Below are 128,086 nucleotides of genomic sequence, written 5' to 3' on the forward strand. Positions count from 1 at the left end.
TCGTCAGTATATTTACGGTATATTTTCAAAATGAGACGGTATATTTTGGTCCGCGGTCAAAACTGATGCCCATCTCTAATGCAAATGCTAAACAAAAAAAGTGTCAATAAAAAATCAACAGAAATCGCGTGATAGCGACATCATGAGAGTAAGTGTATAGCCGATGCATTGAGAGAATTAATTACATTTGCTAAATCAATCACATTCTGAGCTCGCAATTACAAACAAAAGAAAAAAGGAGCCGCAGAAGCGTATGAAAGAAAAACGTGAGCGCTGCTGGGTGGTGAGAGCGTGCGAGAGAGCGCGACCATGAAGGAGAAAATAATATCGTGGCAAAAGCAAGCGGCGGTGAAAAATTCGAATCAAAACCAAAACCAACGCCGCCCAACGCAAAACGCAAACGGTTGTGCACGCGTCGTCGTTGTCGTACAGAAAAGAGAGTCCAATAATTTGATTCATGCGGGCGCCAAATTAATACGACAAAGTAACTAACATACAAGCGAAATTCTTAAAACGCAGTTCAAAAGCGCTTCTTAGGAGTGTGTGAGTTTGTGTAAGTAACGTGCACTAAAACATACTATGTGTGTGCGCTAGTGTTTGTCAGTAATTGTGCAGTTTGTGAAAGTTTTTTTGCGAAAGTTTTGTGATCACTTTAAAGCGCATTTGATAAAAGCGGCCACCGATTCACTCACTAAATATATATATAGAGAAGCGTTTTCAAGAATCCAACGCCAACGCAACATTTTATGCGGCATTACGTTTATGCGTGAGCGGGAGCGCCATCGCCTGTGTGTGTGTTCGTGTTCTTATTGGCAAACGTCAATTTATATAATCGTCGATCGCTGATTTATATTTTATCTCCATTGCATGTGCGAACGCTCTCCCACCAAAACAAACCGACAGCTTTCCCTCTGTCCAGGACTGAGAACAAAATCATAGGTAAGTTTCCGAGTTTTATTGTGACGTAGGTGGCTTTCCTCCAGTGAGGCTCAGCTGACAAGTCTCTCTCTCTCTCTTCCTCCATACCTCTCTTAGATTATTTCACCTCTGCGCCGGCTGTGACTTCTCTTTTTATAGTTTTTCCGAATGTCACGCCACCTTATCAATGACGTGTGCACTTTGTCTAATGAGACTCTTTAAGGAATCGACTATATTTGTCACTCTGACGCTGACCCAATTTATCCTGCACATATACATATTTACATATATTTGTACCAGTGCAACTGCACTTTGCCTTATGCAATTGGTTGCCAATGGCAGCGGAGTGTTTAGGTATTGTTTTCTTGATTTGTTTATTGATTTGTTTGTGCAATGAAAAAACAGTTTTGGCTTGATGCGGCGACTTGGTTCCACTCCCCTTGCTTTCACAACCTGTTAATTGGACGCCCCTCCCGCAGGTAATCGACATTTCAATAAGAATTAGACGGAAATTCTCATTTCATTCTTGGGACCTACGCACATGCATATACCGCGCTCTCTTTGTAAACCCTCTCTCTCTTCATTGTTCTCCTCTTTGTAAACCCTCTCTCTCTTTGGATATTGCTCTTTTAGTGGATTTCCCCTACTTTTTTCCACGTGTAAAGTTCTTGTAATTTATTTTGCGCAGACGCTCTCCCTATCGTTGTATCTCTCCCTCCCAGTGTCCCTCTCTCTGTCCCACTGTCTCGCCTTGATATACCAACTGAAAATCATGCGAGTTTTGCTTTGGTGGGTGGCAGGAGAATGCCGTGGCACAAGGCAGGGGCGCTTCCAGTTCGGGGTCATCTGTGGCTTTCTCTATGTATGTGTGTGTTTCTGTGCGTGTGTGTGCTGGTGTGACGTGTGTCATCTGTTTGTGATTCCTTGGGACCAGCTGAGCGGCTGGATGGGTGTCGTGGCCGTGGGCTGTGGGCCTGCGTGGGTGTGTTGCATTCGGAACGGAAATGGGGAGTTGGGGGGTCGGTAGGTTGGCCCGTCTTGTTTCTAGGGCGCGGCTTCGCAATGGCCGGAAGCAGGTCGTACTGTAAGCAGTTTAGAATCGGAATATCGCTCATATCGCTGCCGTTTGTCCAGAGAAACGGCACGTCGCGGGTCGTGTTGCAGGTGGAATGCATTTTAAAGTTCAGCCGGAATAGATAAACGCGAGAGATAACGGGATTGCAAGCGGTAAGTGCTATAAGTTGCAAATGTGAGATGGCGCGATTCCAGGTGGAAGTCGGAATTGTGTGTCAAAGAAGCTTCAAAAAGGGAAACCTTGCAGATAGATGTTTAGATCCTATGACGGCTAAAGAATTTAGTAGTAATATGATCACCAAGGAGAAATAACTAACGCTATTGATTTACTGTTGTCATTCTCAGATTAGAGGAAACTTCTGTGATAGCCTTATAGTATTATAAGAAATATATTTATGCACATATCTTCAGTCTCAGGCATTTCCGCTTCTATTAGTCATCAATTTCAAAGATTAAGATATTGTTGTAATTTATGTGTATTTAATAAGTTTAATTAGAATTTACTTTTCGAAGAAAATCTAATAATGTTCTAGCACCTGCGTCAGCCCCCTTCACTTCCTCGCCGTTTCCCCGTCGAATTAATTTGCCGGTCTCAGTTTTCATTCATGGCCAAGACACCCATCCAACTCAGGGCATTGCATTTCTCCAACCCGTGAGGTGGTTTCATGTAAACAATCTGCTCTTTGACCTTTCCACATTTCCCCTGACCACACATACACCAACAAATACCGTTTCTCTCCGCTCTTCTACAGTACAGTTGACGCACACGCATGCAACCGGCTCTCTGTCTCTCTTTGACTCTCGCCCTCTCTGAGTCACTTGGTTGCTCTCTTCGTCGCATATTCTTTTACTTTGTTTTAAGCTTACAGGGTGGGTAGGTAGCGACAGAGGCAGCGGCAACGGCAGAGGCAGCGGCAGAGACAGCGGCAGCATTTCCCCTGAAAGTCGTACGATTTTCAGCTGGTATAACGAAATGCCATCGAATGAAAGAAAAACGTGCCAGCAGAGCCCGCCGCACCACCACCCTGCTACCCACCCCCTTTCGCCTTGCCTCGTGACTCTTGTTGGAGGCTTTTCCGTTTGCCCGTTGCAGTTGAGGCTTTTCTCTTTTTCCTCTCTCCCTGGCGCGCGCCGGGCGCTGTATCGAAAATAGTCACGCGATGTCTGGGGCGTCAGAAGGCAGACCAGACCCTCCGACCCTGCAACACCCTCCGGCTGGATTTCATATCGTAATGACATTTTGTAATCGGCCTGTTGCCCAACCCCCTTTGGGCTGTTTGCCAGTGCTTCCACAGTTGCGCCGTTACTTGTTTTGTGCAACAGCACATCGCAGCGTCAGCTGCCGCTTTTACTCTCTATTAATCTGTCCCTCTTTGTGGCTTTAGCAGAGGGAATTTTTATTTGTGTCACAACGTTGAGAAAAAACACGTAGTAAAAAAATAAATAAAAAGCGCAGTCTCTGGAAGTGCATTAAATGCTTCGGCGTGCGAAACTTGACTAGCTTCTGTCGCGGACTTGTTAATTCCATTCGTAAATGTTACCCCCTGCATTCCTGTGACTTCGTTTGTGTGTCCTCAGCTCGGTGCATACAATTTTGGATGAGCAGCGTATTATTTGCACTTGAATTTACTTGAACAGCTCTGACTGAATCGAACAGCGCTTATGTTTGTGATTTCGATTTCAGTTTCTATAAAATTGTGTTGGTTCCTGTTTCGATTTCTAGTTGTCACGCCATTCAATTCTTAACTTGTTTTCATTAAAAAAAAATTCTATTTTCGGCATGTGGCAGGCTTAGAAAACATGACATTTTTCACCGTTGGAATGGACCGCACACAGTCCGACGAGATAAGCGAGTGGCTGCAGTGGCTCATGCGTGGGGCGATTCGAAGTCGGGAGATAATTTGGGGGAACAGCTCTTCAGAGCACATTGTTCAGACCCCTGCTCGTCTACGCCTGTGCATCATACGAGCATTATTTGTGTTTGTTTTAGTCATGACTTTGGTAGATTTTCTAACCGGTTTTTGCAGTACCGCTTCGATTAAACCGGGCTCTGGCCTGGCTTTGGCTGCCTCTCACGATCATTGCCAAAGCTGATTCGATTCCATTTTATACGAGTACATATTTTTGTTTGTGCTTCTTCTGGAAAATTTCACTGGAACACGTGCTTCGCTTCGGTGTGTGATGGGTGATAGTCACTCTAAAGATAAGTACTGCGTCGCGACGCAAGCGCTTGTCTAGGTCATTAATTTTATGCTGCTACGTTGTTGCCTTACTTTTACACACACACACCGCAACCTGCATACTTGTACGCGCACGTACGTACAGAAAAACATTCAGCCAGCGGCAAAGAAATGAGCGAGTGCAAAAGAGAGCGGAATTACTTGCAAGGTGTATTAATATCAGATGAGGCATGCTCATGAGCGGAAGGAGAGGAATATTCAAATTCCCCACCTCTCCAAATGTCCCATTCTTTTGCTCTGCCTCTGCATTTGGCGATAATCAAATTTATTTTAAATTTGCCCCCCAACAGATAGACCCACACACACCCACTCACAGAGAGAGAGAGACAACCACTCTCTCTCTCTCTCCCCCACATAAATGGACAGACTCTCTCTGGGAGGTTTGATCTTTCTCGCTTGTTTGTTTTGCATGTTTGTTGCTCTTGCTCTTTTCTTCTCATTTCCATTGAATGAAATATTCAACGCGCCGTGCAAAAGCTCGCAAGTTCTCGTCGCCGTTGTTTTCTTTATTTCAATCTCGTTTGAGTAATTCTCATTGTATTTTATGTGTGTAGTGCCTGTGCTGTTGCTGTTGCTGCAAGTGGAAAAAAGTATTTTTATTTTGGACTTTGGCACAGTCATACGATCATTTCGTTACCCCATCATTTGCCAGAGAGAACTTTGCCAAAAGAGAACACACCGAAGAGAGAGAGAGAGAGAGAAAAAGAAACACTGATGCAGCGGCGAAATGCGCTTGCTCGACACGTGCATACACAGTAATCCAAATGTTGCATATCAATTTAATTTTTGCACATAATGCAAATTATAGACCGAGAGGAGACGAAATCAGAGCAGAGCGACGTCGGCTTGTTGGGCTGTGTTCAAGGCTGCCAGCTGATGAATAATTTCCCGTTACAACTGCTTCGAAGGCACCTTGGCCAAAGTTCAAGTAACTGTAAACGAGGAAAGACGAAAGAGAGAGAGAGACAGCGAGACGAGCACTGTTCCCCCATATGCAATTCTAAATATTTACGCAAGTGATTTTTTTATTGACTCGTAAAAAAGTTTTCACAGTTTCAACAGCTGTTCGGATGACGGTTTCCTGCTCCAAGTAGTAGTCCCAGGAACAACCGATTCATCATTGTGAGAGAGAGAGGGAGAGCTTTAAATACCGTATTCCTCCCCTCCCTATTACTACTTATAGTCCCTGCGCAAATAGATTTGCGGAATTTACTTCAAAAGTATCAGGTAGAACAGAATGAAATGCAATCAAAGTAAGTAGACACGTTAGCGTCTACTTGGTGCAACATGACGTGGTCTTGCTGTGCTCATAATTGTTTCAGCATTTGGCATGAGTAACACAACGCCTGACCGTACAATTAACTCGTATATAGAAACGACGATAAACACTCGCATTTTGACATGGTTTCTGCGATTTCGTAATGTCCGACACCAAACTTGAATTTTGAACCGTAGCAGCAGAAGCGATCTTGGACTTTGAAAGCTCGCGTTGTATATTTCGTTTTGCCTTTTTTATTTTCCTGCAGTTAAGTTCTTCGGAAATTGGGCGGAAAACAAACTTGTTCGAGTATTAAGCACTGCGGTCAGCAAATATGATGCAAATGTATGCAAACGCCACCGCCACCGAACAGAAGCGTAGAAAAAACTGCATTTTCAAGTTCGAGGATTTGTTTTGTGGGCTTTCCACATCAACTCAAGCACAACGCTTTCCGCCTGAATGATTTCAGAAAACTGCAATTTGTTGTGCAATGTATGCAAAAAGTGCAGCTAAAAGCTGTAATTAATAAGTTTCACCCTCACATTAAACACTGCTTTGTACGAGCAATGGACAAGCAGTTCGATGGGAACTCGAATACGAGTATAACGGCATAAAGTGGCTCGTTCGGAAACCGACAAATAAACGCTGTTATTTCTGTAATCGGTATTTCAAGTTCAAGTACATAACCAATTATGATAAGAATGGATCCCATTCGCTTGGTTTTTTTTTTGTTCGACTATTATCTTTCACTAGAAATTATTCTGTTCTTTTTTAGAATGAATATGAATGTTCATCGGGGCTTGCAATAAAATAGCCCTACCTAAATGCTCCACTTTGAATTCTTAATTTATTCTTTCAAATTATGTCTTAATTATAGCTTGGTTGTTGTGTTAAGCGTTCGTTGCTTGACCTGTGGCCGGACTTCGGACTTAAGGTCTCACTTTGTGACATTACGCACACGCCGCGTGTGTGGTTACTTAACCCTGAATGGCCGTGATTCGGATCTGATTGAATCAGTCAGGGCTCTGTCCTGTTCATTTTATCACTTATCCAGCATCATAGTGCGGATTACAGTAATCATCGCTTAATGTGCACAATTTCCCCATTGTCTTAATCCGCAGTAATCCGTACACATGTACGAGTACCCAGACCTCTCTCATCGGTTTAACCTTTGTTCTCAACACGCGATTCGGCTTCGTGTCGGCTTCCAACCTGCGCTTTCTCCCTCCCTCTCTCTCTCTCTCGATCTCTGGTTTTGTTGCAACTTTGACCAGGGGCGCCATTCGCGATCCACGATCTACGATCTATAGACACACGGACGTACGTTGATTGGTGCACGTTGGTGCACGGTGGGAACGCGCTCAAAGTTTAGTCTCCGGCCATAGACACAGGCGGGATTAATTAATGTCAAACAGAATAGTTTTGCATTTTCATTCGATTATCATGCATTGCCAATCCACAAAAGCTTGAGAGCCTCGTCAACTCTGCACTGTGGTGTTTACCCTTTGCCCCAAGATAACGAATCTTTCCTTTCCTCTTTCACTGGCAAATATTTAAATGCCAAATACTGCTGGTTTATATTTAACTTTATGCTTTTTGGCAGTTCTCTCTTTCTTGGCAAACAAAACACGTATTGGGACCGCATTTCGCTTCGATTTTGGCTTAAACGTGAAGGGGAGAGGTGGGTGGGTTCAACGGACTCCACACGATGCGTAAACATTGTCGTCGTCATTTGTTACCCCCCAGTTGAAATAAACTGAACTGAAATTTTATATTTATGCACTGGATCACTTTTCTGTCCCCTGTTCCCTTATCAAATGGTGGCATAACCAACGATAATTGTTCTTTTTTAGGGGGGTTTTGGGGCGGATTATTAATTTCGTTTATCAGGAACGGCAGATTCTAAAGAACCTGTTCTTTATATCAAACTCCAGAACAGAACGGATGAACGGACTTTGGTCTGTGCTTCGGTCTTGGCCAGAAAAACATCGAAAAAACTTTCGTTTATTTTGTTGGTTAATTAATTGGCAAAGCGCTTTTCTGTGATTCGATCGAAGGTGCCCCGACCTATGTCAATGTTTTCTCTACCACTAGGGAGAGCAACAGAAAGAGAGTCTACCAGATAGGGAGAAAGAGAGAGAGAGAGAGTGTGTTTGTGTCTGAGAGAATTCGATTATGCAATCTCTTACCTCTTTTAAAATTGTCTGTCTAAATTTAATTTTTGCTCTAGATATACCATGTGCCTATCTATTCATACATATACTTTCTATAATTTCTTTCTTTATTTTCTTATCATCAGCCTTCGAGGGTTTCTTTTTTTGTTTTTTTTTTTTGGCAACTATCCAAAAATGAAAACAAGTCAAAACGTAATATAAACTTGTTTTTGTTTCCTTTGGAGCTGCTTGCTTTCGATTTCTGATTTGATTAGAATATTTATGATGGTTGAAACTAATTGAAAGACTACTTGGGATGGATATGATTTTGCAACTATTTATAGAAGTTTATGCTTAAGCATAAACAAAGGAAATATATATTTATACTTAAAAATTTTTATTATATATTAAAAAATGTGGTACTTGAAAGAACAACATGTTCGCTGATTCAAGGAAATACATACATATATACCTATTTTGTACTTCCTTTTTTTTGTAATCTATAACATAAATATTAGATACGCATATTTCAACGTAAGTTAAAGCTTTTTATGTATTATTTTGGTTAATATCTGCAGAATCCCCTCTGTTCGCCCCTCCTGTTTGTCCATGGTTGAGGTTGATTTTAAGTTTTTGTATTTTTTTTTGCTTATTTTCTGTATTCCATAATCTGTTCTGTTGATTCATTGTCATTAAATTCATAAATGCATATTCCTGTGCTCTTTCCGCTTACAGGGAAATACCTCATCAACAACAACAAAAAACAACAGCAACAACAACAGTAACAACAGTAACATCACGCGAAGGAAACGTGACGTCATTTCTCTGTTGTTCCATCCATTCGTCGTGTGCCCTTATACACAGAAGCCAGGCTTTGCCATCAACATAAAAGCAACAATCAGAGAGAGAGAGAGAGAGAGCGAAAAAGTCACCCTTTGTGTGTGTGTGTGTGAGTGTGTGCGGTGTAACTTTGTGTGTCCGCACTCTTCGCCCAATAACCCAGCCCACCTGCAGTTCTGGGCAGCCCCACCACTAATCCCGAAGATCGGACAAACAGAAAAACCAAGAGAAAGCACACGACGAGATGTTCATCGAAGATGATGCGCAGTAAGTAGTACCAATGCCCGACACCGTTTACCTGTTTACCTTCATGCTTGCCTTTCTCGTTCTCCATAAGAATACGGCTATCTGTAGTACATCTAATTGTTAGTTACCCTAGAAATAGTGGGGAAGGCCCTTGGTAATGGTGTATGCTTGGTGTTGGGTGGGTGTATCCGTTCCTTTATGGGAAATTTCTACAGCGAATAAACCTCATTCGACTAGGAGGGCTATAAAACGGTCAAATAAGTCAAGATTAGGATCCACATCATAAATTATTTGTAAGAATAAAAACCTTTGCGTATAAAAATGTCATCTTGGATTTATTTCGGAATCTGGAAGACCTGCATTTGATATTTCCTAGAGACTATATATACTTTGTAATATCGAAACTGCTTTCTTTTGTGGAGTGCAAGCATTCTGGTTACAAAATCCATTCGAATAATTCTAATTTTCGCATTCACATTTATCATTTGAAGCAATTAGCCGTGACTATCACTTAAATCAGCCATTCCATGACCAATCAAGCTCCAAATAAGAATAATAACACTCGGTGACCCATGGGAGTGCACCGTGTTTGAGAAATTGACGTCATCCCCGCGTTGCGCAAGCCGCCAAGTTCAAGGACACGGCTCTCCCATTCGACAATTCCCGCTTATCAGGCCACTCGCCTACGATCGCGTTATCAATTGTTCAACGGTATTTTGCATTATTGCCATGGATCCGCTGCTTATATAGCTATAGTATATGAGTAGGAACAATCTAGCCGAGTGTTGCCACGCAGGGACTGATTTATCGTTTGGTTTACTTAATCAAAATTATTTAAACTTTTTGATTAATAAAGTGAGTTCATTGTGCCTATCAATGAATGACAATACAACAAATCCAGTAATTGAATATCGTTAAGAAAATACGAAAAGCGTTACCTTTAACTAAAATATTCGACTTATAGAGACTTTAAATTACATAATAAAAAATTGTTTTAATAATAATACATATAGTATTTATTTATTTTAAATCATATGCTACTTACAAGTTACATAGGCCTAAAAATCTCATATATTGATGACTGAAGCTTCCATTTTTGTTGTTGTTATTTTCAACAAAAAGAGATTCCAGTTTATAGTGATCATCCCTTGCAGGCAGACACTTAAAGGCGTCTTCAACATCGTCCTTGAGGGATGAATTTTCATCACTTTCCGCTTCGTCATCTGTAGGAAACTGTGATGTAGAAACCTCATTGTCGAGCTCAGTAGTACTTTTAGCCACGTCTCGTAATCAGACGTTCGAGTTAGGGAAGTTAAACTGTACTTGGTGCCTGGCGAAATCTCGAAATATCCGGAAAATATCTGGTTTACTTGGAGCAGAGGATTACAGAGTACACAAATTTGACGCGTCACGCACACGACATGTATTTCGTTTTTGGATTCTCGTTTGCTCTGTTCGCCTAAGCCTCTGGCTGGGGTGTCAGTTGTCGAAATAGAAGCCTTTGGTAGCAAATACGTGGCCAGAATCTCTGGTCTTGCCAACGAAGGTCAGATATAGGTATGGAGATAGCAGGAGACCAGTCCCCGTCGTGGGGGGAAAGAAACTCATCCGGAAATTGCATTAATTTGTAGGCAAATTTTCGCTATTTTTGGTGGCAGATAAGTCCAAAATTAATCAAATTGATAAGTGTGTTTCAAATTTAAACTATCACTGAGTGATAGCTGAAAGTTGGCTCATATAATTAATAATATCGATAAAAAAAACAATAAGTTAATCAATTCTTCCCGAGAGTTTTCTTGTACACGGAATATAGCGGGCAGTAAAGATCACAGTTTCAATCAAACGCACTTCATTCTTGAGATATATCCATAAGGCCGTTGGCAACCATACCATTGTGGTTGGCGACGCGCCAATGGCGGATAAGAAACCGTGCCGTGGATAACCAAAAGTCCGTAGACGAAACCGGTAGACCTGCAGCACGTGGAGGCACCACATGCCGCCACCCCGTTACAAGAAGAGCGCCCCTTGGGGCGAGACGGTCTTCGGGGCCTTTTGGTTTCGCAATCTCCGGCTGATAAAAAGCCGAACCCCTCAATCCACAATCCCGGCGCTCTCCAAATGTAATCGCCTTTCCGAAAAGCGTTTTCTGAGCACGCCGTCGATCTGAGAGGGCGAGAGAGAGAGAGAGAGAGAGAGAGAGAGAGAGAGTGGGGAGCGATCACGTAAGCGAGCGAGTGAGCGGCATGAGAGTGCGGACGAGCGAACGAGCAAAAGCGAACCCCTTTTCCGATTTTCCAACTTTCGGACTCAAGATTTGCCAACTGTGGTAGCAGGTGATATCAGTTTGTTTTCGGCTGGCGACGGCGGTGCTACAGCGAGTGAGTGGGTGGGCACTGGAGAAGGGACGGGAAGGCAAGGGTTGTGTTGGGTTCTCCTTCTAAAGTTCTGGGCTCTAGAATACAATTTGCATACCAATTACGATTGAGCTGTATCTGATTTGTGTGTGTTTTCAATTACTCTTCCAGAATGGACAGCTTCTGGGTGCAGAGCGCAATTGGGGCGATCAAGGCGATCGCGTTCGTGTACGACATCATAACCCTGCCGGTCTACCTGGTCCTGCAGAAGCCATGGCAGCGACGACAGGACTCGCGCCGAGTGAAGGTGAGTACGACACACGACCATGCCATGTCACTCCACTCCATTCCCTTCCCAGAAAGCGTATTTAATCAGCCAATCAGCGCTGTAACTAACTAGTATCTCTAGAATCGCTTTGGAATACGTTCGACTTTGCCCCTGGCCGCCGCTCCAAAGTACACCAGACAGACACTAAGAGCGCCCTGGCTTAGTTCTGATCGGACCATGTACTTGTCTACATAGTTTTTCTGAAAAAACTGCACGCTTGCTATCAGTTTTGAATTCCATTTTACTTCACGTCACGTCACGCAATCCCTTGTGCACCTTGAGGCACTAACTATCTCTCTAAAGTCTCTGTCTCTGCCTCTAAATCTAAATCTATTTCTATTTCTATTTCTGCTATCTCTCTCTCTCTCTCTATCTGTCTCTCCATTTCCTCGTAATCTACTATCTACCTATGTATTGGACTGGCGCGATGACTTTTGATTTATTGACCCGGCACGGCTATACATTATCTCTTGTTCGTTGTTGTAGTTTTGCTTTTATCAAAGATTCATTCGATTTTGTATGCGACAATTAAGCGTTGAGGTTTGTTTCCTTCTTTGGTCGCGAACATCAAAATCATGGCAATTTCTGTTAATTGCACCTGTTGTTGCGCCATATGCGATTGCAGGCGGTGTCCTCCTCCGCCTCCGCCTCCTCCTCCTCCTGATAAGGCCTACCATGCAGCATAAAAAACCTTCGAATTTGATAAGCGAGAGAGAACACAGCAGGTAGGAAAGTGGATAGTATGCATTAGAGAATTAGTTGTAGACAGTATCTAAATATAAAACATAAATTATCAACGGCGTAAGAGCCTAAGAAATGTTTCTGATGGACTACTTCCTAGGGTATTCCCATATGGTTTCCCAATCTACTGCTGAAGAGCACTTTTGGCTGGCTTAGAGCCGGCCCGATAAGGTTTATGTGCGCTAAGGGGCCATAATAGCCTGTGCCGTAAATAGGGTGTACAAAAAGCTGAAAGGTAATATACAGTTCCCGAATGGGTACACAACGAACGAGTAAATCTATACGGACAGCCCGCTAGGAGGCTCTCAACGCATTTACACATACCATGCATATATTGTATCACTCCTTGTATCCTTCCTTCCCTCCTACAGGCCAAGCCCATTAACCAGAAACAGAAAATGTTGGTCGATGAGTCCAAGTACGCGCCGGATGACATTGAGGTTTAATTTTTGCCAATTTCGATTTTTTAATTATTTATGAACTCTAATATTTGTTGTGGAACAAAACACACGCACACACATACACTGGCACACACACACACACACATACACAAAAAGAAAGCACAATAAATGTTCCTAGGAATTGGTGTTTCATGCAAAGAGTTCGTCCCCCCCCCACACCTTTTGGGCGGCTCTTTGGTGTTGGTCCCAGAAACATGTTCTCCCCGTGTTATGGCCCCATTCCAAATAACCCACAACCCCCTTCAAGCTCACATGTCTGTACTCTCCCTCCGCTGATCGCCCACACCCTGCCCCCAGTCGATCCTTGACACGACATTCCAGTAATCAATCCACTGTTTGCCCCTCCTCTTTCAGGCCAAGATCATCAAGAAAGATGAAAGCGAGCTGACATACCGGACCACGGACCCGCCACGCGATGTGCACGTGAAGATGCTGCAGGAGAACATCGATACGCTGGAGAAGGTCTTCAACTATGTGGCCAAGACGCACTCGAACAAGCGCTGTCTGGGCACGCGCCAGATCCTCAGCGAGGAGGACGAGGTGCAGCCGAACGGACGTGTCTTCAAGAAATACAACATGGGCGACTACAAGTGGAGGACCTTCACCGAGGCGGAACGGCAGGCGGCCAACTTTGGCCGCGGCCTGCGAGAGCTCGGCCAGAAGCCGCGTGAGAACATTGTCATCTTCGCCGAGACCCGGGCCGAGTGGATGGTGGCCGCCCATGGCTGCTTCAAGCAAGCCATGCCCATTGTCACCGTCTACGCCACCCTGGGAGACGATGGCGTGGCCCACTGTGAGTATATGACCCATTTATTTATACCATTTTCGAGTAATAATGTGAGAAAATTAATTGCTTGCCAGGCATCAGCGAGACGGAAGTCACCACGGTCATCACCTCGCACGACTTGCTGCCCAAGTTCAAGACCCTGCTGGCCCAGTGCCCCAATGTGGACACCATTATCTACATGGAGGACCAGCTGCACAAAACGGAAACCACTGGCTTCAAGGAGGGCGTCAAGGTCTTGCCGTTCAACCAGGTGGTCAAAATAGGACAGGACAGCAAATTCGGTGCGTTTCTAGAGAAGGATGAGAGTTGAAATCTATATGGGACAGCTGGTTGCCACACCCTTGCTCAGTTCTCATCTCCCAGATGATGCGGCACTGACTTAAGCTTTGGCACCGATGTCGATGTTGAGGCGTTGGCCTCTTCATCATCCAGTGTCTGAGTGGTCCTTACGAGATGGTCCATGCTGGGTGTAGTCAGCTCACTGTAAAAGCACCAGCTATGCCAAAGAGAGAGAGGGGAAAATATTGAGCCATTAGCTAATTGGATAGTGTCCCTTTTCGTGTCGGTTGCAACCTGTTCTCGGCAAGGTTAATGGACTCGAACATCAGCTGAGTTGGGAGATCTCTCAACTCGGAGACGAGAGCGGCTGGCAGAGCTGGTATCGCATCCAATGGCCCCGGCGCTGGCTCCGACGATGTCCCAGTGTTGGCGACATAGTTGCGATATGCCCGATAGGCCAACAGTCCACAGTACGCGCCAAAGAGCGAGACGAATACGTAGCAGGTCTTGGGTTTTGCTGCTGTGGCCTCCATTAGAGCATTGCACTGCTCCACACATGTCAACGGGGTGAATATAATGAACTCCTCCAAAGTTTTATCCATATTTCGAAATACTGACACTCAAACACGTAAAATTTTGAGATAATTTGTATGTTTTATGAGATCTGGTATAGGTGACAGCACAGGGCAGGCATTCCACTGGAGACATTCCACTTTCACTAATTGAGTTTTGATTTTTGTTTGTGCCCACAGAGAGCGTGCCACCCAAGAGCGATGATATTGCCATTATTATGTACACATCCGGCTCGACTGGCACACCCAAGGGTGTCTTGCTGTCGCACAAGAACTGCATTGCCACGATGAAGGGCTTCGTCGATATGGTGCCCATCTATCCGGATGATGTGCTGATTGGCTTCCTGCCGCTGGCTCACGTCTTCGAACTGGTGGCGGAGAGTCTCTGCCTGATGACTGGCGTTTCCATTGGCTACTCGACGCCGCTGACCCTCATCGATACGAGCAGCAAGATCAGGCGGGGCTGCAAGGGCGACGCCAGCGTCCTGAAGCCCACGTGCATGACGTCGGTGCCACTGATCCTCGATCGCATCTCCAAGGGCATCAACGACAAGGTCAACTCCGGATCGGCCTTCAGGAAAGCCCTCTTCAAATTCCTCTATCAGTACAAAGTCAAGTGGATACAGCGAGGCTACAAGACGCCCCTCATTGACAAGTAAGAAGGCGGCATCGGAGATTCGATTAAGGATCACCTAACGAATAATTCGTCCTTTGTGCAGATTGGTCTTCAAGAAGGTGGCTAAACTGATGGGGGGCAAGGTGCGCATCATTATGTCGGGCGGAGCGCCGCTCTCGGCGGACACACATGAACAGATCAAGACCTGCCTGTGCGTCGACTTGATTCAGGGCTATGGATTGACAGAGACCACATCGGGAGCCACAGTGATGCACGGTAAGTGGAAGGAAAGTTGTGCCGCTTTAAGCTCGAAGACTCTACTACTCTTCCCCGTTCCCCGCGTAGAGAGAGACATGACCTATGGACGCACTGGTGGACCATTGACCGTCTGCGACATTCGTCTGGTCAATTGGGAGGAGGGAAACTATCGCGTCACCAACAAGCCATATCCGCAGGGCGAGGTGCTCATTGGTGGCGACTGTGTCTCCCAGGGTTACTACAAGCTGCCCAGCAAGACCAACGAGGATTTCTTCGAGGAGGATGGCAAACGCTGGTTCAAAACCGGCGACATTGGCGAGGTGCAAACCGATGGCGTACTTAAGATAATTGGCAAGTCTCGCGTCTGTCTTCAATGTGTATTAGCAGTCACCTAATAATCTCTCTCTCTCGCTCTCTTTGCGCAGATCGCAAGAAGGATCTGGTTAAGCTGCAGGCCGGCGAATACGTTTCTCTTGGCAAGGTCGAATCGGAGCTAAAGACATGCGGCATCGTGGAGAATATCTGCGTTTATGGCGATCCCACAAAGCAGTTTACCGTGGCGCTGGTTGTGCCCAATCAGAAACATCTGGAGGATCTGGCCGAGCGTCACGGCCTGCAGAACAAAACCTATGAGGAGCTGTGCTCGTCGCCAGTCATGGAGAAGGCCATACTCAAGGAGATTGCCGATCATTCACGGAAATGTAAGTCGCCAAACGCCATCTTTGTATAAGATGGGTATAAGATGAGACAGTACTAAATGTGTTGTTGGTTTTACTTGTAGGCAAATTGCAAAAGTTCGAGGTGCCCGCCGCCATTACGCTGTGCAAGGAGGTCTGGTCACCGGACATGGGCCTGGTGACGGCTGCCTTTAAGCTCAAGCGCAAGGACATTCAGGATAGATATCAACATGATATTAACCGCATGTATGCCTCATGAAAGTCAATGTACTAAACACCAACCAGCCGCAACAGCAACAGCAACGACAACAACAACCAGCATTACGATAACTTGAGTTGAGGAGCAACGAGTTGCGACGAGACCCAGTGTGTACTGCCTGGCAGCCCAGTACCACTCCCACGCAGAGAGACACCAGCGACACAACGATAAGCACGCATAACCAAATCCGAAAACCAAATTAGCTTAAGGACCAAAAGAGCTAGGAGCCAAACCAGACACGCGACACGAGACGAGACAAGTTCAGACAAGCGCATGTATAGAGAGTTCTCGTTTATATGTATATCGATTGTGTTTCCTTTGATTTGCCAGAGTTCTTTTGTTGCGAATTATACTGTTCTTAGCCCATAATAAATTGAGTTCTTGGAAGCCGATGAGGGGTTTGGTTTGGCAGCTATGCTTTGTGTCTGTCGGTGCTTAGAATGGAATGCAATGCTGTTGAACAGATTGACAATGATAAAGATATGCAATTTATGATGACCGCATGCCTATGATAATGATAATGATTATATTGATGAATGATATGAATGAGAATGAGAATATTGTGTATTGTACAGTTTTCGGTTTTTAGTACACTCTGTGGCAAAAACAATTTGCATAAACAATACTTATTTTTATAGAAAAACATTAAAGTAAGCTTAAGTGGTTGCCTATTAATTATGTACATACAATATATACACACACACACCCACACACACACGCATACAAGTTTATATATAACTTATATATATAGTGTACTTCTTTATTATAAGTTCGATGTATGGAAATCCTGAAGTTATGAAATGTAGCAAAGCAAAAACCTAAGCGACTTGATTATGAAATATAAAATATAAAATGCAAACAAAAAACGATATAAAATAATTAAGCACATTTTCTTTGGCAAAACAAACAAAGCTGAAACAAAAGTAAAAGCAAAAGTGGAACCCTCCATAAACTATTTTTAGCACACACAAATGGCAAAAAAGGTTACAAAACGGCAAATGTAATATATATTTTAGCTCAATTTAGTTCAATGAAAAGGAAACGGGCCACAAATGTATTTTATGGAATCCAGTTTGTCAAACGCAAAAGCAAAAACTCAAAATTCAAATGAAACTATTGAAAGACTTAGTACTAAAAATAAATAACAAAAGCAAAACTTAGATGAAGAATACACACCCCAACAGGGAAAGCAAAAAAAAAGCCTAAACTATAAAGTAAAAAAACCAACAAAAAAAAACCCGATTTGATTTAAACGTGCAAGAAGTTTTTGGAATACATTTTAGTCATACTTTTTAGTTAAACTATGTATGAATGTATATACGACCTAGGGAACGTATAGCAATTTTTTGTGGGAAACTGCGTTTCTTACAAAATAAATTAATTTTATTCGAACGATTTGTTTGCAATTTTTACGAAGTGCGTGAGTGGATTTTTTTCATAATTAACATTGATTTTCGTGTTAAATATGGAATGATACGATGCTAATAAGACACATTTTAATTATATCTGGATGAGTGGCAAGCAAAACAAAATATTTAAGAACCTTTTCTACACATAAGTATCATTGCATTATAATACTTTTTTTGATCGTATCAAATACTGAGATAATTCAATAAATACAACAAATTTTTAGTTTTACCTAAACAGAAAACATTTAATTATATAGAGGGAGTGGGAAACACCGAATGGATGATGTGATGGTCAGAGCTTTTTCTACAGAACTCTTCGTCCGAAGTGTAGAAGCTTTCGGCCAGATCAATTGGCGCAGAAAGCTTTCAATGCTGCCCTCGCTTAAGACAGAGCTGGCATGTACGTTGCTCAACAGTCAGGATGGCCGAGTGGTCTAAGGCGCTGCGTTCAGGTCGCAGTCTACTTCTGTAGGCGTGGGTTCGAATCCCACTTCTGACAAGCCAATATCTTTTTTTTTATATATTTCTCTTTTTTAACCCATTTTACACCGAAAGCCAACGGTTGGCTTGCCTCACAGAAAGGCAAATAGTCGCCGGCTGTCGTTAATTTGGACTGTGCAAAGAGCTGCGGAGATGCGCTCATCCGCATTAATCTGACTGAGCCGCTGACTTATTCACTCGCACTTGTTTGCCAATGTAAATGACACAATTAGCACGGCTCGCTGCGCTGCCTTTCACTCGCTGCAGTGTTTACTGTAGTCGTAGTTTCACTGTGCTCTGTTTATTTGCTCCCCCGCGACTTTGTGCATGTTTAAGGCATGAAAAAGGAAGAGGGAATTGTTAATGTTCTGCTGGTCGAAAGTTCAGCGCTCGAGTGGAAGAGAGGAGCCATAGTCCGAGTCTGGCCATTTATAATAGTGGAGAGTGCGTTGCACCTTTAGGTGCACCTTCGGGCCCCGCAGGCTCAGACACTCTGAAGTGGCCGCCAGAAACAGCTCCTGCCCCTGCTGCCAGCGACATTCACTAATGCAACAAATAAATCATAGAAAATAGGAGTATAAGCTACCACAGAAGTTTCCAGTCCTGTGGGGCGACAAGCTAAAGCCGGGACACATCCAATCTGAGAGAAAGAGAAAAAGTGAGTGAGAGCATGTAACATGCAATAGTGCAACATCCTTCGCTTCTGGACAGGGCAGAGAGCACCTCCTGGTCCTATATGGGCAGTGGCCGCCACCCGTTTAGTGCTTTTCCATTCGACATTTTTTGCTACTGATGCTGACCGGAGAACCGGCGACCGGAGTCGAATTTATTGCACTTTTTTGTGGAAATTTGAGTACTCATGGCTTGCAGCAGATTAAATTAGACTTTCCCCCTCACAAAAACCGAGTGCAGAGCAGAAAAAGTTGAAGACTTGCATGGGGACTCCACTGCCAGCCGTATCATATGCAATGGCACTTTTGAAATTAATAGACTGTGACAGGAAAAGGACGACAAAGGAAATCATGTAGAAGAAAAGCTTCGATTTTCATGCCTATAAATATGTACATACATATTTTGGAGCGTATCTACAGTCGTTGAGCAGAAATGATAGTATAAGTACAGAAGGGAGGAGGAGGATCAATAGGCAAAGGACACCACGCAGTAGAGTGATCCGTTATTCTTTCAATTGGTTTTCGCGGAGGGCGTGGCTTGAGGGCGAAAGAGAGTCGTATCAGCCAAAGAGTCGCCAAAGTGTTGGTGTCTGTGAGAGAGAAATAGTCCTTTGCGCGTACCTGACAGAAAAGTAGGATTATTGTACGATTCTGGGACCGACTCACCTGCCCAGACGAACTGAAAAGACGAAGCATAGGTGAAAGTAGAAAAAAACCCCGCATTCAGAGTGATAGACAGTGAGATTGAGATAAGTTTCGGATAAAAAATTGACTATTTTCGTTGAAAAGTAACAGATCATGGTATGGGGAGCTTCGCCAATTGGCACCAGAGCATGCCATCCATTTCCTAGAGCTATTGAATTCAGAAGAATCTATTATTACGACCAGTACTCTCTTGTCAAGTAAATAATTTCCAAATTGAAATGAAATTCTATTCTCTCCTTTGTTTGGCCAAATTTGTTGCACAGGCTTATTGTACATACATACATATATGCATTGGAAACATAATGCAGCTCAAGCTGAACATGCAATCGAAACGCACACAATGCAGATGTATCCCAATCTGCATCTACAACTGTAACTGCAACTGAAACTGTGGCTGTATTCACAAGTAAAATTTGCGCAGGATTCGTGACTCAGGTCCTGTTGTGCGTTTGATGCATTTGACAAAACGAAACTTGGTCAAATAGGAATTTGCATGCGGGAGAACCTCTGACCTTTGTGTCCGCCCGCTCTACTCTTCTCTATGTGCCGCAAAAATTTGCATTTTAACTGCAAATTCAAAATCGATTCGGACGCCTTCTCGGCCGATTTGGGGCTACAACAACATATCTATCTCTGTTTGGGAAGCTGGAGCTGCGTTTTATTCGGCCTCATTGTCATGCGATATGTCCCTGCCTGTGGGCAACGATTATGGTTATTTTACTTAGTCAATTTCGCAATCCGACTAGTACTTTTGCCATGCTGCTGTGGCGCACACCCTTACATACGCTTCATTTCCGCACGGCCTTGTCGAACACATCCGCCCGATATGGCGGCCGATTTCCGTTATGCGCTTCAGCGAGCAGCGGACATTTTACTGAGATTGACAGCTCGTCCGTCTCTGTCAATCCCCTTTTCTATCGTGTCAGTGTGTTTGTACCTGTGCGTGTGCGTGTGAGTGGCCTTCAAAGTGAAAGTATGCGTTTCGCTGTCAACTTTTCTAGTACAAGTTGTGCTCAGCTCAGATATTGAGCAGGAGCAGACTATTTTCCCCAGCAACTTTCTATGTCATTGGCGGCACTCTCACTGATTCTGAATGACTCTTGGGAATTCAATTGACTTTCGTTTTCCTTTTCAACCGCTGCAACATTTTAAGCATCAACGATGTGCTTTGTACACGAAAATCTCGGTTTTTTTTCTAGATACCCATTAGCTAGCCTTCGATTCAGTTATTTCGGCTTTAAATTGAATTGGAATTTATTCGAAATAATTAATAATCCAAAATGGTTTTCCAGCCAACGAAGTAATACATATATCTGTTTAATGTCCTGCAGTTGTCGAGCCCTCCATGTCTGTTTAATCGAAAATATCCAATTGAATGCGTATCAAATTAGTATTATCCATTGCCCCTGAATCGTTCTATGCGTATGGGGATGTCTGTAGATACAGTTATGCCATGTGCCATGTGCCATGTGCCATATGTATGCAAAGTAAAGCAAAGAGTCTCCCCGAAAGCTAACTGCTGCGCTTAGCACGGTTTCTTTACGCCATGTTGCACATTTTGCGATTGTTTCGAAGTTCAAACGGCTGTGAAAATGCACACGCGTTGCCCCGGACAAGGGCTGGTGGGGCGTGGCTCTGGCGGGACACTCCACAACTCTCTTCAACTATTCAAGACAATAGAGGGGCTTTTGGACGGGCAATTTAGGGAAACTTTCCCTATTATCTTGTGCACACTTGATCCTCCATAAAATACATTCAAATTAAGATTTATTTTAACGATAACAATAAGAATAACGTAAAACCGGATCGGTCTTAGGTTATGGCCAGGTATGTGCACTGCATCCGGTGTCTGCCGCCACCTGTAAACTATCTGTATCTGACTATCTGTAATGCAACTTTTGTGCTGAATTCAGTCTACATTTTCCAAGCTATCAAATGTAATAATTTGTTCGCTATAAATCCGCGGAGGCATCTGATGTTCCAGGTAAATAAAGGTTAACAAATATACCGTTTGCCGGATTACAGAAAGAGATCAGGTGGAATAGTACCACCACCTGCAGAGCTTTGAAAACCATGTGAAAAGCTCAGTCACTACCTACTGCACCTACTACGGATGGAACGACTGCAGACTGTTAGTGGGAATACTCACAGGTCACTGCCTGGCTGCAGCGACTGCAGTTAAGCTAGGCATCCCCAACCGAGACAGCTGTAGGAAATGTGAAGAGCCTGGTGCCATCGAAACCCTGGACAATCTAATCAGCGACTGCCTGGCTCCACACGGGCAAGGAGTGCAAGGATACCTAAATATGTGCCCCCTGCCTCCAGGAGGAAGCCTCGGGATCTACTTGCCTTTGCCAAAAAGGCAAAAAGGCCGAGGACCTCCAAAACCTCATACGCACTCCGTATCATACCACCCATCCGTATAACTTGGGGCTATATACTGGCCTATGCGTGCCTCATCTAAGGGCCGTCCGGGTCAAGCTAATCTACCGTTTGCCGAAATATATGTGCATTTGCTGGGATTTCTTTTAGAGGGATCAATACTTTAGAGAGAGGATCATCTTTCTTAGAGGAGATAATACCGAAAAGTGAACTTTAGCTAATTTTAATAGGTTTTCACACCAATTTCAACCGATTCAGAAAATGGTACCATTTCAAAAGTATATGGAAATCGGTTTTGATTGACTCTTAATGTTTTTTGGAATGGTGGAAAAAGAGGAATTTTGGCGAAAATCTCCCTATAGAGCTGTATATGGGGTAGTAACTGTATGGCAAAGACTACTAGATCTTTGGGGGCTATCAGCTCTATCCCATATAACTATGGAAAACTGACAGTAAAGAGGGGGAAATCATCGCACGTACGGTTATTTCTCCTTCCAAACTTTGCGCTCTCACTCTCTCTCTCTCTCTCTACAGACCACCCCTGTGTCTCTCTCAGATAACTAACGGTTAGATTGGGACGGCCTGCAGTGCGCAGTCGCACAGAGGGAACTCTGAGGAGAGTAGAAAGCTCATTGCAGTCGCAACTGAAACGAATTTAAATCAAAACATTTTCCCCCCTCAGGACTCAAAGTGCTTCCCTTCCGACCAGCCCCCTCTGGCAGGTTGCTTGTTTCCATTCGAAGATTTCCATAGATGAAAGCAGGGAACATGATTGAATTGTTATTGTTATTTGACTGTTGGCTGTCTGTGTGTGTGTGTGTGTGTGTCTATGTGGATTTCCTATCCTACTCCGAAAGAGTGCCATCTTCTTCTTCTTCTTCTTGTTGTTGTTCTTGTTCCGCCATTGCTTTTTTGCGGCCATTTGGAAAAGTGCACAATTTAGGCTTCCATCCATGCTCGGAATGTGCTTGTGTGTGCGAACAAATAGCTACAACGTACGTGAGTGGATTCTTGTACTGCTGGTCTTCTTGTTTCTCTTCGTTTGTCTCTGTGTGTTCTACCAGAATTTTTGGCCAGTCGAAAGGTGGCCCAAATGGTTGAGTAGCCCCATCTCCTGCCACACAATTGAAAGGCAAGCGACCCTGACCTACTCACCATGTACGAGCATGCCAAGAGTCTAGTTTTTGTCCCCTCGTTCTCTGGGGGTAAATGTATCCATTGTCATACATATGTGTGAATTGAACTCAGCTATTTGCATAATACGTACGGCCTTCAGACCCATGCGGAGCTCCGAGTACAGTCATGCCTGCATGTCACTCATTCTTTGCCCGCCTGCCGCTCAAAGCAGCGCCAATGGCAATTGTAGCGCCATCGCATTTGACTGGCAGGAACCGGCTCCCTCCTATGCCAAAGCCGGAGTCAGAGTTGTCACAGTCAATCGCTGGAAAAGTGTCGGGCCCGGACTCGCAAGTGACATAATTAGCCGTCTGCCACTGCCAACTGCCACTGCCACTGCACTGTTGGTGTTTTCAATTTCCCCATTGCTGTCTTTAGAAGGAAAACGAATGGGACCTTGAGACGAAGCGTCCTTTGAATAATCATTTTTGGGATAAACCAAGTAAATCAAACGTAGCTAACATAATCAGGATTTTGAAATAATAATTACAAGAATTTTACTCTTCGTTGGCTTTGGCCTGAGCGAATTTTTCTATAGTTTTTGATCAGTCAAGCTGGCAACAGTTACTGGCAAGGGCAGGAAACTTCAGAGAGAAACCCAAACATTGGAAAAGACAAGGTTCCACTCTGCTGTAGGATAAATTGAAAGGTCCATGGGCCAAGAAGCCAAACATCCATGACACCTGGCATCCTCTACCGAGCTAACATGAGACACAAGGACCCTAGAGCAGGCCCTGAACTCTATTTAAATCTTGTATTAATATCTGTTTTTACCAATCTTCATCTAAATTCGGGAGCCAAGAGTAAAGTGTCCAGTGCCAGAGGGCATTGTTGAGTGCGGGCCAGGAGTGTTCCGTTTGTGTTCAAAGGGTCAGCTCAAGGCGACCGAGACGCACGCATCACGCAGGACACCTGGATGTGCATATGAACTGTCGAGGACAAACAATGAACTTATGAACCAAGGCGGATCTCTGGACGATGGCTTGCTGTTTCTCGGCAGGTGTTTATTCGCTTTCAAAGGAATATTCAGCTCTTTGCTCTGATTCTGTTCAAGAACCAAAGGGCTTGGTGCCTTTGGATCATTGTTATCCTTTGCCTCTTTGCAGCGTGCATATTGCTTGACTACCGCTGGTCCTTTGTGAATCGCACTTGCTTTTTCCTCTATTTGTACAGCGGAATATGCCTGAAATTGGTACCAGAAAATCACACCGAACAGATGATGGGGGGAGCGGAATCTTTTCTTTAAATGGCATCTTCTTTCAGCCCAAAAGTTCTCTGGGTCGCTTGCATACACCTGCTATTAAGATTGGTGGAATGAAATGTTTTGCCAGGGATGTTGTCGACATTTTTATGGCTGCCACGTTCATTTTGCTTACTGGCTCCCTTCCGTTCCGTTCCCGTTCCGCCATCAGCCACTTGGCTGCCCAATTAAAAGTTTTAGCACATTTTCACTTGAAATTAATTGTCGGTAAACGTAATTCATGTCCAAGACACGGCTGCGCCAAGGGTAGCACAGGGCCCAGAGCCCAAAACAACCAACAAGCCACCAAAAAGCAGCGAAGGGGCAGCAGGGGGATCTGAGGACCTGCAAATGTTGCCAAATGCATCAGGCCCCAAACGAAAGAGAAAGGTGGAGCAGCGAAAGAGAGAGCGAGAGATAGAGGCACTGGCACACGCATTTAGGGTCTGTGCCACTTTGTTGCATTCTCTGCATTCTGCTGTTACGAGCGTTCGGATGGGGCAAGAGCCGGCTCCCGAGAACATTCATTGGCAAAGAATTCGAAACGTTTTGCCATCACATATTAGCCATGTACTAAATTATTTACTCCCCGTTAAAGCTACAAGCTATCAGAAATTCTGGAAAACTTGAGATTGCACAAACAGAACTTCCTCTCACGTTTCAGTTAGTGGCAGCCAATTCGGAATGATTTTAGCTTCCTAGCCGATGCCCTCAAGCGAAAAATAGAAAACATCATTAGACACAAATCATTTCTAGCCGCGGGCGATGGGTCGATCGGGGCCAATGCCATAAATAACGCCGAGTGGCTAACACAAAATGAGAATTTTTCAATTAAACTAAAGGCCACTCCCGATAGCGATGGCGGGCCAATGTCATTAGCAGGACTACAGGTAAGAGGACAGCAGGAGCATTGGGACCAGGAGCAGCAGCAATTGGAGCAGGACATAAATTAAAATCGGAAACCCAGCTCTGGCATGGCCTCAACAGGACTTTTGTTCAATGGCGATCCGTGGCAGGTGGGTGGCTGCTGCCCAACCAGGCCATGAAATGCCATTAAAGGGGGATAGGCCAGTGTTTAAATAATGCCAGAAATTTCATTTCATTTGGTTACTGGTTATGGGTATCCCATGGCCACGAGGCAATACCTCAGCTAATTGACAATTCAAAATGTTTTGAGTGTGGCAGGAGGTGCTGCAGCTCGGCTGGCTGGTCATAAAGTTAATAAGCAATTTGCATAACAAATTGTCTAAAACGCTGACAACATGTCGCATAGAATAGCCAAATGCGTGGACCTATGCGCATGCGAATGTGATAGGTGGACACATGGGGCGCATACGTAATGTGTGGCACAGTGCATTGCGTATACGCAGCGTGAAACAGGGACAGGGACAGGGACAGGAACAGGCATGCATTTAATTGTTTCAAACAGGACAACCTTCCCCAAAGGCAGGCCGGACCGGACTTTTTCCGTTTCGGATTTCGCGCAAATGTTCCATGTTCGTAATTTATTCTCGGCCTGTTAATTAGCGCGACAATGACGTGGGGATGCATGCACGTTTGTGTGTAATTCTTGGACTGTGGGTGAACAATCCGAACGATCATTCACGTTGCTAAAGGGCCTGGGCTCCCATAGGGCATCGGAATAACATGGTTATGCCTGCGTTTGACAGACCTCTCGTTGCAATTAGCCAGTGTGTGCGAGTGTGTGCCAGCAACATTAGTGGTTTGCCGTTTTTTACATACACAGATGACCGAATGGGGGAACGATGGACGGGGGGAGGGCGGCTGCCACTTGCAGCTGTTTCCATTTCCGTTGCTCGGCCACAGACATGCAACAACCCCATTTCCTCTCTGCATAATGCCCAGATAGGAGGAGTACAGAGATATAGAGATGTAGAGAGAGAGAGAGAGGGGCAGCTGGCAAGGAACTGTGCCTCAAAGTATGCCACACAATTGCGGTATGGGGCATTATAATTGCAAGCACACACACACATCCACACACACTGAAACACAATCGCTCAGACACACACATACAGAGCTGGAGTTACATGGATGCATTTGCATCTGCACCCATCAGCCCCAATTTGCAATCTGCATTTTGCTTTATGCTTCGTTGTAATTAAATGATAATCAATTAGGCAAATATTTGCTTTCAACAAGCTTGCGAAATGGAAACTCAATCCATATTCAGCATAAATGTGGCTGGGACCAGGCAAACAAATGGTTAAAATGGTCATCTCCGGACTCAAAGGCATAGGTCACGTAGTGTAGCCGGAAATCGGAAATCCCGAATCGATAACCTATCAGTTAAATATTTAAAATTATGAGTGTAATAACTTCTGTCGAGAGATAAGGAGCCGAGCCGAGAACCCCTATAAAAGCAGCGGCTGGTGCAGATGCCCCATATTAGTTATTTGATCAACATGCAGCTGTTTGTTTTCCTTGCTTTGGCTTTGGCTGTGGCCGTGGCCAGCGCCGTGCCCACCGAGGTGGCCAACAAGCCCGTTCCCGTGAGGGACATGCCAAGTGCGGCGAAGATCCAGGGTCGGATCACCAACGGCTATCCGGCATACGAGGGCAAGGTGCCGTATATCGTGGGCCTGAGCTTCAACGACAACTACTGGTGCGGTGGCTCGATCATTGGCCACAACTGGATCCTCACCGCCGCCCACTGCACGAGAGAGGCCAACCACGTGCTGATCTACTACGGCGCCAGCTTCCGCCACGAGGCCCAGTTCACCCACTGGGTGAGCCGCGATGACATGATCTCGCATCCCGACTTCAACGACCATCTGAACAACGACATCGGCCTGATCCGCACTCCTCACGTTGACTTCTGGTCGCTGGTGAACCGCGTGGAGCTGCCCAGCTACAACGATCGCTACAACAGCTTCGCCGGCTGGTGGGCAGTGGCCTCCGGCTGGGGGCACACCTCCAACGACAGCGGCATGTCCAACTACCTGAACTGCGTCGACGTCCAGCTGATGGACAACAACGACTGCCGCAACGTATACGGCGATAGCTACATCACCGACAACACCATCTGCATCCAGACCCACGGCGCCCAGTCCACCTGCAACGGCGACTCCGGCGGTCCACTGGTCCTCCACGAGGGCAACCGCATCGTGGGCATCACCTCCTTCGGCCACTGGAACGGCTGCACGGCCGGCGAGCCCGCAGGCTTTACCCGCGTCACCGGCTACCTCGACTGGATCCGCGACCACACTGGCATTTCCTACTAGTCGCATACGACTCGCATACGAGTAACTGCAATAAATCAATGAGTATCAGCAATAATAAGTAGCCCTACTCTTCTTGTTTCGATTGATTAAAACTCACTTAAATCGCACCCAAAGGGGTAGCGATAAGAGGGCCGCAAAATGCAGGCGATAAGAGAAGTATTCGGGTCTGATAATGAAATTCAAAAATTATGGGGACTCTTCAATGAATGAAAAGGGAAAACACAAGCTAAGACTGATGGAAGATTATAGACCAAACGATGGTAGAATCGTTTCCAGAATTCCCCATCCATTCGATGAAATATTCGAACAAAATCAGTACGAAGGAAAGGCGAGTGGCCTGAAAATTGCCAATAAATACTCGCTGCGAAAATGAAAAACAAAGCAACGGAAAGTGCTCAAACCATTTACTTGAGAAATGAGTTTTTAGAGCAACCTCCAGGCCAATGAAATGGACCAAGTCGAGGGGGAAAAGCCATAGAAGGCGGCGGAAGAGCGTGGCAATTCGTACAGCCATTGGCACAGTGAGTAATTTCTCAATCTTGTGCCCTGCCAGGCAGGCCTCCACCCCTTCAATCCCCTCCGTCGAGATGGTTCCGTTGTTTCACTTTCCCGGTCGCGTCTTGCCTGAGTCCTACTTAATTGCATGTCCTGAAGAGAGGGGGGAAGGTGGGTGGGGTTCTCAAAAGGAGGTTCTTTACCCGTTGAGTATTTATAAGCTGCCGGCATGAAGATGCTTTGCAGCTCCATTATTTCTGCTCTAATATTTCAATAAATCAGTCGACTGGGAGGTACGTCCCCCCCTAAGGAACCCAAAGATTGTATGATAGCCATGGATCTATGACCTCAGTTAAATATCTATGCATCGCCTTGCATTTCTTTATTCGAATCCTGAAGGTTAAGATTAAACCTAAGACAAGTATTATCCTTATGGCGCCGCCACCTGGAGGCCGAGACCTTTGATTTTCTCATCGATCCAGGCGCGTAGATAGGGCACATTCGCATACACTGACGGAATATCCGCCTCGGCGCACTCAATGCCCCAGGAGACGATGCCGGCCAGCTGGTAGCGGTCGGTCTGGCCGGGCAGCGTGCAGAAGAGCGGCGATCCGCCGTCGCCCTTGCAGGTGTCCTTGCCCTCGATGCCGCCGGCACAGAGGAAGCTCGGGCGCAGCCGGAAGCGCTGCTCCAGGCGGGTATTCCGCAGCATAGCCTGGCACTCGTCGTGATCCACTATCGGCAGGTCGATGCGCTTCAGCGTCCGCTCCAGCTTGTCGCTGTTGGGGTCCTTGGCTCCCCAGCCGGTGGCAAAGCAGGTGGCCGATAGCAGATCGTCTATGACCTGCGGCGACTCCGGGGGCGGCAGGCAGAGGGGCTGGATGTGGGGGGCCAGTTGGACGGGCTCGTCAAGGACCAGTATGGCAATGTCGTTGAAAAGTGCCTCCGGATCGAACTCCGGATGCAAGATAATCTGCTTGATGCGCCGTCCCTGATGCTCGTACGGCTCGTCCAGACTGTTCAGATCCCAGTCGCCCGCCCGGGCCATCAAAGTGTCCACCGTCTCGTTCACGATGTTGTGGGAGCTGGTGATGACCAGCTGTGGGTGGATGAGCGTGCCCCCGCACAGGTACTGCTGGCGACCGGTGAAGATGGCCACCATCCAGGGAAACTGGCCAAAGATGGACACGTCCTCCGTGTAGTTGTACTTGTCCTTGTCGGGGATGAGGCCCTGGGGGTTGCTCCAGCCGCAGTTGTTGTACTTGAATCCGTTCAGTTTCGCGACATACGGACTATCGCTGGCATCCACCTGGAAGTTGAGAGGCAGTTAGCAAACGATCCTGCACATCTGGGAGGAGAGTTCACCTTTTGGTTCACCTCACAGCAGCGATGCAGGGACCGACTGCACTGTCCAACGCCGATCCTGGGATTGATGATGCTCCGTCCGTCGTCGATGATGATATTGTCGCGGCACAGTTTCCGCGGCACGCACTCCATGTTCATGCCGCAACTCTCATTCGCCTCCGGTTCCAGCACTTTGCCGTTCTTGTCCCTGATCGAAGACCCCGCTGGCCTCCTGTTCGTCCTCTGCTGACTCCCTACCCGATCGACCAGCGAGGCATTCCAGCTCTCCAGCTGGGCGCGTTCGCAGCACACCCTCCCCGTGCCGCAGAAGCGGGAAATGCGCGGTCCAATCCCCTTTCGCCCTGAGTCGTCCGTCTCCGTACAGTGTATCACTGTGGTGCAGAGCTCGTCATCCCGGCACATCGGCGACGGCATGTCCTGGGCGTTCACCATGACAAGAGCTGCAATGGCCAATGCCATCCACAGCAACCGGCATCTGCTCGTTGCGCCTGTGGCTGTGTCTGCGGTTGTGCCGCTCATCTTGGCAGGGCTGCAACTGCTACTAAGAGTAACAGGTCGAAACAGAATAACGATTAGACACAACGATTACAGATACCACAGACTGCACAGAGGCTGCAGCAGAGGTTATCAGCAATCAATCACTTCGTGGAAACGATTATAATGGAATATCATGTGCAAACACACAGCAAGTCGCACTATTGGGAGTTCTATAATCAAAACAAACCCGCACTATACGTATCTCTTTTTCTTTGTTTGTTAATAGAATTTTGAAATGGGAGCCCAGCAGTCGGTATTCAAATAGAATGCGTTAGAACTGATTTATCTCCACAACTTGAACGAACATTACTATATAGTATATATGCAGCAATCGATGCACTTATGGCTAAGTAAACACTTTTGCATACTCACATATCTATGTATATGTATGTATGGGATTATATAGAGATAGATCTGCCGCGTATCTCAAAGTAAACTCGTTGCTGGTCGCACGCAAAAAGTCGACTGAAATATTTGAGTAAAACGTTAGACACTTTATAGAACCGGCTTGGAATGACGAATATTCTGAGAAAGCGATAGAGAAAGAGAGACAGAGATCGCGGATCAGCTGCTGGCTGATTAAGAGAACGATCAGATGAGACGAGAGCTCCACTTTGTCGGTATCATTTTGTTGAGCCCAATAGATTGTCGATTGTTCCGTCCCAACATTCAGTTGTACTCGCGCCGTGCCCTCACAACGATCTCAACTGGAGCGTAATTGCGCATCGAACTGATTGAAATTGGATTACAAAAACATAATAAGGTGTGTAAGTGGGAAATACCGATTCGTCGTATTCTGTGACTATCTTGGGGACTCCTCTCCTCCTCTTGATTGCTTGGCTGATTGGCTTGGGAGACCACACGGCGTATAAGCAACGCAGTTTGAAGTGAATGAAATATCTGCGACTGGTTTTTCCCAACTACAGACAGCCTCTCTCTTTCTCCCTCTCGCCCTGTACAGCATATCGCGATGTGGGCCGACCGATTGGTAGTGCTGCTCTCTTTGTTATCACTGCTGCCCGCTGGCTGGACGCAGCGCAGCTGCTCCGATCTGGAGATATGCACCTCCAAAAAGCTCTGCCTCCAGACGGATGACTCTGGCCGGGGCCTGCTCGGTACTCGCATTCTGTACCGCAGCTGTGGCCGTGAATTGGTTTGCTGCGAGAAGGAGCAGCTGGAGAACTTTTACGCCGAGGAGGCTGAGGTCGAGTACCGCAGCCAGCGAAAGGGATATCCATGGGTGGGGACAACGGCAGCCACGTCAACCAAACCAGAAACAACGACAACAGAGCTGGAGGACTACAAGAGCTGTGGCGAGCAACGGCTGTGCGTGCCCCGGCACTTGTGCACCACTGGGTCCGTGAACATGGACGGCCGCTACGTGATCACGGCGCGCATCAACGAGGCGAGCAACTTCGGCTGTCGTTCGGTGGAGATATGCTGCCCCGAGAACGAGCAGGTGAGAGATGCGAAGGCACTGGGGGGACGAGAATAAAGTACAGCCCATTTCCAGATAGAGGAGGGCCAGAGTCGCATGCAGCAAAACCTGAAGGACTTCGAGTACAGGGGCTGCGGGTACAGCAATTCCAAGGGTCTGTACTACCAGCTGGATGGCTACAACGACGGCGAGTCCACCTTTGCCGAGTTCCCCTGGATGGTGGCTCTGATGGACATGGAGGGCAACTATATCTGCGGCGGCTCTCTGATCCATCCCCAGATGGTTCTGACCAGCGCCCATAATGTGGCCAACTACAGCGAGGACTCGTTGCTGGCCCGCGCTGGCGACTGGGACCTGAACAGCCAGCGGGAGCCACATCCCTACCAGATGCGTCGCATTAGACAGCTGTACCGCCACGAGGCGTTCAACAAGCTGACCCACAGCCATGACATGGCTCTGATGGTCCTGGAGCGGCCGTTCCAGCTGGCTCCCCACATCCAGCCCATCTGCCTGCCGCCCGCGGAGACGACGCAGGTGCAGGAGGACATGCGGCGGGCCCACTGCCTGGCCACCGGCTGGGGCCAAAGCAACAGCTCGGCCAAGAGCATGGAGCATCTCTTGAAGCGCATTGAGCTGCCGGTGGTGGAGCACGAGAACTGCCAGCGTCTGCTGCGTCGCACGATCCTGGGCCGACGCTTCCGTCTCCATGACAGCTTCCTCTGTGCCGGCGGCGTCGAGGGCAAGGACACCTGCAAGGGTGACGGCGGTTCGCCGCTCTTCTGCTCGATGCCTGGCCAGACGGATCGCTACCAGCTGGCCGGCATCGTCTCCTGGGGCATTGAGTGCGCCGAGAAGGACATTCCGGCGGCCTACACGAACGTGGCCTACCTGAGGGACTGGATCAACCAAATGGTAGTCCAGGCGGGCTTCTCTCTGAGCGACCTCGTCTAGTGCTAGCCTTTCGAGTGTCAACCAATTTTATATACGTAATAAAGTGTAAGCCAACGACAACAGGGGCAGGGGATACGAGCAACAGCAACTTTCCTCTACTCGTATTTGCAGGGAACACAATTCATTGTCTAATTTTCAATGGCATCGCTGAAACAAGCCAGAGAGTGGTTTTCCAGGCACTGGCTGACAGCGCAACCAGTCCTTCAATCCCTCAGTCCCTCAGACCATTTTGATTCTCCCCCGCCTGGCCAGAGTCGTTGTCGGGGGGCGTTTAAGCCGAATTGACTGGCTGCAGTGGCAAAAGGAAAACGGAAAATGGAAAATGGAAATTTATGGCGGAACAGGTGAAGGTTCTCCGTGCCATTCCACTTAACCCATTCAATGCAAGATTTATGTGCAGCTTAAGCCGACGATTCCAACTCCAAAGCGGGGGTTTCTGAGTGGCTTAAGCTGAAACTCGGAAGCGAGCGAGATTCACTTACTTGCCGTCTTTCCAACCGCCCGTGCCATCATCAAACCCCCCCCTGGGAAACCATTTGCATTGTTAATTGGCATTGGTTGTGGTTCGAAAAACCACAAGAAGCAATCAACTGCCAAAATGCCTCCAACTCTGGCTCTGGCTCTGGCACTGACTCGGTTTCTGCCTCTGTCTCTGCCTCTAACTCGAGGACTCCTACTGTTAGGACCTAGTGCCTGTTAACACTCGATGCTTGCGCCGTTTGTGTATTTAGACAGAGTCGAAAAACCACAGAGATTCATTTGAAATGCAGAAACCTAATTTGCGATTCGCTTTTTCTTCGACTAGTAAGCAAATTTACTCGCAGTAAACCAACAGCCCTAAAAAGGAACCTCTCATAATGATAATTAATCCCACAGGAACACAGCTCAGTCGAGGAATAGAATGCTGAGACAAGAAAAACCTGCAAAATGCTCACAAAACCATTCACGTTTCGCACTTTTTAAAGCATGCTTCCGAATGCTACGGGAAATTTACACTAGGCCAAGCATAAATGCAGATATCACTAGCTAACTGACTCACTGACTGGTTGACTGATTGCTCATACGCACCGTTGACTGGCAGTGCCACTGCCGCTGCTCCTGCTGTTCCTTCCTCTGCTGGTGCACTGTCAAGCTATCTGTTGGATTTCAATAACCATGCCTGGTATTTCGACTCTTTCATGGCGTTTTTTGTTGGATTTTCTGTGCCAGCCAAAACATTTTATGGCGCTACAAATCAAAATTTGTGCAGCCCCAGTCACATAAATCAGACTTGTCCGTACATGAATCACTTTGATCCTAAAAATACGAGGACGAACCCAAAAATGCAATTATTGTCCATATTTTTCCTTCATGCGTGAAAACCATTTGATAATTTGCTGAAAAGAAATTGTATTATCTAAACATTTTGGCCAGGCCAAAATATTTCGCCCCCCTTCCCACCCGTGTGTGCAATAATTAAGAATTCAATTTAAACTTTTGAAACTTTAGGCGTATGGAAGTGAGGGACGCATGCGACAGGCGAGGGGCCAGGGCAAGGCATCGCATCAGGTGGCTCAGTGCTGCGGCTTTCTCTGTGACGGTGTAAAGTCAAAAAGCCGCAACATCATTACGCTTTCGCATTTGCATGCTGCTGGCATGCCACAAACTTCGGCTCGCACACACACCAGCAAAAACAAGGAAGAAGAACGGCTGTGTTCAGCATTGCGACTACTGAATACCCCATAATCAAAAACAGTGTCTGGAAAACTACACTCCGCAAAGAATACCAGTCGAAAAAGGCAATTCCTTAAACTATTACGAGTGTCTGCAAATGTTTTCGCATCTTTTTACTTTGGAACGAATAGGTAGGTGCGTACATACATTTATGTACAGCACAGCATACCCAAGGACGTGCACGGGGTGTTAAAAGAGTGAGCCCACATGCCGCACGACCAGCAATAAAATGCATTTGTGCAGAGGCGCCCCAGATGCTGCTGCTGCTGTTGGTGGTACTTCCAAAGGGTCTCAGTAGTTTTAAGGGGGAATTCATTTAATTAGCGGCACAATGGAAAGACTCAGACATTTAAATTTAATCACAAAAATATTTGCACTGGAATATAAACAATTACGATTCAAATTTGGTTTGGATTTTGAGCTCTTGTGCGGTTTTCCTTTACAGGGGTTTCGTTCAAAGTTTTCCAGACCGTGTGCTGCGAGTACTTATGAATTATGAAATAATATTAATTGATTCCATAAGCCCGAAATATTTACTGGACACACAGCTATGTTCGCGTAGGTCCTCTTTCATTTATTTTTGGGACTGACCGATAGAGTCCGTGCAATTATCTTTGGCAATTTGCAATTAGTGATTTAGTGATTTTCGACACGCCGACGAAGAATCGATCGGACATCCTTGGTAAAGCGCAAGGCGTCCAGGAATGGCAGCAGCTTCAGCAGCTCCGTGTCGTTGGGATCGTAGATGAACGACTTGATCGGGATGGCGTTGTGGGGAAAGTCCCGGTACGCATTGGGCGTGTTGTCGATGATGAGCGTTCTGCTCAGGTCCCGATTGACAAGAGTGAGATCCTTGCTAACAATGGAGGTGTTGGAGCGGCAGTGCTGTCGGTAGAAGCGCCGCTGCAGTATGCCCCGTCCGGCGTCCAGCATGTCTACCACCCGTGCGGCGTACGACTCCACACTGGCCGTATAGATGGCCAGGTCATACCACTTGGCCACATGATCGAGGAACTCGTCGACATGGGGCCGCTTGAAGACACTGAACAGAATCGGCTCTATGCCATCGATCGTCAGATGGAGCTGGTAATCGGGAACTGCGCAGGCCGGCACTTGGCTGCCGCCCACGTTCTCCTTGGTCTCCGGATCAATGTAGCACGAGTGGAGCAGCGTCTCGTCCAGGTCCAGTATCAACGTCTTTCGCGGCACACGTTCAAGTTGAATGGCGCACGTTCTCGACGGAGCCACCTCCTTGTAGATAATGTATCGATCCGGTCGAATGAACTCAAGGGTCCTGGCCGCCAAAAAGCCCAGCAGTCGTCGAAGGTAGCTGTAGAGTTCGTTGCGAACCAAAACCAACATCGATGGCGTTGGGGCCACAGACGGCTCCACAGACGGGTTCACAGACGAGTCCACGTCTAAGGCTGAAGCCGAAGAACTCTGTAGATTGATTTTTTTAGCCAAGACCGACGACATTGGCGGCACCAGACTGACCATTATAGCGAATAGCAATTGCACCCAAATCATTAACGGATTAACTTACAAGCGGTACCAAAATTTTTTGACTTTTGACTCCTATTTACACATTGTTTATTGGATTCATTGACATTTGAATTTAATTTTTGCTGCTCGGAAAACTGAATGAAATCGTTCTATAAAGTTCTATGTTCTATGAGGAAAAGAACGTAAATCCTCGTAGGCCATGGCTATCTATTTTCGATGAATGTCAGTTGGAGAATTGTTTTATGTTCGAGCACACTTCCCTGAGCGGAGCTGAGGGTACACTTGCACACTTTTTACAATGGCAGAGTCGCAGGATGTGGAGCACAATGTAATGGACGAGGAGTTCGACGAGTTCTGGGACAAAGTCAGCTGCTACGTGGTGGCAAACTTTCCCTATGACGAGAGATGCGACTTTGTGTTGAATGCCACGGATTGCATTACCGAAACCATATTCGTGCCCTACATGCGGATGCTGGCGTGCGACCTCAAGTGCAGGAACCAGTTCCAGGAGATAGTCTACCTCACGATGTTCGTGGCATTCTGCCTGCAGCTGCTGATGTGCCTGACCCACGTGGTGGACATGTAGTAAGTGCACTCCCACTCCCACTCCCAGTTTGAGTTGCAATGAATACCTGATCGATATCCGTAACTCGTCTCCATTTAGCTACAGTCCAGCCCTGAAGGTCGTCTCCCAGATGCTGCATATGAACGAGCATTTGGCGGGCGTAACCCTACTGGCGTTTGGCAACACCTCTCCGGATCTGGCAGCCAATCTGGCGGCCATCAGGGAGGAGGTGCCAGTGTTTGCCAACTCTCTGGCAATGGCTCTGTTTGTCTCGATGTTCACCGGGGGCATGATCTGCTATATAAGTCCCTTCAAGATGAATACGCACGGCACTGTACGCGACATACTGTTCTTTATTTTGGGAGTGACCCTGCTGGAATATGTAATGGCCTCCCACGGAGAAGTGGACATGACCGAATGCTTTGGTAGGCCTCACAACATCATCTCTCATCTGAATCGCTCACTAGCTGATCTCTGTCCCTTTCCCGGCAGTGTTGGTTCTGGTGTACATATCCTACATTGTAGTCAACATTCTGGACGTGTACCTAATGCGGAAAGCCATGATCAGTGAGTGCTGAAGGGGGTGCAAATTCATGGCAGATCCGGCGTAAATCCCTCTATTCTATTTGTAGTACTGGAACGCCAAATAGGCGAGCTTCGGGACCAGCAACAGACTGTGGAGGTCAGAAAGAAACTGGGAAGACTGGAAGAGCAATACGCTGAATATGCCGAGGACGCGATGGTGGAGATATTAGAGAGACCCGGCAGTAGGGTCTCGGTTGTCAATCCCGTACACGATAAATTCACCTACACCACAAAGCGTACCTCGCGGGTGCGCCAAAGCGTGAACCCACTGGCCACCCGGAGTGTATTTTATAACCTTACGACTAGCAGGAACAGCGGACTCTGGAGGGATTTCGCTACGACCCTCAATCCCATCGATATCGATGAATGGCGGGGGGCGAACATGTTTGGGCGAGCCTTCCTCCTGGCCATGGCTCCTGCGAAAGTTCTGTGTGCCGCCTACATACCCCTCGTCGACCATGAACTGGAGAAACACGGCTGGAGCAAGCTGCTCAATTGCATCCACACATTCCTGAATCCGGCCATTACCATTATCGTCTCCATGGGTGAGTTGTCCCCTCATTCCTTTCTTAGTTGTCTGTTGGGCATTCTCCCATCTTGCAGCGTTGCATACGTCCCATAAGAAGAAATTGTGGTACTCGGAACTGGCAAACACATACATTTACGGGGTGTACTCCTGTGCGATCACTGTTCCCTTCGCCATCTTTGTCTTTATGCATTCTCGGACCGATGTGCCGCCGGTCTACCACTGGGTGAGTGCACCTGAGTGCAGAGTCCAGTTTCCGGGTGGGGGTTCTACCTGGTGGTTCAATCCGTATTTCAGGTGTACACGATCATGAACCTGACTGGCTCCACCTTCCTGATCTTTGTCTGTGCATCGGAGATCGACAAGCTGCTGGGAGTGGTGGGCAACATATTGAATATAGAAGAGGACTTTATGGGCGTCACAGTCAACGCCATTACCCAGGCGTTGGGGGATCTGGTGGCCAACACGGCCATGGCCTATCAGGGCTATGAGAAGATGGCCTATGCGGCAGCCATCGGAGGTCCCTTCTTCAGTGAGTCCAGCTGCCGTTGCTATGGAACACAATATTTTACAGAGTTCATCCTTTCTCTTAGACGTCCTCCTGGGCACGGGAACTGTTATGTACTTCAAATTAAATATTGACATGAAGGTCACCATAGAGGAGCAGTCCGGGGAGTATGGCACCAATGCGTACATTTTTCTCAACTTAGGCCTCTTTGCCACGCTGCTTTGGACCTCAACGCTGGACTTTTTTGCGCGCCGCTCCATGGGAATATTCTCAATAATGATATACCTTCTATTCCTATTATTTGCATTCCTTATTCATCAGAATACCATTCACTCGTTTGCCAGCGATCCAACGGTTAAGCCTTCGCTTGAGTTGGACTGATAGGAATGGAATATCTATGGAAATCCAATCGGATGTACGTATTTAATTATATAAGACATCACTCAAAGACCAAAACGAAGTGAATAAATTAAACGCAGCTCTGTTTGTATCCCTTTTATGTCAATTGCTTTTCAGACAGTCGCTGGCAGCCTGCCACATCGAGATACAGTATGTAGAACTTAAGAGTACGTATCCTTTTGGCAATGGAAACCAAATAAATATCATAACGAAGCAACTCCAGTGGGGCCTCAAGTGAGGACAGTTCAATGTATAACTAATAGGTTTCCTGTCGAGTGGAGGAGGTCCTTGCAAATCCTTGCACAGCGACTGCCGGAAGCAAGCAAGCACTCCTTGCAAAAGAATGAAATGGCAACGGATGTTGCCTGACTTTGCGTTCTCCCAGCCCCTCTGCTGTGAGGGGAGGGAAGCCTTACCCTTGCTCACACTGGTTTTTCCAAAAATCTTCTAGTCTTTATGCTTCTCCCATTGAAGGGAAGTAGTAGTTACAGCAGACTTTGAAACTCTTCAACACTAAAGCATTCGTACGGGGGCTTCAGGTCTTAGACAACCTCGAAGGCGGGGCCAATTCAACAGAAATACATTTCAATACCTCATCCACACACGGCACGTAATCAACGGGAAAAGGCAGCCCTACGGCAAGCCCTAAAGTCGGCAATATATCCCGTGCACAAGTCCGAGTACGAGTACTTTTCACACCTCAGCGATGACAAATCGGTTAAGTCAAACGTAAGTGTACGCTAATTGGAACGAGACAGGTCACAAGCCGATTCCTGGCAGGCGATTCATTAGCCACACAACAAACACACGGATAAGGGGGACACCGCAATGACCACCAAGAACAGCCACAACCACAGCCAGAGCCGGAGCCTATGTAAGTAGTGGAGTGGCAGTGCCCCACTTTCAGGGCCACAGTCGCACTGACATTAATTAGGGATTGCATAATTTACAGCTGTACAGTTGTAAGTGTAACTGTTGCTGCTGTTCCTGCCACCGCGCTGCACTGGCCAACTTCCGGCAGTGCAACCTGGCGTATACGCAACGACCCAGCCGGCTAATTGAGTTATAATGCTAAGCGGCAATTTATGGCGAGAAGCAGGAGCACCAGCAGCAGCCAGGACCGACCGTCTTCAGACATAAATCAACACGCAATACAGCGCCGGGAAGGCCGCCCCCCTGGGTTATTTAATATATCCCATAAATATGTTTCTGTCCAATATTCCCCTCCCTGTCTTTCGGACATATTTTTCCCCCTTTCGCCAGCCGACAACTGCAGCTTCACTGCAAAGTTTCTCGGCGGAAATGGCAAACAGCAAACTGAAAGTTGTGAGATATTTTCAGTATTTCCTTGGTAGATTTTCGCGTTTATTAAGAAAAATGATGAAGTTGCCCTCGCTACCAGAACGAAGCCACGCCACCGCCACCACCACGGCATACCCCGACCCGTCCATATCCCTTGTAATTTTTATACAACTTGTTATGAATAGTTTGTTGTGGCAAGGGTCCTGCCAGAAAGTTGGTTCGAAAACTTTGCAAGTCTCCCAAAATCCCGAAACCACGCGAACCATTTGATCCAATTGGAGTCAATGATTGCGCTGGAAAAATAACCAAGCTCTGTCCACGAAATTTCTTCTGCAGTTCAGTGTTTAGTGTGATATATAATCGGACGTATATTATAATACAGGCTTAAAATATAAATGATAATATTGGCGGAACTTTATGAGACGCGGCAAGGGCCGCAGATCTAATTCATCTAATAAACATTCAAGCAACATATCAATGGAGTAAGGGATCTTTCGATGAATGATTTTCACTATTTCAAAATCGTACCCACACGTTTGCTCAGGCCACCAGAAATTTATGATAGTCGCCGACAAAAGTCCCATTTAGATAAGGAAACACCAATCATTCATTCGTTAGGCGATAAGTTGTAGACGCAAATTGAAGCAGAGGATTGTCCATCTACCGAGATACCTAAGCAAAACATTCGAGTGGAAACTGGATCAGCTGATCGACCGAGGAGGAAGCGGACGCCAACTTTTGTAAGGACTCTTCAAGCCATTTGCATCGGTGGTCCAATCTGAATGGCTCCGTGGAACTCCCAACGGTCTGATCCATCCAAATCAATTTTGGCTCATGCATAAGCAAGCAGCTGCCAATTGGAATGCGATTTCGCACTTGTGCATTAAATATTTGATGACTTTCACACCGAATCATGGCCAAGACCAAGGCATTGGTATACTCCCTTTTCCTATTTTCATTCTTATTTTTTCACATTCCATTCGGGATTGCGACTCAACGGGAAAGCGTGGAGAGAATGGGAAATGCAAAACAATTTGGTAACAAGCAAAATGCATCAAATCTCATGGACGTCGAAGCTGGGCCCGGGCCCGGACCCGGGCTGGGACTGGGATTGCGATTGGGGGACACTCGGAAAGACTGGAGTGGCGAAAAGAGAAACCAAAGCTGTTGCAAAAACATGTCCCATTAAGTGCACGGATAGAGGGAGCCGCCAGATAGACAGGCAGATGGACAGGCGGCAGGCAGGAACTCTGAGGGTCTTGAGTGCTTTTATTGCTGCCGGAACTCTGTGTTGCATTTGCCTTTGAAGCTGACACTGATGTTGATACTGATGCTGATGCTGAAGCTGATGCTGGAGATGGCTTCCGCATCGTTTTTTGCCTCTCTACGAGTACGAGTATGTGCCTCCCCTTCTTGGTTATGCAATTGTACTTAAATGTAATGGTTGTGCTTCAGCTGCAGCCGGAATAAGAGCCGGAATCAAGTGAAATTTACATGTACGAGTCAATATTAATGGTGCCCCAACTAGTGGTCCAGATATGAACTGTGAAAGTAAATTCCCCTCAGTAAGACGCTGCAACTGGTTTGACCTACTTGTGGCCCTTGGTCTGTCTCTATCTCTGTCTCTATCTTTGGCTCCATCTTTGCATCCACACTGTCGCACAAATCACTGGCCCCTTAACCGCTGACAGCACACCAACCCCGGACCACTTTAACCCTAATTAACGCGACGCTTTCGTCCTCGTTGCCATCAGTTTTCCTTCATTATGCAGGACGCTTTTTTCTGAAATAGAGATGATGCTGGCGCTGATTGCTGGCTGCTAGTTGCTGGTGCTCAAGTCTCAGGCCAGAACTTGGCAGTGGTTGCTCCACTGAATTTCAATGGACCGTCAGTTCTTGTGGCTTGCATTTCACTGGGGGCTTAATTATGATACTTCATTAGTTTAATTAGTCTGTGTGTCGGTTCAGTCTTGTTAGACTGAAGGTGGAAGCACATATATATGTACATATCTACATAGCTAGGTAAGATGAATGAAGAAGGACGCCTAAGTAAGAATACTTCGTTACATTGGATTGAAGAACTGGTCCCTTGAGAACTCGTGCACAATGTCCATCTCCACGCCAGTACAATAAATAATGAATATTACAAATATCAGCCACATGAAGATGCCTGCTGATCGGCGGGCGTTGAAATTGAAGATCATGCACCACCACAATGTGGCCACGATGGTGATCATGAGGAATATGTAGCAGTTTTCGCCGTGCTCGCCATACAGCCAGAATGCAGCACCAGCCGTGCGAACTTTTGTATTAAAGGCAAAGGGAATGGCCATGGTAACCACAAGAGCTGGGGGCAAAGAAGAGGTATGTTATTTTGAGACCATACGAAATCCTGCCGATTTACCAAACACGGGACCGCCTATAATGGCCGCAAAGGCCATTTTCTCGTAGCCCTGCAGGGCCAGGTTGGAGTTGGCTATTATGTCCGCCATCGCATTGGACACTGCGCCAAAGGTGATGGCCATGAAGTTTCCGGATAGATTGAAGACAATGCCCACAATGGAAGTTAGCACCTCCATTTCGCTGGCACACACCCAGATGATAACGACTGAACTGCTAAAACTGAATATGATGAACATCTACGGGGCGAAGATGGGAGAGAGTGAGGAGGATCATTTGCAGATCTTTCGAAACGGATGTCTTACAATGTGATAGAAGGGCGGCACATCTGTGCGACTGTGAATGAGGACAGCAGTGGCCAGAGGCAGTGTCACACAGGGAGTCCACATGGAGATGTCCAAATTGGGGACTATGTACCAGGCGTAGTACTTACTGGTGGCCGAAGCTAGAGGAAAGAGGACGAGGAATGGCGATTAAGATGATATTATGGACCCCTGCGGAATACCGACAATGCACCAGGGTGATCATGAGGAAAGGGTTCGTGATGATCTGCGTACAGTTGAGCAGCTTGCTCCAGCCGTGCTTGTCCTTCTCAAAGTCCACAACGGGGATAAATAAAATGAGGAAAAAGGTGAGTGGGCTTTTGACGATCAGAAGAATGCGCTGACACCAGCCAGCCAACTTCCATTCCTCCTCGTCAATGGGATTGAGAGACTCAAAGAACTCGGTGAGTAGAAAGAGGTTCTTCGGATTTCCCACATTATAGAAGATAGTTCGGTTGGCTATATGGTCAACGACTGGGGGACGAATTCTCTTCTTCGGTGTGTTGAAGAAGAATACCTTCTCGATTGATCCTCTCATTTGTCGATTGATCTGTTTAGTGTCATTGATGTTTAATTCGTCATCCCGTTCCAGCTCGTTCAATAAGCGTGTTTTCTCAGCGACCACGCTTGCGTTGCCAGGTGAAGTTTGCAATTGGTTAATATCCCTTCGAAGTTCTACGACGATCAAATAGAAAAATGGGAATGTTGGCTACGATTTCTACATATGTTCAGGCCTTACTCCTTATGGTGTAGCGCAGCAGCAACAGATCCAGTATATTGATAATCAGATAGGAAAAATAAATGCCCATCAACACTAATCCAAGCCATAGGAAATGGTTATTTTCCAGTAGAATATTGAATATGCAACGGAATGAACATACCAATAGACTCTGTGGCGGTCACGTTTCCCTCACTGAATATTATGGAACGGAGCATTATCAGACTGAGGAGCAGGAACAGAAGATCCCGGACGGTGCTGGGGCCATTCATCTTGAAGGGCTTCAGAAAGCAGACCATACCCCCACTGAGCAGGATTATGGCGAGGGAATTTCCCACAGTTATCGTGAATATCGGTGCGTCTGCCCGAATGGGCATTAGATTGGCTATCAGATCGGGACATGTATTGCCAAAGGCCAAGAGTGTAACGCCCGCCAGGTACTCATTCATGTGCAGCTTCATGGAAACGATCTTCATGGTAGGCGCGAAGCTGCGGAATTGGATTGGGTAGCAGCTAGCATTGAGAGGAGAGCACCACTCGTTCCCCACTTACAACACGTCAATGGTTAGAGTCATGACTAAGAGAAAGGCAATCACAACCAGGCAAAACAGCACCATTACCCCGATCTCCGTTATCATATCGGATATATGGAACGCACAGTACATCATCTTGAAGTAGTTGAACAGATTGATGATGTTCTGACAGTCCAGCACTTGTTGGGTCATCATGCAGCGTCTATCATATGGCAGTTTCATCACCGTCATGCAGCTCATCTGCTTCATCGCGGGAAATGCTAATGATGACTAGGAAGCCTTAAAGGATTCAACATGACTTACGTTCTTGAGATAGGTATAGAACTCATGGTCCAAGTATGTCCAGTTCAATTTATCATCTTGATCAGTCATTATGCGGATAGGGATTCGTTCGGGATGTGATGTAGGCACCATTATTACAACTATTTTTTTAAAAGTACAAAGCTTTGAAGGAAATCGAAGAAACACCTATATTCATATTCGTAGAGTCTTTCAACCAAAACAGACATATGTATTTCCCTGGAGGAAAATAGCAGAAACCAGAAATAGCACTGTGATTGCCAGCCAAGATGTCGACCCCGGCGATTTGATAAGCAGCCACCGTATAAATCAATATCAGAGAATTGTTTACTCCTAGGTGCTTCCCCTAATCATAGCCCATAATATGAATGGGAGAAAAGACTGTTAGTGGCATTGTAAATCAGTTTTATATGCCTCGATAAGACCCCGTTACAGTGGATCGGTTTGGTATAAAAGCACCGCCGCGGCGAAGGGCTTCTTCATCAGAACCATCACAGTCTATAGTCATGGTGTCCAAAGTTGCTCTTCTTCTCGCCGTGCTGGTGTGCAGCCAGTACATGGCGCAAGGCGTCTACGTCGTCTCCAAGGCGGAGTGGGGCGGCCGTGCACCCAGCTGGACTGTAGCCTTGGGCAACTATCTCGGCTACGCCATCATCCATCACACGGCCGGCTCCTACTGCGAGACCCGCGCCGCGTGCGGAGCTGTCCTGCGCAGCGTCCAGAACTACCACATGGACTCCCTGGGCTGGCCCGACATTGGCTACAACTTCCTCATTGGCGGCGACGGCAGTGTGTACGAGGGCCGTGGCTGGAACCGCATGGGTGCCCATGCCGCCGAGTGGAACCCCTACAGCATTGGCATCAGCTTCCTGGGCAACTACAACTGGGACACCCTGGAGCCAAACATGATCGCCGCTGCCAAGGAACTGCTCAACGACGCCGTCAACCGTGGCCAGATCAGCTCCGGATACGTTCTCTACGGCCATCGCCAGGTCAGCGCCACCGAGTGCCCCGGCACCCACATCTGGAACGAGATCCGCGGCTGGTCCCACTGGTCCGGCTAGGTTCTTCCGATAGAGACATATAAATAAACGACCCCGAGCACAAACATTTGTCATTAGACCGTTTTCATATAACCCACACAAAACTCCCCCATTTTTATTAGGGACAATAGGAATAAATACCGCATTGCAAGGAATCAGAAGTCAGAGTTACATGGGACCCTTTTGGATATCATCGTTGAAGCCGTGCACGAAGCCCCACTCCATGCCAGCTGTGTAAATAAAAAAGAGCAAAAAGATGAACCACAATAAAATGCCAGCGGAACGTCGCATAAGGAAGTTATAGAAGAAGCACCAGCACAATGTGCTTATGATAGTTATCATGATGAATACGTAACAGTTCTCCCCGTGGGTGCCGTATAGAGACGCCGTGCCATCTTGGCGAACACCCTCATTATACAATAGGGATATTCCGATGCTCATTATGTTGTCTGCAAACAAGAAGCAGAGCAGATGTCAGATGTTAGCGGTTCACTAGAAAGGCTAGACCCCCCACTTACTGAAAAGTGGTCCACCTATTATGGCCGCAAACACCATCTTCTCGTAGCCCTGCAGGACGAGGGTGGCGTTTGCTATTATATCCGCAGCCGCAATCGACACTGAGCCAAAGGTGATGGCCATGAAGTTTGAGGATATGTTGAAGACAATGGCAATAACAGTAGTTAGCACCTCAATTTCGCAGGTGCAAATCCAGATATTCACAATGGCAATGGTGAAGCTCAAGCCGACAAAGACCTAGGGGCGAGGAAGTGGGTGTGGCGTGGTGTGGTATGTGAATTATTGCCATTTCTTACGATATGGTAGAAGGGCGGCCGATCTGTGCGACTATGAGCGAAGACAGCTATGGCCAAAGGCACTGTCAGAAGGAAGGTCCACTTTGCGTAGGAAAATTGGAGTACGATGTACCAGCCGCTGAATTCGGAAACGATCATTGCTTAAATGAAAACAATCTAAGGTAGGAATAATGAAGATTCACCGCATTCCTCCAATACATACAATGCACAAGGATAATGTAGATGAACGGAGCCGTAATGATCTGCGTGCAGTTGAGCAACTTGCTCCATCCGTGCTTTGCCTTCTCATAATCCACATAGGGAATGACCAAAAGCATTAGGAAAACCAGTGGACATCCAATGATCTGATATAACCGAGATAACCTGCCACCCAGCTCCCAATCCTCCATATCAATGGGATTCAGTGACTCGAGGAAATCGCTGAACAGATACAAGTTCTTCGGATTTCGGTCATCATGGAGCATTTTTCCAGTAGCAGCAAAGTCAACTGGCACATGATGGTCCAGCACCTTGGATGTGGTAAAGAAAGCCGCATTGGTATTCTTAAAGGCCCGATGTTTAGCCCTACGCCGGTAATCGGCAGTGTCTGTGATAACCATGTCGTCGTGAAGTTTTAGTTCATATATTGCTTGTCGTTTTTCTGCGATCTCTTGGTCTCGTTGCACGCCAGGAGGATGACCCATTAGTTCATGAATTTCCCTTCGAAGTTCTTGAAGATGCAGATCGAAAATCCAGAAATTCGATTAATTCGAAATTGGTTAAAAATGGCTTTCACTTACTTCTGATGCTATGGCGCTGAATGACGAGATCGAGTATATTGACAGATAAATATATAAAATAAATAGAAATCACCACTGAGAATGAGAATGGGAATAACTTGAGAACAGTGCGAGCGTAAGATATTGTAAGGAAGCATACCAAGACTTTTCAGAATGGTCACCTTTCCGCCGTATAATATCATATATCGTGAAAGCTCCACAGAAAGCAGTAGAAACAGAAGGTCTCTGGTGGCGCAAGAACCGCTCAGCTTGAATGGCTTCAGAAAGCAGATAATACCCCCACTTAGGAGTATGATGACCAGTGCGTTGCCAATGACGATAGAAAATATCGACGCATTGCCCCTAATTGGCGCCAGATTACCTATAATGTCCGGTATTGCATTGCCAAAGGACAGTAGGGTAACACCCGTCAGGTACTCGTTCATATGCAGCCATACAGAGACGATTTTCAAGGCAGGAGTAAAGCTATCCAAAAAAACAAATGAACGAACGGAAATGCATCAAAGTCAAATACATCATCCACTTACAATAGCCTAATGCTCGATGACATAAGCTCCAGAAATGCGAGGCATATCAGAACGAATAAAAACATCACGCAAATCTCCATAAATTGATCGGTAATTTTAAACGAGCAGTACATCATCCTAAAGTAGTGGAAGATATTCACGATTTTCTCGCAATTCTGCACTTCCGTGGCCATCTTGCAACGCTTGCTGTAAGGGAGTCTCATCACCATCGTACAGCTCATCTGCAACAGGAATATGGAAAATGTGCTGTGCGTACTCGTTGCAGGAATTAACAGCAGGCTACTTACATCCAATAGAAAGTGACCGAATTCATAGGAAACTCTAGAATCACTTCCATTAAATTTCTTAACAGACATTGTGCAGTTTCTTTGTTTACTTCAACTAGAGCGTAGACTAGAATTGAGTTTCGAATTAGTTAACAGACTGACGGGAACTGCACAACCAACTTTGTCTCTGTAAAAATCCGAAAAGCTCGAAACTCTCCTAATGAGAATAACCAATATCAGATGGCCTGTAATCTCGCAATGACGGAGTAGCACCTGCCGTTGCAATGCCTCTGGAGTTACGGTAGACTGTATTTAGTCGAGAAATTCATAATGGAGCGCTACCGAAAGAGTCAAATGTTAAAATACGAGGATATGAATATTTGGCTTTTCTGTTTCAATCACAACAGCAATAAACTATATTTCAATCTACATACACATCTGCAATCTGTATACACATCGCTTGGCAATGAATAATTCACAAGGAACCCATAATGTTGACCCGTTCGCCATTCGATATGATCAGGTAAGTGATTTCCGATTTGTACAAGAAAGTGGACTTAAATTTTTGTTCACTTGTGTACACCGTAGATGAGCTGCTTTGCCATAATGGAGTATGCTTTTGAGGAGCGATGCGCGTTGGCCCACAAGGTGCACGAGTGCGACATAGTCTCGACTTTGTCAAATTATTTCTCCCTTCTGTACTGCGAGCTGAAAATACGACGCAGGATAGAAGAGTTGATCGCGCTATTCTTTATCTTGGTGTTAGTCCTTTGCCTGATGGTCCTTATTTCCAATGTCGTGGACTCTCAGTGAGTGAGCTTATCTGAGGGGAAGTTCTTTTGCTTATGTCCAGCTATCCCTTAGTTTCAGTCCCATGCTGAAGATTATAGCGATGAAGATGGGCATGAGCCAGTACATAGCCGGGACTACGCTGGTCGCCTTGGGCAATACCCTTCCGGAGGCATTGGCAAACATGATGCCAGTGAGGTCCGAGGCCCCTATGTACTCCATATCCATTAGCAATTCGTTGACTCTCATCCTGGTAGGCGGCGGTGTGATCTGCTACCTCAAACCCTTCAAGATGAATCCCCACAGCACCATGAGGGATCTCCTCTATCTGATACTGTCGTGTGAAGTCCTGACTTTCTTATTGTTACGTCCCAAAACAATTACACCTAGAGATGGGATTTGTAAGGAGCTCTATTCTTTAATTCAAAAGAACACTTAGCCCTAAGCCAAGCCATTTACAATAGATCTGATCATTTTGTACGTCCTTTACTTGATCCTAATATTTACCGATCTAATCGGGCAGCGATTGACCATTAATTGTGAGTATTCTTTGCACAAAACTTTTCGAATTTATTTTCGTCAGTCGGAATGCCTCCAGCGTTACGAAGACAGATTGATGAAGCATATCAGATGTCATCATCAGAGGAACGAAATTACCAGATAAGGAAAATGGAGAACACTCTTAAGGAATTGGAAAAAGATCATCGCATAAGAATTCATCAATACGGGAATAAACGACGAAGTCTCTCTTGGAGAGGCTCCAGCGAGAATCCATTGAAATCTAGCCGGAGGATTTCATTGGGATTCGCCACATCCTATCCAAAAGGAGCAAATCCAGAAGTGGATTTTGAGGAAACACGCACGGTACTGTATTCGAGGACTAATTCGAGGAACCGATTTCTCTTCTCAGATTTCTTAGAGAACCTGATGCCCATAGATTTGGAGCGATGGGAATTTGTCGGATATTTGCGGCGGATCTTGATGATATTAAAAGCACCTATAAAACTCATCTGTACATTATTTCTGCCCGTTGTGGACTACGAGATCTACAGGCACGGCTGGTGCAAGCTGCTCAACTGCATCCAGATAATCACTACCCCCTTATTTGGGATCACTCTGATTCACTGTAAGTCCATATATATAGTATTGCTCTCGGCACACACTCTCACTCTCCACTCTCACATATGTAACTTGATTCTCCTTTACCTCAGCAATCATGTTGAATGAATTCACTGGATTTGTTATTATACCTCAATTCGCATATGCCCAGTGGAGTCTTTGCATTACAGTTCCCCTGGCTATCATTGTATTCGTTCATTCCCGAACCGATATACCACCCGTGTACCATTCGGTGAGTACTGAACTTCAAACCCATAGCGAAGCGCCTGGAATTAACCTAATACTCGTACTCCTACTCGCGCATCCCTCGATAGATGTTCCTTGGCTTGAATGCCGGCGGTTGTCTGCTAATAATGGGGATTTGTGCTGCCGAGCTGGAGATCCTGTGCTGCATTGCGGGACTGATCGTCTACCTTTCCGAGGGCTTCGTCGCCGTCACCTTCCGTTCGATGGCCGGTTCCATCGATGATACGATTGTGGTTGTATCTCTGGCCTTGGAGGGGTACGAACAACTGGCCCTGGGCGCTATACTTGGTGCCCCCATCTTTAGTAAGTCATGACATGGTAGTGTAGCCCGTACCGTATCTATTGCGCTAACTTCCCAATCCCCTAATGAAGATATATTGGTTAGCATGGGATTGGCTATTCTGCTTCAGGAGACGGTCCGCCACGGCACTGCTTGGTTCCTCATTGGAAAGCATGGCATGAACTGTTACATCTTTTTGAATGTGGCCGTCATATCCATGTTGTTTTGGACCTTGACTTTCAACTACATCGCGCGCCGCTCAGCTGGGGTATTCTCATTTCTTTTGTACTTAATTTTTATCATTTTTGCCGCCTGCGTTGAGTGGAACGTGGTTCATGAGTTCTCCAAAGATCTTCATGTGGATCCAAAATAAAATCAAAAGGACCTATTTCCTAGCAGAAAACCCACCAAAAAACCAAACAACTAGGCAGTCAATGTGCCGCCCATGTGATTTGATAAACCTAAGCCCCATTGGAATGGCCGATCTTATAAATCAGAGACCTGTGACGAGGCTAGCTCGGAGGTTCTTCCCCCAACGCCAATTAATGATTAGTGGTATTGTAAATCAGTTTTATATGCCTCGATAAGACCCCGTTCCAGTGGATCGGTTTGGTATAAAAGCACCGCAGCGGCGAAGGGCTTCTTCATCAGAACCATCACAGTCTATAGTCATGGTGTCCAAAGTTGCTCTTCTTCTCGCCGTGCTGGTGTGCAGCCAGTACATGGCGCAAGGCGTCTACGTCGTCTCCAAGGCGGAGTGGGGCGGCCGTGCACCCAGCTGGACTGTAGCCTTGGGCAACTATCTCGGCTACGCCATCATCCATCACACGGCCGGCTCCTACTGCGAGACCCGCGCCGCGTGCGGAGCTGTCCTACGCAGCGTCCAGAACTACCACATGGACTCCCTGGGCTGGCCCGACATCGGCTACAACTTCCTCATTGGCGGCGATGGCAGTGTGTACGAGGGCCGTGGCTGGAACCGCATGGGTGCCCATGCCGCCGAGTGGAACCCCTACAGCATTGGCATCAGCTTCCTGGGCAACTACAACTGGGACACCCTGGAGCCAAACATGATCGCCGCTGCCAAGGAACTGCTCAACGACGCCGTCAACCGTGGCCAGATCAGCTCCGGATACGTTCTCTACGGCCATCGCCAGGTCAGCGCCACCGAGTGCCCCGGCACCCACATCTGGAACGAGATCCGCGGCTGGTCCCACTGGTCCGGCTAGACTTGCCCACTGAAATATCAATAAAATTAATAGGAAACTGTAATTCTTCAATGATCTAGGGGAGTTTTTGGCAAGTAGACGAGTAAACACATGGGTGATTCGTTTGGAATTCCATTTAGGGATCGCTGTCATTTAAATGTCTAAAGTACTGGACAAAAGGAAACTCCATGGCTTGCCCGAAGTGGGGAACGATGGCGGGGATATTGCTCCCGCTCTCCATCTTCGTTTGCCAGCCAAACACTCACGTTCGAGCTGTCAAAGTATTTCATTCTTTAAAATTGACCAAAAAGTTTTCAAATTTTCGCTTAGCAAGCAACGCGCTTCCAACGAGGCCAAGACGTATGGGGAGGCAAAATAAGAGGATGTGTGGATGGATGGAAGCCGCTGAACAGCCATTCAAGCATGAGAAACTTGTAGAATATCATTAAGTCGTCGTCGCACATCTCACGCTCAAATTGTTGAGCTAAACTTTTATAGAAGCTGGCTAGAAGACGGCTTCGTTTTAACAATAGAGAGCACGAAGTCGGGGCCGGACAAGGGACAACGAGAAATTCCATCTAAGAAATTAGGAATTGCACTCGAAAAGTTTTTGATTTAAGACGTGCAATGTAGCAACAAATTGTAATGCACAGTACACTGCCGCCACTGAACCCAAAAGTCGGCCGGAGAGCTCCACAATTGGTAGCGGATCAAAACGAAACCGCATCTTGAAGAGCCTTCTCATTAACGAAATCTTCATTAACAATTTAGTTCTGAAAAGTTTGCAGATCTTTGTATAGTCAGGGTTTCAGTTTCTAGATGAATCTCGGTTCCCTTTTGCCCCGTGCTTCCTTGTTCATTCGGGAATAAGTAAAGTGGCTTCCCCTCCAGCGAGAGTCAGGCCCCGCACCCCAAAGACCTAACTGTGGTTTGCACCTCTCCCCCGCCTTATAATCGTACTATTTGTTACATTTCGGCTTGGTTCCCTGTGGTCAACGCCGGCTAGCTCTCGATCCCAGAGCTGGGTAGTTCCCCTCGCCCGCCAAATCTAGAATTTAACTTCACTGCGTGTAGATAAATAAATAGATAAATATAAGAAAAATTACCACTAACCAAAAACACCAAAACGTTTTTGCAAATCTGGATAAATAAATCAACTATAACTCTTTGTGTAAATACATGATTGTGCTGAGACGATGACGGGGATACCATTACTCATGCGGGATTGATGTTATATGCAGGTTTGGAGGTAAATATTTACTTTTTTCATGCCTAGAATCGCCTCCATCCTCTTGCCCACTGTCTAACGTCACGCACTTTTCGCAAATGGAACAGGAACAGGCGTTCAGGTGTAGTCTTCTATAATATACGGACGGCACTCTCACTCTGCTCCAGGAAACTTTCTGGCCCGGTTCCGGTGTCTGTATTCCGGGCAGGCTATGAGCAAAATAAACTGCGTCTAACCCTATATGAGTGGCCCGCGTTTTTTTTTGGTACTCACATTAATATTTTGGTCTTAACCGCACAATCCTTGGTCCGCTCTATGATTTCAATAGCTCAGTCCACGTTTTCTGATATTTTTCACGTCTATTTATCCCTTCTCACCCTCACGAATACATCTAGCTAATCCTATCGTATTTCTTCTATCCCCAGTAAAGCATCCCCGCTCCCCTTGATATCACCATACACCATCTAGCCTCCCTGGAATTCCGATAGATGGCGCGTCGCCCTCAGTCCTGGGCCAACTATCGCTCAGGTGGAACTGAAACATATTAATGATTACCTCTCTATATGGTCGATCAATCCCAAAAAAAACCTTCATTAATCCGAGATTCTGATTGATTCTAATTGCAATACTTATTAATTTAAATATTAGTCCCTTCAATGGCGACGAGTAAATATTTTTGCCAGACAACAAAACAGTAATAAGTAAATCAACTAAGTACTACATATGAATAATCTTCTCTATGCTGACATGTAGTTCCCCCTGCAAAGTGCAGGCTTTCTTTTTCCTATACCTTTCGTGACTTTAACTTGATTAGAAATATGTCCGAAATATTAATATTGGTGAAGCGTGGGTTGTGTGCCGAGTCTCCTACGAGTATATATGATTTTCTGTACCTCTTTGTTAACACCGCAATTTAGCTACGCTTAACCGAATCTTTAACACACTACAATACTATACTCTTGATCATCGCACACTAAGGTGGTTCTTTTGCTGGCAATTTCTAACGGTGTATTGTATGCTGACTAGAGTTGACCAGCTTGGTTCTCGCGGAACCAGTGACGCGCAAATGAGTCGTTCGCCTGGTCTGGCCATATCTGACACACCGTCAAACAGTCCTGTGGTACGAGTATCAGTATCTACGTCATCCAAATATAAATGAGAATGAAATAAATCAGTTATCTTGCGATTATTCACATCAGAGGCGTGTGCATTAAAGGGGAAGAATGTACAGAGTCTGCCCCCTACTAACCATTGTACAAAATAATGATGGAGGACAGAAATCTAATCAAAATTCCAAATGAAATCCTCTCATCTACGCCCCTATATGTGTATATTTGGTGTGAGAATTTGATTTAAATCATATCAGCCACTTCATCGTTTTCAAGACGCTCATAAATTAGTATAAAACCCATAATATCACATTGATAACAAAAAAAAAAAACTAAATAAATACAATTTATAGCGTGAAGCAGATTTCAAAATCGTATGATGTCCACATATCTTACACCCTTGGAATGTGCAAATCGTAAATTGTAGTCTGTCTGTGGAGAAAATTACACGATTATTATTCCATTACGCTGCCATGGCACTGCGACTGCGTCATCTTTTATAGGAAAGCTTTCAGTCGAGCTTCAAGGCCCAATGTCCTGTAGACTTTTACTTCGAAAAACAACAGATTTATCCGGATTACATCTGTTCCTATAAAAGGTCTTTGAATATTGAGCTTTTATAGGTCTTGTCTTCGAAAGGCCGCACGGTATAAAACATACTGCAGGGAATTTCTAGACAAATTAATTAGTGCCACTTGTGCTGATTAGAAGTCCGATTTGGTCGTCATTACGGCCATATCAGGATGTGCTCCAGATAGCCGCCATATCAGATTTAAGCTCGCGCGAACTCAACTGACTCGCGCGCCTGTTCATCGCTGGCGATAAGCCTGCTCGGGTTCGATTCGATGGGGTATATAAGGCGGCATTGAGTGGAACAATGCACAATCGATCTTCAACAATGGCAAATAAAGCTCTCGTCCTTTTGGCTGTGTTCTTCTGCGCCCAGGCCGCTCTGGGTGTGACCATCATCAGCAAGTCGCAGTGGGGAGGCCGTTCGGCCACCAGCAAGACTACCCTGGCGTCGTCCCTGAGCTACGCTGTGATCCACCACACCGCCGGCAACTACTGCACAACCCAAGCCGCTTGCCAGACCCAGCTGAAGAACATCCAGGCATACCACATGGACTCCCTCGGCTGGGCTGATATTGGCTACAACTTCCTGATCGGCGGCGATGGCAACGTGTACGAGGGTCGCGGCTGGAACGTGGTGGGTGCCCATGCCACCAACTGGAACTCCAAGTCCATTGGCATCTCCTTCCTGGGTAACTACAACACCGACAAGATCACCTCCGCCCAGATCACCGCCGCCAAGGGTCTCCTCGCCGACGCCGTCTCTCGCGGCCAGATCATCTCCGGCTACACTCTGTACGGCCACCGTCAGGTCAGCGCTACCGAGTGCCCCGGCACCAACATCTGGAACGAGATCCGCACCTGGGCCAACTGGAAGGCTTAGGCGATCAAGGTCGATGAAAAGCAAAAAAAAAAAAAAAACACAAAAAAAAACTTGAATGCAAATAAAATCTTAAAAATACAATATACACACATGAAAAACAACATCGGGTATTTTTAGCTGCGGGACTTCCCTCGAATTCTACGATCGCTTGGTGTGGGCCAGGAGAAGAGCTCAGAATCGTTATCAAGTCATGGAAAGTCTGATTGACTCACCGTAGAACTCCGTCACCTACACGACCACGGCCTCAGACGAGCTGGAAGCGTCCGATTGCCGTGATCGATCGGACTGGGCACCCACGAGAGGGATGTGATTCATTTAATGATTCCTTTCATATTTCCTAGAAGTCTCACAATTTCTCGCATGTGAAATCGTTTCCACGATCCGCAATTGATAATGCAAGGAATTACATTTTGAATTAAATACAAACTAATATTTATTCGAATATCTTTGCATATTTAGTATACAGTATACATAGACAGATATCGTACACACATAAAACGATTCGTTTGCTGTTAATTGATACACAATAGTAAAATCCGCGTGATATATAGCATCGTAAGTGATGGGATTATGTACGCCATGTGTTCCGTATCAAGTATCGAGTATATAATATGCATAAGAGTCTTATGAGATAGCTTAACACAAAGAACATCCATATTAATATCCAGAGACAGGGCTTTCGGGCTGTGGGCTGCGGGCGCCAATTGAATTTATCTGGTAACGAACTACTTGGGCTTAATCTAATTGAAATTCTCATGGTTAAACGAATGAAAACGTTTATAACAGGTTGTTGTTGCATCTACTTTCGAATATCGGACGTGGCCGAAAAGGAATTGAAGCTTTTCTGGGCCACACCAAAATCCTTGTTACGGTCCTTTTTTTGGTTTTGGAAATTTAAAGAGAAGCAACCATATATATATATATATATATATATATATAGCATATATGCATTCATAAAGACAATCTGCTTGCGTTTTCATTTTACCTTAAACAACAATATAATGAGCGGCGGCTATAAATGGGAATTACTTCAAATTTTTCATTTGCTAAAACACTTTTCAACACATTTATGCATAAATACATACTATATATGTATAGATAGAGGTATATAGAGCATATATGTATAAACGCAAGAGTGCACCTGATTGATGGAGGAAACGGAATGAGCCAAGTAATGATAACCAAAAAAACGTTGTGCGGCTGGGCAAGACGAGGATGTGGATGCTAGTAATGCGAGCACGCGCTCACATCACGGTTACATAGTGAGAAACAAACTTAAAGAAATCACAACTTAGGCCTGGCTTTCATTGCGCCCAGGTGTTATGTTGACCTGACGATCTACCGCGGACGGGGATGGCACCTGCACTTCGGCATCGGCCACATCGTTGTACGGCGGCGGCGGTGGAATGCTCTCCATCGTATCTAGGCCTGCGTCGATCACCTCCAGATCATCATCGTCATCGGAAATGGGGCCAAGGGCAACATCACTGCGTCGCATTGGAGGCGTGTTGGCATTCACGTGCATCGTGTTGTTGTTGTTCGGCATTTCGTTGTTGTTATCCATGTTATCATTATCATCCATAATAGAGGCGGCGTTTGCAGTGGCCACTGCATCCAGAGCCACGAACAGGGGGGGCACACCAGGATTTGCTTCAGCACCGCCAGCTTCTCCGGCCTGATCCTCTTGGTAGTTGGACATGGCCACCTGATAGGATGGCGGCGGTGCCTGCTTCAAGTACTGAGCAATGGCCTCATCATAGTTGGGCAACAGAGTGGAGTAGGCACGCTCCTCAGCCCCAAAGGTGCCGCCCACACCATTGATCCCGGATCCCGTCTCGAGGAAGGGGAACAAAGTGCGGATATGTTGCTGACGCAGAGTCAGGTACTTGTAACAGCGCCAGACAATGCCAATGCAGTAGGCCTTCAGGAATACAATGCACACGAAAACGACGAGAACCACCACGACAAGCTCCTCAGGCGGCAGCTCCAGCAGCTTCTCGCGCCAGGGCAAGCGGTGAGACTCGGCAATGATGCGATGGATCGCCTGTAGGTAGCACAGATAGCCAGCGGCGGTGAGGCTGCAACGGGAAAGAAAGAGCTGGGGAGGTTGCCCACAAAGCGATTTAAAATGATCTTACGTCGTTATGGCGAAGTCAAACAGCTGCAGACAGAAGAAGGGCAACAGATGCGACGGTTTCCCCTTGATGGTTCCATAGATCATCATCAGTGTGATGGCTATCATGCAGGTGCACACCAGTCCGCCCATGTCAAAGTTCTCTACAAGCATAGAATGAAACCGAAAACGATAATTAGTAATTCATCCACGGATCCACTCAGTGTCACTGCTTACGCTCACGCTTACGATAGTTGAGGGAATGGTCGCGGTAGGCGTAGGGCGGATCCACTTTGCTCAGGGGCGTCGGCAAGGCCGGTGCATTGAGATCCACAGTGTAGTCATGGCTGCCGCTTTCCAACTCGTCCATCATCTCGGGGTTGCGCCAGATGACCGCAAGAACGCTCAGGGCCAAAATGTTGAGGAACTGCAAGTGAGGCGGAGACGGATACATGAATACTACGCTGTATTATACCATCGTATAAGCTTATGTGGGAACAATGAGCTAAGACAGGATCAATTCAATGGAATGGGTATCAAGATATATATTAAAAATTTTCGCAACAAATGAATACAACGGAAACGGGTTTAGCGATGGTCAGCTGGGGCCAAGGGCTGCAACCTTTGGGTTAAGTGGTGGCAGCTAAGGCACTCGACGCCGTTTGGAGCCACTGCCGACTCCAGCGATTTCCAGTAGTGCTTGGGCTGGACCTGCAGGCGGTTGAGGTATCCAATGAACGCTTGGTAGGAAAAGTCCAGTGCCAACTTGCAGTTAATGCGATGGTGATGGCTGCAGGCGGGGTCGAAGATCCAAGTCCTTGGCTCTGGTATGCTCATGGCAGATTTGAGGAGATGATTTTTGAACCCCTCTTGGTCGGCGCCGTAGTAGATTCGCGTGGTTGTGTAGGCAATGCCATCGTGGATCAGCTGACGCACAGTCGGGTCAGTGACAACCCTCAGCACTTCCAAGGTAGATAATTCCGGATTTTGGAGTCGTACCAAATGCCAGGGCGCGATCAAAGCAAAACGTACACAAGATGCGACCTCTTTTACCTTGTCCTGGCGCTGAGGCCACCGGCAATTCAACCAGCGCACTGCAGACATTAGGACCTCCAGCTCCGAGTTGACACCGAGCATACTCGAATTAAGCAGAAGAAGGAGCGGCTTCAGCGGCAGAAGGAGAAACTCCTCAGAGGCCACGAGTGTCAGAAAGAACTTTGAAATTCGCAGAAGGAAACGTCGCTGAGATCGCTCCATGTTCAGGCGCCTCGCCTCCACGTACAGCAAAGCGGCTGCGTTCTCTTTGCAGCCATCTATCAGACAATGCTCGCACTGGCGGACCAGCTGTGTGATCTTCAAGAACTTTGCCGCTCGAAGGACCTCCAGCAGGCCCAATCGAGGCAGGAGCGGCTTGTCCGTAAGCATCCATTCGTAGATAAGACCAAAACTCCTTGCGGTCACGTACTCCTCTGGAAGCTCCAATTCAATATCGTGGGCGGTATCGCGAAACGACTGTGAGTAGCTCTGCAGAACCATGAGATGCACTGGGAACTGACATTCGCCGATTCTGACAACCGAATCGGTCCTCAAACGATTTTTGGCCAGCTTCAGCAGCAGTGTATACAGATTGGGCTTGTTCTTCATTTGGCAAGGATTAGCTTCCAGTGTCGACCACTTGTCGGATGCGGCATAGCCCAAGGAGAACAGGGTGCGCTCGTTAGGCTCGCCAGCGTTCGTGCGCCAGGACGGGGACGAATGACAATTAAAAGCTGGGCTCTTGTACAGCAGGACTAGGCCATTCTCCTCGCTCTCCACGTCCCCAGAGCTGCTACTCTCCTCCGTCTGCTCCTGCTCTTCTTCCACCAGGCTCTCTTCTTCGTCATAGCTCAAAGGGGTGCTCGCTGAATAGGAATCAGATTCTTCGTAATCGCTCTCTGCTCCGTGGTACATTGCACTCGAATCTTGCACAAGCTCTGTCGAATGCTTCTTCTGGAAGCGATCTCATTGGAAAGGAGCAATCATTTCAAATTGCTCTTGTGCGAAAAATGTAGTTTTAATATTATTTCAAAATGACTGGAAAGGCAAATGCCAGCTCATATCGTAGGAGATAGATACAGATTCATTAAACACATTTTTTGAACATCTCGCAGGTGTTTGGGTATTCTATGGCTTATCATGACGATGAGCTGGCAGGCGAGCTGGCAAGAAAAAAAAACCACAACAGATAAGGAAACTTCAGTAGATTTGATTTGCGATTTGTGTGCTGATAAGTGACAGTTGAATTAACAATTCTCCAATTTATGGCGGCCTTCTGTCTCGCTGTTGAAACTGTTGACCGAACAGAAAGATGTGGTACATACTCGCCTGTATGCATATCTGAGGGGAAATGTTTGCATATCATCTGGCGAGTACGTGGATTTTTAAAAATAAATGGAACAGCTCATGGATTCGGATATCTGGTATCTGGTATCTGGCGGTGACTGTTTGCACATATGGCCCGTGCTTAGACATCACATCAGGTTCAAGGCTCTGTTTTGACTGCAAATTGACCTTTAATGCGACACTTAAATGGAGGCGCATGGTTTGTTTGTTATAATTCTAATTTGGATACCTTAACCAAGTTGGATCAGTCAGATGGTCACAAGATGACTGCATCACTATATGATGATCCAATCGGAATATTAAATTCGCGGCTATACGCTACACAAATAAATAAATAAATAAGAGCGTTTGAACAGCCGATACTCGACTCGAATTGGAGGGGCAAACAAAGAAAAGGGGAAACTGGGACCCGAAGTGGTATTAAATTGCACTTGAAGTTGATAAGAAGTGAAACGGAACACCATCGACAAGGTTTCAGAGCCCCACAGTCGCTGCTGCTGCTCAAACTGTAATCATTTTCGCGACGCATGTAACGATTTGTTACTGCAAAACGTGAGGCGGTGTGGTGCGGTGCGGCGAGCTGCTATGAAAGCGTGTCGCAGGGGACCCCAATCATAAGAGGCGGAACGAGCACTGAAATACACAAATTATGCCAATTGCTTATGCCAAGTCATGTGTAGGCGACACCGCTCCACAATGGGCTGTAGTAGGGGCTACTTTCAGCCGGGGGCTGCACAAAAGGCCCACCTTAGGGCTTGTGTAATCGCACTATACCGTTTGCCAGGCACGGATCCGGACCGACACTTCCATAGTGGGATGCTAAGTCCCATCTTCGCTGGCACTGTTGCCGATCAGATGACGCACGGATTGACGTCACAGGGGGAGGAAAACCCACGCAGGGAAAGTTGGACGTGTGCAGTGCGAAAGTTTTAGAGCTGCTGGATGCGTGCAGTTTTGGAGGAACTGCGCAGGCATGGTCGATTGATTTTTCCCTTCCTTGACACTGAAAAGGGTCAAAAATGAAGCGGCAACAACTTGCATGCGTGGGAATGTAGCTGTGTATACACATTTTGAGGAGCCTGCTGCAGCTGTGTGTGTGGGTGGGGTAAAGGTCAGAGGGTGGTAATTGAGTTTCTTACCAAATGCCACAATCCAATCATCAGGGTGGCCGTATGGACATGCAGACCAAAACAGCACGTAAACTCCTTGTGCTGGCGATTGCCATTGCTGCTGGTGGCGGTGCCATTGCTGTTGTTGTTGTTGCTGGGATGATGACTACGTTGCGGACCCATTTTGACGTGAATCCTTAACATTTCACGCCCCGCAGACAGAGGTGGGTGCCACAAGCTGCAACAAAAACAAATCACCAGGCATTAATTATGTTTATAATTTCACAATCTACTCGTTTAAGTGTATACATAAGTACACATATGCATATATAGTACATATGGCTGCGGTTACAGTCAATGTCAATGTGTGTGTGTGTGTGTGTGTATATGCCTTGGTTTATGTGGTGTGCCACTTTATTTGATGTCTGCTTGGAAATATGCACAATTGTTTCTCATGGTTTTCTGCTTTCACTATCATTTTCGTTTGAGCACTTATTATTAGATGTACCTTTGGAGTGTTGTATAAAACTAATCTAGTTGTTAATGCAACTTGCACAGAATTCGAAATCTATTTTTTTAATGAACTGCGCAGCAGCAGTGTTGCCAGATTTTGAGCGTCAAAACAAGCTAGATTTCACACAAACACAAGCTAAAACAAGCTAAAAATTTTAAAAAACAGGCAAAAAAATAGGCTAAAAATAAAAAAACACATTTCTAATTGTGTTATAATTTTATCCAACTCGCTAGATTTCACACAAACACAAGCTAAAACAAGCTAAAAATTTTAAAAAACAGGCAAAAAAATAGGCTAAAAATAAAAAAACACATTTCTAATTGTGTTATAATTTTATCCAACTCGCTATTACTGGAACGTATTAAATTTAAATATTTCTCCGGTAATTGGTAGTTGGGGCAACATTTGCCATGACGGCGCAATCCACATCTGTAAAATTCAAAAGAATTATAGTCGTATTCATCAGACAATTAAATATTACTAAAACAAACCTTATATTTAATATTGAGTTTAAGGATTTAACAGTCATTTTGTTCCTAAGCTTGGTCTTAACGATATTTATTTGACTGATTACACGTTCAATGGCAGCATTTGACCACGGTAGACTTAAAATTTCAATGGCAAATAAAGCGATTTCTTCAAGAGGTTTGTTCAAGAGGTTCGATTTGCCTAAAAATATATGTAGGATATAAAAAGGCAAACATAAACAGAGTGAAATTAAAAAAGGCTAGATTTAAGGCTATAAGTATTTTCATAATTTTTCAAGCCTTTCCGTTTTCAAATAAGCTAGATCTAGCCTTAAATAGGCTAAAATGGCAACACTGCGCAGCAGTGTGATAAAAACATACCGTGCGACCCTCAGAAATATACCAAAATATACCGTCTCATTTTAAAAATATACCGAAAATATACTGACGAATTCAAGTTCTATTATACATATTACTCGTTTCTGATGTTCCGTATAATATTTCTAGCTAGATAGATCCTTTAGCCCTGCCCACATAATTTTATATGGTTACTGATTCAACTTTCTACTTGACTGGCTTATTTTAAATACTTGCTTTTATGAGATTTTGCCTAAAAAAAAGGTTTTAGCGAAAAAGGTCAAACAAAAAAAGTTAGAGCGTAATTGTTCCTATTGCTCATAGTTTTATCCCATTGATATATACATTTTCTACAAGATTAACTACTTTTAAGTACTCCCATTTATTGTATTTTGACTAAAACAAAGTTTTAACAAACAAAAAACAGTCACAATGTTGTAACGTCAATGTTGCGGGTATTTAAAGTCTTGTTGCTTGTCAGCCTTTGGCTATGTGTATACCCTACTATATAAAGATACTGTTTCCAAGCTGCTTTAAAACGTAATTTAGAAAGACCATTTCTGAAAATTATATATGTATATGTCTTAGTGGTTACTCATTCCTGGTCTTTGTAAGGAGACCACTACCTGCAAAATATCGTTGAAATACCTTTTAAACAGAGATTGACCCAAGCCCGAGGATGATTAGGATAGAAAAGTTCTCAGAATACACACTACTAGATTTCATAAAAGTGATTTTATTTAGACTATAACAAAAATACAACATGGCAAATATTAAATGTATTATTCATCATCGAGTATTTCTATGGACGGATTGGGCTCATCCTCCTTTTCGTCCATACTGTCGATTTCGCTTGAGGGAGATTTGAGTTCCTCGATTTCATCCTTGAGATCCTCGATTTGCTCTTCGTACCGCCGCTTTTGTGATCCCAGCTGCAATGATACGCGATTGTTTAGTGGCAATGAAAAGGCAAACCATCTTATGTAAGGCGTACAAACCTTAAACTCGAACTCCCGCTCTGCCATCAGACGTTTCTTCGCGGTCTCCTCCTCCCACAGCTTTTTGTTTGCCCGCATCAATTCTTGGTAGGTCTCCGAAAGTTCTTTTCGAAGCTTCTCCTCCAGCAGCTGCATCTTCAGTACATGGTCGAACTTCAATCGATCGATCTCTTCCCGCAGGCTTTACGGTAAAAAGTGTATTATACAATGTGTTATTATGCCGAAATGAGCTCATTAGATTTCTATACCTGATATTATCCTCCTCAATCTCTTTGATGTATTCGTACTGGGTATTCCTTTTAGAGTTGTCAAAGAAACCAGAATATCGTGTACTATGCTGCTTTATCAAAGGCTCTTTAAAAATGATATTCTTCGCTATGGAGGCGAAGTTGAGCACGTTCAGGTTTTCCTCATAGAACTTCTCCAGCGGTGTGACAGTCACTATCATGGCCAAGCGTTCCTTTCCGAGCAGGGCTGCTTGCAACAGCATGGTAAGCTTTGAATCGCGAAATGGTATGACCTCAGTGTTTGGCTTCTTCCGTGAAGTACTGGCCGCGTCCAGACACCGCCCCAGAGTCATTAGGGAGGTGTTGATGTTTTTCGCCTCCTTGAGGCGTAACCCGATGGTGCCCGTGTTGTTTACACGCTCCGAGCCCGCGAGGTCGCAGAACTTGTACGAACATTGAGTGGTCATTCCCGAGCTGTTGTACTTCAACACATCCACGATGAAGACACAGTGGGATCTGCTAGAGTTCGCGTTCACCGAGGTCGAAGCGTAAGTGGAACGCTGCTGTCCCAGCCGCAGCAGCCGCAAGGCTTCCTCGCTGCTTCTTACGAACACAGTCGTCAGGCCCTTGATATATACCTGACCTTTATTGCAGGAGATCTTCATGGATTTTCGCGGAACAGCACCAAGATTTTCTTGACGCGGCGGTATGCTCAATAGGTCATATACCAGTTCATTGTAGATCTCCACAAATGATACCCAAATCATTACCGAGACGTTCGGGTCGGCCTTTGTCTCGAAGGTGTGATCCCCCTGAATCGCCTCCTTCAGTCGCTCGTGATGCCCGCCAATATCCGGGCACAAGTTAAGCAGTTTCTTGCTTATTTGCATTTCCCGCAGCGTGGTCTCGTCCTGAAGGAACTCAATGCAGCCGTTGACCAGTTTTAGTTTGGGTGAGTGGTACAAGTTTTCCAGGTAGATGGTGAATATGTGCTCTAGGCCGCGGGGTATAACACCAGCAAGCACATCATCGCCTTTGTGGGAAAAAACATTATGACCAGTTGCCGTTTGGTGCAGACAGTAAAATATCGAACATACCAAGCAATGTGTACGTTTTTCCCGAGCCTGAAGTGCCATACGTCATTATGGTAACGCATTCTTCTTCCACAATCCTGGGACCAACACAAATGTCGTAGACATCCCGCTGCCCAACGGACCCATCGAATATAGATGTGAATCCAAAGTGCTTTTCCATTCTGTTGACATTGTTGCTGGTGTTTTCACTCTTTGCGCTGGTAACCAGCACTTTTCCATCCTCTGATACCGAGTATGCTTTGGAGGCGGCACCCACGGGACGCAGACGCAAAAAGACCTGTGGCCCAGTATCCGCGACACTGCTATCTTCTGCAATCGGAACACTGGTTGCATAGTCTCCACAACTGGATGCGCACTCTGACTCAGAGTCTGAGCCGTCTGTGCTCTCCGTGGCTTCATGTATATCATCGAACAGACGCAACTTTTTCTCCGGTCTTGGTCGACAGCGCCGGTCAACGCTGGGATCTCGAGCCATGAGAAATGAGCGCTTTTCGCGCACGGGTGCTTCATACGAATCGCTCATGTTAAGGTGTGACGGTCGCCGAATATTCCAAGTTTATTGCTGATTTGCAGATTTTATTTTTTTCAATTGTAGATTCGCGCTTTTTTCAGACGCCTCTGGTAGCGTTGCCGCTCTTTTCAAATTTTTGTAGATGACAGCTACGACAAGGTATCGAAGGTATATCGAAGGTATATCGTGATAGTTTTCGTCAAAATTTATTGATATTTTCTATCAAATATAATTCCATAAAGACTGCAAGTTCAAGGCACACAGGACTAGAAGCATTTCCCATACAAAATATAGATGTGTCAGCTCATACAAACGAATTTATAGCGTACGCTCCCAAACGAGAATATTATAGAATTGTGAATACGTTTGTCTTCCAAGGCTCAGGATCGAGATAAATATATACAAGATACTAATAATACACATGAATTAGTCAAAAACATATAAATTTGAGAAAAGGTCTTAATAAATTGCGTTTGATCTACATATAAAATTAACGAAATAGGGTACAAAAAGGCCTATACACGCATCATGTCTTTAAATACCAGCAACATTGCGACTGATTTTTTGTTGAACTATTTTGTTTAAACCTTGTTTTAGTCAAAATACAATAAAAGCAAGGACTAAAAACTAACCAATTGTATAGAAAATTAATGCATTAGTTGGATAAAATTATGTGGGCAGGGCTAAAAGATCTATCTAGCTAGTAATATTAGACGGAAGAAAGAAAACGAGGAATATGTAAAATAGAACTTGAATTCGTCAGTATATTTATGGTATATTTTGAAAATAAGGCGGTATATTTTGGTATATTTCGGAGAGTCGGACCGTATATTTTAACGATACTGTGGGGCTCGAATTATCAACGTTGGGGCCCAGCTGGTCTACACAAAAAATTCAATCGTGAGAAATCTTCAATACGCGCCCCGCACAATAAACATTGCAAATACCGTACAAAACATCTCTCCGCATCCCGCGCTTATAATTACTTTTTACTACCCTTGTTACTGTTTTTTTTTGGGGTTGGTGCATGAACTTGCGTACAAAATACAAATATAAACATTTGCTTTTAAATATGAACTGATATAGGTCCTACTAAAAGACACAGAGAAACCTGTTTTTAATTGGTGTTTTTAGCAAATAAGCAAAAGTGAACGTGGAGTGCAACTGCAGTTATATAAAATCGCGTTACTGTAACTGCACTTTTACAGTAAGTTTCCTTTTATCTCAGTGCCCACCACCGCCATTGCCTATGCCTTCCCTCGCCCCGCGAACCCTAGTGCCCATCATTTTGCGTCGTTCGATTGTTGTTTCTCCTCGTTCCTGCGCGTTGGCTGGCTGCGCGCTGTTGCTGTTTCTCAGCAAACGCACTAGTTGCCTTTCCTCCCCTGTCCCACACTTCTGCACTACGTCATACTCCGAATTCACTTTTGTCTCCTATTTATAGAGGCAGAGATTAACTGCACTCTACGAAACGCCATGGAATCAGAGAGAAAGAGAGAACAAAAGCGTCCACGCGGGTGGCTGATCAGATAGATGGTGTGTGTGCTCGCCATATCAAAGTGGGGCCTATGGCGTTATCAGTGCCAAACAACAGCCCGTGGTAAATAAGTGCGAATTTGGAGAGTGCCAATCAGGTTGGGATCAACCGCAACAACAGCTGTTCTTCGGTGTAATATCTATTCGACACATACATATGTATACATGAGCATGTATGTTTGCTCTGGGAAGCGATCAAACTTCTAGCTGGCGTGGCTATGCGGTCTAGACGTTTGGAAATTTCTCATGCGGTTTTAGGTAGGGGCGATCGCGCTCGTTCTCACTCGTTCGTGTGTTCGAATCCCGCCCGAGCTTGTTGGCTTCTTCGACGAAAACTCACGTTAATTAGCCGTTACTCCTTGGGCTACATTAACTTTTTTCTTCTTTTTTTTCTCCCATTTAGTTGGTTTTTCTAGTTAGGGTTTTCCCATATCATATTTGCAGTGTGATATCATCGTCATTCAAATATAACGACAATTGTTTGGAGTCTCTCTATCTCTCCGTTTCCCTCGCTCTCTCTCTCTCTCTCTCTCAGTGTGTGTGTGTATCTGTGCCTCTAACTGGTGACGTAATTTGAATCTGCTGCAATCGCCTTTCTTGTTTTGGTCTTATAAGAAATGTGTATGGCTGCGCAAACCGGTTCCCAATAGTTTACTTTTGTTTTCGGAACTGCGCCGCACCAAAACAAACCTCCATCTGCTGCTGCTCCCACCCTAACACCATTCCATATCACATACATAATTGAAATGTGAGTTCAAGATGGGACTGGCTGGCTGGATAAGTCGGTTGGTTGAAGGCGACCATCGACCGTGTCTGGCCATCCATATCAATGCGAATCGCGGTGTTAACACAATATAGGTGTTGAAAGCCGCCGAGTCAGATCCGATTAATGATTAGGAAACTGAATAAACTGACTGGATTAAACTCTGTATTCTTCTGTTGATTGTGCAGAAGATTAATTCCATTTAGGGGTCAACAAAGCACACTTCGAACCGTATTTTCAACATTCCTCTGATAGAGACAATCAGCATTGCCCAAATATGAGAGTGTGTTTCTTTATAGGCAGTGTAACCACTGGAATCAACGGCCTTGACATGGTTACAACATTCATCCAGCTCCAGCTGAACGCGAAAACATAAACAACAACGCCACGAAAACGAGTTCGTTTGATCTCGTTCTAATTATATATCCAACATCCCCCCAAAATTACATGAAAATGTTCACAGATACAGTGGGGTGGTGCTTCATAGATATATTGCAGCTATTTATAGTTTTATGGAGCCTGATTGAATAGGGACAGCAAGAGACGTGCTTCAGATATGAAATAGGCTCGTTTATGGGACTGAACTGCTTTTAGAACTACGCAAAAATGATCCCAATCGTATAGATTTGTGCAACTTGTCCCTTTTGTCATGTGCGCTTTGACTGCAACTGTCGGAACAGTTCGAAGCGCACTGCATATGACGGTGTTGGTGATGGTGATGATGATGATGACATCACCATCTGTTGAGCTGAGTTATTGATGAACAGACTTTCTAGTGGACCTAGGGCTTATGCTGGGCACCCACTCGACGCCCACGAGGAAAAGGTTTTCGCTTAAGCAGCTGCGGGGGCGCCCTGCTGCAGCGAAACTGGGTCAAGTGGTTCCATTTCCATTCAGGTAGGCAGGCCTGGGGAGGCACTATCCACACGCAACCTGTCAAATCGATAAACTCGACCCAAATCTTCCCCCCTCGAATATTTGTAAACAAACACAACACACACACAACACACACGCAACATACGCACACATGTATTGATAGGTTGAACGAATACTTTCAGACAATCGAGCGCCAGGAAGCGGACTCCAGCCATGGGTCAGATCATGGGATCCATGCAGAGCAATGTGGCCGAGGTGTTTGGCAACCGCCGGAAGCGGAAGCGCAGCACGGACTCCGCCCTGGGCCAGGATGAGCAGACGCAGTTGGGTACCACTCTGCCCAAGAAGTAAGCATGGGAGCTGCCCGAGCCCAACTGTTTGTGGTTCCATTTGCTAATTTATTGATTGCCTCCACCGCCAGGAAGAAACTGCTGACGACCACGCAATACATTTACAAGGCACTGTTCAAGGAGGAAAAGAACTCGGATGTGGCCGTGATGGTGCTGGACAAGGTGTGGCACCTGCACAAGGTGTACTTGAGTCAGAGCCCCTACTTCTACACGATGTTCAATGGCACGTGGAAGGAGGCGCAACAGAACTTTGTGCAGATCACCATTCCCGACGACCGCATCAACGTGGAGAGCCTGGATGCGGTTTTCGGCTCCATGTACTCGGACGAGATCGAGATAGATCCAAAGGATGTGATACCAGTGCTGGCCACGGCCACGCTATTCCACCTGGACGGCATCATCGACAAGTGCGCCGAGGTGATGGTGGACACCATCAATGCGGAGACGGCCATCCACTACTACGAGGCGGCCTGCCAGTACGGAGTGGTGGGGGTGAAGAAGTCCACCTTCCAGTGGTTCCAGATCAACCTACTTAGCATTTACAGCAAGCAACCCAACCTGTTGCGGCACATCTCCATTGATCTGATGACCGCCCTGACTGCCAGCCAAGACCTGTACGTGATGCAAACAGAGTTTTCCCTGTATACGCTGCTGCGCACGTGGATGTTCCTGCGACTGCACCCCGACCACGATCCCGAAGACCCGGTGCAGCGGGCTGAGGCGCAGAAGACGCAGGATCGACTGGTCAACGCTGGCGTAGATACGCACACACCCAGCGTAGATGTTGCCCAGTGGACGTACTTCACCAGCCGGATGGAGGAACGCTCCTTTCTGGCCACGCCCGAGGGTCAGCCCTTTGTTCCAGTCTTCCAGAAGCTCCGCACCCAGTACCTCACAAACCACTACATGGACTTGAAGATCATCTATAACGACAACATAATACCCAAGGAGTGGCTTTACAGCCACATCCACAGTCACTGGGACGCCCTGCTAAGGATCGATCACGGCCAAGAGGACACGTAAGTCTATCCCATCGCCCAGTCTCAAGAGATGATTGTAAATTTTTGTTGCTCCCACAGTAGTCCACAGCAGTTGGACGACGAACAGTTCTTCGAGAACTGTATGCGATGTGGCCGCCTCCTGACCGAGCCGGGGTACCAGAAGTGGCGCTGGACGGGCTTCAATTTCGGCATGGATCTCATACTCATCATGGACTCGCGCAGACTGAACATTAGGCGCCACCACCGGCACGAGCACGAGCGAGTCCTCAGCCTGCAGACCAAGCGCAAGTTCATGATCCGCACCACTGTCACGTCGATCAATGCTCAACGCCAGCCAGTTTTCACACAAACCTCTGAGATCTGCTCGCTGAGTCTTGAGAAGAACGAGGAGGTGCCGCTGATGGTTCTCGACCCGAAACTAGTCCATCCGCTGCTTATATCTATTAACATGCTCGTCGTCATGCCCCCCAATCAGAGCTTCAAGGAGGTTGTGCCGCACAGCGAGGAGGCAACGACAACAACTTCGCTTTCCATACCCATTTCGGAGATCGGAGCCACTTGCGAGAGGCCGCTAACTCCGGCCAGTGCTGATGACTCGGCGGTCTACATTGGCGACTCGGAGGGGTCAACGCCCACGTCCCCGTCACCGCGACGAAGAATAAGTTGGCACCGAGAGATCGGTGTGTCCACCGACGCTGATGCACTGTTCGGCGACATAGCGTGCTGAGCGCGCACATCCACCAAATAGCAAGATCACCTCCATAAGCACTACTACCACCATTTCCTGTTCATGGGCTCGCACTGGTCGAGTCTCGTTTTAGATGTAATTGTAAATTCGTTATCTGCTAGTTTCTCTTACGATTACGATAATCGTGTGACGTGATCCACACGTTTGTAAATTAAGTTCGGGCACTCCGAAGATCGTTCTGGTACGCCCAGATCTATATTTTTGTATATCGTTTACTTCATTAGAACCTACATGTACATGTAATGTAATAATTAACTATTGAACTCTACTCTTTGGAGTAGTCTCGAGAATCGCTCGTGCGGTCGCACATCGATGTTGCATATTGTAATTGATGCAGATATAAGCCAACTCACTCAAAGATGATCTACTTGTTAAGCCTACGAGTAAGTAGGCAGCAACGCGGCAATGTAACTAAGATTGAGGCGTATTCGGATTATATAGTCATGTAGTATGTTTGCGCATCTAACTGTCCTAACACATTTTGTATTCGCTTTGTACGCTATGTACGCACAGTAACAATTATCTCGATTTCGTTTATTAAAGTCTTCGATTAATTGCAAAATAGTTCCAGATTCGTATGCTACTCATCATCCCCAAGCAGGTCATCCAGGACGTTTTGCCGCCAGGAGTCGAGATCAACCATCACCTTGAAGACGTTTTTTGTCCGAGGGTTTGCACAGCCCACAGTTTGGCGAAACTTCTCCATAATCCTATTGGCCTCCTTGTTCCGCGACCAAAACCTGTACTTGGATTTATGGGCCGCCTGTACGTAGGGCGACTTCTCCTCACAGCTCATTTGCTTCCATTTCTTGCTGGCGAACCGCAATACCTGAGTCGGCCGCATGTTGCAGAGTTTTTCCTTGTTGTTCCTCTTGAAGTGCAGCAGGAACCTGACGAAAGGATTGCGTCCGGCCCCTTCCACAGCAGGCATTTGTTTGCAGCATGTATTTTTCGGTTTACTTGATGATGAGGACAAGCCACAACAATTTTTTGTACAACTTCCCATTTTTTAAACAGACAATTTGTATCGACATACAATAGGTATATATTGTATTTGTATAACAACTAATGCATAGGACATACTACATACATATTTCGGGGACAATTGAATTGTTTGCATTTAACAACGGGAAATTTAATTAAATTTATCTACTGACACCAAACCAATTCGCTTTCATAGCTACCATCATATGCATAAATTGAGTACAGAACATTCGCTTCGCCGGAGGCGGTTCACAGTAATACAGATTAGTAATAGAATAATTCTGGAAAGTTTGTCTCGTAGATGGGCTTCTCGTTGCTGCCCTGCAGCTGGGCCACCTTGCTGTCGCTTTGCGTTATCTGTCGCTCCACAGCCAGCGAGTTGAACAGCTCGTTGAGGCGGTTTTGGATGAGATCGTGCTGAAAAGGGAAAAGAAACCGAAGAGTCAGCATGCTTTCTTTCTTCATTTACATGAATACGGATGGGAATTACCTTCGGTTCTGTGCGTCTCACAAGATCATCGAACTCGCCCTCGCGGAAGGTGCGTACGATCTGCATTTGCCGCTCGCGCTGCTCCCGCTTGGCGGCCTCCGTGGGCTCGGCCAGGGCCCGCTTCATCGCGTCGAAATTGAACTCGGGCGCCAGTATCTTCTTGCACACGCCTGGCGAGCTGTTCACACTGTCCACATCCCCATTGTAGACCGTCAGATCCGCCGAGCTGTTGCGCTGCGTCAAATGGGAGCTCACCGACTCCACCCAGGAATGGCGATGGCCGGGATTGTCCGTCTGGTTGAGCGTATAGGGAGCCCCTGTATTGAGACGTTGGGCATCCATGCCAGCATTTTGCAGACACTCGCCCAGCGCCAACTTGTCGATTGCCAGGTGTGGAAGCGACAGATTCAGGCTCTTCGTTGCGACCTTCTTGGACTCCAGCAGCGGCGGAAGAAAGTAGGTGGCCTCCTCGCGTCGCGCATCGACAATCTTCTGGGCATACTCCAGCAGATTGTTGATGCCACTAACTCGCGAGATCAGCACCAGCAATGCAATGGATATGGCGTGCAAATTGCACTTGTGCACGGCTCCCAAGGTCTCCACTGTGTTGGCCACCTCCTGAATGCTAAATATGGTAGAGCGATAGTTTTATTAAGAATATTAATGGCTCCTGATGAGACGCCGATGCCTCACCCCAGGATGAACAACAGGAACTCCTGCACTGTCTCGCTGCTGGACATCTCCACGATGAGCAGGGCGGCGGTGTTGTAGCTCGCGGACAGGGCGTCGACGCGGTCCGAGAGCGCCATGCTATCGATGAGCGCCTGCATTATGTGTGATCCATGCTTGTGCGTGAAAATGATGTCAGAGCGCGAGGGCGGTTCCTGGGAAAGGGCCGGATATTGCTTGACACTGACACTACTGAGCACCTGATCGTTCTGGTGGCGATCCAAGAGGGCCTGGAAGATCTGCATGACAATCAGCCGTGTAGGATCGTGGGGGGCGCGGGCCATCTTCAGAAGCGGCTGCAGGAACGAAGCGGGGAAGGCCTTCTCGAAGGACACCGTGCTGTACTGGGTGCCGACCTTGAGCAGCGACTTGAGCAGAATGTTCTGTAGCATCTGGTCGCCCTTGCTCTTCTTGGAGGGGTCCGGCACCGTGTTCATGATGAACAGCATTATCTCGATCTTCTGGTAGTCGGGATGATGGTTGGCAAACTCGCCCAATGCATTTATAAGCGCCTCCTGGTACTGCGACTCCTCAGCGGTGATCTCGCTGGTGGTGCTCACGCTGGTGCGCAAGTGGGTCAGCAGATTGTTGATGATGTCCAGGGCCGAGGGTCCCACACTCTCGCCAGCCGCAATGGCAATGATCTTCGACAGCACCACCGCCAGGGAAGTGCGCGTCTTAGGCGAGGACTTGAAATTGCTGTCCAGGTGCTGCATCAGAGTCTCCACCACAGTGTACGAGTACTGCGGCTGGATCGATATCATCACAATGCGGAACGTGTGAATGGCAAAGGTGTTGGGCACCCACAGTTCATGACGATCGAGGTGTCTGTGCGATTGCGGGGGTAAACATTGATTAAGCACATTGACTGACAGTTCGATGCTTCGAGGGCTACTACTTACGTCAACAGCGGCTTGAGCACGCTCCGAATGTGTCCGAACGAGGCTCGTCCGACCAGCTCCCGCAGCACTTCCTCGGCCAGTGCTGGTGGCGTCACATTGGTGGCATCTTCGACGGGCGTGAGGTCGCCAGACTGCGGCGGGCGATAGAGAAATATGTTAGAGTCAGGGTACCATATAGAATTTTTTATCTTATCATCTACTAAACTACTCGCACAGATGCTGGTCTACAGCTCAAGGTGCGCATTTAATGCTAGAATTCGATTCGATTATAGTAATTATTACCGCCAGTAAATTTTTCTTCACGAACATAACGTTTACACAAAACTGTTTCATGTTGTTGTGTGTTGGTTGTGTTGTGGATTGGTTGGTTGGTTAGGGTTTGGTTTGCATTAACAGAATATACGAAAACGAAATGCAGAATATATCGAAATTAGTTCAAGTCGCAGCAAATTTTGATTCGTTATCCAATCATTGAAATGTCAGGGACCCGATCCAAGCACCTCTGGATCGGGAGTTACATGGCGGGAGGGATCATTCTTCTCACCTGCATATTGAACAGTAGAGAGGGCACAATCTTCTCCATGTGCTGTGCCGCCCAGATGTTCTCGACCAGATCATCGGACACTGTCTTCCGTATGACGCCCTGCAGTCCCTTGATGCCGGCCAGCCGCAGGCTATCCCGCAGATCGCTGCCCTCGCTGTGGCACATCGACGAGAACTTCGAGATGAAGAAATCGTAGCGTCGGTGGTAGGAGGGCGTGTCCTCGTTTATATTGGCGAACTTGACAAACTGCAAGGAAGGGCACGCTAAGCACAGGACTGAACTGGGCAGACGCCTGCTCGTATTTACTAACCGAGTTGGTGGCCATGATTTTTAAATTCGGATTCGAGTCCTCCAGCAGCTTCTGCACCATGCGCAGGAACGACTCCACGAACAGGTTGAGTGTGGTCTGGGCGTGACAGGCCTGCAGCAGCAAGTCCATGGCCTCCATGGCGATCTCTGCCAGCCTTTAGGGGCAAGAAGAGGGAAGCAGCACAAATTTAATGACATTCAAACAGCAGATCTGGTAGGTTTACTCACTTATAGCGCTTGCGGTTGATGTCCTTGGTGGCCTTCTGGTACAGATATTCGCCAATGCGGTCGAGCTTGTCGGGTGAGCTGAGCGAGTAGAAGGTCAGCTTCTCCATGTTCGACTTGACCAGGCCATCCTCCGGGTTCACCGGGAAGATGTTGTCCACCAGTCGCTTGTAGCGCGGCCGCAGCGCCGAGCAGCACCCGCAGCAACCTAGAATAGCGCACGGAAAGGCACAGCTATTAGACGGATTTGGTAGACAGATGCGTATGCAGCGGTATGTAAACATCGCAACGACGACGAAGCGACGTCATCGGAGTGGTCCGAGTTTAGCGGTTGGCGAAAATCGACTACGGGGAGCGACCCGGGAGCTGGCGATTCGCCTGCCCGGCAGCAGTCAGCGGGTGGCGCTCGGTAAGGTCGGGTCGAATGGGTGCGACCACCATTTTCCGTTGTAATCTTATCGCGATAATGGTTATAGCGGACTGTAGTTTTGCTGTTCGGATTTCCAGCTGTCGCGTGCCCCTGTGTATGTTTGTGTGTCTGTGCCTGAGTCTGTGCCACGATGAGTGATTGTGCTTTTCATCGCTCTTCGGCGATATTTGCCTGTTCCATCATCATATAACCCTTCCGGTCTACTCCCACTCCCCCTGACTTTTCCATCGATTAGGATTTTCCCACCTGGTGGCGTCATTTTCTTCACTTTGGTGTCGAGGTCATATCGTTCTCAATGGCCTTTATCACGCCAAGCTCTTTTCACCTGGCTCTCTTCTCTCCCGATTGCTTACCAGGCATGTCAGCGTTAGCTCCAAAGGCGTAATTTGCTTTGTTGGTCTTTATCGCTGCATAAGATTATTATTTTTTATCTAATAATCTGTTATTATTATTATTATTTTATGAAAGTGCGATAAAAGCTATGCTCTGCAGGGTCGATAAATATACGGCTGACCCTCAGAAATATACCGCCTCATTCTGAAAATATACCGCAAATATACCGATTAAAAAACTAGCTTAGCCCACTTAAGACCCCTGCATTTAAACATGATAACAACTTGATTTTTATTATTACTACTTATTACTATTACTAATAGTAATTATTATTGTTGTATATCCAGCCTATCCTTCCTCTTTACTTAAAAAACCACACGGTGATCTTTTACCTAAACTGCGCTAAAATTCTTCAAGGTTCAATGGGCGCATCGTTCTCTGCCCATGATCGGCTTAGGATTACTAGCTAGCTAAAACCCTCAGAGCTGAACACACAATTTTATTTTCTTAAACCAATATACCCTATTTTTCTTTGAGTGCCTTCCAACCACAAACAACCAATAAAAACACAACAGTGATGCGCGCCAAGGATACTAAATCGGGAGCACTAAATCGTTAATTTTTTGTTAAAATTAAAATCGGAGCCTGCCTGTATGTTAGTATTCAACCAAACATCAAGTTCAATCTGGAGTTTAAAACCGGTTTTAACATTTCCCGCATTCAATTTATTTTTGTAGCACTAGCAGCAATTCCTTTTAACCGTTGCTTTTTTAAACTAGTTTTCTCATTAGTCTTATGTTTGATCATATTTTATACTTACAACTTGGATCAGTGCATTTCTGCACGAAACTGTCGAAGAACTCCGGCAATTCCGGCGGCTCAAAGCAGCAGCGTAACAAAGCCATTGTTAAATATCGCTAAAAACGAAGGTCCCACTCCCCCCTGCAGGATGTTGACCATGAACTTTGAGTATTTTTAGCGCGAGCGTCTATCTCCGTTTGTTGTTGCTTGAAGTCAGCTGACGGCCGACCTAGTGGGGGTAAAGCTACTCTCGCCTTGTCTCCAAGCTTTTTATTGCCATTGTCGCCACTTATATCACAGGGGACCCCACTTTCGGGGTTTGGGCTAATGATGCCATTCCCCTTTATTTGTTTTGACACACATTTCTGAATACTAATCAACAAAAAGTAATTGTCCTACGCCCGCAACACGTTAAATTAAAACGCTACTGCTTTTGAAAAACAATATTTAATGCAATTAATAAAATCTAAAAACGGTTGCTAACGGCAGCTGGGGCCTGAAACTCAAACCGCACACGGCAGAAACAACAAACTGAATGGAAAATGTATGTTAGGGAAAATGTACTTTTCGCACAAAAGCTCTTCTGCTGCCACCACACTTGTCAGGCTTCGCCGCCAAAAGCACAGCAGGAAAAGCAAAGCTCAGGGGAAAAGGTAAGCTTTGCGCGTATGATTTTCATTCATGAAGTGGCATTGGGGAGCGGACCTGGGCAGGGCAGGACAGAGCATTCATTCGCTTCGTTTACCGTTATGCAGTGGACAATTAAACACTCGAAAGATGGAATGCAAAACGAGAATCGTGAAGCCCACGGACACTCGATGTTGTCAATTGCGACCATCAGCGGACAACGGAGAGTGTGTGGTGTTGGTGTGTTGGCTGCGGAAAAGAGCTGGCCTGCTGTCTGGGGGCTCTCTTCACACGCCAGTTTCGTGCGTTGACAACTTTATTAAGCCTAAATGGGCTCCTTGGTGGGATGGGTGAGGGGGAGAGAAAAGGAGTGCGGCGAGGAGTGGAGCGGGGTGGAGAAGAGCTATCAAAGTGGACGTTGTCTCACTCCAGCGGGGTGCTTTATAGTTTCTTGACCGACGATGACGATCGATGATTTATTTGTATTTCGCTTATTCCGAGATCTTTTGATTAATTACTGTGATATTCAAATATTCAAGTGTGTTCAGCATATACTCATATACATTTACATAAATGTATACTCACTCGTCGGTATATTCTGTATTTTCCAAAAGAGATGATTCCCGCGTTGAGTTCTCGGGCCGAGTGGCAATATTTTACGCTTTGTTCACGACACATGTCCAGAATGGTTTTTATTTACCCAGAGATTAGCGCCCTGTTCCGCAGATCCGAATGGTCGTCGTATCTAGAAGATGAATTAATTAGTGCTGGGTCTTAATGACTAGTGATTGATGAGTGGGTGTGGCCTTAATAGGGAGCGCGGCAGCGAGGGGGGTGGGGGGCTAGGGTCACTGCTTTGTCAGCGTACAGTAGCCAGTCAAAACTGGAATATCATCTGCCGACTCTAACCATATTTTCATATTTGCCTGGGCACGTAGGAAAACATCTCAAGAATGTTTGGGCGATCTGGTTTCACTTGTTTCCACTTCCACTACCAGCACAAAGCTCCCCCCAAGTACTCGTACTCGTACTCGTACTCGCACCTTGTTTCCGATTCATACGAAAGAGTCTAGAACACAAACTTGCTCTCGTTCGCTCTCTCGATCTCTCTCTCTCTCTCTTTGGTTGGGGCTTTCGAAATGCCGGCTACTTGTTAGCAAGGTGTATTAATACACGGTGAGGCTCTCTTGAGCCGAGTGAGGGGGAATTTCTCACCTTACGTACACCTATGCACCTTGCTTGCTACCTTCGTCACATTCGGCACTTGTTTACCTGCCCTCGGCTCATTAAGCTCTCGCTCTCTCGGTCTCCGTTCTCTTTGTGTGAGCTTTGCCAGAGATCGTGCTGAGCCCCATCAACGGCTGTAGTGGCTCCCAGCTTCAGTCGCTCCTCAGACGTGACCGCGACCGCTCATTGCCGATCCACCAAAACGAAACTGCGTCGCGTTCGAGCCTAGTAAACAGAGCTCACAAGCAAACAACGAACTGGCCAGCGCCCATTTGCCAAGATCCCAACACCCCACTGAAGAGGATTCCGGATTCCGGACTCCATCTTCCACGACAAACCCTGACTCCCCCCACAACAACCAAAAGCTGGCTTTTGGTGGCGATCACTGATTCGAGCCGACCATCGGCACGTCCATTCAACCGCTCTCGAGTCTCGATTCGACAACAACCCACACAAATCGACGATTTTGTGCGCATTGCAAAAAAGCTAAAGCTGAGGCAAAAACTCAAATACAAATACAAATCGTGATAAATGTTCGCTTAAATTGTGCAAACGTTATTCGATGAATTGTGTTTCGGCCAAAGACCATTTCGGTATCGACTAATTAAAATTTGACGTGCATCCGCAAACTCCGAAAACAAAAACTCCGCGACGACACCTGGCAAGTGAAACACATGTATACTCATTTGTGTGCCACCTAACGAGTGAGTTGTTGATACATCATCGCCGTCGCCCTCGCCATTGACAAGAGCGACAATAACCCCAAGTCCCCGCCCCCACCCTCCGCCCCCAAACAAACAAATAAGTAATTAGAACTGCGCAAATTACTTGAACTGAAAAAAAACCAACACGAACACACACATAGGCGGAATGCTGTTTTGAGGTGAGTCGAACAGTGAGCGATACTACAGTAGAACAACCCTAAACACACCCTCTAACGCAGTAGATGCTTGTACTCCACTCCGATAACAAACTGAAGCTGCAAAACTCTTTCCTACTAAATCCGGCTAAGACTAAGGCTCTCTGATTCTACTCTATGCTGCCTTGAATAATTCAGATTCGTAATCCCAAATCTTAGATCTAAGCTTTTATGAGGCTGTCCCAGTTACACACTTGCCCATGTGGGTGGGTGTGTGAGTGTGTCTGTCTCTGGGCCATATATAGGATGGAGCTAACAGCCAACAGCAACAGCACAGCCAACGCACTGACGAAAGTCAAGACACGACCATGAGTCAGATCGCATAGAAGTTTTGCTGGCACTCCACTCGCAAGCCACTCGAAAACCCATTTCGTTTCGCCTGATCTGGGCAACCTTTCGCCCGATCTGGTTAATTGGAAGTCATTTGGGGGTTCAACGATTCGGCGGCGAAGAAGATTCGCGATGAAGAAGAGCCGACCCGACCGCAAATATCGTCTACTTTCTTTCGCCGTTTCCCCTCTACCGCCTCTTTTGTGTTTTTTTTTTGGGCTCCAAACATTAATATGAAATATACTTAACGATCAGTCGGTGGAGAGCTTTGAATGTGGATGCAAATTAATAACCAATTCTAATGTTAATAAAAGCTCGACTCTGATGGAGAGCTGAAAGGCCGCTGAAATGCGTTCGTCTCGATTGTTTGTGGCGGAAATAGAAATAGAATTTTGAAGGTCTCTCCCCACTGAACAGAGAGCAAACATTTTTCAATGATGACTTCAATGTTGAGTGAAAGTTTTGAGAGATCGTTTACATACGAGTATTCCTCAATCTTAGCCCTCTATATATACGTATTATATGTTCTTTCTGGGCGATCCAAGTTCTTGGGAATTAGCATTGCAAATATTTCGACACAAAAAATTTAGCATTTACATTAGTTTGGGTTTTAATGCGATTAGGAGTTTGAAATTTATTGTTTTTTCGTGGCTTTTTGGCAAAATATACATAAGTAATTGGCCAGAGAATCGGCACATTTGAATTCAGGCTCAAAGTTATTTGTTATTTGTGTGGATTTTGCTTAATTATAAAACAGTCGCCGAAACCTTATCATTTAAAAGTCGATATATTGAAGACGATAAAGGGAAGCCGAAGCTCTGCAGAAGTCCCAAATCTGGTTCCTCGATCTGTCTATAGATCGTGATCTGATGGCCCTGGGGTCAATCGCTGTTTCTGTTTTGAAAGGATCCACAAAACTGATATTCTTTCAACTTGTTCCAATTCATTTTCATATAGATTTTATGCATATCTTGTATAGTATGCGTGGGAGATGGTTTATTGCCGCCAAAGATTTGACCAACCTAACCTTGAACTTCAATGCCACTGCCAATGCCAATGACGTCAGAAGTCTGTCTGTATCTGTACATAAAATACCAGAATATACATATGTACATATACCTGATTGTGTGTGTGTGTGTGTGTGTTGGGTGTCTTGATAAACACCTCGTTTTGTTGTGCTGCAACTTCCAGAACAGAACTCTCGGGAGCTGCTGCTTGGGCGCTGTCCCCGCTCTCGTTCTCCTTCTTGTGAGCCTCTTCAAATGCCGGGCCAAATTAACTCGACTCCTCATTAAAGTCGAACAAAATTCGAAAGTTTCGACCGCCATCGTCTGGAAATAAACGTCAATTTAAACGAAACCTCCACACAGGAGGCGGCAGGAGGGTAGAAGGCAGGCGGTTTGTTCAACAAAAAAGCGACAGCAAGGCAAACAAAAAAATGGAAAATTCTCAAAAAGCTGCTTTTGTTGATGTGGCCAAAAAAGGTCTACAGCCTTGCCATGTATGCAGTCCTACGGCTCGTCTCATTTTCGTTTTTTGGGAAGCTGCGTTGCCTCGGCTACGAGTGTTGCGAGTATCTTGATATTGTCTTTGGGCTGCCGTTTTTGGTGTGCCTGCGTCAAGGATGATTTGTGTGTGTGTGTGTGCTTGTAAGGCGACTGCTGCAATTCGATTTTCGGCTTTCGGTTTTATTTTTAATTCAATTTTTCATTTCATTTCGTGCTGGGTAGCTTCCTGCTTTGAGTCAGTGTCCGGTCGGGCATTTAGCACTTACACCCACTGCGACGCGGCTCCAACAATTAGTCACTGAGATCAAAGCCCAGGCACCGCCCGAACGGGCCCGAGAGTTCTTTCTCGGAACTAATGCATTCAGCTATTTGCCAAGCCAAAACACACAGAAACTACGGAGTACTAAGAGTGGTTTGTTTGCCGTACATTTGGGTTTGTCCCACTCCCAGATTCAATGGCTCTTTCGCTGTAATATTTGCCATACATTTTATAGTTCGAAATGGGTGTCCCCTGCCGCATGGCGCCTTTGCGTCTGTTCCCATTCGATCGCTTCGATTTTGACCAAACTCCAATCACTTCCCTGTCATTCCACACCCATTGCGGCGATGTGGTCCTCCCTGGTGACCTTACCCAACCACAGCAGCAGCAACCACAGCAGCATGGATGGATGGATGAATTGATGGAAGGTGCGTGGACTGGCTCATCGAACCACATTCACTTTGGCATCGTGCAGCTTTAATTGCCCATGGGGGTTCAACAGCCAACAGCCAAACAAAAGCTGAATAAAATCAAAATATAAAATATAAAATACAAAATAAAATCAATGCCTGTCAAATGGCGCAATCGCAAACGGCCCGAAAGACAGACACTTGATCGTCCGGCGATCGGTCCGGTCCGCTGATTGTTTAACTGTTGACTTAAGCGGCAGTGTTAACAAATTATTTGATTTGGTCGCATTTCATTTAAAAGGAAAAACATTTGCCGATCTTGGGGTCCGTCGAGTGGCATTGGGGAGGCCTCTGTTAGTCGGCGGAAGTGGGAGCGCGGGAATCGAATCGAACGGTAAATGGCATACGACACTCCATAGAGCTGCTGCTGCGGAAGTACTTGGATCTCAATTGGACTTACTTCTGCCCCGCCGCCCTCCCGCTTCCCCGCCTCCATTCATAGCAAATCAACGGCGTTTGACACGCTCGTTTGGCTTAATTTTGTTGTGTGCTTTTGGGTCTGCGTCTGGGTCTGGGCCGTAAGACTCTTGGGTTCGTTGTGTTTTTCGGGTGACCTTTCAGGGGTATATCAAGTGTCGCTGCGCAGGTGCAATCCGACGCCCTGGGAAACAGGTAAGAAACGGGTAAGGTTCAGGGCAGTTTTCGATAACGCTGGGAAGCTGGAAGATCTCTCTCTCCCTCTCCCTCTCCTTCTTAGTTTCGAAGTTCGGGGTTCAATAAAATGGATCCAAAATCCGAAATTCGAAATCTTTGGGTTCTTCTTTTCTTTGGGGCGAAAATGCTTTCAATGAAGTCATTAAATTGATGTATTGGTTGATAGTTTCGCCGCTTTGGGGCAAGCCAATTACGAATTTCGTAGAACTGGGTCCCGCTCTGGGCCATGGTGCATGGGGCGTGGGGCGTGGGCCGTTCGTTCATCATGATATCATTGGCCAAGCGACATTGCTACATGCACATAAATTATCTGTATGCTCGACAAAAAAAAAGAAGAAGGCAGACAGCAAACTGAACCCATTATGGCTGGAAATGTTAATGAGCCCCGATTTGTGGTCTACGATGGGTCGTCATCGGAGCGGCAGTCTCATTGCCTTATCACGTACTGGCCGCGGCCCCATCTAAAGTGTCTTATTCGAAGCTTCAAAGAGATTTGTAACGCTTTCATAATGTAATAAGCGCCCGACGGACCGCATTGACTCTTTGCATCACATTACTCAATGAGAAAAAAAACACACACAAAAAATATTTACGATCCGATGCGATACGTAAATGTATACTCTTTTAAGGGCAGTGTCGAAAGCGCCAGTACTTTGTATTCCCCACTCGAGACTCGAGTTTTGCGACCGTTTGATTCGCGGTCAACAACATTTGGGGGCATGAAACCCCAGCATTTGGGAGCTGCATATCAATGAACCAGAGGGGGAGGAGTATCATCCCCACCGAAAGTGAATGAATGGCAAAGTCGTTGTTCTGTCAATCCGCCTTTGAATCGAATTGGATATCTCTGGAGCTGGCTGGATGCCTGATGGCGATCAATTAGCTGAAATTTGCATAAATTGGTTGTTGGCTACCGCTAGCCGGACGGATTGGCATTAATTACCCGGCAGCAGCAGCAGCAGCAGCAGCAGCAGCGACAATGGCCACCAAAAACAGAAATAGAAAGAAAGATGGAAAAAGTGAAACTCTCCCTCCCGGTGGTGGCGGTGGTGTCTTATGCAAGGCGGAAGAAGGTATGCACCGCACCACCGTTGATTATGACATGCACCACAGACCCAAAGAAGGTATCCAGGGAAAACCGTCGGCAGCATCGCCAGCATCGCGTGCAGAGTCACCCTTTTCCCACTCAACGAGCGATGAGCAGGAGGAGGCGCTGGCGGAGGCGGAGTCCTCCTGGCCTCCAAAAAATTCGTTTTCTTTGGCTCTTTTCGTGGATGAGAAGAGATGGCATGGGATGAGCGGATGGGAGCGGAGCGGCGCGGCGCTGCTGACCTTTGCCACCGCGCTTGAGACGCTGCCGGAAACTTTCGACGGCTGCTGCTTTTATTGATTTCCCAAGAAAGCCTGGCCTCGCTTCGTGTTTTGTGGATTCTTTTGCACAACTCAATAATTGCGCGCAATTTTCGATAAATTCAATCGATAACAAGCGGTCGGACGGAGAGTGGAGCAGAAAGATGGGAGCGTGATGATGAGTGCACGTACACCCTATCACAGCCTATTGGAGGGCTTCCCCTGCTAAGCGAGAAAGAGCTCGAGACGTAGATCATAGATCTACTTACACATGATTTCATTTGCATCTCGTTTGGCGATCAATCGGGCTCCCAGGCCCAGATCTTAAGTGGATTTCTTGTTCGACTTTTGATCGATCGATCGATGTAAACTCTCTACTGTCCGTCCGTAGATTCGGTGTTTGTGTGGCTAATTGATTTTCGCGCAGGTTAAAAGTCGCCCAGCCAGCAGCTATGACATGGATAGAATGGCAGATCCAGACCCAGACCCAGACCCAGACCCAGACACCCCCTTCAGGCATCTCTCGTACCTTCGGATCTGTATGTACTCCACGGAGACACTGATGGACGCTGGACAGACGCTAATTATGAGTTTGAAAAAAGTGAAATCTCTTCGGGCCCAGCGGCGGACTCAAGCGGAGAAGAGCACATAAATCATGCAAAAACTACTCGCGCGAAGGAGAGAAATTGATTCACATTTTCCGGCATCTGGCTAACGGCTTGCAACTGCTGGCCACCCTTGGTGGAATGGCGGAATGGTGCAAAAAGTTGCCATGTAATGCCACAAAGATTAACCTTCTAACACACATAATAAACCGTGTCCAAGTCCGAGGCGACACAAAGGGAAGGAAGCTTCCTCTAAGCGGCACCCAGCAGATACACAGATACACAGACACACAGATAGAGATACTCGCACAGTTTAGGTGGCTAACAAAGCGTGAAAACGACGGCACTGCACTACAGAAGCGATGACAAACAATGCGGCCAGATTTGGCATTGGCTGGCAACGGTATTGGTGGGGGGCACTCTCCAGATGAATCAAATTTCGTTTTTCATTTGGTATTCCCATCATTCTATCCATTCATTAGCCAACTCTATGGCTCTCTCAGACCCCTGGGGCGAGACCGAGATCGACGCCTCTGAACGCATGTGAGTGGGCGCTGGACAGCGACAGTGGAGCCGAGAACTCGTCATCGTCATCGTCATCGTGATCGTCTTGTCATCATCTTACAAATGCCACACGTTCGTACACACTCGCATAGATGGCTCTAAATGGGAGTAGCAATTACTAATTTCCTTAGTAAAGCGCACGCTCGACTCAAGGGGAATTTAGTTGTAAGAATTGAGAATACCCCCGCACGCCACTCTTCTCTCTCTCTGTCTGTCTGGAGCCCCAACTCGCCAGAGACCTCGCGCATTCGCATTCGCATTGGAAGTGGGCCCCAGACTCAATCCCGAGCCCGAGCCCGAGCCCGATCCCGAACCTTCTTGCCAAAGACAGCGCCGGCGCGTTCTTTGGCTGTCCGACCGTCCACTGTCTGGGGTATTGAGCGGCGGCGGCATTCACATTCACTCACAGATGCCTGAGCATAGATATCGAAATGCAATTAAGTATTTGCCAAAGTCGAAGACGCGAACGAGCGCCACCAACAAAGCGGCTCGGCGAGGCTCGGCGAGGCACGCATGGAAAAATGTGCGCTAGACAAGGTCCAGTCCACATTGATTCCCAACTCCAGAGGGACCTGAAGCTGGAGCTGGAGCTGAAGCTGGAGCGCACCAGCAGGAGCTGTGGTCGGAGTTGTGGCTGATCTTTGCATAACTTGGACTTTGAATGGCCACAGGGCTTGGCCATACTTACAAATTGGACTACACCTTCATTTTCACTTCTATACCAAAAGGCCGCACTCGTCTATCTCACTCGGACCGGACGGCACTCAGAGAAAAGTTGTGGTACTCTCTCGTTGAAAGGAATAAGCACTCGGGTGTCTGCGGATTGAGTGGCACTTCCAGCTTCATATAGTGCCCACTGCCCTCTCTTTGGGTTTGTTTCTCTCTGTGTACAGAGGCTCGTTCTCCCTTGGCCTGGCCCGAACCCCAGAGCCCCAGAGGTCAGAGCCGCGGCAACCGCTGGGAACACACGCAAAGTGGGCAACCGGCGAGACGTTTGTTTGCTTTTGCCTGTGCCTCGGATTGCGGCGCACTTTTGGTTTCACTTGACACGGGCACACGGTGTTGTTGCTGTTGCCCTTGCTCTTGCTGGAGGAGGTGCTGTGCTGAAGGAGGAGTACGGATTGGGCTGGGGTTCGGTTCGGTTCGGTTCGGTTCGGTTCGGTCTCTGGTTTGGGGGTCTTGCTATCATTACCGCCGTGTTAAAGTTCAAGTTCAGAATGATTATTGTTCTTTGTGGGATGTGTTGGCAGACATTTTATGGCTAAATTGTTTACTCTGCGCACTAATCTAATCCTATTCCCATTCCCATGTACGTACATGTATGTAATTTGTATAATTTGAGGCAATTCTGCTCGAAATTAGCCACAAATGCAAATGCGGGCTCGAAAATTAGAATAAAATTGCACTTGAGTGAGACATTGTGTGTCTAGACATTTTAGTTTAATTGAAAGACGATGGTGTCCCCACCGAGAGCCAACGCCAAGCAGAAACCACGGCTACAACTCCATCTCCAACTCCAACTCCAACACCATGTCCGATTCTCTGACTTTGACTCTGACTCTGATTTTGACTCCAAGGTCCGCGAAGCGATACAAATTTTATGTTTATTACACCTTAATAATGCGTGTTTACAAACAAATCACGTTCATGGCGCAATCAACGCTCAGCAATCGGCATCAGGAATCAGACATCGGCATCTGCCAAGTCTACAGCTCCAGCTCCAGCTTCAGCTTCCCATCAAAGTCAGGGCGCACGCATGCGCACTCAAATTATATGGTAAAGGATTTTTATTGGCAGCTTGCAGCGTTTCAGCCCCCTCCTCCCGCACCTCCCATGCCTGGCATGGCATGGCATGGCATGGCCGAGGAGCCTGAGCCTAAGACTGGCCCCTGTGTCTGTCCATCGGTGGCCATGATCAGACAGACGATGTTGCCCATTGATGTCTAGCCGGGCGATTGTGCTTGTTAGAGCGGAAAGGCCTCACAGTCTAAGCCTGGCCTGGCTCCTTCCCCGTGTTCGAGTAAGTAAGCCAGTAAGTGAATGACCAGGCGAATCGGTCTGGCCCTGGCCCTGGCCCTGGCCCTTGTCCAGGTGCCATAATAGACGTGCACTTTCCACACATTACCGCGCTCCCTCGTTATGCTCTTCCCATCGCAAGGAGTGACTGAAGAATCATTCATCGTCCTACCAGTTTCCTCCCAGCCGGAGAGCGTCTCAGAAGAGTATCCGAGCTGTGCCCAACCCAAAGAGTCGATCGTTTCGCAGTCCGTGCATGTGTGCGACGCCTGGGTGGTGGGTGTGCGTGTCTATGGGGCTGTTGTCTAAACTGGACGTTCTTCTGGGGGATCCACTCTGGGAGGGGGAGTCCGAAGCTCCTCCTCGGGCATGGTGCATTGTTTAAATAGAGTTTTGTGTGCTCTCCGTATTCAAATATGAATATTATCGCGTTTGCTTAATCGCAATCAATATTTCTACAGTTTTCCCTCCACTCCTCGGGGCGAGCACTCGACAGAGCACTCTGGAAAACTCACCTGGCGAGTCCTCCATTCCTCCATTCTCCGCTCTGCTGTGGTCTCTGGTCTGGTCCCCTCGCTGTGACAATGGCAAATCGAATTTGAATCTCGTATGCAGCACCAAGCACCGAGCACCCTCATCGTGTGTCTATTTTTGTAATTGTCCAAGAACACTCTCTACGCTACTCTGGGAAAAAGAACCAAAAACCATATAAATAAAAAAAATAAAAATAAATAAATAAAAGCCGATTCGATTGGGGTCCCACTCCCGAAACTGGGGGATCAGTCAGAATCAGAATCAGAATAAGAATACGAATTAATTGGCAATTATTCATTTGACTGCTGTCACTTTTGTACCCTTGCAGGGGGCGGAGGGCAGAGGAGGGAGCGGATATGCGCAACACTCATTGAAATGTTGAAAAGTGTGAAAGGAAATAATGAATTGCCAGTGGATCTACTGTCTGTGTCTAAACTAAAGATACATTCAAGTTTTTAATAGATATTACTATCGGTTTACTGTGTGGGGGGTATCTTTGGGTAATATGAGTAATACCCTTTCCTTTGGCTGCTGTGCTTTCTCTTTATCTATTTATCTTACCCCGAAATGGATTAACAAATGCAATTTTAATAACACTTTCTATCGCCTGTGTACAGTACACATAAAACATAAATACAGATCCATAACGAGCTAAAACCCAAAAGCAAACACAAGACAAATAAAAACCAGGCTAAAACTAAAACCAAACACGAGAGGAGCGAACTGAAGTGGAGTGGATCCTAACTCGAGCTGGATAATACGATAATAAGATGGAAAATAATCACAAAATAACAAACAAATAACAAACCCAAACAAAACAGAGAAAAACCCCCTACAAAAGAGAATGGAGTTTTATACTATTTGAGAATTGTTTCTTCTTGCAGCTGAAAACCATTTAAATTGCCCTGCTTAAATGGAAAATGCGAAAAGTTCAAGCAGTTCGATGAGACTGTCACACAAAGAGTTCACTTAGGGTTTCGATTCTTCCGAAAGAAAGAAGATACCCCAAAAGGAGAGAGAAATACAAAGACAGATCAAGAGAAACAGACACAGAGAGAGAGAGAGAGAGAGAGAGAGAGAGAGAGAGAGAGAGAGAGGGAGAACAACTACAAATTGAGGAGAATCCACTAATCTAAGATGCAACAACAGCAACAACAGCAATCTGGAGCAACAACAGCAAATGGTGGACCCCGCGTCAGCTTCAATCGGGACGTCCATGTGAAGCGGATAGGTCAGTGTGTGTGTGTGTGTGTTGATAAGGAAGCAACCTCCCTCGCAAAAGCGTAACCCCAATAGATAGTAAATAACTAACACGCGCATCATCCAAAACAAAACAAAGCAAAAAGAGTCCAAACAAGCAACAACACGAACCCCTCTCTCTAATGATACTCTAAGCAAAAAACCAGCCACAAGAAAACTCATCAATAACGATCCAACAACACAAAAAATTACTAACAAAGTGGCATCTAACATGTATACGATACGTACCCATAATTTACCATCTAGCTCTTCGATTGTGTACCCTAGCAAAGGGTGTTGTGTGGCCTACTAGACTTTTCAACAGATTATGCCGAGACGATAGAATTCGCTTATGGAATGAGCGGGAACGCGGCTCTACTCCGCCGGAGCGCGCACACTGCACGAGGAAAAGAGTGTGTGAGAGAGACAGAGAGAATAAGTAAGCGCTTAATCACTGAAGTAATGATCCGTTCTTGTTCAGATTTAGCAGTCTGTTGGATATGGTAAACTTCTACGATTCTGTGTGAAAATATGTTATTATAGATCTTTAAGGGTATCTACAGCTTCGTAGCCCCCACCGCTTGTAGCATTTAAGTCTTTATTCTTTTTGTGTGGTGTGTGGCCCAATTTTGGTCAATCAATGACGGAGGCTTGCAGCCCACACAAAGCTTCGAGCCACTCCCCCCCCTCCATTGTCCGACACCACTCGAATGCAACTCATTTACTTGGTTGGTCAGCCAGCCAGTCAGTTAGCCAGCCAGTGAGGGGTTCTAACACACAGTCATGATGGATGGCCCAGAGGCTTTCCATCTTCGGTTGCATAACATTGAGAAACTCTTGAAGTTTTCATTCATTTGTGCAAAAAAAAGAACAACACATGAGGTTTTCTATGTGGTGGGGGAAAAAAGAAAGAAAAACAAAAAGAAACCTCGTGCTAGTGGGCGAATAAAGCCAGAACGAATGCCAAAAGCGATAAAAATAATAATAATAACAAAGCCGCCTCAACAATAAAATGTAGTTTACCTTGAGAATAATCATCACACAGACACAGATACAGTCGCACACACACTCGTACTGACACTCACTCCGAGACAAAGTAGAGAGCTCCCCCCCCATATATAACTATTTAAAATAAGTTGATATTTTATAAGGCATTACGAGTCGCAGCACAGCAGCAACTACTCCTAGCTCAGAGAGCAACAGCTACAGCAAGAGCAGAGAGCCAGCCAGCAGTCAGCTGCAGTATCATTTTGCACATCTCTCAGGGACATCGGACGGACACCAGTGGACCCCAGAGCCAGAGACAGACCAAGACCAAGAGCCAATGCATCTGTATCTGTGTCCGTCCTATCCCCCCTTGGAGCTGGCTTCGACTATATTATTATTGTTATGATTATGTCTGGCAGCAGCGACAGCAACGACATGGGATTTATTTCATAGCTGAATGGAATTTATGGCAACTGTCGTCGTGATCTGGCTGGGGGAATGGAGAAATTAAAAATTGATTATGACAAAACCTGCACAAATGTTAATTATTTAGACTTGCCAGAGAGGGGGATCTCCAGTCCCCAGTCCCCAGCCTCAGTCTCAGCCATTCACCTCAGCTCCCGTCTGTCCGTCTGTCTGTATTTCTGCTGTTCCCCAATTTTAGTACTGCCAATGGCCATACGCGTGAGTACTCACTCTCTGGCTGGCATTTCCTTATGGATTTCCATTGCTAATTAACCATACTCGTAAGTCCTTATGGCTAAGCTGAAAGTGTCTGTCTGTGTGTCGGTTTTGACCAAAATGGTTATGGACCAGATTTCGACGTTGCGCAATGCGCAATGCGCAGCCTTAAATGCCTGCCATTTCGGGTTACCCACGAGTTAATTGACTTGACGTTAATGAATTTAATTGCAATTTCTGAATTTGTTTAGTTAAATGCTGCTGCTAGCCGAGGTCGAGGTCCAAAATGTAACAAGATTGAGGCAATCTGCAATTCAATTGCTTCAGATTCTGTGATTTCTGTCGGGGTCACCAGTCCACCAGGGAGAGCCATCGTTATGTCATTCCACAAATAAGATCAAATTGGTTTTAATTAGACATTTAATTGGAGTTGCGAGTTTCTGATATTATTTTTTTTTGGAAAATATATGAGATTCGGGGTCACCAATCTCTGGGGAGAGACCCTTAATAAGTACCTTCTTTCAATGGGAACTCCTCTGCATACAAGACAGTAGTTACTGGGTTCTCCCTTTCGTTTGTTTGGCAATATCTATATATCTTTATGCGATTCTTTGCCGAAAGATCTCTCTGCCAGCTCATGGATATGGGAGTTGTTTCTCTGGCCTTTTTTTTGGCCTTTTCTCCTACCCTCCTTCTCCATCTGTCACGAACGCTTAGCGTAATTGAATCCCCAACTTGAAAACGAATCTCAGTCACTCTTTCCCTGCTGTTTTAGCATGCAAATTAAAGCAATTATGTGTAAAACAGAGATTTAATGATGATTTAATTTTGACGCAACAAAGCAGCAAAGCAGAAAATGAAGGAAAATTATTCGCCCGCTGGGCACATGGCAGCATTTTTCACTCCACTCCACTCCCCTCCACTCCACTCCACTCCACACACAAGTTAACATGTGAATTTACGGCTAAATTACAGTGCAGTCAAAAGTCAAAGTTGTTGACTGTAAAACGAGAGAAATAAACTGAAAGACGACTAATTTGAGGCTGCTCTGATGCTCTGCTGCTCTGTTGCTCTGCTGCTGTAACAGGCAAGCCTCGATTATGCAGCTTTCAACCTTGCGAAGCGACAAATTTGGCTAAAACGAGTCGTGGGTCGCAGCAGCTGGTGGCTCTCCGATGCACTTTCCTTGAAGGCGGACAATGCTGTTGTCTTTCCTTTACTCGTACTTGAAATTATGCCAATCTTGGGAGACGTCCTTACAGACAGACCTTCTGTCTGGCAGCAGGTGTGTGTTCGTGTACATGTATCTGAGCGAGTATCTGGGTAGCCGAGAGATGTCGATGTCGATGACATAATTTTCATGGGCGATTAAAAAAGCGTTAAGCGAGAACAAGTCCACAGCGTTACCTCCAGTAGAAGCGTGGTCTGGGAGGACGGTTTCTGGTTTGCCTACAGGCTTCAAGCTTCAGGCGCAAGTACAGTTGCCACCGTTGCGTAATAGCTGCTCTCACCTTTTCCTTTCCCCGGCATGCCGCAACATTTCCCCCTATTATGTGGCGACTGCGCTTTAATGAGATCATACACATTTAATTAATTAATTTAATTAGGCAAAGAGCAAGTCATTACTTATTATGAGATTTGCTACGTTTCCTACTCTCCACAGCTCCACATTTGATTTTCCCGAGTGCGAACTTTGTCAAAAAGAGTCGACTGCTCCGTCGACTGGTTATTTTTGCTGTCTGTATCTCAGTCTCTGTCTCAGTTTCAGTCTGTTTGTCTATCGGTCTTTCAGTGTGGGTCTGCTGCTCTTGCCTTGCTCGTGCCATCTTTGGGAAGGCCTGGGAAGGCTGCTATTAAAATGCCATTTATGCTTTTTTATTAATACATCATTTGCATACATTTTGTTTTATATTCGAATTATATCTGTGTGCTCTGCGTGCTCTGCTCTGCCTCAGAGCAGACTTAATTAATAAGTTGGCTTTTGGCTTGCCTGCCCACAAATTTCGCACTATTTTCTGGCTCTGGCTCTGACTCTGGCACTGGCTCTGTGTTGGCTTTTGGCCGGAATGGCATTGGCGTAGGCAGTCGTTGTCGTCGTCGTCGTCGTCGTCGACGGGGACTGGGAGACTGTGCTGGCTGCTCGCTTTTTGGCTTTCAGTCGTGGCTGATACTGGACGCAGTCGGGTGTTCTCAGCCTGATTGGCATTGGCAATAGCGTGCCCCCAGCGTGTGTGTGCCCCGTGGAATATTAAGAATTTTGATTTCTGTTTCGGCTAAATTTCGGGTAAATGGAGTTGTCGATCAATTCTCAACTTCAGTTGTCGCAAAAAAAACAAACAAAGAAAAAAATAAAAGGGGAAAACGCAAAACTCACTTGGAATTGGAATTGCAGACGATTGCGTCATTTGTTTATCGAAATGTGTATTGAAATGAGTCGCAGATTATTTTTAGAGCTCTTTAACTCTGTTTTTGTCTGTTTTTTGTTGACAGCTTCTCGCTCTCTCTATCTCTCGCCCTCCCGCGACGAGGGTGAAACGAGTTTGTCGCCAGAGTCTTTTGTTTTCGCCTCCGTCCATTCTTGGGCGAAAGTTCCCTTGCCCTTGCCCCTCACGGGAATGGGCAGCCAGCAATTTTAATTGGGTTTCCAGTTGGAGTCTGCACTGGAGCCGGCATCGATGGGGAGGGGCGGTGGGGGGCGTAGGGATCATGTCAATGCAACACGCCCATTTGCATACTTGGGCAGGGACTCAAGGACGCGGCGCCGCTTTTGATGTGATTAGGTGGAGGAGCCGCCGCGACAGAGAGCCAAGTGCAGGGCCAGAGACGATTAGCGGCGAAGAGCATTAAATTATTTTCATACGGAAAATAAATGCGGCCTGTCGCAGGGCTAGATAAAGCATGGCCACGGCCATGGCCACAGAAGCTGCATCGTCAGCGGCATCGGCATCGGATGCTTTTTAAACGAAATCGAAAGTGCGCTCTTCGGTTAATTGAAATACCCCATGGCAGCCTACGCGCAGATCTTTAGCATGCCACGAAGACCACGGGACGGACCCATCCTTGGATCCATCCCAAAGCTAGACCAGTAGCAGGGGCAGGGGCAGAAGGGCAGGGGGAAGGGCAAAGCAGAATGCGGGTGAATTCCCATTTAGCAGACGTTCGACTCGACCTTATCTTGTCACTGACATGGCCAGCAGCAGCAGGGGATAAAGCATTTTTGCCAACTAAAACGTTTTGCTATCTTTTGGTGCGGATGGGGTGGGGGATGGGATGGGGTGGAGAGGGGGCTGTGTGTCTTTGTGGTTTTGGTTGCTCTTAATGAAGCGGAGTTGAGGTCGTATCATCATCATCATCATCATCATCGACAGACAATTACCGCGCGTTGTATCATTAAACTAAGGTAAAACCATCGGCAAACAGGACCAGGCCTTGCCTCCCCCCCACCCCAACACGAAAGACAAATACAACCGCCTTGTGGCAAGTGAAAGTCGTGCCACAAAGCGCAGATTTCATTATTTATATGAGTTTCAGTTGATTTTTGTCTCGGTTTGGGTTTGGGTTTGTGTTTTTTTTTTGGAAGTTGGTCAGTGTGTTTTGTGGCATGCGGCAGGCGGCTGAGTGGAGGCTCACCTTGGCTATCACGACAGCCAAATTACGTGCAACAAGAGCCGAAACCGGAACCGAAGCAGCAATGGCACACAGCCTGCCACAGCCCCCGGGGGCGCACGGAGCGAGCAGTCGGGAAAAGTGGATCAGATATTTTATCGCAAAACTTTTCCAAGTCACCGGCGAACGAAAAAAAGGTTCGCAGAGATCGGAGATCGCAGGGAATGGAACGGAATGGAATGGAATGGAATGGGACCTGGACAGGGATCAGATCATTTGGAAATCATAGAGCCCCTTGGGAGCGTGGCGTGGCTTGGCGTGGCGTCCATTAAGTGGATCAATGATTAGATTAATGAATGGCTTTCAGCGCCTTCGCCTTTGCCTTTTCTCAGTTGGTAATCAATCAACTGCAGCGGCAGCGGAGGTTGCAGAGAGGCAAGCCAGTCTGTCTCTGGGAAACGACTTTACGGTTACCCGACATTGAATTCAGCTTCAGATTCAGATTCTGCTGCGAGCAACAAGCTCGGGCCATGCTGTCGCTTAGTGCGAATTTATGTTTTCCTGTTGCCCCCCACTCCCCAAAAAAAAATAAGAAAGAAACCAACAGAAAACGCCCCCAGCGATGTGCGATGTGCGATGTGCTGCCCGACAAAACGAAACCTTGTAACCATCATGATCGCATCATGGGTGCCCCTGCTGCTGCCGCTGCCGCTGCCGCTGCAGCACGGCCACATTTCACCTTGACACATATAGCGCCTGACAGCCGGTTGCGAGATGCTGATGAAGAGCTGCCACATATAGTGGCAGGAATGCCTCTGGCTTTCCACTCCCCCAGCATTCCTTCTCCATTCTGCGATTCTATGGAAACTCCCTTTGCTCCTCTCTGCCCAGTTTTTCAATCCCATTTGGCCTAAACCAATTTGGCACACGCCACGCCCAGCTCTCTGTCATTATTCATTGTTGTTTGAGTTTCGATTAGACATCGGTGTCACTTTGCCATTTGGCTGCCACGAATCGTGGCGAATGTGGGAGCGGTTCCAGCTCCAGCAACGATTTGTGGGGTGCCCATAAAATGTGACAGGTTGTGCAGGTGAATGGTCAAGCACGGCCAGCGATCTGGCGACTGCCGGAGACGGGATCGGATCTCGTGTTGATCTAGAGACAAGGTCAGGCCCCGTCGAGGGGAAATGCGAAAGAGTGCGATCGAAGAGATCCCTCATCATCTCGTTGGGATCTCCAGAGGTCCAACGAGAAGGCTGGCTGTCTGACTGTTTGGCTGTCTGACTGTTAGGGCAGAGAGATCACGCATCTTGGCCAGAAAATCTAGTTTTGCTCTTCTCTGGCACGTTTTTCTTTTCTTTTTCGTGTTTTGTTCTCCGTGTGTGTGTGTGTGTGTGTGTTTGTGTGGTTGTTTTTGCTGTTGTTTTCGGCGTATTAAATAATAATGATTATGAAAAAAAAGTGAGGAAGTGGAGGAATCTTTATGAGAACAGACTGGCAGACAGATAGATCAGCAGGGACTGGGGACTGCGAAGAAGAGACTTCTTCAATGGCCATTAGCGCTTACAGCGCCCGATTACAGAGTAAGCGTTCCACACACATCGCATCGCATCACATCACATCAGAGCCCCCGATCCGATCCGAGAGGCCGAGAGACCGACAGACGTGGGCCAGATCCATTGTTAGACCTGCGCGATCAGCTCTGGCACTGAATTGTGGACGTGGACTGGCTCAGACGGGGGACTGGTGGACTGGGGGACTCCGGACGGGTTGCCTTATTTAGCAGCCAGCTGTGGCCAATTCACACTTGTGGCCCAAGCGACGGGCGGCTGTCTCTTCCAACTGCCGGCTGTGGCTCAGATATTACATCATCGGCTGGCTAATGTGCTAATTTGTCATTACATGTACTATGCCAGCAACTAGTTCGAGGAACTAATCCCCTTCCCTCTCTGCCCCCCACAGGCAAGCGTCCCAGCGAATACGAATCCAGCCCGGTCCAGAGCTACCACCAACTGCCGCCGGACATCGATCCAGCGGACATTCGGAAGGAGGCAGCACTGGTCATCGCCCAGGCGGGCAGGCACCACAGCAAGGCCGAGAACGGTGACAATATATCGAACTTCAGGAACAAACAGAAGCGCCAGAGCGCCAGCGACGCCCAGAGGTTCCATTCGCTGCCGACGCGCAAGAAGAAGGGCAAGCCGGTGGCCAGGAGTGCCAGCGACGCCTCCACCAAGAAGCCAGCGAGCAAACGGCCCTCGATCTTCGGGCTCTTCAGCCGCAAGAGCGACTCGAATGTCAGCCAGTTGGAGCGGGATCCGCGCTTCGAGGACGGCGGCGCCAGGCGTCTAGTGCGCAGCAAGAGTGATGTGGGCGGGCGCAGTCCCGCAGACAGCAGCAGAGTAACCAAGAGGCCAGAAGCAGCCGCCAGCACCTCCGCCTCCAAGCAGCAGCTCAGTCCCATCATCGAGCAGGCCCAGAGGGAGGACTTCTTCGAGAAGGATTACTTCAGGGAGCGCGAGAGGCGCAAGTCGGACGCGGTCACCCTGCGGGAGAAGGATGAGTCGGGACTGAGCGAACTGCTGGCCCGCAGCCGCTCCCAGGTGGAACCAGACGGCTCTCTGCTGAAGCGGGAGCCACCGCCTGCACCAGGAGGACCCTCCTCCTCCTCCGCCTCCATATCGGCGGGCATACGCGACCGAATCGAGACCCTGAAGGCCAAGTCCAACGAGAACATGCACAGCTCCCAGCAGCCGGCCGAGCGCCTGCCCCTCACCAAGGGACGCACCGTGGACGGACTGGTGAAGCGCCTGTCCATGGAGCGCTTCTCTCCGCAGCCGTACATCAGCCAGCCGGGCTTCTCCTACATCCGGCCCAATGAGGGCATCACATACGCCCAGCTGGACCACAGTCCGCTGGACGAGACCCGCCAGCGGTCACCCCTGGGCCGGGACATGCGCTCCCCTCAACGGGAGTATGTCCCGCCCAGGCCGCCGCGGGCCAACGACAGATCCCAGCATAGTCCCGGCCAGGAGCAGGGCCAGGGCAGCTACTCCCCGACCTCCAACGGTGGAGCTCCGCTCCCCCCTCGAGTGAGCCACTCCCACTCGCACTCGCCCTCCCCGTGGCAGCAGCTCAGTCCCCGTAACCTCAGCGACGAGGACGAGGGCCTGGGCTATGAGCCGCGCAAGGTCTACTACGAGGACGAGTACCCGAACGCGTCCAGGCGGGAGCCCGAGCCGCCCATTGTGCCCGTGATACGCAGCGTCAGTCCGTCGCCGTATCTGGACGAGTTGGGATACAGGAGGGCGCAGCTGGAGACCCGCATACTCACCCGTCGCTTCGGGGAGGGAGTCGCCACTCTGGAGCGCCAGAGGGACCTACACAGAGCGGAGCCACAGCCGGAACGGGAGAGGGATAGGGCTCGTGTCTACCTGAGTCCCGAGAGAGAAGAAGAACAGCGCTTCCACCGCCTGGCCGTGAGGCCGGAGCTGTCCAGCGAGTATCCACAGCAGGAGCGCTCCCAGGTGGACGGCACTCTGCCCAAGATGGAGAAGACGTCGCGCTACCGCCACACAAAGTACTACGATGACGGCCACGGCGGCGTCAAGGAGACCTACGTGCGGGAGACGCAAAAGGACGGACAGATCCGGGAGTCGCGGCACCGCGAGCGGATCGGGGAGCGCGAACGCGACTACAACTCGGCGGACAGACTGGAGCAGGAGCCGAAGAGCCTCGACTCGCAGCTGACGGGCGGCACGGACCTCTACCGATCCTCGCCAGAGCTGCGCGCCCAGCAGCACCAGACAGCGGCCTCGTCGCACCAGACGCAGGACCACTGGCAGAGCAGCCTCAAGCGGGACAAGCTGCAGCAGCGGAGCTTCGACAAGGGCGACTCGGGCATCGAGAATGACTTCCGCAAGGAGTCCTTCAACGGGGATCTAACCACAAGGTGAGTGTCAGCTCTGCCCGAGAAAAACCACTGTTTTCTATGTTTTCCGTTTTCCCCCATTTTCCAGGTGGCGCAAGCGCACGGCCCTCGATGACATCCGGTCGTGCGAGTCCTTTCTGCGCAAGGAGCGCCGTGACAGCGCCCAGCAGCGCCAGCTGCAGCGACAGGCCATCCCCGCGCGTCTGCGGCGGGAGAACAGCTACGTGTACAGGGAGCGCTCCATCGACGATGGCTCCCACTTCGATCCGCATCTGGACAAGTACCCGGTGGCCACCAGCACCCTGCGACGACGCGAGCAGCACTCCCAATCCCAGTCGCAGTCACAGTCGCAGTCGCAGACGCAGTCTCGCGAGGATTCCAGCACGCTGAAGCGCAACAAGAAGCTGGGGGGCTTCGAGAAGGTCAAACAGCTGTTCACCGGCGCTGGAAGTGGCAGTCACGGCGGAAGCGGACGCAGCAGTGGCAGCAACGTCTCCAGTGGCAAGAAGGAGCGCCTGAGCAACGGTCACAGCAACGGCAGCACCTTGAGTCGCCGCGACAAGGAGAAGCAGAGGGAGAAGGAGAGGGAGAAGGAGAGGGAGCGCTATATGGTCAGAGAGGAGGAGATGCGTTCGCGCTACCGTGAGCATCAGGCCCTAGCCGAGGAGACCTCACGCGAACCAAAGGTGAGTACCCCAGGCCCCCCCTTGCCCTTTGGGGTTGTCTAATGCCCAATTGATGGCGCCACAAATGGAGCACCAGAGCAGCCAGAGTTCATTCACCCATGGAGATCGGTCGGGGCCATGGGTACGGGGACCCTCCAGACGATCATTTGGTCATGGCCGACTATTATTAATTTCGAATTAATCAAGACTTGCGTCGATGGGTCTCGGGGTTTGTTCTGCTTTGCCTTTGTCCACTTCCTGCTCAAGTCGGGGGGCCTCAATGGGCGTCCAGGTGGCGGGTGGGCGTCGCCTCTCGTCTCGTTTCAATCTGGCTCTTGTTCCTAGCCGAAAATGGTGCCAGGCCAAGACGAAAAGACGTCACGTCCACTTGGAGGCACATCTCGGCCTCGGAAACGGGAGGGGGCTGCCGCAGCGGATGGAATAGCGCACCTAATCAAAACAGTCAAGACCATAAAGAAATACTCGACTGCGAGAGGCAGAGACAGCGACAGAGACAGCGACAGAGACAGCGACACAGACAGATACTGTGCTTAAATAATAAACGACAACTGGCCAAATAGAGATTGCAAACGAAACGAAAACGTTAACACGAAAACTATTCAGGCGACGAGGCGTCGTATAAATTTTCGAGCCAGAACAAAAGCGTCAAGAGTGGGGCTTAAAGCCAGAGATGGTGCTGGGTGCTGGGTGCTGGGAGGCAGGCAGCCAGAAGTAGAAGTAGAAGTAGAAACAGGGCCCACGCAGCCGCTGTCACTCTGTCATTCAGTCAGTTTGTCTGTCTGTCACTTGCTCGCAAATTAAGAAAGCTGACAGCGAAACGACAAACAGATCGAGTCGAAGCGAGGCGAGCGGAGGGGAAATGGCTCAGAAACTTGGCTAAGACCCGCACTCCCAATCCGATTCGGATTCCAAAACGATTTGAGCTACTGTCGAGGTGTTTGCTGTCCATATTGCACAACATGCAACATGCAACTTGCAACGGCTGTTGCTGCTGCTGCTGCCACTGCGTGCTGCAAGCTAATTTTCAATGCTTGAGCGCTTTTCTTGGCCAAGTCTAAGAGCGGCCAGAGGATGTTGCCACTTTTCGCACGCTCTGCCGTTCTGCCATTCTGCGATTCTGCCGGATGTCCCGTGTGGGGGCGGCGCGGCCCAACCCCAAGCCGGCCCGAAAAGAGCACACAATCAGCCTCAATCCAAGAGTGCGGCATGCCTCATCCTGCAGGAGTACACACTTGCGCCATTGTTCGGGCTGCAAGCACACGCACACGGGGAAAGGTGTGGCATCTGACCGTTGTCAAAAATTCTGCTTGCGTGCGAGCGACCCCGCAATGGAAAGGGATCGCGGAGGCATCGATCGGTGGTAAATACATGCCCCAATCTCTGGGACAATGCGCTGCCATTATTCACGGGGGCCTGCTCATAAAAACATGCCGCCCGAAGTGTTCCGAAGAAATCGTTAAGTGCCTGGCCATTCATTCCCAAAGATTCTACATGCCGAAAAAGAAACCACGAACAAATTTGTGTCAATAATTCTGTTTGAATATTTATGGGCCCCCAACTTGGCCATAAACTATATTCGAGCATCGATCGTTGAGCGTCGGGTTCTGGGGGTTATTTAAGTATTTGAATATTTGATTATTTAGTGGGTGCTTCGATGGCGGATTGCGGATCGCGGTTCGATTGGGGCGCGACATTCCATTCGATCTTCTAGTGGCAATCCACTTTAGGGGCAATCGGTGTCGCAATCGAAGGGGAATGAAACCTTTACTCGATATCCAATAGCCAATATATCCATTGCGGCCTTAACCAATCACTCGGCCAGGCCTCAGTCTCAGCCTCAGCCCTCTCTCTCCCTCTCTATCGCCTGCCTAATACAGTTCCAACCGCAAGTGGGCCAAAGTTTCATTGGGCCGGCCAAAAACAGTGCCGACTGTCGACTCACAGTCGTCGCGTTCACAAAAGGCAAAACAAGTTTATTTTCGTATCTCAGCCATGCGGCTCGTGCAAAGGCCACCTGCCCCACATAGGCCACAACCTGTTGCAAGTGACGTAAACCTTTGACCCGAAAGCGAAAGCAACACATAAATCCCTCTCCTGTTAAACCGAAAACCCTTCATCTATATCTTTCCCTTTCCCATAACCCCCGCCCACCAACAGACTATCGATATCTCGATGCGACGCCGACTGTCCACGCCCAAAGCTAGTCCCCTGCTGCTGAAGCGCAGTTCGGCGGATAAGCCGCCCAAGAAACTTTCACAGAAGACCAAGGAGGCGACGGCGACGCCATCCCCGGTGAAGGTGGAGAAGACGAGCTGGTTCAAGTCCCTGGATCGGCGGGCCAAGAGCAGTCCCAAGGAGGTGAGAGATCCCCTTTGATAACCTAAGATGGACCATCTCTTAGTCCCCTGCTGTCTCCTCCATTAGCTGAATGTGTCTGTCAATGGACACAGTGAGAACACCTCCAGCCTGAAGCGCAGCAAGCGGAACGGAGCAACGGCGGCTCCTGCCAAGAACCTGCGCTTCTTTGGCGACACTGATCTGGACTCCAATCCACCCACCATCTCCAAGGCCAGCAGTATGCCCAGGTAAGCCCTCCGTGTGCCCCTTTGGATAGGACTCATCGAAATGTGCTATTTCCATCCTTAGAAGCCGTCCGTCTCTGGGCCAGTCAAAGCACTCGCAGAGTGCCTACAATCTGGACCGCAGTCCGCCTCCGCCCTCGAGGGACTATCGCCACACACTCTCGGGGCAGTCGCAGGGTCAATCAGCAGTCAGCAGTCGGCAGCGTGCCAGCTCCATGCAGCACCTGGACAACGGCAGCGACGAGGTGGACTTCCGCAAGCGGCGGCATTACTCGCGCTCCCGCGAACTCCATGACATCTCGGAGAGCGGCTCGGAGCCAGAGCCGGCGGAGCGGCACAAGCGCAGCTCCACGCAGAGGGCCATGTCGCTGGAGAGATCGGCAGCGGAGGGGCCGCGGGGCCAGCGCTTCGAGGACCGCCCGCTGATGGGGCCACCGAAGCCCGCACGTAGTGCAGAGCGTCGGGGACTCCTCTCCAGCTTGGGCCAGGAAAACGTCGGCTACGGCAGGTGAGTCCTTGGGCTCCTTTCGGACCGCTAGAGAGAATGGCTCTAAGGCAAACTCCTTTTCAGGGATCGCTTTCCGGCCGAGAGCTCCGGCACCGAGGGCGAATCCAGTCTTCACAGCCAGCGAAGCGTTGTCTACCTGCATGCCACCACAGTGGGCGACATCCCACAGCCATACAACCTGCGCCGTCGCTCCGTGTCCCGCGAGGACCTGCGCAAGGGAGGAGCAGGAGCCGTCAAGCCGCCGCCTCTCCAGCCCATGACGCGTACCGTATCCAGGTCCGTGTCCATGCTGGCCCCCTGGAAGCCCAAGCACATCAGCGAGGGCTACGAGATCAACTACTCGCAGGAGCAGAACAAGCGGGTGAGTGTCCCCGTCCTGGATTCTCCTTCTCCAGCATCTCATGCCCCCCTATCCATTGCAGATGTCCACACTGCCACGTAAGCCGCCGCCGCACAATGGAGCCACCAGTGCCAGTACCTTGAGTCGCCTGGGCCGCAAGAACGACACTTCGACGCTGTCGACGCCGTCGCGTCGCTACCACATGGACAGCCTGGATCGGCCACCGCCGCCTCGATCCGTGCTCTCCGCATCGAATTTACGGAGCGCCAAGACAAAGTGAGAGAGCTCCGCTCCGTTCCGAGCTGCTCCACTGCCGGTGCTCTGTCCCCCTTCCACCCCGTCCTGTCCTGTCCCCGAGTAACCACGCCCAGCCGTCCTCTAATCGTAATCCTTAATTCGAAACCGACGAAAATGTATTTCTAATCACTTGCAGCATCCCAGATGGATCCCGGATGGGAGAGGAGAGGAGATGATGTGAGGGGATATGGATATATGCCTTTGCTTAGTCTGTAGGAATTCTTTAACCCTTGTTGCAATTCTCGTCATATTTTTAAAATGTGAAATGTAAAATGTAATCGTATTCGTATTCGTATTCGTATTCCAGTAATAATTATACATTAATAAAAATACCAGATTTTAACTTAAACGAACCTCAACCTCGGATGGTATTTTGTTGTTCACTTTTCCAGCCCACTGTGCGCTTCTTGAACGCCAAACACTTTTCCATCCCACTGTCGCCCTCGACTCTACATCTACTTTTCTAAACACCTATTCTACACAATGGTTACATGTATTTTACACAAGCCCATGTCACAGTGGCTCCACAACTGTGCTTAGTCGAGTTACCAACCGCACGACAGTGACTCTCCAACGGCGATTGAATGTTTTTTTGATTTAGATTGAATGCATCTGGTGGACGCATCTGTTGCAGAGGCCGTGACCGACGTTAAAAAATTGACCAAGCCCCACGGCCACGACTCCCGCCTGTATGCAGCATGCAACAGGAATCGGCAGGAGATGGTGGAGAACTCAACATAAGTTGTTTTTCCACGCAGCTAATAAATTATTCGCAGTCACTCAACACTCAACAGCCAACGAAAAACGCATTTCGTCCGGCACGCTTCTGAAACTTCGTTCCACTGCAGGGCATCGCTCCGTCCCTTCTGGATGCTGCCACTTCCAGGATACTCGTAATTGCGAGAAATACTGGCGTTTTCCCCCCCGACTTACCCGCTTTCCGTCTCGAGGGCTGCCGAGGCCGTGGTATTTTAAAGTTAAGCAATAAATTTATAACTCTGCTGCGTCCATTTGTTTTTATATGGAAATCCGTTGGTCCACCCGACACACCCACCTCCTCCATAAACTATGCTGCAAGCGAACAACAACAGAAAAGGTGGGGTATCCTTGGAGTCGAACCTGCAGGTACCCTTGCCGATCGATATCGTTCCTATGAGAGCTCCAGGATATAGTCATCTATCTCTTTTTGTTGATAATTACATCCTATATGAGGTGGAGATCTGATCTTAACGGTTCTTATAGGTCTGGGCGTGGGAGTTGTCTGAAGCATATGCCCGAAACCAATATGCCCCTATCCCAGGGTACTCCACGAGCAGGAGGACCTAAGAGAAGTAATGAAAAAATTGCAATGGAATATTTTCTTGAAGCGGAGCAAGATTTATTTGTGAAATTCGCTTTTCTTGGCCTTCTCGCGATAATAGTATAAGCTCCCCGGACTCTAATGGGGCTCCAATGGACGTGGACGATGAGGTTATTAATCCGCCCTGGCAGTGGCAGTGGCAGCGGCAGCGGCAGCGTCATTCAATCAGCACCTCTTTTCCCACTGTCAGTGTTCCACACATCCATGTGGACTCTCTCTTGCAGATTACGAGGACGAGTGCTCGCAGGATATGAAGTAACGTTGACATAATGCGGACGCAAAGTGAGTTGTTGTTTATTGTCCCTTGAAGACAATCATCATCTGTCATCATACGATGGGTGCAGTTTTGTCCCTTTTTTGCCATTTATTCATTATCCTTGTCCATTCACCTGCCCATTTTGCTGGGAAATGTAGGACTTTTAATTATCCTAAGTAATTGAAACGCATTTGGAGCCGCCCCCAGGTGGATGGGGCACAAGAAATGTGATTAAGAGTATTCGAGTGGCAAAGGACAGCTGCATAAAAACTACGAATTATTGAATGCATTTCCGTAATTAAGACTCCAAAAGGGCGGAACGATGGTGCGCACCCAAAGGGCGGCAACCAAAAGAAAAGAAATTCTGTACCTGCCACGGAGTGTGCGATAAATGAATTAACAAATTCAAGCCACGTAGATGGAAAAAGCTTTTCGATTAAATGTTTCGGCGATTGGATTGCCGGAATGCCCCCTAATGTGGCAATGCTATTTTTAATTAGCCGAATTGATCTAATTCGAGGGTAATTTGACAGAAGCCCAGTTCGGGCTTTGCGTGGGTACGGTACACTTTTCACTGTGAAGCGTAATCGGGTTCCATCCGTGTATGCAAATTGTGGATTATTAAACAATCAGGGGATTGACTTCGGCAACATGATGAGATAAAATATATAAAAAAAGTGTGTCCCCTGGTGTCGATTATTCATTCGCCACATTTGATTGCCGACAGGAAAAAGAGAGTGAAATTATATTACAATGATCAATAATAATGCCCAGGGCTCGGGAGAGACGGAGAAAAGACCAACACGTTGGACAGCCAATCTGCGAGCCCAACTCTTTTCACTTCAATTTATTGGCTTGAATTAATCCGGGCAAATAATGTTGACAATTATGGATTAAATGTGTCAATAATGCGAGTGCCGACAAATTGGGTTTTGGCGCCCAGAAGCGAGGCGTACTCGGATGCCGGAAACAGGACACGTTAGATACTCTATCTATCTATCTGGCCATCGGAACCTGCAGCAAAACCTGCTCCAATGAGTAGTCCTAATTAATGCCCAAACATTTTTAGAATTAATGTTCTGCTGGCCAGTATGGCATTCAAGATAAATGGCCAGAACCAGAGGTCGAACCAGAAGCATCAGCAGCAGCAGGAGCACCAGGACAAGCAGGAGGAGGGGCAGCAGGAGGTGCTTCAACCAACAAGGGAAATTCGTAGTTGTGTGCGTGTGTTTCTGTGTGGCTATGTTGCATTTGCAAGCTTCAGCCTTTAACAATAATTTCAATTTGAGTTCTGTTCGCATTTCAGTGCAAATATTTACACATGTATACATATATAGGCATAAATTGGTTTTGTCGGAAGTGCAGACACCAACGGTTGGATGGTGCAAATAATTATATTTCTGTAAATTTAATTACTTCAATCGATTCCGGCCGACTGGGGGCTGTGCAGGAAAAAACGAAAGGCGAGGCCCGGGCATGAGGCAGAAACAAATCCCATTTATGATAGCCCATCTCTCTGGAAGAAAAAAATACAATGGAACAACAACATTTGCATATGTCGGCGGCAGATAGTGCCACAAAACAATAACCCCCCCGCCCCTCCCCCAAAACAACCATTTATCAATTAACCAAGAGCGCGGAATCAGGACGCGCGTCGTCTCCATGGAGAGGCGCCAATTAATTTTCGCTTTTGGGAATCAACAAACACAACATCCAGAACCGACAGAAAAAAAGGAGAGGAAACCAGAAAGTTGATTAGGGAAACGCCACGGCGGGGAAAGGGCAGATATGGGGCACATTTAAATGCGGAAGCGGTGCCAAGTGAATGCCGAAATGGATCCGCCAAGACACACACAAAAGCAACGCTTATGTAATGCCGGGAGTAGTAGTTCTTCCGCCACCGCCCTTGCCATCGGCTTCTTCTGCTAATTAATCATCGACGTTTATCCGACTTGATGCAGAACTAAACAAATCGTTTCAAATTATTAAAATCATTTATAATGCCAACGATGACGATGAGCCACGCAAGTCTTAGCCATGGCTATGGCTATGGCCATGGCCAGAGTCGGAGTCGGAGACGGAGTCGAGTCCGCTGCTGGCGAACGTTGAAGGATGAAGGATGTGCCGCGTGCGTCTGGCGCCGGCTACTGAAGATGGCCATGTCCGTGGCGTGTACCGACTGTTTCTGTTTCTGCTTCTGCTTCTGCTCTTTTCCCTGTCTGTTGCCAAACATAAATCAGTTGCCCATATCAACCTCCTCTCCAGCAGAAAAGGGAGAAAGCGAGCACAGTGACAGGACATTCCATTCCGTTGGGGATGTGCTCGTGTCATGTAAGTCACGATACAGCACGAGGGGGCTGCACTTGCGGAACTATTTCACAAGGAATACGAGTACAATTAACTGCTGGAAAGAGCTGGCTCTAAGGACCTTAGACATGAGTAAACAAAATCTTCCCTCATTTGTCGTGAGTGGCAGAATGAAAATGAGAAAGATCTGCCCTCAAAGGTCCGTGAAGAGCCGTGCCACCATCTGCAGCCATCTGAAGCCGCTAACTGTTTATTCGACGCGTTTTAGCCGCGTTCGCTGTTCGCTGCTCCCATTCGCATTCTCTTACGGGCCGGCGTGACCAATTAAAGTCGATGTAGTGCCTTTTATTTATGTCTTCTTGTGGCCGGCAGGATAGAGAGAGCCGGAAAGATCTGTGGGACCTGAGCGGAGGGGCACCACATTCGCTACGCCTTCCATTTCCTCATTATTCGCACATTCGTTAGGGAGGAGCGGGCGCGCATATTTCTCGCAGTCAGCTTATCTCCAAGGCGCTGACAGCCAGCAATGTGGAGCAGGCAGCAGCCACTCACCCACTCATCCACCCACTTTCCGCCACCCAACCGCACTCGTAAACAGCACATACACATACACAGACAGGACACGGAAGGACATCGCAGCCGAAATAAATTATGTGTCCGTCGCGTCCAGCAGAGAGCGTAAACAAAACCTCTAAAAAAAGCAAGGGTCAACGATCCGACCACCAGATACCCCTTGAGGGGGGAATGCCTAAAGTGCCCCTTTAGACTTCGTTGAAAGGATCTTTAAGGTCCTTAGATTACAGAGTTTTCTTACAGATAAAGAGACGGAAATGTCAGTAACGCTTTTTGTAAGGTTTACTTTTATATTTTGCAGAATGATTTTCCTTTGAGATTATGCGGTTTATTTTTACATGCCTTTCAGATATCTGATTGAATATTGGAACTTTAATCCTTGAGCAGAACCTATTGACCAAATGGTAAAATTACTAAAACATAGTTCATTCAAAACTAAGTGTGCAAATGTTCTAAAAAATAAGGTAACAAAAGTACGCTTATAAAAAGTAACCCATCTTAGAGAAAACTGCTTAATTAATCGAATAACATTCGTTTTCTCTAGAAAATCGCAACGAAAAAGCTCTTAAAACAGCAGTAAACTGATAATGTGTTACCGTGCACGAATACAATATACCCTCGCGGTCTGCCAGTACCGCAGGAGAGCCTTGGATGAGGGATGGAAAGTAGGAAGGGATGTGCCTGCTGCATGTCAGCATTGACCATGGTCAGGAATCGGTAGATATTTGGTTTGGCTCGGTTAACCTTGAGGTGGGGCCAACGCGTGGTATACTTGATTTGATAATCCCGCCAACGTGCCGGAATATTTGTTTGCTTTCGAGCAGCTGCAATTGGCAACCATTAAACGCAAAAATAAACATATAAACAACAGAGAGGTCCGAGCAAATATGAACAGAGCGAATGGACGATTTTCCATGAATTTATTTATGCCCTCCTACCGCAGGAGCGAATGTCCAGGGATTCGAAACTAATTTGCGGTCGACTGAACGGTTCTGTAACATGCACGAGACCGAAAAGGAAAACGACAACGAATAGTATATCTATCTGTGTGCTTTTATTTATGTATAACGTGTCAATGGGTCAGCGCGTTCACCTGATTGAAGCTGATCCAATGGAAGGAAAACTCCAGTGAACTCTTCACACCAAACTCTTATGGCGACTCCAGGGGGGGCAGTCAGCAGCTATGGTTATCAGATGGTTGCCATTGCCATTGCACATCTGTTGACCAACCAGCACATGGACCTGTAGCGCCACGCGATGTCCTTCTGCTCCACTGGGTTTTTCAATCAAATGCACAGCCTTTGGCCAGCCAAAGATCACAGGCGGAGAGACCCGACCATACGGAAGCTAAGCCATGCACAGGGAGAAAAGATTGTGGTTTTTTTATTACCCAAAGGTAAGAGCACTGATGGTTTCTCATATTAATTACGAAGATTGACATTTTGCAACCCCCTCTCCAAACTTAATCTCTAAAAATCGAAAGATTCAACAGTTCCTGGCCCCAAAGATTTCTTACAGCACACCCCGCACCTCATCCAGAACGTGTGTCGGTCAAAGCAGTGGCAATGGCAACATATTTGAAAAGTTTCTAAATCACGCCTGAAAAGCCAGATGCTGAAAGGCCCCGGGCAGCTGCAAATACTTCCTCAATGAAAATGTGTGGCAGCTAGAGACAAGCACAAACATGGCTTAATAACTCATCCGAGACTATGCGTGTGTGTGTGTGTGTGTGTGTCCTTCCTACAAGTGTGCGCTTGTGCGTGTGTGCGTGTCCCCAATTCTCCAATAAAGCAGTCAATGGCAGCAACTATTTGCCAACGTCGACCCGAATCTGGCAGTGCTACTGCCACTGCCACTGCTACATGACCCCCAAAGATTGCGGTGCAAAGTGTCAGTTTGAAGTTGAGCTGTTGACTCTCGCACTCATTAAATAAAAGATTGCATGTTTCCAGCCCTTTGTCCGGGGTCCCCGTCGAAGGCCAGTAGAAGGGTTGGCTAATCCCCAACCCTCCCCTCCCCCCACCATCACTACTACGCTCTCGTACAGGCAAATGTTAGGCAAATATATCAGATGTCACCCGAACAGATGTCTGTCCGTCTATCTATCTGCCTGTCTGCCTGTCTGCCTGGGTGTGTGTACCCGGTTGTTGGCGAGGAGTTTGACTCAAGTTAAGTGCCCGGCCAATGTCGCTTTCAAATGTCTTTGGGTATCGAGTATTTGGGTTGAAAACTTTTGCCACCGACAGAGCCGACCCGAGCAGAGTGGTCAGAGTTTCTGGTCTGGCATTTTCGTCTGTTTTGTGTTGGAGTTGATGTCGCAGTCATGACCTATTATCATTTCGCAGAGCCTCTGCCACCCGCTCGGCACTGCTCTTTCAATTATCAACACATTTTCAAAAACATCAAATTGCAGACAGAAGAAGACAGCAGAAGTTGCCTAGAAATATGTATTGTTTGGTCTTCCATCTGCCCGGGAATGTCCATTATTCTGCTACCTCTGCACGTACTGTACTCCAGACGTGGCCGGCAATAATACTTATTACCAAAATTCCAAGTTGTGTAGGACTTCTTAATGTTTGTTTCTAGTTTGTGTGGTGTTGTTTAACTCGGAACTACTGGCACAACAACGGCACAAAAGGAATAAGTCAGATTGAGGTGGTTTTGCAAAGGCCGTAGAGAATCCTTAATGGCAGGCATTCATGAATAACGAACTTACTTGCTTTTACTTGCCAATAAACGCAACATCCAAGTAAAATAATGTCTACAGAATGGAAGAGAACTAAGAAACGATTGCCAGACACAATAAAAACATAGTTTGCATTATTTTGTATGATTTCTTTTCATTTAACATGAAAATACATTCCTTGTGGAGGTTACAGGTTCGCACCTGTGCATTCCCGGCCACACCTGAGTCGGGCTGAATCTGTGGCCGCCTCGTGCAGCTGCAACAACTGGTGGTAAGCGTTATTTAAGAGTCGGAAAAAGTTTATAATGTGCCACAACTACTCGCAGGGGGCAAGAGGCCGGGCTGAGAGTTCCCTCTCGCTCTCGCTCACGCTCTCTCTCTCTCTCTCTCTTGCAGAGTCCGTTGCTGGGGCATAATACTCATTTCATTCCGCTGCAACATTAAATTTACCTTCTATTTTTTTCCTGGCTTTGTTAATTATGCATGCAAGCAGCTGCTGCTCCTGTTGCCGTTCCTGAATGCAAAGGCAGGACCTGCTACAATGCGTTGCCTACTTTCGGGCGTATCATTAATTGCAACTGCAACCCCACAGCACCGCACAGCCTATCCTGCTGGCTGTTGTCCATAAGCATATACATGTACATATATATGTGTGTAACATTGTACGAGTTTGGCCCTGCAGAGAGCACTATTACTATTTTATCCCCCTGCAACAGAATGTAATTCCTCATCAGAATAGCTGCCTGGTGTGTCTTTTCTGGTTTTAAAATACCCAAAGACATACTGTACACCTCTGCAGTAGAGAAGTGGAAACAATCTCTCGATGTGGTCCTGCTAGTCTATCCCACAGCTTCGGTGCTCAAAAGGTAGCCCTTCTTCCCTGCCGGTTTTGTATATATTTTCATTGCTCCAACACCTCTGCCGGGATGATGACTTGCGGGCGGTGTGTGGGCTGGTGCTTTCTTCGTGCCGTGGCGGCTGCTATTGTGGAATTTTGATTTTGATCGGAAATAGGGTGGCAGTGCATACAGACACGAAACGTGCTTAAAGTCCTCCCACAGATACAGACATACAGACACTTGTGACTCTCTCTAATTTCCATGTGTTGTCTCTCATTAATATTCATGGGAATCGCTCATGCCAGACTGAACTGGAGAGAAGGCAGCCTCTGAGAATATTTGCATAAATTTCTTTCGGTCTGGGGTTCAACCCCGGAGCCACCGACCCACCCGCACCCCCCTCTTGCGGGCGGCTACTTTACGAGAAAATACAGCGAAAAACAAGCCCAGTTTTATTTTTGGCTTGGCTGTCAGCTATTAAAAAAGCTCCATAAAAAGTTCATATTAAAATGAATTTACAAAAATATATGTCCTGCATATTTCCCACAGAAAGAGAGGGAAAGACAGGAAAACGGGCAGGCAGGCCACGGGAGGAAACGGAAACAATAATCAATTATTGGTTAAAATCAACTCAACGGGATTATTGAGTTATAAATGATTCATAAAATGTCCTGCGGCACCTGTCCCTGTCCTCCGTGGTGTTCTCTCACCAGTTTGGCTTTTGCGGTTTCCACTCTGACAAATGCGGACAAATAAAATAAGGCTCTGTCTGTGTGTGTCTGTGTGCGTGAGTGTTTTTAAGCCGAGAGAAACCCACTCGCATAAAATGGAGTGCCCATGGATGGGCTGCTACTGCTGTTGCTGCTGCTGTAAACTAATTAAATTTTGTGACATGGCCACTAAACTGACCATAAAATAGCCACCAAGTCGGTGGTGGGCAGGGCCCTAAACAAATTCCAAAACTGCTGGCTGTTGGGTGTCTGTGAAAATGGGAATGGACGAATAATGCCGACTGTTGATTTTCAATATTTCTTTGCTCCTTTGAGGCGATTGAAAACGATGCTTCCTTTATTTAAACAGATTTTCAGTCGAAAAAAATCAATACCCAATTAATTGAAAGACATTGAAAGGTATAATTACAGCTTTAAGGTTTTCAGCTATTACGCATACGCCACGAGTGCTCCGTCTGACTGTCTTTGCCTGCCATTCTGCCCGCCTGTCTGCTATCCGACATTGCGCATACGACGGATGTGCTCATCTGTCCGTCTGGCAAACAGGGCGGGAAATAATTGTCAACTGTCGTTTGTCGTCCACTCGGTTTTGGGTCACTGAAGACACACACACACACAGCAAATATAAAAAGAGTAGGGGAAATAAATAAAGAACGCAATTAAAAAGAAAGTGGAAACGAGGGAGGGAATTCCAAGGGCCTCTGCCCCATCCCATACTCGCCTGTTGCCATGTCTCAACTCAATTTGTTCACTTAACTGCTTTTATTTTTATTATATTTACATTTGCCTCACGCTCGGAGATGCACGCCGGGGAGATAATTACGACAATAATAAGGACACATTGTCCCTGTTGCCTGTCAGCGTTGCAACGTTGCCCGGCTACTGCCGCACAGACACACACAGGACGGGACACATACTGCCACATCCTTGTTCGCCACATTCGTCTGTTTCGTTTCACTCCTTTTTCCTTGTTGCTGCTGCAGCATCAGCATGCTCCGGGTGCTCCTGGCTTGTGCAACGTGCGATGCCAAATTCAGAGCAAATTGCACAACAAATTGCTGCTGGTCAATGCTGGCCAAGACCGTCAATGTGGGGGGCGGAATGACAGCTGGCCCGAGCCAGGGCCAGGGCCAGGCAGGGGCGGAGGTCACAACTTAAAGCTGTTGGCCAGAAGAATAAACGTTGCAGGGAATATGGTTATGCAGGAGCACGCTCCTGTCACTCCAAAATTGTAGGAGAGCGCGGAAATTACATCACAGGCAAGCACATTACGTACGTCCCTCCGCCGCTGCTCGACCTTGACATTACCCATCGACACAGTTCTCGACAGCTGACTAACTGATCCAGAAATTGATTCAATTGGCGGCACACCACCATCTAGAATCTGTGCCAGAGCTCACTTTGTTCACCTTGTCGGTCCATAAACTTTTCTGAAAACTATACGCCCCGTGTGCCCTTCGCAGAGTCGTACGCGTGTATCTGGATCTGTATTTGTATCTCGTGTCGGAGCTAGTGTGAGCAAAAAACTTTACAACTTTTTCGCATGTGAAATAAAGCAAATTTGCAGCATATTCTTCTTCTGCCAGCAACTGTTGCCGGCATCCTCCGCATCCACATCCCCATCCACATCCCCATACACATCCAATCTATTCCATAAATTTCATTGTCTGCACTCTCGCACGCACACCCAAATGCCTGAATGGCGGAGGAATGGAGCAAGTTCTGTCTGCATTGTGCATAAGTAATGCGCCCCAATATACGATATGATATGAGGTAATATACAAATTGAAATTTGCGCAAACAAGACGTGCGACTGGTTACTGGGTACTGTGTACTGTGTACTGGGTACCGAGTCCTGGGGATGTGCATACGAGTAGATATATAGCTTTTTCTCACTCCAATTCATTTCTTTTTCATGCACTTTTGATTGCTTTTGAGAATGAGGAATGAAACGGGCAACAACTTGCAATATTCAGAGATCATCAATTTGATTCTGCCCTTGCCTTCTATTGACAAGGGCCCAAGGCTTGTTAGCCACTTTGATTGCCTTCAATTTCCAGTTAAAAATCTCTGTGTTTATCCACCTCCTCCTTGATGTGATTTCAGTTAGCTATTGCGTGGCCACTCGGAATCGTTTGTGCCTGAAACTTTGTTCAATGTCCAAAGGCAATTCCAATGAAGCGGTCAAGTGTTTTATCTCTCCATACCCTTACAGAGGGTATGAACAGATCTCTAATGTACAAATAACCACACTTAGCAGCTGAAAAACGTGCCAGATATCGCCGTGGCAGTGAAATGGATTTCCCTTGAATGATGTGGTATTTCTGTTATCCCTTTCATCTTTGCTCAATTCACATGACACAATTAATGTGCTCCACCTCTCTACCTGGCCACCGCTATACACCCCCACCCGCCCGCCTCCGCCAGTGGCACTGTCATTACATTGTTTGCTATTTGTCGTCTGGCAATTCCTTTGTTGAATTGTCAAAACGCGCTGTCAAAACAAATGCTCAACAATTTTTCAGCGCCACGACGGACACGACTTGCCTGTTTGCCTGTCTCCTGGTCGGGTCCCGCTTGTTCTTCCCGCTGACAGCTGACAGTTGTCAGGGCTCTTGGTTCTTGGTGGTGCTGCTACTCCTACCTACTGCCTCTACTCCTTGGCTGCCTTGGCCGCCTTGGAGAAGGGTGCCTGCCGCCTGTTGTTCATCATCATTGATGCATTCCAGCACTTGATAAATGGATGGCGAGAGGCAAAGTGTTTTGTTTAAACAAATTACTTGATTGCCGGGAGAGTTGATATGCGTGATTTATGACAGATCCTCTGTGGAACTGTTGAGTTTATCTCAAAGTTGATTTCTGGCGGCGGTGGGGGCATGTGCACTGCATAATGGGGCACCCATAGCCACGTTCCCAACAATTGCAGAGGCATGCGCGGCTTACCCAAAAGCCCACTAGGCAATTAGCGGGAATCATGAAGCTGTGTCAGATATCCGCACACACCCCAGGCCCATTCCGCCACAGAGATACACATAGACTGGTAGGAGTTCTACCTATTGCCTGCTCTCGTCTCCTGTTTCCTAGCTTTCATCTCCTATGCATACGCATACGCATACGCATACGCACAGCTTAATCGTCTGTCGCAAGGGGGTTGGCAGGACGAGGCGGAGCAGTCCTCTCTGGTGCTCTGTCGCGCTTCGCATTTATGAGCTTATTTGCTTTAAAGTAAATATTGTCCCTTTCCTTACTTCCGGCTGGGATAGGGATAGAGTTGGGGCTTCTCGCTTCGGGCATGGGTCGCGGTGCTCTGGGGGCAGGGTACGTTGGGACTTAAGGGATTTGGTGTTAAAAAGGTTTTTCACTTTTAAATTGATATAAAAGCGAAAAGTATGCCAAGGCATGGACTCTCCTTTCCAGTCCACTTTGCCAACACCACTCTTTCTCGCTCTCTCTCTCTCTCTCTCTCTCTCTGTCTCCTTCCTGCATTACCATCTGTGCATTTTCTAAGCAGCTTAATGCTTATGAGCCTCTTTTCCGGGGCACCACCAACACCAACCATCGCTCGGTGGCTCTGCGGCCTCTGTCGAATGTTGCAAGCTTCTAGGTTCTACGAAGAACTCTCAAAACAGTTGTGATAGCGGATGAGAATAAATGGGGGGCATGGTGGCCCGGTGGCACGGTGGCACGGTGGGAGAGGGGCATGCTGAGATGTGTTTGTAAATGTCAGAAATGTGTCGTCACTTGTAGTTGCCCCGATTGTTGCTGCTGCCTCGGTTATTGTTCTTGCAGCTCCCCAAAACAAAACTTGCACCATGTGCAACCTGTAACCTGCATCAGAGGGTGAGCTGCGAAAACTTGTTGTACAATGTGTGGCAGGCATCACCTAAGAAATAGGAATCTTTGCCTGACTTTCCGCCACCCCTCTTCTCCCACCGGACTGCGAGTAGATACAAAATGCTATTTCGTGGATGCCACAGCACACTACACTACACTGCAGGAAAAGTCAAAGGAAATGCCACTTTGTACTGTCCAAAAATTCCAAAGAGTCCTGTTTCCAAGGGGGATATAATAGCAAATAAATATAAACTATATTCATTCATTTACTGAGAGTTAAATGGTAAAAAAGATTATAGAACAAATTCTTTTTGATTCTTTTAATGTTTTCACTCTCGGTGGGTTTTTTTCACAGTGTTTTCGTATCATAGCTATGCTTCTGCATCATTACGCACCCGTTTTTCTTGCAGTGCAGACAACAGCGGCAGCAACAAGGAAAAATAAGTGAAATGGGAAAGTAAGCAAGTTGGGCAGTCCCAAAAAGTAAGTTTTTGTATGGGAATGGAAGGGAAAGAAGCACGTTTCATGCATTTTCACTTTGTAAAACATTTCTGATGTGCACGTGAGAGGGGAATGGTGCCGGTGCCAGTGCCAGTGCCAGTGGGGTAGCCCCAAATTCTATTTAAAGTTTGATTAGCCGCACAAACCCCACAGCACTCCCTTTCCGGTCCTTCCTCCAAATTTTACGTGTACACAAATAATTAAGCAGACGCACACACACACACACACAAGATAATTTTCCCCAGCGAGAACACAGGGCCTCACAGCACACCTGGCGTATGAGCAATACCCGAGTGAGGGAGTAAGAGAGAGAGAGAGAGAGATAGAGTGTGTGAGTGTGTGGCAGAGAGACAGAGGTGTAATTAATTTTGGGCTGCTTTGCAATTAATTTCTCAAATGCAATTATGAGCAATCCTTTCAGTCCCTCAAAGGGGTGAGGGTTGATTCCCTTTGCACTTTCACTCAAAGTTCGGGCCATCGTTTGGCCATAATTTGTAGAGCAATCTGCCGCCCTCTGCATCTATCTATCTATCTCTCTTTGTATCTCCATCTCCATCGCACGTGTTGACTGCATGCTGGCCATGCCATGTGTGTGTCAAGTCAATGCCCCACTGTGCCGAGCAATGTCTGGAAAATGTCAGAGCACACCAGCACCAAAACCTCCCGTGGCGGCAAAACCAAAGATGTAAGCCACAAAAATACTTGACAATTTGTTTGCAATACATTTTCCGCTCCAAACTGCTGCGCCTCCACTCCTCACACCCTCCGCCAGCGACGACATCTGCTTCTCCTCCCTTGGCTGTTCCCTGCAGCATCAGCATTTTTCTCAGCTCGATAATTTTTTATTTCGCTTTGGCTCGCCTTCGTCTTGGACTCCCGACTCTCAAGTGAAACTATTATGGCTGCAAAAAGACCAAGCACAGGGGCGAGAGAGAGAGAGAGAGAGACAGATAGAGAGAGGGGAGAGGAAGCTATAAGTTCATAAAACAATTGGCTCCATTTGCTCTGATTTTCATTGCCTGCCATTTTGTGTGACCTGCGATGACCAGGAGCCCTCGGGCTAGGGCTCATGATCGGGCTAGAACTCGGACAGGGGCTGGGACTGGGACTGGGACTGTGTGTCTGTGTTTTTGCGCCCTGGGATGACCCTGCCTCGTCTCCTAGTGACACATGGAGCTGCTGCCGCTCCATTGATTGAATGTGGGGTGTGGAGATGGAGATGGAGGTGGAGATGCGGAACCTCTGTGGAGCTGCTGTGCACTTGGACTTTAATTGGTTTGTTTATATTGGCGCCCCCGGGGCAGATGCAATCAATTGCAGACAATGCTGCCAATTACTCCACTCTGTGTCCTGGAAAATGCAACCCCCCATCCGACCGAAAACACTCTCATATAATTAATAATTTTTGCCTTTTATGCTGGGTAATTGCTCTGGCAGTTGTAGGCAATTTACCATTTACCAAATGATAACGAGAGAGCAGAAGCCACATCAACTACACTCTGGAGTGCACTCCACATCCGTTCCACATCCATTCCACATCCATTCCACCCCATTCCATTCCCATTCGTATCGAATGCTGTTCTAGTCTCTGCCCCCTGCCCTGCCAATCGTATCCTTGCCACCACACGAGAACGTACCAACATTCTCCTCAACATTCGACTTCATTGCATATTCAGTTTGCTGCAGATGCCACATGACTCCCAGCCACTTCAATGGTCTTTCTCTCTCGGAATGCGGGGGTGATGGCGAGGATGGATGTGCGATTGTGTGGAAATGCCAATTGCAATTCCACATTACATATAGACACAGGTGGTAATGACTGCCACTGGGTGTGGGCTGGCTTAGAAGCTCAAAAGCTAGCTGTAATTAGCAGGAAATGTTGCCAGCCAAAGCCCGGCTTCGGCTCGAATCCTAGTTGAAAGCAACGCATTAAGCTCAAGTGAATCGAAGAGGCAATCACTGCCATGGAGAGGGGCGGCGGTGAGTAATTAATAATTGCCAGCTCTCAAAAGGTGCCGAAAGCTTGATGTTTGCCCGCTCAAATAACCAAATCTCTGTCGCAAGCCAACTTCCAGGACACAAAGAGCCAAAGAGCCAAACACCCAAGGACCTGGGCCAGGGGCCAGGGCTAAGAGTGATTTGACCACTCGCTTAGAGCAACCAAATGAGCTGTTTATGTAAATGGGTGTATATCAAATTAAAAGCCATAAAAACGAGCCACAGGACAGTTTTTATGGGATGCCAACAAGGCAACACCCAAATGAACTGGATTTGATGGCCATGCATAAATCTGGTCTAATTGTGAGGACGACATCATCGGAGGAGTACACTTCATATTTCGACCAAGACGACGACCACCCACTAATTGAGCCATAGATTAAATGTGAGCCACAGAGCGAGACCACAAGAAGAACTTTGCCATGAATCAATGCCCGAATGAATCACGGTCTGGATTCGGATTCCGATTTGGCTGTGACTGTGGATCCCACTGAAACGTAACAGGTTTTTACGTGCTTTACGTGACCATACAAAGTTGTGAAGAAACTCCCATAAACTGCCACAACAATCCCTCCCCGCCCCAACCAACACCCAGGAGTCTACAGGCCCTGCTGTCGGCCTATATCAAATAATTACCGGAACTTGAACGTATAACCAACAGTTTCCGTGGCGGGGAACTGCGACTGCCTGGGCAGGTGGATGCCGTGCCTCCCCTCTAGCAGGGCCCAGGGGGGGGGGGGCCTGCATACATGTCCGTTTATAATAATTCACATGCAATGAAAATGTCAATAATTGTTGTTCCCGTGGCCTGGACGAAATTTATGTTCACAAATAATTTTACATTTAAAGCCACGTTTCCGAATCATTGGAAAAGTTTTCAGTTGCTTTTTTATGCCACATATGACACAGAGATATACATAAATATATATATATAAATATATATAGTTTATTTAGTGAATGGCTGCGCGGGAATTCCTTTGGCTGGGGATGGGGATTGGCAAATTATGCAAATGTCTGGGCCATTAGCATAAAGTGATTTTGATGAGGCACCCACCAGAAGTGGACTTTATGCTTCGCTACACTGCTGCCCGCTCTGGACACTGATTAGGGTTATGGTCTAGAGTGGATTCCCGGCTATAGCCACCTCGAACCCCACCTCATTCTCGTCTTTATCCTAATCCTAGTTAAGTGTTTTTGGGCGAGGGAGTGTCGGTGTGTGTGTGGCAGTCTCCTAATGAACCTAAAACTAATACCAGACCCAGGGCGACATTATGCGACACTAAAAGCGTTCCTCTGGCAACCAGAGCCCCATCAGGGAGAGGGGCGGGTGGCTAAAAGGACTTGTAACAAGCCACGATAAGGACCTCCACTCGTCCAAATTGTCAACGCATGCACGAATGTCCTTCTCTGCTTTTGACAATAATTGTTTGCCCGCTGCTCAATTCCTTTTTTTTTTTTTGCCACATTTGTCCATGTCTCTTCTGTTGAGTGTGTCATGCTTTGTTAACCCATTGGTTGGGTGGGTGCTAGAGTTCGGTAATGGTCAAACAAGATTTATATGCAACACCATCCCGGCATAAGCCACAAAAACTAAAAAACACAATTTCAATTTGCAGCTTTTTAGGGGGACAGTTTTATTGGGATAATGTGGATGCAACTCAGTGATACAATTAGACAGACCGATTGTCTGCCGTTGATTTTGTTGCTGTCTGCCGCATGCAGCACGTGACGTCCTCCGCCCCCGGGCACTGCCAGGCCATACGTCATCTGTCAGTTCGCATTCCATCTATCCAGCCCGTCCAGTGATGGAATAGGGAGACAAACGCTAATTGCATTTCAATATACTGGACCCCCAACGATTCGATTCGATTCCAATGTGTGTGGGGGGCTAGATAATGGACTTAAGTGCTCGAATAATTAACTACGACAAAAGCGGCACACGGCACACGGCACACGGCACACGGCAGACGACACACGGGCCCGGTTACGGATACGGATGCGAGTAGGAGACACGGGAACACCAGCTATGCCAGGGGGCAACGACACACATACATACTCGTACACACTCGTACATACTCGTACATTTGGCAAACCGAAATGTCACATACGTTTTTATGGGACTGGGCGTGGCAGGGACGGGACGCACGAAAAATTCCAACTTATATTTCGCTACACTGAGAGAAAACGAAATAGTGCTGGAGGGGAAGCATCACTCGTGATCCCTACTGATACACCTGGCATTCCCTTGCATTCTGTCATTGAATTCTATTTGTGGAATTTGTGGAATTTTTCACTTCAGTGGGACTTTAAATAGCAGTAGATTCTATGCATTCACCTTCGAGTGTATTGGCCGCAAACGATTTAGGAGGAAAACGCAGTCTGACAGCTGACATATGACGTGGATACCCACAAGCCGCACGCCACCACGCGAATGGGTGTCTCTGAATAGCCGCTAGGTGAGGCAAGGCCACGGGGGAACAGCATGCAGATTGGCTTGGGGACACATGTACATATATACATAAATTGGTAATCGACTCGACTCGACTCGACTCGTCAGTGTCGGTATGGAGGCGTCAACAAAGGAAAGGTTGAGGCAGGACCCACTTCACCCGAGAGGAAACCCAAGACGAAACGAAATACAAGACGAAATACATACGAGCACGTCTGTGTCTGTGCGACAGATGACAGCCGGTAAAGGAATGCAAATTGCCGACAATGTCGTAAGCAAATTTGTTGCACTTTCAGTGAAACTTGAAAGTCGAGCGAGCGTTCCGGGAACTTGCAACATTTTTTCGTTTCGTGCAACAACTTTCCAGAAAAGATCGATGGAACAATGCGAATTAGGTTTCATAATTTTACCACTTGAAGTCTGTCTTTTCAGTAGGTGTGGCCTCTGCCAATTACCACACATAAAGCTGAAATAACGAGTCGATTGTATTGGGAGTTGGAGAAATTAAACGTGAGGGATAGAGCAGAGAATCCTTGCAGAAAACGGCAAGCAATAAATTACACTTTATGGCAGACGGATGGTCAAGGGTCAGCGGTAGTCGACAACAAAGTACAGGGTTAGACACCACGGTATATCCAATCATAAATTCAGGTTCGAGTGTGTCGGCTATCCTATAAAGCAGAAGGAAAATGCAGCCGCACAATAAACAAATAAATATTTACAAAATTCGATTTGATAGACTGGTAGAGGGGCGGGCGGGAATGGCGGGCAAATAAGCTGCTGGAAAATGGCATGCTGGAAAACTTGAGTTTCATAATAAACCGAATGATTGGATTTCCCTCACTGGCGTCATGAGTGTGTGTCTGTGTATGATAGTGTATGCATTTGGCTGTGTGTGTGTGTGTGTTTAAGAAAATTCTCGCAAATTATTCGTGTAGAAAAGTGGCAACATATTTGAAAAGTTTTCCAATCAATGCCAGAGCTATTAATAATTTATTAGCTTCTTTAAACTCTGGCACACATTTAGGGGTCCATTTTCGTGGGGCAAGGACCCGGGGGGGATGGGCCCCCATTGAAAGGGTAGGGAGGGACCTGTGGCAGTAGTGTGCCTGTGTGTGTTCGCATTTTAGTGCCTGGCTATAACGTCAATCCCAACTTTGGTAATTTCAATATAAATTAGGTTTATGTACTATTTGGCCTGGGTAGGGCAAGTGAGCAGAATAACGATGAACGATAAACGAAGAGCAAAGTATGTAAATACTACATACATATACATATACATATACATATACGCACAAGTAGCTTAAGCAATGAATTTGTGTATTCAGGATGATTGAGAACACAGTTTTAATAGATTCAAAATAGTACTAGAATATGATGGAGAATAAAGGGTATGAACAGTCGTCAAGTCCAAATGTGCAGCAATAGGAGGAGCAACATCTATACAAAGACAGAAACTATGCAGTCCCGTTATTTTACGATCCACCCTACTGAGAGCGCTTTGACGCCATGCTTGATGAGAGAGAGAAGAACGAAGTTGGCTGTTGTACTAAGCAGAACAAGACCCGAAAAGAGAGCGCGTCTCTGTCGTCTCAGCCGAGGATGGGCGCATTAATATTGTTGTTGGAATTGCTGAGAGAGCAAGATAATGAACCAATTGCGAGAGCATGTACGAGTAGATCAGCAGACAAGACAATCCCGACTGCAACTGGCGGCTCAACGAAAGAAGAGCAGGACAACAACACTGTACGGTTTCGTGCTAACAGCTATCGCAGCCCTTTTCGCAGCCCCTTTAACAGGGTCTTTTGTGCTCAATTTTTCTTTTAATGCACTCAAAACGGTGCACCTGAAAATGAAAACGCAAAAGTAAGTGATATGTAGATATGAAAATTCCCATATCTTGGATGAGTAGAGTCGACTAAAGCTTTGTAGTCCCCGAGAACTACGAGTATCATCAGTTGGTTGATGGTTTAAGCTCATTCAACAGTAGGTTCTATTGTTGAATATCATATATGTTACATACGATAACGAAAGGCTTGACACTCTTTTGTGGGCTAAAACTAGCTTCGTGCATATATTTTCATTTTACAGAGCCGCAAGATATTTGAGAAATTTTAATACAAATAATCGAAACTGATTGGTATGGTTAGTACTAATAGTACCCTATAGATATGCACATCAATACCATACACAGTGCATAAATGAAAAAAAGAGTATTAATGGCCCAGAGCTTTGTTTGTTGTGCCACCAATCGCGTGGGTTAATTGGGCTGCCATTTGTTTATCAAAATAAAAGCAGGCTCAGAGCAAAAATGTGCGCACAAAAACCGTAAAAGCCGAGCACATGTGCGTGTGCACCGCACGGAAAAAAACACCAACAACAGGGGCAGAACTAGCACTGATACCGGCAGTAGCTGTGGCACTGCCACTGGCAGCTGCATGTCAGTTATTCAATTAAAAAAGACCTTCAACAACTTTATCCGAAATATAAAAAAAAGACGAGCCAAGAGCCCATAAAAATTGCCTCAATAGCAAAAAATGCAAATTGTATTAGAACAGAAGGCCCCAAGGCCGAAGAGGGGGCAAAGTTTTCCCATCGCGTAGGCAGAGCTCTATAAAGGGAAATTATGAAATACCCAAAAACCCGGAAAACACTGCCGGAGAGGGAAAGTTGTTTAACAGTTCTCCGCAGGGGATATGGGCGACACTTTAAGACTGCTCCTTTTGTTAAGGCCAATATCAAATCGTATTTAGTCGTTGGGGCATTACAGATCCATAGAATTTGTTGCTCTACAGAGTATTGCCTACCCTTTTGACTATTGACTTTCCACTAGCCAGATATTAACCAATCAGCTTTAAGCTGTCCATTCTTCTTGCAACACCTTTGACGTGTGAAAATTGTAGGCAGATATGATCTTCTAAAACGCTATTTATTTTGACTGTTTAGCTCTGCGCCTATTCCCTGTGCCACGCGTTCCTGTGTCTGTTCCTGTCTGTCTATCCTTCGGTTCAGGCCCAGTGATTATACAGCTTATGATTTGAATGCAGAGTCTTGGATACAGCTTCTAGATTTGGGTTTGGTGCCACGCCCTCGCCAGCGCCCCAATTCTCCACTGCTGCATACGTGCTAGGTGCCGGGCCCCCGTCCTCTCCTGGTGCACACTGCTGCACTGCTGCACTGCTGTTGCCAATTGTTGCCATTTCCCGTACCCAATACATTGAAGCGTCCGCTTCCAACGTTTGCCGGAAGTTTGCTCCGCTTGGCTGGGATTACATTTTCCTGCTTACTTGCCTTGTCTTCGTTTTCGTCTTCTTCTGCTTCTTCTCCTTCTCCTTCTTGTTCTGCTGGCCTCTGTTTTGTCCAGATACACATTCTGTGAGGAAGACCAGAAACAGAAGGAGGGGCACAGGAACATCTCTTCTGGCTGCCATTCCCGTTCCCATTCCCGTTCCCGTTCTCGTTCCACAACTGTTATGTAAATGCATTTTCATGTTTCGGCTCTGGCTTATCCTTAAAGTCTATAAATACGAGCATCGGGGAGCATCGGGGAGCATCCTCGTATTGAAAAGTAAAATGAAGAATTTCATTCATTTTATTCCTTTACGAGAGAACAATTTCTCGACATTCTTTAGTCCTATTGACGCTGCCGCTTCTGGATACCCTTGAAGAACGAGCAGATTCCAGACTTATCCGTTTCCATGCAAACGATATCACTGGCTGTATCCTTACAAAAGTCCCTCCCTCTTGTTGCGCAGCACTTAGCGCCCTAATCGTTTTGTTTTTATTGCTATAAGAACCGTTGTTTTCTTAATTTGAAGAAATGCTTTCTTGTCGATGGTATCTTTAGCTGCGGGACTCAAGTCCGTTCTAATCCGCTGCTGCTGAGCTTTGCATGTAGAGAAAGTGCTAATAAAAATATACAAATTTGTACATAAAATTTGTTCAATTTTATGGCCCAAAAAATGGACAAGCAATTCCCAGCAGCCCCAGCCCGAAATAATGCCATGGGGGGCCTCTAAGCTCTCGCCCACTGCCTGAAAGTGCATATACCCATCTATGGGATACTTAAATTTGCAGGAAGTCCCCTTTAAATGCCTGAAATCCGACCGATTAAGGTCCTGTTCATTAGCATGCGATGCGGTGCCAGGAATATCCCAGCAGGGAGGGGCGGCCGACGGCTGGCGTCAGCAAATGAAATTATTTTTAATGCGTTTGCAAATGCACTCAAACGCAGGCGAACGGAAGCATCCACCATCCACCATCGACCATCCATCCTCCACCACGTCCACGTCGACGTCCACCCACAGGCACAATCATAAATTGTTAATTAATGCGTGAACAGTTTTCCCCCGATCTGCACCGCCCAACCACCCCAGGGGGCTACCACTGTGGATTGAACTGTGCATTCGTGGCGCGGACAAAGGTCACACGGCCGTCATCTAGGGGTCAAAGCGGGTTAGGGGGAGGACAGCACAAAGACTGGATGCCAGCATCCTCCGGCAACAGCAGCAGCATCAGCAGCAGCAGCGAATTGAGGAGCCTCAGACGCAAATGGAAGGCAAACACTTGAAGCCGCAACAGGAAACGAGAGCCAAAGGAGCAGGACTCTGGCGGGGTAATGGTGTGACGTGTGGCCTGTGGTGTGTGTGGTGTGTCATTATGTATGCCACAGTTTTCCACGGTGAAAACTCTGCTAGTTTGCTGTGTAGCAGGAGGAAAAAACTTCAGTACGCAAACACATTTTAACCTAATTTACAGTTAAACATTAAATATGTAAAGCACGTCAGTTTCTGTGTGAATGCGTTTCCCCCCTTTACCCCTTGACAACCCACGTACTCATTTACACCAGCCCGCTGCCCCTCTCCCCTCCTCAACCGTGTGCCATGCGGTTTGTCTGTGAAAGGGTTTGTGGGTGCCTCTTGGCCAGGGCTCTGCCGGGGTCTCCCTCTCCCTCGCTCTGTGTGTGTGAAAAAGTTACCTTTATTAAATTGCCAATCGAAGCATGTAACTGTAAATTTGCATTGTGATGGTAACAGAGTGGCTGCGAGAGAGAGAGAGAGCGAGTAAATGTTGCTTAGGCAGCAGCAGGAGCGGCAGCAGCCACATATCTGAATCTCAATCTGAGTCCTGGAACCCGAACCCCCAGACAATGCCATACACATTTTCCATACGCACTGTTGCACGCACTTGAAAAAGGAGGCAGCAAAAAGAGTGGGGGCTGGAAAGGAGTGGCAAATGGAAGGGCTGGGGTGGATTAAGTAGAAGAGGGCGGCGGTCGGCAGGCCTGCCTGACAAGCCCTAATCGAAATTACATATGCAAAAAGTTAGCAATCACGTTCGATGCTAATCAATTATTTCCCACTCAGACGTTGGGGATGAGAACTTTTCGGAGCGAGGGCGAGGGGCCACGCCCTCCATGCATATGCGTCTTGAGTAGAATTACATATATTATTTATGATCCATTCGGTCCCGCACAGTTGGTCTCTGGGCCGTAATTAGCAGGAATCATCAGCACCCAGTAGCAGCCCCAAAAGACGTGCTGAATTGAGTTAAGGAAGTTTCTCCAGCAAGCAATACGAAAGAAAATGTAGATTAGAGTACAGACGCTTTTTATACCCTGGACAATCTATGAATACTTTGGCAGATACATATGTATATGAAGGATATAGTATCTTTGTATCCAAAGATAGTTCCCATGACCGATCGTTGGAGTGTCCAAAGGCTATAGCGTTACGTAAGAGGGAGCAGAGAGGGGCGGCATAGGATGAACCATTGACCCTGGGTAGCGACCACTCCGCCTCCTTCTCCTCCTCCTCCTCTCGCAGGTACATGCTCGTAAGTGCCCTGGGGCCAACGCTGGTCCTGCCTCGCAACACGAGTCCAAGTGGCAGAGCGTAAAGCCAGTGATGTGGAGTAAGTGAGGCAGGTTTATTGAATTTCATGGCTTTGGCTGCTGCGGCCCATAAATATGAAACACGATCGAGGCGGGGCACCGGATGGGGAGGCGGGAGGCATTTGGGGCGGTCACCAGGCGGTCAGCATCGCCTTCAACGGCAAAGATTTACGCGTATTTGCGTAGTTGGACATTCACCATCGAATGATGAAGTGCCGCCACCTGACTGGCTCCCCCCAGCCCCTGCCCCCACTTGCCACACAGAAAGAGGAGTGGCGGGGAGGTCGCATCCCTTTAGGTGAGTCCTACCCCCTTTTGTACGTCAACTTAAGGCACTCAAGTGCAACTTGAAAAGTTTCCAATAAAGTACAAAAAAAGAGCAAAGGAAATGTATCGCTTCTGAGTTTGTCCCACCACACCACCACAGCCACAGCCTAAAGCATCCCTACCGCTGTCCCCCGCCCCCTTTGTGGGCGGGGGCGTGGGCGTGTGCCGTGATGGAGGCGTCACCGTCGTGCGTAGCACATTTTCCGCATCAATGCGCGTTTATTTTACTGCTAAAGCCTTTCCGAATGAATGAATGAGCGCTTCGAAAAAAGGCAGCAGTGGGTTCTCTCCCTCTTGCCACCTGCCACCTGCCCCCCATGCCCACTAAACTTGCCACCAAACTAAAGTAGCTTACGCCACCGGGCGTCTCGTTTTCATCTTATTTCTGTTTTGAGCTTTTGTCTTTTCCTTTGAATTAGAAAAACAGAGAGAAAGAAAAGCAGAACAGAACAAAACCGAACCGAACCGAACCAAATCGAAAGAAAAGATGCACATTACCTTGAAAAAATGGAATGAAAAATCAGGTAATACTCGTAATATTATGGTACAAATGTGGCAGAGCATATTTATTGATTTCCGGTCTTAGCTTTTCTCTCTTCGGGCATTCACCGCAATAGACGAAAACTCATGATTTTACCCCGAAACAAGCGCCGCAAGGATGCTTCAGGAGTAGACACTAAATAACTGAATTTCACGTGAATTACATGCATTCTACTTGAATCAATAAGCTCCTTTAGCTGCCAAACAATGAAACAATCTATTGGCGTACCTATGGGGCCCAAGAGTTGGTATTCATATCAATCCTTCAATTAATTAATGATATGTACACTGCACAATTATCGAAGCAGATCGATTCATACATTCGCCTGAATGCCCCATCCTTAACGCTTTGATATCCTTCTGTTATCCGAGGTATGGCTTTCATTTGGGAATACTCGTATTGAATAAGGTAAACATATATGGCTTTAAATTTAATCAAAAGTTGAATATACTGGTGGCGGCATGCAATCTGTGATAGTATTTGAGAAATTAGCTTACGAATCGAATGAAATACGCGAATGAACAGGAGCAGTGGCGGGGGCAGTGGCGGGGGCAGTGGCAGTGGCAGTGGCAATACCAAACAGCCATAAACACGACCTACTTGTGCGTTTTTCAACTTGACTGCACCGCAAAAACAGCTCCAACATCCGAGAGAGGAGAGAGAGGAAGAGAGCCGGCAACAAGAACAATAAATTTATGGCTTTTAAAAATGTTTAACTCAAACTTGACTCCACCGCATCCCCCGCCCCCACTTAGGCCCCACCTCCGTTCTAAATGTTGGGCCATGTTTGCTGTGGTTGCTGTTGTGTCACAGATTTATGGCCAAACCCGGCAAAAAAGGGGCCAAGAAAAGGGAAAACTTCTTCAGTTGCAGGGCCTACCAGCCCGCACAGAGCCGCCCCGGGAAGGCGAGTAAAGTTTACGATTTTCCAGGTAGTCAAATTGAATAAATGTTAAGACAATTGCTGGCAAGAGTTAACTTTTGGTCATGGCACAAAAGTGCTTATCCCATAGGTCTTAGCCCAAGTCGAACGGGGTTTTGCCTTGTGGGGCAACAATCAAACATGAGGGGCAAAACCCCACCCCACCCCACCCCACACCCACTCCTGCCGCATCAAATGTCGGTGCGAATTTCATTAAAATAAACTTTTTCTACAAAAACGCGAGAGTACATTTTCGTTTTATTTGGCCCTGGAAAAACGACAGCGAAGGAAAAAAAAACCGAAGCGAAATCACGGCTAGGGCACTTTGGTCCCTTTATCCACCCCAACCCCTCAAAGGCCACCACCAGCCGAACCCCTCCTCCCCTCCCCACCCTCTCTCTCTTTGAATTGGCTTGGTTTTTATGGTCGTCGGCGCTTTTTATGGCCACCAGAACCAGAACAGCATTTGCCTCATTTCACTCCTGAGCGCGGGATCCCTCACCTCACCTCACCACACCACACTTCACTCTCTCCAGCTCCAGCTCCAGCTCCAGCTCCAGTCTCTCTAATTTGAATACCTGGCTGAGAATGAGAATCTGTTAGGTAATTTCTGGCGCTGCTTCTGGTTTTTGCGCTGCTCCAGAGAGGTTTCCCGATAACGTTTGCATCGCTCTTTATTGCTTTTAAATGTTTTTTAGCCTCCCGCGAAAGCCTTTTGCCATAAAATCTAGACTTGAAGGAACGTTAGGGCGGGTGGGAGCGTAGAAATTTTGATATAGGAATTGTTTTTACAGCCGCAGGAAGCGCTCCAAATTTCGCCTGATAGACTATCCAAACCCTTTCGACTCCCCACAATTACCCATCGGCGGCAGGGGCGAGTGGGAGGGCGGCAGGATATGCATCATGGTGCAGAGTGCACCTCCCACGCCTTCTCCTGGGCACCACGGGGCCTGACCTGCGCTACTACTTATGATGAATCGGACGTGGACAGGAGAGGACAGCGTGGAGTTCCGTGGAGTGCAGTTCAGTGCTGTGCCAAGAGCTAAGTGCCGCTTCCGGTGGTCGTTGCTCGTTGGTCCACAAAAAGCGGCAGGTCCGAGCCCGGGGCCATAAATTTGCAGGCAAAAAGGCGAAAGACTTACGCTGCTGCCCTTCGGCCATCCGCCAGAGGCGCAACTTATTTTGAATGAACTGAGAGAAATTCAGAGAGATGTGCAGAAGCCTTGACTGGTCTGAGAATTGCATCAAGAAATGATATCTTCCCCTAAGTATCCTTATACCTTGAATCCCCATTCCCCCCGTTCATACGACAACCGACACAAAGACACAAAAGAACGCCCGAAAAAAAGCTGCAGCTAGGCTCCGAGAGAGCGGTTCATGGCTGCTGCTCTAACAGCGCAACAGCGCTGTTAACAGCATTGACCACAGGTTAACAGGCAGAGCCCGCTCACGGTTACAGCTCACTGTTAGCGCTCCCATTCCTCCGATACTTCTAGATCGTCAACCGATACACACGCAATGCCAGCCACACAAGCGAATGCTGCTAAAGAAAATGCCCGAGAATCAAAAAACAAAACACATTGCGGGAGAGAGCTGTTCATGGCTGCAGCTCTAAAAGGGAAAAAGCTCTGTTAACAGCCCAGACCCCAGGGTAACAGTCTGTGCCAGCTCTCGGTTACAGCTCACTGTTAGCACTCGGAAAGTGGGATCGTGCTAGCTCTCGCGATCCGCACGGCCTTAGCTTGTAAGCTAGAGCTAGATCTGTGAAAA

General features: G+C 47.2%; 20 protein-coding genes and 1 non-coding gene across 28 annotated transcripts; 12 read left to right on the plus strand and 9 right to left on the minus strand.

Annotated features, from left to right (window-relative positions):
- Positions 1–245: 245 nt before the first annotated feature.
- LOC6592464 (long-chain-fatty-acid--CoA ligase 3) lies at positions 246–16,453 on the plus strand. 3 transcript variants are annotated; one of them, XM_002017762.2, is made up of 12 exons: positions 246–553; positions 904–939; positions 8,379–8,750; positions 11,255–11,390; positions 12,524–12,592; positions 12,968–13,406; positions 13,475–13,681; positions 14,432–14,906; positions 14,971–15,143; positions 15,213–15,476; positions 15,551–15,826; positions 15,907–16,453. In XM_002017762.2, exons 3-12 carry the CDS (start codon positions 8,728–8,730, stop codon positions 16,059–16,061), a joined length of 2,217 nt encoding a protein of 738 aa, XP_002017798.1. In that variant the 5' UTR covers positions 246–553; positions 904–939; positions 8,379–8,727; the 3' UTR covers positions 16,062–16,453. The 3 variants fall into 3 exon arrangements, with proteins under 3 accessions (XP_002017798.1, XP_026842305.1, XP_026842306.1); XM_026986504.1 differs by lacking the exon at positions 12,524–12,592 and having other exon boundaries at positions 249–553; XM_026986505.1 differs by lacking the exons at positions 8,379–8,750; positions 12,524–12,592 and having other exon boundaries at positions 249–553.
- LOC6592465 lies at positions 13,688–14,399 on the minus strand. Its single transcript, XM_002017763.2, has 2 exons — positions 13,974–14,399; positions 13,688–13,896 (listed from the first exon to the last, which is right to left on the minus strand). The coding sequence occupies exons 1-2, from the start codon at positions 14,279–14,281 to the stop codon at positions 13,746–13,748; spliced, it is 459 nt and encodes a 152-aa protein (XP_002017799.2). The 5' UTR covers positions 14,282–14,399; the 3' UTR covers positions 13,688–13,745.
- Positions 16,454–17,885: 1,432 nt separating the features above from the next.
- Trnal-cag lies at positions 17,886–17,969 on the plus strand. Its single transcript has one exon. It is a non-coding gene; the product is annotated as a tRNA-Leu (tRNA).
- Positions 17,970–26,544: 8,575 nt separating this feature from the next.
- Positions 26,545–27,427, plus strand: LOC6592462 (serine protease 1). Its single transcript, XM_002017761.2, has one exon. It carries the CDS (start codon positions 26,548–26,550, stop codon positions 27,364–27,366), a length of 819 nt encoding a protein of 272 aa, XP_002017797.1. The 5' UTR covers positions 26,545–26,547; the 3' UTR covers positions 27,367–27,427.
- An 801-nt stretch (positions 27,428–28,228) lies between these two features.
- On the minus strand, positions 28,229–30,207 carry LOC6592461 (phenoloxidase-activating factor 2). Its single transcript, XM_002017760.2, has 3 exons — positions 30,136–30,207; positions 29,227–29,767; positions 28,229–29,170 (listed from the first exon to the last, which is right to left on the minus strand). Exons 2-3 carry the CDS (start codon positions 29,743–29,745, stop codon positions 28,292–28,294), a joined length of 1,398 nt encoding a protein of 465 aa, XP_002017796.1. The 5' UTR covers positions 29,746–29,767; positions 30,136–30,207; the 3' UTR covers positions 28,229–28,291.
- A 234-nt stretch (positions 30,208–30,441) lies between these two features.
- Positions 30,442–32,240, plus strand: LOC6592460 (phenoloxidase-activating factor 2). Its single transcript, XM_002017759.2, has 3 exons — positions 30,442–30,526; positions 30,725–31,222; positions 31,277–32,240. The coding sequence occupies exons 2-3, from the start codon at positions 30,734–30,736 to the stop codon at positions 32,150–32,152; spliced, it is 1,365 nt and encodes a 454-aa protein (XP_002017795.1). The 5' UTR covers positions 30,442–30,526; positions 30,725–30,733; the 3' UTR covers positions 32,153–32,240.
- A 1,957-nt stretch (positions 32,241–34,197) lies between these two features.
- On the minus strand, positions 34,198–35,415 carry LOC6592459 (CTD nuclear envelope phosphatase 1 homolog). Its single transcript, XM_002017758.2, has 2 exons — positions 35,409–35,415; positions 34,198–35,305 (listed from the first exon to the last, which is right to left on the minus strand). The coding sequence occupies exon 2, from the start codon at positions 35,225–35,227 to the stop codon at positions 34,502–34,504; it is 726 nt and encodes a 241-aa protein (XP_002017794.2). The 5' UTR covers positions 35,228–35,305; positions 35,409–35,415; the 3' UTR covers positions 34,198–34,501.
- A 170-nt stretch (positions 35,416–35,585) lies between these two features.
- Positions 35,586–38,039, plus strand: LOC6592458 (mitochondrial sodium/calcium exchanger protein). Its single transcript, XM_002017757.2, has 7 exons — positions 35,586–35,953; positions 36,033–36,358; positions 36,426–36,500; positions 36,566–37,063; positions 37,122–37,270; positions 37,342–37,576; positions 37,638–38,039. Exons 1-7 carry the CDS (start codon positions 35,667–35,669, stop codon positions 37,931–37,933), a joined length of 1,866 nt encoding a protein of 621 aa, XP_002017793.1. The 5' UTR covers positions 35,586–35,666; the 3' UTR covers positions 37,934–38,039.
- Positions 38,040–41,316: 3,277 nt separating this feature from the next.
- LOC6592447 (mitochondrial sodium/calcium exchanger protein) lies at positions 41,317–43,599 on the minus strand. The gene is made up of 8 exons (XM_002017756.2): positions 43,531–43,599; positions 43,247–43,467; positions 42,858–43,183; positions 42,716–42,790; positions 42,163–42,651; positions 41,959–42,098; positions 41,658–41,892; positions 41,317–41,600 (listed from the first exon to the last, which is right to left on the minus strand). Exons 1-8 carry the CDS (start codon positions 43,597–43,599, stop codon positions 41,317–41,319), a joined length of 1,839 nt encoding a protein of 612 aa, XP_002017792.2.
- Positions 43,600–44,025: 426 nt separating this feature from the next.
- On the plus strand, positions 44,026–50,647 carry LOC6592446 (peptidoglycan-recognition protein SC1a). Its single transcript, XM_002017755.2, has 2 exons — positions 44,026–44,591; positions 50,618–50,647. Exon 1 carries the CDS (start codon positions 44,034–44,036, stop codon positions 44,589–44,591), a length of 558 nt encoding a protein of 185 aa, XP_002017791.1. The 5' UTR covers positions 44,026–44,033; the 3' UTR covers positions 50,618–50,647.
- On the minus strand, positions 44,588–47,044 carry LOC6592445 (mitochondrial sodium/calcium exchanger protein). Its single transcript, XM_026985632.1, has 8 exons — positions 46,976–47,044; positions 46,689–46,909; positions 46,301–46,626; positions 46,162–46,236; positions 45,585–46,091; positions 45,383–45,522; positions 45,089–45,323; positions 44,588–45,019 (listed from the first exon to the last, which is right to left on the minus strand). The coding sequence occupies exons 1-8, from the start codon at positions 47,042–47,044 to the stop codon at positions 44,739–44,741; spliced, it is 1,854 nt and encodes a 617-aa protein (XP_026841433.1). The 3' UTR covers positions 44,588–44,738.
- On the plus strand, positions 47,447–48,354 carry LOC113565166. The gene is made up of 6 exons (XM_026986372.1): positions 47,447–47,477; positions 47,543–47,763; positions 47,819–47,996; positions 48,050–48,144; positions 48,208–48,282; positions 48,342–48,354. Exons 2-4 carry the CDS (start codon positions 47,543–47,545, stop codon positions 48,086–48,088), a joined length of 438 nt encoding a protein of 145 aa, XP_026842173.1. The 5' UTR covers positions 47,447–47,477; the 3' UTR covers positions 48,089–48,144; positions 48,208–48,282; positions 48,342–48,354.
- Positions 48,725–49,837, plus strand: LOC6592444 (mitochondrial sodium/calcium exchanger protein). The gene is made up of 4 exons (XM_026985634.1): positions 48,725–48,869; positions 48,955–49,094; positions 49,177–49,411; positions 49,481–49,837. The coding sequence occupies exons 1-4, from the start codon at positions 48,725–48,727 to the stop codon at positions 49,759–49,761; spliced, it is 801 nt and encodes a 266-aa protein (XP_026841435.1). The 3' UTR covers positions 49,762–49,837.
- On the plus strand, positions 50,045–50,671 carry LOC6592443 (peptidoglycan-recognition protein SC1a). The gene has a single exon (XM_002017752.2). The coding sequence runs from the start codon at positions 50,060–50,062 to the stop codon at positions 50,615–50,617; it is 558 nt and encodes a 185-aa protein (XP_002017788.1). The 5' UTR covers positions 50,045–50,059; the 3' UTR covers positions 50,618–50,671.
- Positions 50,672–53,831: 3,160 nt separating this feature from the next.
- On the plus strand, positions 53,832–54,490 carry LOC113565052 (peptidoglycan-recognition protein SC2). The gene has a single exon (XM_026985212.1). It carries the CDS (start codon positions 53,832–53,834, stop codon positions 54,384–54,386), a length of 555 nt encoding a protein of 184 aa, XP_026841013.1. The 3' UTR covers positions 54,387–54,490.
- Positions 54,491–55,401: 911 nt separating this feature from the next.
- LOC6592442 (tetraspanning orphan receptor) lies at positions 55,402–60,555 on the minus strand. 3 transcript variants are annotated; one of them, XM_002017751.2, is made up of 5 exons: positions 60,499–60,555; positions 60,021–60,228; positions 56,737–56,926; positions 56,525–56,663; positions 55,402–56,464 (listed from the first exon to the last, which is right to left on the minus strand). In XM_002017751.2, exons 2-5 carry the CDS (start codon positions 60,192–60,194, stop codon positions 55,678–55,680), a joined length of 1,290 nt encoding a protein of 429 aa, XP_002017787.2. In that variant the 5' UTR covers positions 60,195–60,228; positions 60,499–60,555; the 3' UTR covers positions 55,402–55,677. The 3 variants fall into 3 exon arrangements, with proteins under 3 accessions (XP_002017787.2, XP_026841015.1, XP_026841014.1); XM_026985214.1 differs by lacking the exon at positions 60,499–60,555 and having other exon boundaries at positions 56,749–56,926; XM_026985213.1 differs by lacking the exon at positions 60,499–60,555 and having other exon boundaries at positions 56,743–56,926.
- Positions 60,556–62,044: 1,489 nt separating this feature from the next.
- Positions 62,045–64,263, minus strand: LOC6592441 (kinesin-like protein subito). The gene is made up of 4 exons (XM_002017750.2): positions 63,651–64,263; positions 62,575–63,586; positions 62,327–62,507; positions 62,045–62,260 (listed from the first exon to the last, which is right to left on the minus strand). Exons 1-4 carry the CDS (start codon positions 64,168–64,170, stop codon positions 62,111–62,113), a joined length of 1,863 nt encoding a protein of 620 aa, XP_002017786.1. The 5' UTR covers positions 64,171–64,263; the 3' UTR covers positions 62,045–62,110.
- A 777-nt stretch (positions 64,264–65,040) lies between these two features.
- On the plus strand, positions 65,041–69,996 carry LOC6592440 (protein germ cell-less). The gene is made up of 4 exons (XM_026985396.1): positions 65,041–65,365; positions 67,516–67,680; positions 67,755–68,702; positions 68,763–69,996. Exons 2-4 carry the CDS (start codon positions 67,547–67,549, stop codon positions 69,409–69,411), a joined length of 1,731 nt encoding a protein of 576 aa, XP_026841197.1. The 5' UTR covers positions 65,041–65,365; positions 67,516–67,546; the 3' UTR covers positions 69,412–69,996.
- A 16-nt stretch (positions 69,997–70,012) lies between these two features.
- LOC6592439 lies at positions 70,013–70,363 on the minus strand. Its single transcript, XM_002017748.1, has one exon. It carries the CDS (start codon positions 70,361–70,363, stop codon positions 70,013–70,015), a length of 351 nt encoding a protein of 116 aa, XP_002017784.1.
- Positions 70,364–70,542: 179 nt separating this feature from the next.
- On the minus strand, positions 70,543–75,644 carry LOC6592477 (protein EFR3 homolog cmp44E). Of its 3 annotated transcripts, none has more exons than XM_002017747.2 (9): positions 75,199–75,644; positions 73,619–73,823; positions 73,392–73,545; positions 73,082–73,327; positions 72,820–72,861; positions 72,538–72,668; positions 71,600–72,463; positions 70,907–71,531; positions 70,543–70,833 (listed from the first exon to the last, which is right to left on the minus strand). In XM_002017747.2, the coding sequence occupies exons 1-9, from the start codon at positions 75,281–75,283 to the stop codon at positions 70,681–70,683; spliced, it is 2,505 nt and encodes an 834-aa protein (XP_002017783.1). In that variant the 5' UTR covers positions 75,284–75,644; the 3' UTR covers positions 70,543–70,680. The 3 variants fall into 3 exon arrangements, with proteins under 3 accessions (XP_002017783.1, XP_026841196.1, XP_026841195.1); XM_026985395.1 differs by lacking the exon at positions 75,199–75,644 and adding an exon at positions 74,399–74,469; XM_026985394.1 differs by lacking the exon at positions 72,820–72,861.
- Positions 75,645–77,639: 1,995 nt separating this feature from the next.
- Positions 77,640–101,452, plus strand: LOC6592476 (serine/arginine repetitive matrix protein 1). 2 transcript variants are annotated; one of them, XM_026985393.1, is made up of 8 exons: positions 77,640–77,737; positions 94,718–96,707; positions 96,775–97,372; positions 99,530–99,730; positions 99,797–99,957; positions 100,019–100,462; positions 100,526–100,823; positions 100,885–101,452. In XM_026985393.1, the coding sequence occupies exons 2-8, from the start codon at positions 95,491–95,493 to the stop codon at positions 101,080–101,082; spliced, it is 3,117 nt and encodes a 1,038-aa protein (XP_026841194.1). In that variant the 5' UTR covers positions 77,640–77,737; positions 94,718–95,490; the 3' UTR covers positions 101,083–101,452. The 2 variants fall into 2 exon arrangements, with proteins under 2 accessions (XP_026841194.1, XP_026841193.1); XM_026985392.1 differs by lacking the exon at positions 77,640–77,737 and adding an exon at positions 87,322–87,473.
- The last annotated feature ends 26,634 nt before the right edge of the window (positions 101,453–128,086 follow it).

This window comes from Drosophila persimilis, unplaced genomic scaffold (assembly GCF_003286085.1).
Source record: "Drosophila persimilis strain 14011-0111.01,24,50 unplaced genomic scaffold, DperRS2 tig00000002-arrow-pilon, whole genome shotgun sequence".
NCBI classification, from domain to species: domain Eukaryota; kingdom Metazoa; phylum Arthropoda; class Insecta; order Diptera; family Drosophilidae; genus Drosophila; species Drosophila persimilis.

Bases quoted from the DNA above. Each gene is read 5' to 3' on its own strand.
- LOC6592459 (XM_002017758.2), bottom strand. From the start codon at position 35,227: ATGTTGGTTTTGGTTCGCAACGAACTCTACAGCTACCTTCGACGACTG.
- LOC6592439 (XM_002017748.1), bottom strand. From the start codon at position 70,363: ATGCCTGCTGTGGAAGGGGCCGGACGCAATCCTTTCGTCAGGTTCCTG.
- LOC6592446 (XM_002017755.2), top strand. From the start codon at position 44,034: ATGGTGTCCAAAGTTGCTCTTCTTCTCGCCGTGCTGGTGTGCAGCCAG.
- LOC6592445 (XM_026985632.1), bottom strand. From the start codon at position 47,044: ATGTCTGTTAAGAAATTTAATGGAAGTGATTCTAGAGTTTCCTATGAA. The intron at 46,910-46,975 runs GTAAGTAGCCTG...TTCCTGTTGCAG, and splicing joins TCGGTCACTTTCTATTGGAT to ATGAGCTGTACGATGGTGAT. The intron at 46,627-46,688 runs GTAAGTGGATGA...TTTTTTGGATAG, and splicing joins TCATCGAGCATTAGGCTATT to CTTTACTCCTGCCTTGAAAA.
- LOC6592460 (XM_002017759.2), top strand. From the start codon at position 30,734: ATGTGGGCCGACCGATTGGTAGTGCTGCTCTCTTTGTTATCACTGCTG. The intron at 31,223-31,276 runs GTGAGAGATGCG...GCCCATTTCCAG, and splicing joins GCTGCCCCGAGAACGAGCAG to ATAGAGGAGGGCCAGAGTCG.
- LOC6592476 (XM_026985392.1), top strand. From the start codon at position 87,380: ATGCAACAACAGCAACAACAGCAATCTGGAGCAACAACAGCAAATGGT. The intron at 99,731-99,796 runs GTGAGAGATCCC...CTCCTCCATTAG, and splicing joins CCAAGAGCAGTCCCAAGGAG to CTGAATGTGTCTGTCAATGG. The intron at 99,958-100,018 runs GTAAGCCCTCCG...TTCCATCCTTAG, and splicing joins AAGGCCAGCAGTATGCCCAG to AAGCCGTCCGTCTCTGGGCC.
- LOC6592465 (XM_002017763.2), bottom strand. From the start codon at position 14,281: ATGGATAAAACTTTGGAGGAGTTCATTATATTCACCCCGTTGACATGT. The intron at 13,897-13,973 runs GTTGCAACCGAC...TCTTTGGCATAG, and splicing joins ATTAACCTTGCCGAGAACAG to CTGGTGCTTTTACAGTGAGC.
- LOC6592447 (XM_002017756.2), bottom strand. From the start codon at position 43,599: ATGACTGATCAAGATGATAAATTGAACTGGACATACTTGGACCATGAG. The intron at 42,791-42,857 runs GTATGTTCATTC...GGCTTGGATTAG, and splicing joins GACCGCCACAGAGTCTATTG to TGTTGATGGGCATTTATTTT. The intron at 42,099-42,162 runs GTCGGTATTCCG...TCTTTCCTCTAG, and splicing joins CATGATCACCCTGGTGCATT to CTTCGGCCACCAGTAAGTAC.
- LOC6592477 (XM_002017747.2), bottom strand. From the start codon at position 75,283: ATGGCTTTGTTACGCTGCTGCTTTGAGCCGCCGGAATTGCCGGAGTTC. The intron at 73,546-73,618 runs GTGAGTAAACCT...TTGCCCCTAAAG, and splicing joins ATCAACCGCAAGCGCTATAA to GCTGGCAGAGATCGCCATGG. The intron at 70,834-70,906 runs GTAATTCCCATC...TTCCCTTTTCAG, and splicing joins TGAGACGCACAGAACCGAAG to CACGATCTCATCCAAAACCG.
- LOC6592443 (XM_002017752.2), top strand. From the start codon at position 50,060: ATGGTGTCCAAAGTTGCTCTTCTTCTCGCCGTGCTGGTGTGCAGCCAG.
- LOC113565166 (XM_026986372.1), top strand. From the start codon at position 47,543: ATGAGCTGCTTTGCCATAATGGAGTATGCTTTTGAGGAGCGATGCGCG. The intron at 47,764-47,818 runs GTGAGTGAGCTT...GCTATCCCTTAG, and splicing joins TCCAATGTCGTGGACTCTCA to TTTCAGTCCCATGCTGAAGA. The intron at 47,997-48,049 runs GTAGGCGGCGGT...GAATCCCCACAG, and splicing joins ATTCGTTGACTCTCATCCTG to CACCATGAGGGATCTCCTCT.
- LOC6592444 (XM_026985634.1), top strand. From the start codon at position 48,725: ATGATATTAAAAGCACCTATAAAACTCATCTGTACATTATTTCTGCCC. The intron at 48,870-48,954 runs GTAAGTCCATAT...CCTTTACCTCAG, and splicing joins TGGGATCACTCTGATTCACT to CAATCATGTTGAATGAATTC. The intron at 49,095-49,176 runs GTGAGTACTGAA...ATCCCTCGATAG, and splicing joins TACCACCCGTGTACCATTCG to ATGTTCCTTGGCTTGAATGC.
- LOC6592462 (XM_002017761.2), top strand. From the start codon at position 26,548: ATGCAGCTGTTTGTTTTCCTTGCTTTGGCTTTGGCTGTGGCCGTGGCC.
- LOC6592458 (XM_002017757.2), top strand. From the start codon at position 35,667: ATGGCAGAGTCGCAGGATGTGGAGCACAATGTAATGGACGAGGAGTTC. The intron at 35,954-36,032 runs GTAAGTGCACTC...GTCTCCATTTAG, and splicing joins ACCCACGTGGTGGACATGTA to CTACAGTCCAGCCCTGAAGG. The intron at 37,064-37,121 runs GTGAGTTGTCCC...CCCATCTTGCAG, and splicing joins TACCATTATCGTCTCCATGG to CGTTGCATACGTCCCATAAG.
- LOC6592442 (XM_002017751.2), bottom strand. From the start codon at position 60,194: ATGTTAAGGATTCACGTCAAAATGGGTCCGCAACGTAGTCATCATCCC. The intron at 56,927-60,020 runs GTAAGAAACTCA...CCTCACTTGCAG, and splicing joins TGATTGGATTGTGGCATTTG to TTCCTCAACATTTTGGCCCT. The intron at 56,664-56,736 runs GTAAGCAGTGAC...CTATGCTTGTAG, and splicing joins CAACTATCGTAAGCGTGAGC to AGAACTTTGACATGGGCGGA.
- LOC6592464 (XM_002017762.2), top strand. From the start codon at position 8,728: ATGTTCATCGAAGATGATGCGCA. The intron at 14,907-14,970 runs GTAAGAAGGCGG...TCCTTTGTGCAG, and splicing joins AAGACGCCCCTCATTGACAA to ATTGGTCTTCAAGAAGGTGG. The intron at 15,477-15,550 runs GCAAGTCTCGCG...CTCTTTGCGCAG, and splicing joins TGGCGTACTTAAGATAATTG to ATCGCAAGAAGGATCTGGTT.
- LOC6592440 (XM_026985396.1), top strand. From the start codon at position 67,547: ATGGGTCAGATCATGGGATCCATGCAGAGCAATGTGGCCGAGGTGTTT. The intron at 67,681-67,754 runs GTAAGCATGGGA...CTCCACCGCCAG, and splicing joins GGTACCACTCTGCCCAAGAA to GAAGAAACTGCTGACGACCA. The intron at 68,703-68,762 runs GTAAGTCTATCC...TTGCTCCCACAG, and splicing joins GATCACGGCCAAGAGGACAC to TAGTCCACAGCAGTTGGACG.
- LOC113565052 (XM_026985212.1), top strand. From the start codon at position 53,832: ATGGCAAATAAAGCTCTCGTCCTTTTGGCTGTGTTCTTCTGCGCCCAG.
- LOC6592461 (XM_002017760.2), bottom strand. From the start codon at position 29,745: ATGAGCGGCACAACCGCAGACACAGCCACAGGCGCAACGAGCAGATGC. The intron at 29,171-29,226 runs GTGAACTCTCCT...CTCAACTTCCAG, and splicing joins GCTGTGAGGTGAACCAAAAG to GTGGATGCCAGCGATAGTCC.
- LOC6592441 (XM_002017750.2), bottom strand. From the start codon at position 64,170: ATGAGCGATTCGTATGAAGCACCCGTGCGCGAAAAGCGCTCATTTCTC. The intron at 63,587-63,650 runs GTATGTTCGATA...TTTCCCACAAAG, and splicing joins AAAAACGTACACATTGCTTG to GCGATGATGTGCTTGCTGGT. The intron at 62,261-62,326 runs GTTTGTACGCCT...GTATCATTGCAG, and splicing joins AGCGGGAGTTCGAGTTTAAG to CTGGGATCACAAAAGCGGCG.